Source organism: Pinus tabuliformis, chromosome 1_2 (genome assembly GCF_031772625.1).
Source record: "Pinus tabuliformis cultivar Carrire ecotype Pingquan chromosome 1_2, CPIR1, whole genome shotgun sequence".
NCBI lineage: Eukaryota > Viridiplantae > Streptophyta > Pinopsida > Pinales > Pinaceae > Pinus > Pinus tabuliformis.
In genome coordinates, this window is record NC_142298.1 from 432,439,060 (window position 1) to 432,583,238 (window position 144,179).

Sequence of the window (144,179 nt, forward strand, 5' to 3'; positions counted from 1 at the left end):
CTTCACTTACCCTTTGGAATGGATGAGTTGTATGTGTAGTGGCTGAAAATTTCTGATCATATTCTTCTTCAAGTGGCTGAACAAGAGGAGTCATGGATAGAGAGATAAGATGACTTTTTATTGCTTCTACTAAAACTTGTTAAATCTGCTCCAAAATACTGAAAATAATAGTCTTCATGTCTTCAAAACTCATTGGCACAATTCCTACTATGTGAAAAGATGTTCTGATGTCGAACATAGTAGGAAATTGTTGGCTTAGTGGCCATTAATGGATGCCACTAGTCAACACGAGAACTCTCACCATTGATGACAATGAGAGTCAAGATGCCCAAACACATCTTGCTAGGTACGAATGAATTTGCTGAAGTCGAGTCACCTAGAAGATCTGACGAACAAGGGACATTAATGTATTCCCATTGTTTGTCAGCATGAGGACTTGCGATTAAGGCATGCAAGCCTCAAGGTGTTTTTACAAAGAACTTAGACTCAAAGGACTATGGACTCAATAATTTGCATTGAAGCAGGGCTTATTTGCGGAATGAAAATGACAGGAAATGGAAGATGAAAATGGAAGATGGCAATGGAGAACGGAAATAGCAATGGGCAATAAGCATGTGAATGAGCCTCTTGCTTTTATTTGTGGGTTATGAATGGACAAAAAGAGATGGAAAGTTTATGTGAATGTAAATGGAAAATATTTAGTGAAATGAGGTGAATGATTTATTATGAAGTATGGATGTGATGGATGAATGTGATGGAGACAATAGTATCTGAAAGTCTTTCGAGTGTTTGGATCTGATTTTGCATCAACATATTTCCTCTTTGTCGCTGGTTATCCTTTTATGAAACAAATTGGTCTCTTAGAGAGACACCATTCACTTGTAGTCATTTGTCCTTCCTCCTGGAACCTGCAAAAAAACTAATACTTCTTCTGCAATGGAATGTAATATTATCAAAGGAGAGAGGTGATCAATCTCTCTAGTTATGATATTTACACACAAAACTAAGAATTTGTATTAATGAAACAAGTTCTCAAAGGAAAAATCAAAAGAATTTATACCTGCTTTGGAATTGGTGCCCAAGTTGAATGTTGTTTCTTTTCACCAATTTATTTCATTATTTGTCATTTCAAACTCTAATGATAGATTTCTCATTATGTATATCTTGTTGAGATCTTTCCAACGATACTTAAATCATCAAAATCTGATTTTGTATGAGAAAAATAGGCTGATTTGAACAATGAGGTTTTTCTAGCTACGGAATTAGAAAACAACTGCAGAATTGGACTTTAGCTGCGGAATGTGCACAGTTCTGTAGCTAAAAATCTTGGATACAAAGTTAGCTATTCATTTTTCATCATCAATCCAAAATTAATCAATACCTTCATAAAAGTGAGCAAATAACTTATTCATTTCATTGATTCAAAATTATTATTTTTTCTTGACATGCAGCGACTCAGTGTGGCGACTTAGTGAAAACACTCAACTTGACTTCCCTTTGACCAGGGTCTTTTTTATCAAATTTGACCGAATGAGTAGGACACCATCCATGTACTGACATTCCCCCAACTACCCATGTGGCTTGTTTTGCTTGATGACACCTGCAACCTAGAGTTTAACAAAACAGCTGCGGAAAGTTAAGCCAGCTGCGGAAAGTTGAGCCAGCTGCGGAAAATGGCTGCAACAGTCAACCATCAGTTTTAAGTTATTTTCTTCATTGTCTGCATGTAGGAACTCTGTGAATTGTAGTGGCATATAGAGCAAACCAAGGTACTTACTCTTTTGCTGCATTTTTTTTTTCGTGTGCTGACGGATTTTATATCATCGCATGCCTTTTGATATTCATATAATACAAATCAATTGAACACAGATTCAGATTGTTTGTGTGTGACATTTATAGTTTATACCATCAGCCAAAAGAAAGTTAAGGTGTTGACGAATTGACTTTTTCAGCAAAAGCACGTGAAGTGATAACAGTTGTGTTAGCGGGGAATGGAGAAGGTTTGACACAGCGTCCACATATGTAACATGAAACTGTCTGAAGAAACCATTCACGGATTCAACCAAACAAACAACGGCATCAGCTTTGGCATAATGAAGTATGAGTAAAAGACGGAAGTTGTGAGGCATGGTGGGAGACGTGGGCGAGTCTGAGTTAAAAATGGAATAGGATTAGACGGGTGGCGGAAGACGTGTTACCTCAAACAACCAAAGCGTGCCGTGTTTGAATTGTTCTCTGTTCATTTAATAAAAATCTTTTTTTCCTCATATTCAGTGACACCGTGGATGACCTGGCTGCCAAGGAAATCGGATCTGAGCAGATTTCTCAAGGAAATCGAAATATGGTCGCAACTGTTAAAAAAAACATTGTTTTTTCACACGCGGCAAGCAAAAAGAGGCTCCAAAGAACCGAGGATTTCTCCCAGACCGCCACAAATCTCCTAAAATGGTTTCTGGGTTATCTAACTGACCCAGCTGGAAAAAAAACCCATGTTTTCTTTTCTTCAAATTCACCTCCGTTTGGGAAAATCGAGCGTTTGAAATTTAGACGTTTTTCTGTGTTTTACGTTTTTCTGAGTTGCTACATTCGGCTGTGAAATTGATTTTGAAATTTTTTTTATATGCGATCACAGCACAAACAGATTTAACCATTATTTAGTATCTTCTTTGATTTCTTCAGCAAAAATACGCCTTCTTGCTCTTCCTTCAGTGCAACCTGAAGACCTGCCATCAGCGTGCAGTTCCCTGCGACCTTTAGAGCTTAACGACAAACTGCAAAGACATCTCACAAATTCTATCATCTTCGCATCTTCATTATTCTTGCCTAAAACAACTTTGTTTGCCCTTATTTAAATAGCCCATGTTCTCTAGAATTTAAACTTCGCCATTTGCAATTTGGGATTTGGTTGTTGGCAAGATCTCTTCAACATATGAAGATTGTGGCTGCTAGCACTTTGTCTCGACTTCAAAGTCATGGATTTTGTTTGGAATCAGATTTTTCGATTAGACTATGTAAGCTTCCAATGCATATTCCACCATCGTTATGATATAAACTCACTTCTAAATGCATTTTTTTAATGATTGTGCAGGTTTGTTTCAGGCCAAAGCTTAAACAGGGAGGCAGATTTTCTTGTTGAAGCCACAGTGAAAGCTAGGATTCAAGATAGCCATAGATTGTTTTTCTCTCTTTTTTTCTCTGAAATTGTAAAATTTTATAAAAAGGATTAATGATTTTCAATTTCAGGCAGCAAATACTTCAAGAAAAACATGCTAAAAATAGGACTTTGACTGAGGTCTTATGCTGGTTTTTCATCGATCTGAGCTGGGTGACTAGGATAGGATCCATGTCGGGACAATTCTGAAGATGCCCATGTGGTCGGTTTTTTCATTGGATGCTTGTAACCTGCTAAACCTTGAAACAGCTACAGAATTCTCAACTAGCTGCGGAATCAGGGCACTTTCCACAGCTAAGTTGCAAAACCTTATTAGAACAGGATACAGTGTTTTGAAGACCACTACAAACCATAACCAGACAATTTTGGACAATTTGAACCTATCAAAGCAGTTGAGTTTCATTTTTTCATTTTTTTCATTTTTTCCTTTTTATTAAATCAATTGAAATGATGAAATTTATTTTCTCTCCTATTTTTTTTTTTTTAGGCATAACAATCCTTTTTCTGATCCTCCAGATCACACAAAGTGCAAGAGGAAAGCATACTCAAGAATTATTAATTTTTTTTTACTTAACAATCCTTTTTCTGATCCTCTAGATCACACGAAGTGCAGGAGGAGAGCATACTCAAGAATTATTAATTTTTTTTCAGATGTAAGAAATAAGGTCTCCTAATTACACTTCCCTGGCAACGGCGCCAAAATGTCTAGTCAATTTAACATCTTAAATTGCTCTACATAAATTATCAATCCGGGTATCGTAAACTGATGAAGTGTGGTGCACCATATGTGCTTAGTTAACCTTTTTCTTACTTCATTGTTTTATAGTATATGTTGTTTTGGGGGTTTTGTTCTTGTTGGTTTCCTAAATTGTCTAATGCAAATGAAAATCCTATTCTAAGGTCTTAAGAATACTTTTAAAGGACAAGTATGGATAGAGATTTCAAGACAAGGCCTATGTCCCTAATGGTAACTTCCAAAACTTAGCGCTTCAAAAGATCTTAAAACATGTTATTGATGGAATTAGTACTTAAACAAAAGTGTAAATATGCAGCTACTTCAATCAAAATAGAATGCAATAACTAATCAATGAGCTAGTGACTATGAAACCCAGTATCCTTGCTACTGTATGAAAAAGAAAGTAAAAATTGAACTTAAAGCAACTCAAAGACTGAAAGCAAAGCAACTAATTCATCATACTGCTTCAACTCTTCTGATCCTTTACCCTTCAGCTCAATCTACCTTATGGGAAGCAATCATGAACAAGTTAAGCAATATGATATCTAAATTGCAAGAAATTAAATTGCATAAAGGAAACTAATCACACTACTTCAACTCTTCTGATCCTTTACCCTTTGGCTCAATCTACCTTATGGGAAGCAATCATGAACAAGTTAAGCAATATGATATCTAAATTGCAAGAAATTAAATTGCATAAAGGAAAGTAATCACACTACTTCAACTCTTATGATCCTTTACCCTTCAGCTCAATCTACCTTATGGGAAGCAATCATGAACAAGTTAAGCAATATGATATCTAAATTGCAGGAAAGTAAATGAGCAAAACAAAACTGATTGAAATAACAATGCTGGAATTAGAACTCAAGAAAAAAAAATCAGCAGAAGCACAAGATGATTCCATCATGTCATTAGTCATTAAAAAGCTATGTGCATTACTAACCTACAATCAACTGGTTGAACACACTTGCATGAATTAAAATTGCATGAATGAAAAATCTAATCTACCAAACTTGAAAGCAATCAAATGACATAATGAAATCAAAGAAAAATTTACAAAATGAAATCTACTCTACCTTACATTCTAATGTGCTCCATGACATCTACTTCACATCTCCTTCCATGTTGAGAACATCAAAGCTTTATTCAAATTCTTCAAAATTACAAAGTACAACAAAGTTCTCCAAAGCTTTCAAAAGCCATCAAGGAAGAACTACAAACTCCAAGCTAAAGAACTCACAAGCTAAAAGACTAATAAAATAAGCTCCCAAATGAAGGAGAGAGATCTCCTATCTATACAAAAAAATGAGAAGCCATCTCATTAATGAGAATCCATGAATCTCTCCCTCTACCTCTAGAGTCCTAATCAAAATAGGAACTGATAAGACACATGTCTTCTTAGAGTTACAATACAATTAGGAGATGTGACACATATCCTCATGATCCCATGATTCTTTCCCCTCAAATTCGAATTTGAACTTAGAGTGCCAAATAAGAGTCTTCTAGAAGCCTCCTTTCAACCTACACATGTCAACAATATCAACCCATTTGTTAGGTATAAGCATATGCACATTATTTTCTAATGTTTAACCACAAATTCACTTAAAAGGCTTCGAAATAATAAAGATTGGAAAAACATAAAGGTGCCCCAATGATAATGAAAGTGGGATGAATGTGGTGACATAGTAGTGAAATGGAGGTGAAATGAAGGTGATATAATGGACATAATCGTGAAAGTGTAATGCAAATGAATGACATTTTCAAGACTCAACAGGAGGCAGCTGAGCAAGTGGAGGATAACTAATGATTATCTTGGGTTTTGGGAGCCAAGCCTCCCTGATTTTAAGAAAGCTATTTGTAGCTTCAGTTATATAAGTAGAGAGGATTAGGGCCTCATTTGGGTTGGATTTTTGTTGGGTTTTTGCTGCAGTTTGGCTTATGTAAACTCTGCTTAACTTCGAGCTTATTATCTTGACAATTCATGTAATCTTGTTATTGTTTTGAGAATAAAGATGGAATACTTTTTGAGCTAGCACTAAGTTACCTCATAGGGCTGAAGCTCTTGGGTTAGGGCCCAATCCAAGCATCCAAGCTCCTCTTTATTTGTATTTATATGCTTTGTTTCAGTTTGTAGATTAGTTGTTGTTTGATGTATCTCTTTCATGGTTAAGAATAGGTTGCTTTTGATGGTTCAGGAGTTTGCTTCCATTTGTGATTTATATAGCAGGTTAAGCAATGATAAAAAGAAGATTCAAAAGGCTAGCAACAGTGCCTTGGCCTCTCTTCCTCCCTTTGGGACCATGAATTGAGGCAAAGACCCTCTTGCTACCCCAAAAACACAGATTTTCCTCATTCATAGGACTTCTAGTGTTTGCAGTTTGTTAGAAGGTTAATGCTTTGCTTTAGATCTTTTCCACCAGGCTCACTTCTTTATTTTCAATAAGTCTTCTTCCATGCTTTCTTTCTTGTAGCATTTCTCATCATTTTCTTTCATAGATCATAGTTTAGACTAGCTTGATGCAAAATTCTATTTTCTAGATGCATTGGTTTCATTGCTTGTTTGATGTTATTGGTTGACTGTCAGTTCTTTTGCAGTATATCTCTTATAAAAATAGGATAGCCTATCAGCCATCACATACTCTCTCTAATCCATGACCTACAGGTCGCCCAAAGCTCACCTCAAATCTGTCTTAGTTTTCTGCATTTTTCCATAAAACTTCTTCCTCTCTCCTTGAGCAAACTCGATACTCCTGGTGATTCTTGATAGACCCTAGGCACCTTAACACCTCATTCCAACCTTCATCCACCTTTTCCACCCACTCTCATACCCTCAAAACCATGAAAACTACTCTCGGCCTCCTCCTGTAGACCTCCTGTAGATCCCCTGTGTCCTCCTGTAGATTTTCCTGTAGGCTTTCTTTTGAAGGCCAAGTGTGGAAAAGCCTCCAGAAGGCCACCTGAGACCTCCTAGGACCCATCCACACCATCCTACATCCTCTCATGACCCAAAGTCACCCTTCAACCCCACTTATTCACTTCCACCTTCACACACAATAAAATACATGCATGTAAAATTCACATAAAAATACATAGAAATCCAAAAAGACATTTTTTACTTCTTTGAGTAGGTAATGGCATTCATTTCATCATTTTCATAGTGCTTTCTGCAAAAGTAGGATTCGTTGGTTAATTAGGGTTTACTAGGTTTGCTTTGCATTTCAGTCTTTCTCCTTTCTGCAATTAGAGTAGCCTCTGTAGAGTAATCTCTTCTTTCATCACATATAGAGCTTCTTCTAGAATCCATAGAAGTTGTCTTGAGCTCCTAGTGATCTTTCGTCGGCTGAACAAGTGAGAACCTACAGTAAGAACTAGTACTTGTGCATACAGCACCGTCGCTTCCAAGTTTGTTACGAACTACCAGGTTGATAAGAGTAAAGTAGGCAGTGCAAGAGTTGTAGCATTATTGCTGCAATACTGGTGCTCACCACTTTTTGGCACCGTTGCTAGGGAAGCATCAAAGTATTTTGTAATTACTGCTTTCTTCTATTTTCTATCGCAATATTCTACTAATAGTTTATTTCAACAAAAGTAGACTAGTCATTTCTTTCAGTTCTGCATTTCCTTGCTTTCCTTTTCAATTCTGCAAATTTCATTTCAGCAAGAGTAGACTAGTCATTTCTTTTCCTTCAAATTCTGCATTTCCTTGCTTTCCTTTTCAATTCTGTAAATTTCATTTCAGTTAGTTGCAATTTGTTTTGTTCAATCAATTTCAGTTTTGCAAGTACAATCAGTGTGGGGAAAAAGAAACAAAAACCAACCAAAAATATTTCCTTTCATGCCTCATAGGAATAAAGATAATTCAGGGAAATTTTTGCCTAACACCCCCACTACCTCACACAACCAAACTTCTCTCTTTTTCGGTGGCAGTGATCAAGAAGAAACTTTAGGTGAGCAACCTGAGATATTTGAAGAACTTATAGGGGAAGAAGAAGAAGAAAACATCCCTCCTGAGCTAATGGCTGAAAACAAAAATTCTAGGGGAAATGGAGAGAGAATAGAGGGTACCTTTCCCATTCGGGAGACCAATGGGGACACAAAAATGAATCATATAAGTCCTTCAACCCTACCTCACTTCCATGGTTTGACTACAGAAGATCCTAACACCTTCTTGTTTGAGTTCGATGTCATCTGTCGAACCTATGACTATGCAGAAGACGAGCAAAAGTTGAAACTATTCCCTTCTACTCTCAAGGATGCAGCACTACGTTGGTTCATGGGGTTACCTAGAAATAGCATCACAACTTGCGCTCAGATGCAATGGGCCTTTAATGACAAGTATCGAGACTATTGTAGGTCAAAAGATACCAAAGAAGAAATCTTCTGCATGACCATGGGAAATGATGAATCCTTGGAAGATTATGAAGAGAGTGTCCAGGTCAGTTACAAAAAGGCTAGGTGTACACTTGACCTTGAATCTCTGAAGTTGGTCCTGCTCAGGGGAATTCCGGAAGACCTTCTAGATACCCTCAATTTGTTGGCCGGGGGAGACATCTACCAACTATCTTATGAGGACATAAACACTGTTTTTAGAAACCATTCTAGAGCAGCAAGAAAGAAAGGTAGGGGGAGTCAACCCATAGCCAATACCTCTTCTTCCAATTCATCCATTAAATGATAAATTGGAAACATGCTGGAAGACTTCAAGAGTGATATGTTGCAGACTCTTGCAATGCAAATGGACACCTTAAATATCAAAAGAAAACAAGAGGAAGAAGAGAGGGCTTTGGCCATTTTTTGTCCTAGATGCACCAGGAGGCATCCTAGAAACGAATGTCCATTGAACTCTATAGAGGTTTGTTCAGTTTGTGAAGAAGATCATTGTAAAGATAACTGCCCTTCCTTGCCCGGACTTAAAGTTGTATACCAAGGGGCTGAAGGAGCCACTAAACCACTCTATTTCATGAACCAAAGGAGACCGCATGGACCTAGACCATACTAGCAGGGGATGCAAGGGACATCTCAAGCATACTACCACCCCAACCAAGTCACTTCCATACCTTCTTGGGGCCCTCCTACTCATTCTTCCTGGTCCACACCTCCTCCTTGGTCCTTCACATCTCAATATCATGCCCAACCATCCAACCATTCATTTCAATCCTATGCTCAGCCATCACCTCAATGGAATGTACCTCATCAGGGGTGGAGGCCCCAGTACAACTCTCTCCCCGCTCTTTTGCCTCCACCACCTGCCCAACCACAACCGTTACCTTATACTCCACCAAGGCAACCCCAAATGCCTGCCCAGCCGAACCCAAACCCGAACAACAAACAAGCTCAGCAAGTGTATAGTGGGGAACCATCATGCCCAACTTATGTTGTGGAGATTCAGGAGATTAACTTGCGATCTGGGAAAGTTCTCCCAGATAGTCAGCCTCCACCTAGGGAGGTTGAGGAAGATAAAGAGGAAAGTGAACTGAAAGCAATTCCACCCTTTCCTGAGAGACTATCTGTGATAGTTCAGCCTACCCCAGAAGAAACTGAACTCCTGGGGGAATTGAAACATCTATGTGTAAAGATACCACTTCTCCAAGCCATAAAAGATGTGCCTATCTACAATAGGTTGATCAAAGATAAGTGCTTTAGGCATCCAGGAAGGCACAAGAGAGATGCCCCAACCATTAATGTCATAGGACAATTGTCAGACCTGATGTTGGGGCAGGTAATCTGTCCAAAATATCTAGACCATGGAAGCCCAGTAGTGGATCTCCACATCAATGGCACCATGATCCCACACACTTTGATTGATCTAGGAGTTGCCATTAATGTGATGACAAAGGACACAATGCTCAAACTCAACCTTCAGGGTTCCTTAAGGAAGACCACAACCGTGCTACAGCTAGCAGACCGCTCCACCGTGGCCCCTGAGGGGATTATAGAAGATGTGATGGTCTCCAATGATTCTTGGGAGTACCCTGTTGGTTTCTTAGTTCTCCAGCCCAAGGCAAAGCTCACTGGGTATCCTCTCATTTTGGGAAGACCCTCATTGGCTACCGTCAATGCCTACATCAGCTGTCGAGTTGGGAACATGACCATAAAGAACAGGCATATGTTCAAGTAGTTAATCCTATATCCTCCTGCCCAACCCTTGTTAGAACATGATTTACCCCTCTGGTTGGAGGAGGAAGATGAGGATGAAGTTTATTCTGCACCTCTTTGTACATTAGGAATCGCCATGGGGGCGGGGGGGGAATAGCAATATGAGGATGATATGATTGAAACTTTGATTTAGAATCCACCTCCCAGTGTATTACCCTTAGAGGACATAGTGAGAGAAACCCAAAACAACCCCTCAATTGATCTCTGTGTGGTCAACCCAACCTCTTTTCTTGTTAAGAATATAGAGTTTGGCCTAGAAAGAACCTTGAAAATCAATCCATCCCTATCCACTTCCCAGGATAAGAAGTTTCACAGCTTACTGAGAAAACATTTAGATGCCTTCTCCTAGAGTTATAAGGAGATTAAGGGAGTGCACCCTTCAGTATGTACTCATCCTATATACATTAAGGAAGATTGCAAACCAGTCAGCCAACCTCAAAGGAGGATGAATCCAGCACTTAAAGATATTGTTAAGGAAGAACTGCAGAAATTGCTTGATGCAGGATTCATCTATCCCATCTCTGACAGTGAATGGGTCTCTCCTTTGGTGCTAGTGCCAAAGAAAAATGGCAAGTGGAGAATCTGTGTCAACTATCAGGAATTGAACAAAGCCACTAAAAAGGACCATTTTCCTTTACCTTTCATAGATCAAGTGTTAGATGGTCTAGCAGGGAAAAAGTTTTTCTCTTTCCTAGATGGCTTCAGCGGATACAATCAAATTCAGATCAGCCCAGAAGACCAAGATAAGACCACTTTCACTTGTCCTTGGGGTACCTTTGCATACCGGGTCCTTCCTTTTGGTTTGTGTAATGCTCCAGCCACTTTCCAAAGAGCGGTACTGAGTATATTCTTCGAATTAGTTCATGATGCAGTAGAGATATACATGGATGACTTTACTCCTTATGGCTCTAACTTTCAGGAAGCTTTATCTAACCTAGGAAAAGTTCTAGACAAGTGTATTGATATGAACCTGTCCCTCAGTCTAGAAAAATGTGAATTTTTTATGACTAAAGGGAATGTGCTAGGTCATGTAATATCTCAACAAGGACTGCAGGTGGACCCCAACAAAATTTCCATCATCCAAAGGGTCCCACCTCCTCGAAAGGTGAGAGATGTTAGAAGTTTCCTAGGCTTAGCTGGGTATTACCGGAGATTCATTAAATATTTCAGCAAGCTAGCCTCTCCATTTTTTGGTCTTTTAGGTAAAGATGTTGAATTTATATGGTCCGAAAACTATAAAGAAGCCCTATATACCTTAAAGAGAAAGTTAGTAACTGCCCCAATTCTCAGAGGCCCAAACTGGGCCCTACCCTTTCACATTCACACAGATGCCTCGAACAAAGCAATAGGAGTAGCCTTAAGACAAATTGATGAAAAGTTGCCTTATGCCATATGTTTTATAAGAAAATATTTGTCAAAGGCAGAGTTAAACTACACAGTGACCGAGAAGGAACTCCTAGTTGTTGTGCATTCCTTAGACAAATTCAAACATTATATCACAGGCTATCAAACCTTTGTGCACACTGATCATGCTGCAATTAGATATTTGATGAACAAACCAAATGTAAATGCTCGCATTATTAGATGGTTTCTTTTACTGCAGCAGTTTGATATGACCATTATGGATAAGCCTGGTAAAGGAAATGTGGTTGCGACATTTTGTCTAGAGTAAATTTGCCTGTAGGTGAGGAAGGAATGGTGGATGACCAAATGCCAGATGAACATCTGTTTGTTATTTCAGTACTCTCTCCATGGTTTTTTGATATAGCAAACTAATTGGTTTCAGCACAATTTCCGCCACACCTATCCTCAAAAGAGAAGAGCAAGATAGTAAGGAAAAGTGCCCCTTTCACCTGGATTGGGGGTAATCTCTTCAAACTTGGCCCAGATCATATCTTGAGAAGATGTGTCAGGGAGCAGGAAGTCTTTGACATTCTCCTGACCTATCATGACGGGCATTGTGGAGGTCATTTTGCAGCAAAGAGAACCGCCTTCAAGATACTGCAAGCAGGCTACTATTGGCCCACTCTTCATCAGGAAGTGAGGAGATATGTCAGCCAGTGCGATCGGTGTCAAAGGATGGGGAAACCCACTCCAAAGGATGAAATGACCATGTAGCCTCAAGTGAACTTTGAGCCATTTGAGAATTGGGGCATGGACTTTGTGGGGCCTATTAGCGCTCCTTCAAAACAGAAGCAATACATTATTGTGTGCACTGACTACCTAACAAAGTGGGCAGAGACAAAAGAAATCAAAGCAGCGACAGAGGAAAAAGTAGCTAAAGTTTTTAGAGAGAACATATTCTACAAGTTCGGGTATCCAAGAGAGTTGGTCACAGATCAAGGTAGTCACTTCACTTCCAATTTTATTGAAGACCTGCTCACACATCATAAAATCAAGCACAGGACTTCCACCCCTTACCATCCACAAGCCAATGGGTAGGTGGAAGTCACTAACAGAGCTTTGGAAGGGATCCTGACCAAGGTAGTGAGCAACAGCAGAAAAGACTGGGCGGACAGATTAGTTGAGGCCACCTGGGCCTACAACACAACATGGAAGACCACTACAGGGTTCACACCCTATGAACTGGTCTATGGGAAGAAGGCTTTGCTGTCAATAGAATTTGAATTCAATACACTAAGGATGGCATCTCAGCTGGACCTAGACCTCAGCCATGCACAGAAGGAAAGATTACTCCAGCTCAATGGATTGGATGAACAAAGATTGCAGGCCCTTCTCCACACAGAGGTAGTTCAGCTTCAAAGGAAGATATGGCATGACAAAAATATCAAGGAGAAGCAATTTCAAGAGGGATATTGGGCACTACTCTATGATTCAAGATATAAAGACTTCAAAGGCAAGCTGAGGACAAGATGGTTGGGACCCTACACTGTGGAAAAATGCAATGACAATGGTTCAGTTCTGATCAAAACCATTGATGATGAAGCCATCCCCATGCTTGTCAATGGACATCGATTGAAAATTTACAAGAAGCCCCTCTCCAAGCGAGAGTTCATTGAAGATTTGAATAAGACAGTGATGGTAGTGGAGCATGTCTTAGCCTCCACTTCACCCACTCACTGAAGGAAAAGAAAAAAGAAAAATAAGGACTCAAGTGAAAACCTCCATGAGGCGCTTGAGTCCCATCATTGGGTTGAAAACCTCTCTTGAAGCGGCCCAGTGATGTCAAAAGAAAAAGAGAATAAGATCCCTGGGTGAAAACCTCCCTTGGAGGCACCTAGGGCAGGCAATTAGGGTGAAAACCTCCTTGAGGTGCCCTAGTTGTTTTTCAAAAAAAAAAAAATTGAATTTTAATGTGCATTGTAGGTTTGCAGGAGGACTACAGAGAGCAAGAGAAGATGCCACAGAGCCCTGACATTAACACCAGCACCTATCTTATCTCCTCCACACTCTTCTCCATCATTTTTGACATTTCTTTCACCCCACTGTGCTTCTTTTTCAGAAACTGTGTGTTCTACAGGAGGCTCTATGTTTTCTACAGGAGGCTCTTGTAGGAATTACAGAGAGCCAGAAATGAATATAAGAAGAATTTTGAGGGAAGGGGAAGCTTTAGGAAGAACATATAAACCCTCCTACAGTCTTAAATCCTCCTTGCCATCCATTCCACACCTGCATCACACCCCAATCATCATTTTTTCTTCCTGTCCCAGAAAAACACAGAAAAAAAAACAGTTTTTAGTAAAGAGAAAAAAAACAAAAATAAGAGAGGAAGCAGCGCCTTAAATCTCACCTGCAGCTTACCTATTACCTCTCCATCTCCATCTGCATCTCTGGCATCATCCTCACAACTCCCAGCACAGAAAGAAGCTGAAGATTCAAGGGGAGAAGTAGCTACAGGAGCTCCTATAGGAATTCTTGTAGCAGCTGATCCCATTAAAATCCAGCCACAGCAGCAAAAGAAGTGCAACCATGAGGATTGAAGGAGACATCTGAAGCTCAGATCCAGCCAGAGGATACCTACACAAGACAAACAGCCACACATTAGCAAGCAGACAGCATGCATCAAAGGAAATACAGGCATGCAGTAGTAGAAAGAGCCAAAATACCTCACAGCACATGCATTCGAATCACAGGTAAGTGACTAACCCACTCCTCTGTTTGCATTTGTGTAATTGAAAGATATGCATGAGCAACGAGATGGTTGAGGTTGAACGAGGAAAAGGTGGCCAGTTAACTTGGCCACCTTCATCTAGTTGACTGCACTCATCCAAAGATGTCACCCACACGTGCGCACAGTCAACTCAAGAGAGATGTCAAGGACAGGTAGTGGAGGGTGTGTAAACTCCAATGCAATGATGAGAGGTGATTGCAGGGAGAAACCATGATGACAAGGCAGGTGGGGACCAACAGTCCAAATATGGCCAATGTACACTTTTGCCAGCTCACCCCCATCACCAGAAATATCCAAAAAGAGTAATAAGTACTCCTCCTCGAGCACTCTCACCACCTTTTCCTTCATTCTCTCCTCGTAAACTAAGCTGCAGCAGACTCCTTGTGCCCCCACAGCCTCGAAACCATCATTCTCCATCAATCTCTCCCATCCTCCTGCTCTCGACATTCTCTACAAGAGCACTTACAGGAGCAGCTACAAGCAGTTCTACAAGAGGGGTAGTGAGCTGTTTTGAAGAAAAACACGGGTTTTTAGCACGATTTTTGCCCTAAGGAGGTAGCTTCCATGCATACCCACCTTGATCATCAATATATGCAAGAAATTATATCAATTTAAGGAGGAATTCAGTCCATAGAAGAAGGAGAAATACATAAAAATTTCTGCCTGTTTGAAAAAAAAAAAAAAAAACACAGTTTTCCTCTGTTTTCCTGTTTTCTTCAAAAATATTGTCTCCATCTCCACATTTGGTGTTCTAAAGGGGTATAAACACAATGACAGGAGGGTTCATGAGGAAGGAGCCCACTAATTTCACCAGGCTCCATGAACATCCCCAAGCAGTGGCCATATTCACAAGGGCAAATTGGATGAACTTTTTTGAGAAATTCTGAGGGTTTGATGAGGAAATTTCCCAAGAATTTTCCCTCTATTTAGTCCCTCACTCAACAACACATGCCACTGTCACTTTTATAGGTCTTTCCATGGAGATAACCCCTAAATTTATCAGTAGGGTTACTACCCTTCCTCTTGGATTGCCAGGCTACCAAGAAAAACTTCTTCCAAAACAATGAAACCCCTGCAGAAGATAATAATGGCATAAGAAGGGCTAGCATACCATACCCTTGGGATAAGGTTAGATATCATATAATCAAGTATATTTCCTATGAGGGGAGGTACAGCATTGTCTATGGTTACCACTTTAGAATCATGCATGAATTAAGGTATGGCATGGACACTCCAGCCCCTCAAAAGCTTAGCATCCCCTACTTCTTCCTGTAGTCCCTCATTGACTCTAGTGCTAAAGTAAAAGCAGGAAATCGAGACCAGCTAACTCACCATGGGTTAATCAAAGTTTTAATGGAAGAAGCCCGCCATACATTTACAATCCCCATAGCATGGGAAATTTTCCAAAACATGACTGCTGAAGATGACATAAAGGCCTTGACCTATGATATTAGCCCTACTAGTAGTGAGGAGAAAGAGCAGCAAGGGGGAGAAGGTGAAGAAACTAGTGATTTAGATGGACAAAAAGGGAAGAAGGAAGAAACCAAAAGAGACGAGGAGAAAATTGAAGGAACAGAGCAAAGAGAAACAGAGAGAGACAGAAGGAGGAGAAAAATGGGCAAAAAAGACAGAAGTGTCTCTTGAGGCCCTAGAAAGAGAGGCAGCTGCTGCTTTCACTACCCTCAACACACCAATTAAACCAAAACAAAAGAGGAAGAGGCAGACCTCAATGTATTTCAGGGCTAGGAAGAGCACAAGGATCAAAATAGGGAAACCCCAGCCTTCTTCTAAAGTGCCAATTATTATTGAAGATTCACCCTCTGCCCAAGGAAAAGAATCCCCTTCCAAGGCACCTATCACTTATGAAAGGGGGACTCCTAGATCTCCCACATGGAAAGAAAAAATAGAACTACAGGACTCAAAAACAGTCCTACAGGAGGCACAGACTGTTCTATAGGAGACCCTGTCAAAACTACAGGAGACCGAAAAACTTGAAAAAAGGATAGAAGGATAGCCACAGGGAAAGGAGGAAGCAACAAAGGCACAAGAACCTGATCCCCAGCCTAGTCTTGGCTCTTACTACAATCTTCTTGAGGGGGGAAGAATCATTCCACAAAAATTTGCAATTCCACTATTCTTTGAATTAGAGAAAGAAAGAATAAGGACCCATAGGTGGATGCAAATAGCCAAATCCAAAGGAGTTGAGGATATTGGCCATATGGAGAATAAACTCAGAGAAATGGGCAGAGAGCTAAGTGCTGTCAGACATAGAGAAGCAATCAAAAGAAATCACCTTGAAACTGAAAATGAATTGCTAAGAAGACAACTACAAGAGATAGAGACCCAACTGGCATGCATGGCCAGCTTATCCATGGAGGAATTGTAGTGTAGAACTCCAGCAAAATCCTATGGCTTATATCTCAAGGACCAATGGCTACAATTTCAAATCAAGACTTTGGCACAAAGAGGCACAATGCCTTTTCAAGATTACAGGCAGTTTATGGACCTATGTGACCAAAGCACAGTAGAAGATAAGGCAAAGATGGTAGAATTTTACCTGCATAATATGGCCCTCATAGACATGAATGTGTGGGATCCCAATGCTAGGCTAGGGGACCTACAACTAATGGCCATGGCCTCATGGATGAACCATGAAGAGTTGAGGGCAACAGAAGTAAAAAGGTTGATGATAAGAGAACAAAATGAGCCATTAATGATCAGAGCTGAGCCATCAGATCCTATGGCACTCATTAGCACACACTAGCTACTTGCCAATAATCCTCAGATTTCCCCTAGATATATAAGTGATCAAGCACAAGCCATTGCACATTTTGAGGACATGGGATGACTGTGTGCATGCATGTATGAGGAAATGGAACACCTTACCACATAGTCTCAATATCAAGGAATATCATTCCCCCATGAGGATGAAGGAGGAACTAAGGAGAGTGCCAATGTACAAGCACTCCATGCAGAGGCTACAGGTCAACTGGATTGGCCTCAAACTGAGTCCCCCACTGCTGCTAGGCATGCTAGAAGGAAGAACAGAAGAAGAAGAGTAGAAGTAGTGGGAAGAGATAGACAGAAAGGCGGGCTTTTATGACAAGGAAGAGGAAACAACATTAGAAGCTTGGGATGCTAGAGAGGCCACCAGGGCCATAAAAGATGAGGAGATGGACTAAGTTGCTCAGAGGATGAGCAACACCTTCAGTAGGGGGGTGATGATGAGCCCCTGTTATAGACATTTTTGTGCCTTACAGCATTGAGCATGAAATGTCCATAATCTAAGGGATCCAAAGTCCCTAAACATGTTGTTCCTACCCCTAGAGGAACAAGGCTAACAAACCACAGCAATTCACAGAAGTTCTCCACCTGAAACTGCTCAAAAACAAGTCAATTCAGGATCATTTCAGTGGCTACACTAGCTGTTTGACCTGAATGTCAAAGCCAACACTGGCTACCTGCGTTGAATGTCAACTGGAACACTAGCTACCTGCACTGAACGAGAATGGACAAGTGGCAGGCTCATTTCTCAAGGTGTCAAAACCCAGGAAGCTTCCAAAATGACACTTGCCTCAGGGAATTCGACTGGTGATGAGTAAGAGGTTCCAAATCTCCAAGTGGAAGCAAGAACCTCCAAGTGGACTCAAGAACTGACAGAGGGAGAGGACACTAGTAAGATCTCAAGCTGACTCATCCTCTCTCCAAACATCTATATATGGATCTCTCCTCCATGAGATCTAGAGGCTGGAATTTTGTTATTGCAAAGAATTGCTGTTGGTTTGAGACTAGAATCATTGGGTGCTTAATGCTTTGAAGGGGCTGAAGATAGGAATTCCATTTGCTGGGAAGGAGATGCTGGATTGGAGCCCTCTGGGTTGTATCTCTTCCTGAACCTTGTTATTCATCAATAAAACTATCTTGGTTTCTCCTATATGCTGATGTATTTTGATGTATGAATGTATTAGTGTATTTGGTTTATTTCTAATCCTAAACTAGTTATGAATGTGAATATCTGTCTTTGTGTAGTGTTCTTCTCTTGTCGCAGGTGGCTGTTCTCTTGTCGCAAGTAGCTGTTCTCTTGTGATCTTGCAGGTTGAAGCTGGATAAGCAAGAAGGCAAGTAGCTGTGAACACCCAAAGAGAAGAGAGACCGGATCGAGGGACAAACGGAAGACACCGGTAAGTCTATTGATCTCTCTTCTTTCACATTTCATAAAGGAAGAAACTAGAGTAGTTGTACTCGTTTGTTGCTAAGGCACTGTCACACCTTAGGTGGATAGGATCGTCCTGCATAGGCATTTTTCCCCACAACAAATTGGCGACTCCGCTGGGGACATCTGTTTAGTCATTTTATTTGTGTTTCTATCATTGTTTGTTTCATAGACTTGACAGCAACAATCGAACTGCATCTTTCCCGGATGCAAAGTAGACAGTTGCTGCTTTGATCCAATTGCTGGACTTGTCTATGATTTGATCAATGGATTCACAAGTGATTTTATGATCCTTGTGATAGATCTTAGTAGCCATTCAAAGCATCCCTTTGATTACACCTTGCTTGTTGCTTGTATTTGGCTTAAAACAGTGAATTAAATAGCAATCTGTGACCCAGAACCTGAGGGAAACAAGAGTTTCTCCTTCAGCGCAGACCCAGTGAAGGGATTCTGCATTTCAATGCAGGTCCCGTGAAGGCTACCTGCGCTGAATGTCAAAACCCCTGTGTTGAGGTTGCGCTGAACCAGTTTGCTCTTATGCAGTTGGGGTTCTCTGCTCTGTTTTGCCTTGTTTTGATCTCTGATTTTTGCAGCCTGTAACCAGCATAGGTACCAGTCTGAAAACCCCTTTTCTCTGCTTAGATTCCGCCTCCTTTTGTACAAAAATACTGTGAGTGTTTTTATGTGTTTGTGGCGTCATTTACAGTTTTCCTTTGCATGAGTGAAATAGTCATCCTGTAGCCCTTGATTCAGATCTGTTGATTGTGATCTTAGAAGAGAGTTCATTGGCTGTTTGCAGATTGATTATACATTTACTTTTGCTTATTGGTTTGAATTTGTCTCTTTTAAGTGTCGAAACAAGTCTTTATTTCGAAAATCGTTAAGTGTTGTAATCTCTTCTACCCTCTCTGATTTCAAAAAAGTAAACTTGTTTGTATTGATCATTTAAAAGCAAATTCAAAGTTGTACAAAAAGCTTTCTTTGTAGGCATCAATACTAAGAAAGCGGAAAACAAACACCTGCATTGTGCATTTGCATTTGATAGTTTGCATGTTGGATTTAGGAAAAGTGCATTAGAGTGTGTTGATTGCTCTTTGAGAAAAGATGGTGTCTTTCTTTTCCCTTAGTAGCTAGGATTTTCAAAGTTGAAAAGATATAAAGCTTGCTTATCATCTTTAGACTGCATTTAGGAAGTTGTATCATACATCTCGTGGTGAACCTTGAAAGGCAAACTTTAAAAAGATCAACCTAAAATAAATTGAATGAACTTAACAACGCTTTGTAACATAACGCACAACATAGAGGTCTAGGCTAGAGACGTGTTCCGGCGTCGTTAAGCCTGGTGACTGTCGATCTCGTGGAAGGTGGGTGATTCCCCCTGAGGGACGATAGCGCCAGTACAGATTGTGCTCCCACGTACCGTCGCGTATATATTGGGAGACCCCTATAGGCATTAAACCTTTATCCTTAGCAAGCCGTGTCGGCCGCCCTACTGATCGCAATGCACTGAACACAGCATTCAGGAAGATCGACCGCCCGTACCCTAAAAAGTATTTTGCGGTTTTGCGAAAATTTTGGCACACCCTCTGCCTAGAACTCCAGAGCAGTTCCTTTTGGCCTTTTTCAGACTCTATAACAGAAAAAGTCCATCCGAGCATTTGTCACTTCGGGCTCGTCAAAACATCGAAGGAGACTAGAGTCATATTTAGCTTTTTCTCGACTCTTTAAAACTGAAAAAGCAAGTTGTGTCTAAAAGCGTCTAAAAAATTCATTTAATTCGGAAACACACTTTCCCCTTTTGTATTTTGGTTGATCGAGTAATCCGCAATCATGGAAGAAATTCAATTGAAACCCCGTCGTTCGCGGAGGCTTACGAGTCAACCGTCTTTGTCTCCGGAATCGAAAACAGTACGGACAAAGCGAACTCGTCTAACCGGTTCGAAATCTCCTATCAAAGTTAGAACAAGTGTTCCAACGACATCTGAGATTCCGGTTACTCCAAACATTTCTGGAAACCCTGCCTCTATAGAAGAAGTTCAACAGCCACAGAGGGACAGTAACACTGATCCCAGTCTGGGAGAAAATACTTGCGTTACTGAACCAGTTCCATCTATAACCGGTTTAGAGAGTCTTGCTCCTCAAACAACTTTCGCTGTCGATTCAACCCCTTCTTCGGCACCAGAAATATTTTACGGACCTGACGGTCTTCCTCTTCCACCGGGTTTGATTGTGATAGAGGAAATTGTAGAGGATCCGCAAGCAAGTACTCCAACCCATTTTGGAGTCGGGGTCACTCTATTTCCTTCATCAGAAGTTAATCCACCACAAGTGGAAGTTCCTGTAGAATCGCTAGGCAATCTATTGGATAGACTCAAAATGTCTGAACAACCGTCAACATCTAGGACTATGTCGAATGACACAGCGACAGCAGAAGCTCCTGCCGTCACTCCGACAATGTTTGCCGGCATACCATCTGTCCCGACTAGCTCACAACCGCTAGAAGGAGTCCACCAAGGGACTATTTCGACAGTGTGGTCCGTTCCAGTTTGTTCATCCGGAATAATATCCGGCAACTCTTATGTTGAGACTCGCCAGATTGATCCATTTGGAGCTCAATTTGGGCAATCCAGTCCCCAAGGACAAACAATCCCCTTGAGTTCCGGATTGCTACCGTATGGAGGGCAGTATGCCCTTTCATTACCCCCTTCGGGAGGGTATCCATATGAGATTTCACAACAGTATTCAGGTTATACTGGAGTTACATCAAGTGGTTGGGTACCTATGCTACCTCAACAACCAAGGGTTGTATATTCTATTCAACAGTGTGTACCTATGTCGAACATCCCGACCACACCGGCTATTGTGACAGTGTCGCAAGTTCAAACGTTGCCTGTTGTATGTCAACCTCAGATTTCTCAGGTTGTAATGCAACCGCCCCTTGACCCTGGATCACAACCACAATCGCCAACTGGTGGGGCGACACAGGTCCAAACGGGTACAATTACCCCACACCTTGGTCCAACGGTTAGTATAGCACAACAGAACATGGCTTCACAACCATGGCTGGTGCAATACCAACAACCACAATTCCAGCAAGTGTACCAAGGTTCTAAGTAGCAGATCTTTGCGAACAGTGGTCAAGTCCACCAACCGTATCAGTCATACCAACATCAATTACATTATGCTGGTATGCAAAGGCCCACTGCTCAAGCGATTCCATCGTACCCTGGTTATGCTTCACCTAACCTGAATCAACAGTTACCATTCGTAGCAACTTTAGAGTTACCCGATTTACACCGGTTAACCAACGATCCGATTGCTTACGCCCCTTGGTGGCCAGCGATTCCCCACAAACTTCCATCTGACATTCCTAAATTCAATGGAAATCCAGGTGAAGACCCATCGAATCACGTGATGACTTTTCATCTGTGGTGTTCATCAAACACCCTGAATGATGATTCGATAAGGCTTAGCCTTTTCCAGAGGACATTAACGGGTCCAGCGGCTAAATGGTATATTGAATTACCTAGAGCCTCGTTCGACAATTTTAGCTCCCTAGCCACGACTTTCTTAACCCATTTTCAATTACCGATAAGGTATGAAACGGGGACAGAAATATTAACCAACTTCAAGCAGACAACTGCCACTCATATATCCGATCATATACATGAGTGGCGTCGTCGTCGTAGGATGGTGAAAACATACATTCTCGATCAGCTGTTAGCTGAATGGTTTATAAAGTCGTTACTTCCTGCTGTAACAGAAGATGTGGCAAAGGGGGGAGTCGTAACAGAGGAGCAAGTTATTGCTCGTGCACAATATCTAGACTTAGTTTATACTTAGTCTGGCACGCTCTACGACAAAATACCTGATGCCCCTAGACCGGAATTTTCGATTCCTCCTCCTCCTAAACCAAATAGTGACTCTCATGCCGGCGATGGCGTGATTGGCACGGCAAACGCGAAATCGACAAAGGCTTCGTCTAAAAAAGCCCGTAAGAATTCGGATCAAAATGCAAAAGATGAAATTCTTGCTTCGGAAGTAAATGCCGTATCAGCAGATAAAGGCAAAGAAACCAATCAACCAGGAAGCAAGAAGAAGCAAAACAAAGGGAAGAAGAAGAAACAGGGTGAGTCATCTCTCGGAAAAACTTCTTCAAATCCTCCTAGGAAAGGGAAACCAAAAAGTCCATGCATGATATGTGACGAGGATCATTGGACAGCCGATTGTCCATACAAAGCTGAGCTTAGAAGGTTCTTCAAAAGTTCGCAAACCTCAGCTGTGTTAACTGATCCGTTCCCAAACCCAGGTCAAAATCTGGTTGATAGTGGAAATGCTTCCCCGTCACAAGTGCTTATGTTGTCGGTTTCAAAACAGCAGAATGATGCTTTGGTTTCGACAAGGAACAAATATTACGGGAATCCGCAGCTGTCGAACGACAAAGGTAAAGATCAACCAAGTAGCTCGACAACAACTTCAACAGAAGTTGTACCGCCCATCATTCCTGAATTAACAATAAAACCACCAAAGGGAGTAGTACACAAGTTGACATTTAATCCTCTCGCCAGAGCGGCGCAGCATTATAACATAGTGGAAGATTTGGCTCAATCGCCATCCACTATGTCGACTCTTGAAGTACTACAAAATTGCCCATCCCAAAGGCAGGCTTTGTTATCGGCTATTGGTGGGGTTGATCCTAAGGATTCCAATCTTGTATCCTTTGATCACAAAGGATACAATCCTCAGTTACCAGCTCAACTAGCTTTCCTTATTCAAGTGAAAGCCCTCAACAAAACTGTTCACCAAACAATTATTGATGAGGGGGCATCTACATGTATTATGTCGATGAGTTGCTGGAAAACTTTAGGATCTCCAACCTTGTCGCAGTCTTCGACGACATTAAAAGCATTCAACGGAAGGACATATACCCCGTTGGGTATCCTTAATAACTTGAAGGTTGAACTAGGAGGAAAAATAGTAGAAATAGATGTTGAAGTCATCGATGGGAATCTGGACTACAACATCCTACTGGGAAGACCGTGGATATATGCCATGGCAGCTGTTGTGTCGACTTATTTTAGGAAGATCACATTCCCTTTTCAAGGAGGGATTACGATCGTCGACCAGCAAGATTTCCTCCCTAATGGTTCACAAGTTACAGGAAGCATTCCCATGATCCATGGGAGCAACCACTCGCTTCAAGACATCGGAGTAGGCCTACTGAAAGACCCCACATTAATGGGAACTTTCGCACTTCCACCTCCATTCTATATAGGAGAAGTAGCATTCGTAAGAGCCTGCAACATGATATCTTCCACGAAGATCTCAGAAGACGATTTCGAAATGGATCATGCAATGGTTTTTCCCCCAAGCCCCATTGAAATATTGTAGCAATCAATGTTTCGAGCATGGGAGGCGAACCCAAATCAACGCTCATCAAGCGTTTGGGTAGATAGGTCTAGAGAATATGGTACCCCATTAGATCCTTGGTCAAAAGTACATGGGACTGACGAAGGAATCCTACAATCAATGTTGATTGACGGGGCACCATGGAATGATTGCCACCATCGTTCCCTTCTTCCGGAATATGAAGAAGATACTCAGCATGACCTTTACCACCCTTCAGTTTTTGAATTCCTATCAAATACTGTAAATACGGTGGATTCCGAGCGAAACTTATCCAATATTGAAGAGACTATAGCCATAAATATCTCGACTAAAACAAATGTTGTAGAGAATATTTATGTCGGCAAAGGATGTTCTCCTTCAGAACTGGAAATATATAACGCTCTTTTTCGCGAATTCAGAGATGTCTTTGCTTGGTCATATGATGAAATGCCAGGCATTGACTCGAGTATCGTTGAACATGAAATTAAAATGTATCCTGATGTCAAACCAGTAAGACAACGGCTTCGGCAGGTGCACCCCAAGAAAGCCGCTGCCATCAAGGCAGAAGTTGAAAAGCTCCTCCATGCTGGTTTCATCTACCCGGTTCCTCTAACCGATTGGGTATCGAATATTGTCCCTGTTATGAAGAAACAAGGGACAATTAGAGTGTGCGTCGATTATAGGGATGTAAACCAAGCTTGTCCGAAAGACAACTACCCTACACCCTTCATCGACCAGATAATTGATGAATACGCCGGATGTGAAATCTTTTCATTTATGGATGGATTTTCCGGGTATAATCAAATAAATATCCGCCCACAGGACCAGTCAAAGACTGCATTCATCTGTCCGTGGGGCACATTCGCTTATCGAGTCCCTACACTAGTCATAGGACCAATCCAAAAATGACGTAAACCGTTAACAAGCGCGAGAGGAATCACCGATAATGATAATGACCCTCAAGGTACTGCAGTACAATTCACGTGGTGTGAATAAAGGACTTGGCGTCGAACACCACGTAAAATCTTTCGGTCGAAGGTCATTGATGTATACCTATCGCCGGAAGTGAGAAACTTGCCATTGTGGCATGCAAGCTTCAAAGTACTGAAGGGGTTGTTCCTAGATCAACTTCTTGGATAATGATCTGATGTCGACAAGAAGCGATCCGTCAAAGGAGGGCCTTGATGGATCCCACATCAGTGACACGGAACGGAGCTAATGATTTTAATGGAGGTGAAAACGATCTGTGACATATGATTCAGGGTGGCGGTCATGAAAGGATGAAGGATAATGTATGGCAATGGGCAATGAATTATGCCTTCCATGACATCAAGAACATCGTTCAACCTTATCTCGACGACCTTCCGGCTCATTCACGAAAGCGGACTGATCATCCGCAGCATTTAAGAGCGATATTTCTACGTTGCCGACACTACAAGATAAGACTCAATCCGCACAAATGTGTGTTTTGCGTCGGTTCTGGTCGTTTACTTGGCTTTGTAGTCTCTAAGGATGGGATTCGTCTCGACCCTTGTAAGGTTCAGGCAATCATTAATTTGCCTCCACCTTCAAATTTGCTTCAGATTCAGAAACTCCAAGGGAAAGCAAACTTTCTGAGGAGGTTCATTCCAAATTACGCAGAACTTGCTAAAGGTTATACTCGTCTTTTGAAAAAGGATGTACCTTTTGTCTGGGATCAGGTAGCGCAAGCTTCCTTTGATGCTCTGAAATATTCTCTAGTAAAAGCATCATTAATGTATGCCCCGGACTATCAAAGAGATTTTAACCTGTATCTGGCTGCAGCAGATACGACCATTGCGATGGTTTTAGTTCAAGAAGTCGATGGAATTGAACATCCTATATATTATTTAAGTAAAAACTTGAATGATACAGAAAGCAAATATTCTTATGTTGAAAAGCTAGCACTCGCTGTTGTTCAAGCGATACAAAGATTTCGACATTATGTCCTCTTTCGGAAAACTACCATTCTATCAGATTGCAACCCCATGACTTATATATTGTCACAACAGTTGCTGGGGGGGAAATATTCAAAATGGATAGCGATCCTTCAAGAGTTTGACCTGGAATTTGTAAAATCCAAATCAAAGAAAGCTTTAGTTTTCGCAGAATTATTGTGCGATCTCCCATCGTCGTCCAACGATGAAACATCGGAAGAGTCAATCGTGGACGAAAGTTTGTTTCTAATATCTGCAAGCGATGAGTGGTATGGAGATATAATAATTTATCTCCAAACCCAAAAATTCAGGCCTGACACCTCTCACTCAGAATAAAAACGTATACGATACCAAGCGAAAGACTGCATGATCGTCGGTGATACGCTTTACCGTCGTGGTATCGATACAGTTCTGAGGAGGTGTCTCACCCATGAAGAGGCCGAAAAAGCCCTGAATGAATGTCATTCAGGTGCGTGTGGGGGGCATCAATCTGGATATGCTACAGCACAGAAAATCTTACGAGTAGGATACTTCTGGCCAACCATATTCAAAGATTGCATAACCGCGGTCAAAAGTTTCCATGCTTGTCCAATTTTCGATAGCAAAACCAGAAGACCACCCGCACCTTTACAGCCAATAGTAGTTGTTGGGCCTTTCGCCAAATGGGGCATCGCTTTCATGCAATGTAACCCCACCTCGACCGGGGGGCATGGGTATATTATAGTCGCTGTTGACTATTTTACCAAATGGGCCGAGGCGATGCCTACATTAGATAACACTGGTGAAACAACTGCCCTTTTCTTTTTCAATCATGTAGTCGCCAGGTTCGGCGTACCACAGGCCATAGTTACAGATCATGGGTCGCATTTTCGCAATCACATGATGGTCGAATTAGCTGCCAAGCTAGGGCTATCTCACGACAGCTCTACCCCGTATTATCTGCAAGCCAACGGACAAGTTGAAGCAATCAACAAGGTCCTGAAGCGTATGTTGCAAAGGATGATCGGGGTTCACAAAAGAAGGTGGCACCTAATCCTGTACTCAGCCTTGTGGGCTTACCGAACATCGGTAAAGAACGCAACCGGGTTCACACCGTTCCAACTGGTGTATGGCCTGGAAGCAGTCTTGCCAATCCAATGTGAAATTTCATCGCTTAAACTCGCAATTGATCTCCTCCGCGAAACTTCGGAAGAGGAGACCCGTTTCTTGGAATTAATCCAATTGGATGAAACCCGTCGTGACGTCACTTTGGCTAACGAAGCCCATAAGAAACGAGTCAAGGCGCAGTTCGACAAAAATGTCAAACCCCGTGTCTTCTCAGAAGGTGACTTGGTCTTGCTTTATGACCAAGAATCCGATAAATTGGGAGCAGGTAAATTTAATTCTTTATGGATGGGCCCCTATATTGTTAAACGAGTGTTAGCAAAAGGAGCCTACGAGTTAATGGATTATGACGGAATTCCACTGGCGCAACCCCGTAATGGGTTGTACCTCAAGCGTTACTATGCTTAAATAGTAACCTGTATGCTTTTGTTGTATTTTGTTTTCGCTAAAGTATTTGTTTTGGTCGAGTGATCCACCTTTTTACATTTATTGCAGATGTCAAACCTTCTGGAGACATGTGTTGGATATGCCGACGGAGCGAGTCGTAGTTCGCGGAACCTGTCCTCCGCAGCCTGGGCCATTTTTTATCCAAGCGGCGAGTTAGTAAGTTTCAGAGGTGTGTGTATTGGGCAATAAACGAATAACATCGCTGAGTATAGCGCGTTGATAGAACTACTCTCTGATGCCATCACCCATGGTATACGCCGACTAATTGTCAGGCTAAACTCACAACTCGTAATACTACAACTCAATGGTATATATTTCGTTCGCAATCCAGCTATTTATCGCATGTTCCTAAGGGTTAAGATTTTGGAAAGACAATTTGATTCAATTCAATACCAGCATATTTCCAGAAACTTAAACACATTAACCGACTCATTAGAAAACTATGTGTTAGATAGACATTTGCGACATTTATAAAAAGAGACACATCATCAATGTGGTACATATGGATCATGTAACTCAACCAGAATAAAACTCGAAAATCAAAATATATATATAAGTTGTTTATCGTTCATACATAATGTTCTGTAACCAAGACAAAAATCGGTCATATGACCCAAAAACTCAAAAATGCTAGGGGGCACCCTAGCCTAGTGATGCTCATGATAGCACGTCACGGCCTGTGCAATCATGCGCAAGAGACGAGTCCATCATCTAGGCACACCAATAGTATGCCACTGCAACTGTAAAGGTAACTCATCAATCCTCACATCGGGAATGACGAGAGTAAGGCTCTCAACCTGCTCCTGCACAGCTGTAAGGGTCTCGGCTACGTCAAGGTCACGGAGAATAACTCTCCCAGCAGTCTCCCCTGCTGGGGCAACGACTGGCGCTCTCGGGCGAACTTCTGGACGAACAGGACCAACATCTGCATGCACACATGAGTTTGATTAAAGTCTTGATAGAATAAAGCACAAGGACATTATAAATAAGAACAGTAAACAGTAATATGGTCGAAGATTTTACCAATAGCACCCCACTGTTCGCCATCTGGCAATACCAAATCCGGATCACCTCGGAAATCCATACCAACATATGGATACTCGGAATAGACCATCTCCTGACGCTAGAACCACCTGAAGAAGGTATCAGTGAAAGAAATCTGAGATTGACCAGCATGCCTAGACATGTGATCAACCCATCTCTGCATGCGTGGCTCGGTAGGAGAAGGTAAGTCGAGTGTGATATACTAAGGCTGCATCAGTGGTATTTTCTCCAAGGCAAAGGCAGTTAGAATAGAACCAAATCCAAAGTTCTTCAACTTCCCGTCCTTTACCTTGTTTAACTGACTTTTCATCTGAAGAAGTACTGCATCACACCAGTTGAATACTTTCGGTTGGAGACACTCCAAGGCGTGCTGCACATAAGATCTGTTGGCAACATGAAGAGATGCGCTACCGGCCATCCTACCGATGGTATACAGAATGGACCTGAGAGACCTGTCAGTAATCTCACGGATAACAACCTTGCCATCTCTACTCGGCTGGGATCCCTCCCTGCAGTACTGGCGGACATAATCTCTCACGGAGTCATTCCCTCAGGCCGAACCTGACAAAGAAATGGGGGCACCCCGCCTCGACAAACTAGTCAAGAAGTAAATGTCTACCACGGTCAAAGGGATGGATTTGCTCCTGATCTGAAATACTTGTTTAATAGGATCCCAAGCATCAAGCATATACTACAGTAAAGAGATCTGTGCTCTCATACTAGAGATGCGGAAGAACTTCAGCAGGCCACAGTTCCGCAGCGCGTTCACCGTGACAGGGTCATGGAGGGAAATCATGTCCTCTTCTTCATGTTCTCGTTCTCGCCATGTGAGGGTCATTTTGCTCAAAAGTCCCTGCAAAACAAACAAGAGAAAGAGTAAGATCCTGGATTTGATGAAAAACTGGCAAAATTTCATCAAAAACTGTGCAATAGAACTGTTTTTCTATGATCAACGCAACTGGCTAGTGTCCTACCTGCGTTGAAGGTCAAACTGCCTTCATGCAGCTTGACATTCAACGCAGGTTTCGAATGGACTGCCTGCGCTGATGGCAGAGCGCCCTAACAAAACCCCAGGGGCTCAGGAGAACAGGAAAACAGGCACAGAATGGAAAAAGGAAACCATGAAAAGAAAGAGCTAGGGTTTAGCTCCTACCTGGTCCAGACGGCGCCGAAAATCGTCCGCAGAATCTCCCGAAATCAGCTGATGAAAATCAAGGGGGAAGAGGCACCTCCAAATCTCCAACAAACCAAGTTCAAATGAAATGGTAAAATGAGAGGTAAAAACACATTTTAATTGCTTTTTACGTAGTTCAAAGCGAAATATTAGGATTCTAATCTCATTTTCATCCAAATATTATTCATTTCTAGCTAGTTTGATGCAGCGATTGAGGATACAGTACTATCTTTGAAAAGGGCAAAGCTAGTCATGGTAAAAATCAAAGATTTGACCATATAATATCGAGCAGTTTTAGCACAAAGTTCATGCTCGTTAAAAAATAAACACAAGATCCGAGCAGTTTTAACGCGGACTTCATGCTCGTTAAAAAATAAACATAAGCAATGAGCAAGTGTTTCCACCAGCGTTTAAGCTCATTTAAAATAAAAATGAACCTACCCGGTAAATAACCACAATGAATGTAATATCATCAACCATTAAAGCCTTGGTCGTGTTTGCACCATCACCTCCACTTTTCATTTGGCCGATCGTTCACCTCCATATGATTGTTTACCCTTTTTGAGGAACAGCTGCGAAGAGTGATTTCACCTAGCCATCCTTGTGACACTGCCGTGATTGGAAAATTCCAGCCTGTACCTGGAATCTGCTGCTAACCCTATTTATCACTCGTTCCTCAAAAGACGAGTCTTCTTTAAGCTCTTTTCAACTGACTCGTAAAATATGAAAAGATTGCCGAGTTTTGGCCCTCCAGCTCGTTAAAGCGACCGGAAGAGCTATCCCTCCTCTAGATTTTAATCTTTTTGGACCTGAGGGATTATTGCACAAAAAGATTGAGCGCTTGTTTTGTTCGGCTCGTTAAAACTATCGAAAACTCATCCCTTCTGTATTGTTTTATACTTTTTTGGACCTAAGGGATTAGATGACGAAAAAGGACTTTTGGAGTTAACTTTATGTACCTTTTCAGACTCTCTAAAAATGAAAAGGACCGAGTTATCCTTGTCGTTAGACTCGTTAAAATCATTAAATAGCGACAAACTTGTCTTTAGACGAGAACGAGTTTCACTATCGCTAGGCTCGTTAAAACATAGCGATGGGCTTGCCCGAAGGGCAGGTTATAGAACAAGCATATGTTATCCTCCTCAAGCTTGACAAAAATAAAGAGGTACTAGTCAGCAATGACTGGGGAAAAATTGGGAGAAACTAAGGAAAACTTTGATGGTAGCAAGTCGCTCTTGAACATGACACTTTTCCTCCATACCACAATCGGGTTGGGTTGTTTCATTCACCGGTCACATCCATGGTCTCGCCATACCATCCATATTTGGGGTAATGCTACCAATCCATCGCATCAGTGTCGCCATATGTTCAAGAGAATTCGTTCAGAAAAGTCAACCGTGTCCCATCCACTGCCATACATTATCCTTCATCCTTTCTTGACCGCCACCATGAATCATATGTCACAGATCGTTTTCACCTCCATTAAAATCATTAGCTCCGTTCCGTGTCACTGATGTGGGATTCATTAAGGCCCTCCTGTGACGGATCGCTTCTTGTCGACATCAGCTCATTATCCAAGAAGTTGATCTAGGAACAACCCCTTCAGTACTTTGAAGCTTGCATGCCACAATGGCAAGTTTCTCACTTCCGGCGACAAGTATACATCAATGACCTTCGACCGAAAGATTTTGCGTGGTGTTCGACACCAAGTCCTTTATTCACACCACGTAAATTGTACTGCAGTACCTTGAGGGTCATTATCATTATCGGTGATTCCTCTCGCGCTTGTTAACGGTTTACATCATTGACCGGTAATCAAGCGATGTCTTTCCATGTTCGACTTCAGAACATTTCTCACATGGATCGACTTGTACTTAGAGTGAAGATCGAACGAGTTTGAAGACCCCAGATCTAGTTTCATCCATCCGGGCTGCGATATATATTCAGGAAAAATAAAGACATTGACATGTACATCATTGCAGCAGATAATCATCCTACTCAAAGGATGATAATTTCATCAAAATTATCAGTCTACCACCAGACGATTGTCTGTTCTATGTACAAAAATATGAATTTATAAAGCTGAGCATGGGAATGCCCGCCTCAGCTAGATCATGAAAGCAGTATGAAAAATAATGTATTGTATTGTATCTTATTACAGGTCTCCTCCCAGCATTGGATGAACTTCGGATCCCCCTGATAAAGCATTTCGCCTGATAAACAGCCTCATACTTTAGGGGGCAACTGTTATAGACATTTTTGTGCCTTACAGCATTGAGCATGAAATGTCCATAATTTAAGGGATCCAAAGTCCCTAAACATGTTGTTCCTACCCCTAGAGGAACAAGGCTAACAAACCACAACAATTCACAGAAGTTCTCCACCTGAAACTGCTCAAAAACAAGTCAATTCAGGATCATTTCAGTGGCTATACTAGCTGTTTGCGCTGAATGTCAAAGCCAACACTGGCTACCTGCGTTGAATGTCAACTGGAACACTAGCTACCTGTGCTGAACGAGAATGGACAAGTGGCAGGCTCATTTCTCAAGGTGTCAAAACCCAAGAAGCTTCCAAAATGACACTTGCCTCAGGGAATTTGACTGGTGATGAGTAAGAGGTTCCAAATCTCCAAGTGGAAGCAAGAACCTCCAAGTGGACTCAAGAACTAACAAAGGGAGAGGACACTAGTCAGATCTCAAGATGACTCATCCTCTCTCCAAACATCTATATATGGATCTCTCCTCCATGAGATCTAGAGGCTGGAATTTTGTTATTGCAAAGAATTGCTGTTGGTTTGAGACTAGAATCATTGGGTGCTTAATTCTTTGAAGGGGCTGAAGATAGGAATTCCATTTGCTGGGAAGGAGATGCTAGATTGGAGCCCTCTGGGTTGTATCTCTTCCTGAACCTTGTTATTCATCAATAAAGCTATCTTGGTTTCTCCTATATGCTGATGTATTTTGATGTATGAATGTATTAGTGTATTTGGTTTATTTCTAATCCTAAACTAGTTATGAATGTGAATATCTGTCTTTGTGTAGTGTTCTTCTCTTGTCGCAAGTAGCTGTTCTCTTGTCGCAAGTAGCTGTTCTCTTGTGATCTTGCAGGTTGAAGCTGGATAAGCAAGAAGGCAAGTAGCTGTGAACACCCAAAGAGAAGAGAGACCGGATCGAGGGACAAATGGAAGACACCGGTAAGTCTATTGATCTCTCTTCTTTCACATTTCATAAAGGAAGAAACTAGAGTAGCTGTACTCGTTTGTTGCTAAGGCATTGTCACACCTTAGGTGGATAGGATCGTCCTGCATAGGCATTTTTCCCCACAACAGCCCCATAAATGGGTAATTATATGGGCTCATTTTACCTCCTAACATAGTCAAATCAACCATTCTCTTAACTTTTTGTATGTTTTTTTGATTTTATTTATGCTTATGGAGTGAGTTGAGTTAGTTATGATGCCATCTAGTCTAATATGTGTTTAATGCAGCTTATTGTTGAATTTTGAAGACAAAGTCAAAGATTCAGTGGACAAATGGCAACAATAACTCGAAGTGGACAAAGGAGAGGACTTGTAGGAGGGAATCCCCCTCATTTATTACTCCCCACTTCGAATTCCCCTTCATTCAGCTCAGAGTACAAACAGCCAAATCAATGCACTAGGAGGTAGCCAAGCAAGTGGAGGATAACTGATGATTATCTTGAGTTTTGGGAGCCAAGCCTCCCTGATTTTAAGGAAGTTGTTGGTAGCTTTAGTTGTATAAGTAGAGAGGCTTAGGGCCTCACTAGGGTCAGATTTTTGTTGGATTTTTGCTATAGCTTGGCTTATGTAAACTCTACTCAACTTCGAGCTTATTATCTTGAAAGTTCATGTAATCTTGTTATTGTTTTGAGAATAAAGATGGAATACTTTTTGAGCTAGCACTGAGTTACCTCAGAGCGTTGAAGCTCTTGGGTTAGGACCAAATCCAAGCAGCCAAGCTCCTCTTTATTTGTATTTATATGCTTTGTTTCAGTTTGTAGATTAGTTGTTGTTTGATGTATCTCTTTCATGGTTAAGAATAGGTTGCTTTTGATGATTTAGGAGTTTGCTTCCATTTGTGCTTTCTATAGTAGGTTAAGCAGTGATAAAAAGAAGATTCAAAAGGCTAGAAACAGTGCCTTGGCCTCTCTTCCTCCCTTTGGGACCATGAATTGAGGCAAAGACCCTCTTGTTGCCCCAAAAACACAGATTTTCCTCATTCATAGGACTTCTAGTGTTTGTAGTTTGTTAGAAGGTTAATGCTTTGCTTTAGATCTTTTCCACCAGGCTCACTTCTTTATTTGCAATAAGTCTTCTTCCATGCTTTCTTTCTTGTAGCATTTCTCAGCATTTGCTTTCATAGATCATAGTTTAGACTAGCTTGATGCAAAATTCTATTTTTCTAGATGCACTTGTTTCATTGCTTGTTTGATCTTATTGGTTGATTGTCAGTTCTTTTGCAGCAGATCTCTTCTAACAACAGGACAGCCTATCAGCCATCACATCCTCTCTCTGATCCATGCCCTACAGGTCGCCCAAAGCTCACCTCAAATCTACCTTAGTTTTCTGCATTTTTCCATAGAACTTCTTCCTCTCTCCTTGAGCAAACCTAATCATCTTTCTCTCTCCTGGTGATTCTTGATAGACCCTAGGCACCTTAACACCTCATTCCAACCTTCATCCACATTTTCCACCCACTCTCATACCCTCAAAACCATGAAAACTGCTCTCAGCCTCCTCTTGTAGACCTCCTGTAGATCCCCTGTGTCCTCCTGTAGATTTTCCTGTAGGCTTTCTTTTGAAGGCCGAGTGTGGGAAAAGCCTCCAGAAGGCCACCTAAGACCTCCTAGGACCTATCCACACCATCCTACATCCTCTCATGACCCAAATTTGCCCTTCAACCCCACTTATTCGCTTCCACCTTCACACACAATAAAAACATGCATGTAAAATTCACATAAAAATACATAGAAATCCAAAAAGATGTTTTTTTTCTCATTTACTTCTAGAAATAGCTTGAGTAGATGTTGTTTACTTCCTTGAGTAGGTAATGGCATTCATTTCATGGTTTTCATAGTGCTTTCTACAAAAGTAGGATTAGTTGGTTAATTAGGGTTTACTAGGTTTGCTTTGCATTTCAATGTTTCTCCTTTCTGCAATTAGAGTAGCCTCTGTAGAGTAATCTCTTCTTTCATCACATATAGAGCTTCTTCTGGAATCCATAGAAGTTGGCTTGAGCTCCTAATGATCTTGCGCCGGCTGACCAAGTGACAACCTGTAATAAGAACTAGTACTTGTGCATACAACACCATCGCTTCCAAGTTTGTTATGAACTATCGGGTTGATAAGAGTAAAGTAGGCAGCCCAGGAGTTGAAACATTATTGTTGCAATACTGGTGCTCACCAGAAGGTTCTAAGCACTAGGTCGAAAGGCGCTCCGCTGAGGCCCCAGCCAAAGCCATATGCGACTCGATGTAACCATGGTGAGTTTGAGTGGGGGCTAGCCCCTAGGGGGCCAACCTGGGTCACATAGACCCTTCATATAACCTTGGTGAAAGAGCGGGAGGGTCCAGCCTATAAGTGCTTGCAGTGGGGTCCAACCCTAGGGCCCATGGCTTGTAACATGACCTCAACCTCTATAGTTTGGGCATGTGAGAATATAGCACCAAACCCCGGGTTCTATCTGCACTAATAAGACCATGCGCCAAGTTTTGGGGACTCGGTCGGCGAGGGTGGGTGGTTAGCCCTAGCCCCTGTGCACGTGGCCCCCATACGACCGTAAATTTCAGAATTTTGGGGTTAGTGGAGGTTTTCACTGTCCGAAAATTTCACCCGTTGGGTAGGATTGCAGGCCAGGTTTGCGCACTAGTTCTAGGTTTGGGGTGCTCAAGCCAGGTTTGGGCCGAATTGTAGGATGGTTAGCTATGAAATGGAGAAAAATTTGTAACAGCCATAACTTTCTCAGTTTTTGGCCAAATGAGGTGCAGAAAGAACCCAAATGGGGGTTTTTGACAGTTCTGGACCCATTAGGGACATCATTTTTGAATTTTGAACATTGTAAAGCCATGTAAACACAAACTTGAGCACTTAACAAGAGAGGCTCTACATTGGAAGTTAGACCAGGAGGTGTAGCCGAGGAGAGGGGTGAACTCCTTTATCATGTTTTTCTATTATGTGTTTCTGATATGGTATTTCTTCTTTGTTTTTGTTTTTAACTAAGTTTAAAAATAATTACTTTATGTGTTTTGTAACTTGTTCCATTACCAAAAATACATAAAAATTCCCCTTTCAATTTGTTCATCACGTTCAAGTTTCAATTATAGATCAAAGATGCATGGTGTTCAACAACTTGATCTGGAATCAAGGACTGACTTTTGTTAGTGGAGAGTGGTAAGGTCTTGTGATTCACTCTTGATCATTTCTTCTTCATTATTACTTCATGGCTCAGTAGAGCATATTAGTCATGACAGAGATGGGACATGATGACAAGATGGTATGATGATGATAGATGGATTGGCAGGTGGAATTCTCCCTAGTTGAGAGGGAGTGTTAAAATTGGAAACTAGGGAAACATTCCAGCTTGGGACAACTCATATGATGGGTATGATTATTGCATTGGATTCCTCTAACAATGTAAACTCTGAAACGGGAACTGATACGATTACCCATTTTGTTGAGGTAGCAAAAAAGTGACTCGATTTTGAAAAGTGGTGATGCACAATACACATATTTTTTTTAGCATAGTTTTTGACACTTTAAATTTTTTTATGTACATTATTTTTTAGAATGTTAGTGATTTGCATGTTGATTTTAAAAAGTGTTTATTCTACATCGGGCCCTTTTTTTAAAAGACCTATTTTTTTACTTTAAATTTTCTAATGTATTAAATGTGAATAATTGTTTTCTAAATTTAACAATTTTTGAAGTGGTCTTTTTCTTCATATTTTCTTGTTTTTATTTTAATTTTTTTTGTAGTGAGGTTTTTATTGTTTTACATAGCTAAAGAAGAAGGTCGATATTTTAAAATTTCGATATTCTACATATTTATATATCGTTAATTAATTTTTTAATTCACATCAAATAATTGTCTCTTAAATATGCACTTGGGGGCTAGATTGGAGGAGCGCTAAATAAGGTTACAGAGGAGCGCAAAACAGGGTTACAGAGGAACGCGAAAGTCGCTCCAGATGGAGCGCAGCAGAGGAGGGAGATCCACTCCCTCCTATAAGGAAGCAACTGCCAGTAGAGGAAAGGCATCAATGGGTAAAGTCAGAGGCTCTGAAAAAGAAGGGGAAAAAAATAATGAGTCAGATGGGGCCAGGTCTAAGGAAAATAGTAACACAAAGGACAAAGAGGAAGGAGATAAAAGCCAGGGAACAAGGGACAAAAACCAAAAGGGACAGTGCAGACCTAAAACAGAGACTATTCCAAGAGTTGTGTTGAATGATCCTGCTCTGCAGGAGCACAGGGACCACATGGGGACGTACGCCATAATCTGCAAGTTCATGGGAATTTGGCCCTCTGAAAAGGCATTACAGACATGGATCAAATACCACTGGAAACCCAAAGGCAGTATTGAACTCCATCTGGGGTCGAAGGGGTTTTTTACTGTGGTATTTACTAACATTGAAGATAAGGATAGAATATTCGAAGGAGGACCCTACTTCTTTGCAGCAGCAGGCCTCTATATGAGGCCATGGAAAATGAACTTCGTTCCAGAAAGGGAGACATTCACCTCGGTTCCTGTATGGGTAAGGCTCTATTCCCTACCTCTCGATTATTGGCAACATGGGTCATTGGCTGCCATTGGCAATAAGCTAGGGCGCTTTGTGAAAGCTTCGGAAGCCACTAGAAGGGGAAAATATACTTCCTATGCTAGGATTTGTGTAGAAATGGATCTATCAGGCACTCTCCCAGATGAATTAATCCTGGAAGTTTATGATGAGGAATGGGTCCAAATGGTGGATTATGAGCACATCCCATTCAGATGTCATAGATTCCATGAACATGGGCACCTGATTAGAGATTGTGCTCTCAGTAAAGAAGACAATAAAGGAGAACCTAGAACTGTGAAGGACACTGAAACCTTTCAAAAAGTGGTTAACAAAGGAAAAGGGGGCAAAAAAGGATCAAGGCTATAGCACAACGATGGGCAGAAGAACAGCACGAACAGGTTTCAAATACTAGAATAAAAGGAAGAAACAACAAGTGAAGACCAAGCAATGGAGAACGTACCTAAGGAAAAAGAGATGGAGGAAAACTACAATATAACACAAGAGACAAGTAACAGGAAAGAAACCATGAATAATGAGGCTGAAGCAGAAATGGACATGGAAATGACCCAAAGTGAAACAGATCTGGAAGAGCATGAATTACAAGAAATTCTAGAAAAGGAACATCTAGATCTGGAAGGGTTCTTGATGCAGGGAACCACGGGAGGGTTGGATTCACTACCCCAAGAGGACTACAACAGAATACAACAGTTGTTTTTATGGAAGACTCAAGAAGGAGAGTTAGAAACAGGAACAATCACTGACAAACTAGAAAACAAAGGAGTGAAAACAATGAAACCATCCCTGGGAATACCTCCAAGAAACATGGGTAAGAAGAGAGGCCAGAAAAAGCAGAAGGAACTGTTGATGGAGTGCGGAAAGCTAATGATAGATTCGGGTAAGATGAAAGACCTAACCAGTTACTCCTTTACAAGTCTTTAATAATGAAATTTACATCTTGGAATATCAGAGGTCTAGGTAGTAGAAGAAAACAAAGATTGCTTAGTCATAGAATGAAACAAGATATGCCAGACATGATTTTCATACAGGAAACGAAATGTTCCATTCAGAAAATACGACTCATCCACAATAAATGGCTCATTAAATACGAGTTTCTAGAGGTGAAAGCGGAAAACACAGCGGGGGGTATTCTTACTCTTTGGAATCCCCAAAGGATTAGCATCATGGATGCAGAGGCATCAAGAAATTATCTATCAGTGGTCATTCAACCTGTCGAGGTTTCGGAAACCTTTCTGGCTACAAATGTTTATGGTCCTCAAAAACTAGAGGATAAACTCAAATTATTGGAAGCCCTTAGTGATCTTAGAAGCAGACAGAATGGAATGCCTTGGATCTTGGGTGGAGATTTTAACATGATCAAATCTCTCTCAGAAAAAAAAGGAGGTACCAGAGTGCTTAATAAAGACTCCTTAGCGTTTCAATCATTTTCAGACAATATGAATTTGGTAGAGTCAGATTCAAGCAAAGGCCTTTTTACATGGAACAATAAAAGAGGGGGAGAGGCGCTGGTAGCGTCTAAGTTAGACAGGTTCATGATATCGGAGGATTTAATGGTTCTAAATAATGAACTCACAGCCAGAGTGCTTCCTTTTGGAGGTTCAGACCATTGGCCAGTTCAGCTAGAAATCAAGGGTATTGATGCTCCTAGGAACAGACCCTTCAGATTTGAAAACATCTGGCTCTCCCACCCGGATTTCATCAGTAACATTGAAAAATGGTGGGCAGAAGACTTGCAAACACAAGGATCTAGGATGTACATTCTCCATAAAAGATTAAGACACATTAAGTTTAGACTAAAGGAATGGAACCGGAAGGATTTTGGTAACATTTTTGAGGAAAAGCAATTAGTGGAAATTAAAATCCAAGAACTCAACAAGGCTCTGATTAATGATGGTTTTGACAAAGCCAAAAGTGAGCAGGCTGATAAATACCATCTAGTTTGGGAAAATTTATGCAAACAAGAGGAAGTATTTTGGAGACAGAAATCCAGAATTCAATGGCTCAAGGAAGGAGAACGGAACACCAGATTTTTTCATAGATCCACCATGGCCAACAGAGCTCACAACAGAATCTCCATGATTAAAAATGAGAGAGGGGAAATTCAAACCACTCACAAAGATATTGAAGCTGTGTTGGTCCAACATTTCAGGAACATCACTAGGGAAAACACTCCAGATAGGGATCAGCCCATAAGGGGAATCACAAGGAATATCCCCAAATTGGTGTCCAGAGAGGACAATTTTAACCTCAATAAACTAGTTGAGGTGGAGGAGGTTAGCAAGGTTCTCAAAGAAATGCATAATGGAAAAGCACCAGGTCCCGATGGTTTCAATGTTGATTTTTTTAAATCATGTTGGCACATTGTTAAAGAGGACATTGTGAATGTTGCCGAGGACTCTAGGAGAAGTAAGACTATCTTGAAAGCTCTCAACACCTCCTTTCTTTCCCTCATTCCCAAACAGGACAATGCTCAAACCGCAAACAAGTACAGACCTATCGCCTTATGTAATGTGGTCTACAAGATAATATCCAAAGTAGTGGCTAATAGACTCAAACCTCTCCTACCCTCGCTAGTGTCTGAGGAACAGTCAAGTTATGTGGAGGGAAGACAGATTCTAGATAACATTATTCAAGCACATGAGGTGGTGCACACGCTTACCAGCAAAAAACAGGCAGGGATGTTAATGCAACTGGACATTGCTAAAGCATATGACAAAGTGAATTGGAATTATATCAAGAGAGTTCTCCACGCCTTTGGGTTCGACCATAACTGGGTCAAATGGGTTATGGCACTGGTGTCCTCCTCTAGCTTCTCCATTCTGGTCAATGGATCCCCCTCAGAAATCTTCAGTCCCTCTAGAGGCCTCAGGCAAGGAGACCCTCTTTCTCCCTTCCTCTTTATTCTTATGATGGAAGGGCTCGGGCGATCCATTAAGCAAGCCAAAGATATGGGTAAGATTAGGGGTCTTCAAATTTCCGAGAACGGTTCTGTGCTGACTCATCAACAATTTGTGGATGACACCTTACTGCAAGGTGTTCCTACTGTCAAAGAAGCTTTGGCCTACAAACAAATTCTGAAAGATTTTGCCCTAGTGTCAGGTATGGAAGTCAACCTCTCTAAATCAAAAATCTTCTTCTTTAGCACTAACATTGCCATTCAAAGAAATATCTCAAGAATTCTTGGATTCCAATGTGACTCCCTCCCCTCTAAATATTTAGGAATTCCTCTTACTGCCAGACCCATGCATAAGAGTATTTGGGAACCGGTCCTTAATAAGATGCGGGATAAAGTAAAAAATTGGACCTTCCGGGCCTTGAACCTAGCCGGAAGGTTAGTTCTGACTAAGGTTGTTCTCCAATCCATCCCTATTTATATGTTATCAGCTCTCCCAGCCCCAAAAGGTGTCTTAGAGCAAATCAGAGACATTCAGAGAGACTTCCTGTGGGGAAAGGAGGAAACTAGAAAGAAATGGGCCCTGGTTTCTTGGGATAAGGTTTGCAAGCCCAAAAGTTAGGGGGGCCTTGGCCTGGATGATCAAGAGACTCTTTGTAAAGCTCTAGGAGCCAAAATCTGGTGGAGATGGGTGGAGGAGCCAAAAGCACAGTGGGCCAGGATATGGAAAGAGAAATATGCCAGCTTGTGGCACAACAATGACCTCATAAGGATATCTGGAATTATAAAAGGTTCCTACATATGGAATAGAGCCTGGGAAAATAGAAGTCTCGTTCAAAATAATAGTTTCTGGGAAATTAGAGCAGGAGATCTTGCTCTTTTTGGAAGGACAAATGGCAACAAGAACCAGCATTGCTAACTGAGAATTTTGTTTGCCTCAAGCAGGAAACAGATGCCCAAGGATTAATAAGAGTTCAAAACTTTTGGGATCTCATGCATACCTCTGAAAAATGGAGAAACATTGATTGTGGAGAGGATAATCCCCTAAAGACAAAAGCAACGACTCTTGGGGATTTGCTCAAGCAAAGGATGATCTTAAAAACAGAAGGGCAGGATCAATTAAGATGGGGTAACAACAAGCGAGGAACCTTTAATCTCAAGGAAGCTAAGGGTTTTCTTCTTGGGCTAAATCACAGTGTTCCAGACAAGGCCTGGAAGCATCTTTGGAAGCAGCAAGGATGGATGAAGATCAAGGTTTTCATGTGGTTGGTTCATCACAAGAAAATATTGACTTGGGAAAATATTAGAAAAATTGGAATATCGGGACCCTCCAGATGCCAGCTCTGTGAGGAACAGGAGGAGACAATGGAACATATTCTCAACAATTTCTCTTATTCTTCTTGGTTGTGGGAGTCGTTCTCTTCAATTTTCCAACAGTCTGATAGAGATAGAGGAAGTATCACAAATACCCTAAATCACTAGAGAAAAAATTTCAAGGAAAACGAAGCCCTCAATTTGGCCTGGGCCTTCACACCCGGATTTATCATCTGGAACGTTTGGAAAGAAAGAAATAAGAGAATTTTAAAGAATGGTAAGTCCCCAACACAACTCCTTCTTGACCTTATCTTGAAACAAATCAAAGAAACAATCAGATTTACAGTAAGAAATATCCACTCGAACCCCCCACAGTAGAAGAGAAAAAAATTCTCAAGCAACTAGGAATGCTAGAGGTAACTCCTCAAGATAGAAACAAAAAGGATAAAACCAGGGTTATGGAGAAGGACTACTGGCAACCCCCTCCGAAAGGCTTTCTGAAATTCAACATTGATGGTGCCTCTAAAGGCAATCCGGGAAATGCGGGATATGGAGGAGTTTTAAGGAATGACGAGGGCAATATTATATTTATCTTCCACTACCATTTAGGTAGAGCTACCAATAACATGGCGGAAGTGATGGCACTGGAACAGAGTCTAGAGTCTCTTTCTCAGAAACATCTCTCGAATGTAATTGTGGAAGCAGACTCTGAGATTACCATCAATGCAGCAAAAAGAATCAGCAGTGGTTCCAAGCCGGAGAGAGTCTCGAAACATTGGAAACTTATCCAGGTTTATCAAAGAATACAGATGCATCTAAGGGGCCTTCGAACCATCAGTTTCAACCACGTTCGACGTGAGGCCAACAAACTGGCTGATTTACTGGCCAATCAAGGTGTGAACAGTGCTGAAGGGGGAATGGCCAAGAAGTGGCAAGAAATTCCTCCAAGCCGTGCAAAGGCTATATGGGAAGAACAAGCTAAGGAGGACAAGGAGGTCGCCCGATATCGTGCTGGGTGGAATCCTACGATTGGATGACAATGGGGTATCCCTTCTCAATCTAGCAGGTAGAACCTGAGAAGCAGATAGTCATGTTTGATCTCATCTCCTCTTGGAGCTTCTCGACCAGATCTCCTTGGTTTTTGGTGGCCCCCTGGCAGAGTTATTTCCTTTTTAATTTCGGGATCAGTCTCAGGTTCGAGGGAACGCCTCTAAACTTTCCGAGGTTCCAGGAGAGGGAGAGGGAGATTATCCAAAGCAAGAAGAACCCTGGTTTATTGGCCAGCTGGTTTGTTATAAACTTGAGGGCCAGTACAGGAAACCACCTCATAGGCGGTTTTATGTTGATCGCACCGCTTTTCTGTGGAGAGCGGTTTCAAAGAGTTCGCTGCGATTCCAGTCAAGCATCAACACGTGGCAGGGGGAGTGTACCAAATACCTCCTCTTATCACACATTAACGCCTGTTCAAGTTGGCCAGTGCGATATCACTCTCACCCGTAGATTTTGGCCGACAGCGATCAACGGTCGGATCTGTTCGTGCATCTTGGTGGGGTAGGGTCGCTTATCTCCGGGGTTCTTTGAGTTATGCGATCTCCCCTCAGCCGTAGATCTTCCTTCTTCTTTTGGATGGTCCAGATTGCCCGAACCTTTCCGAGTATGGGGCAGCGGGTTGTTCGCGGGTTTTTACTTGCGTTTGAGTTTTTTGTTGTAAGGTTGAAGGTTTTGCCCTTGAGGTCTGGGGCTTTCTTTCTTCTCTCCGTCCATGGCGTCGAGTAGAAGGTTGTAAAAAGTGTACTCTATTTTTTTCTCATTGAAATAGAAGGATTCACACTTGCTTTAGCAAAAAAAATAAAAAAATTGTCTCTTAAAAACGATAATTTTTAACAATTGATATAAAAATAACCATTTTGAACATAAATTTAACTAAAAAATTACACATTTTGATAATTTTTTGCTAGAAATGACATGTCAAAGTCACAATTTTTATAGGAAAATTTTAACAAAAAATGGTTAAATAATAAAAAAATTTATGAATTTCATGTCAAAAAATAATAATAATCACTGGTTTTTTTAAATAATGATTCACATAAAAATTAAAGCAAAAATCACATAATACAAATATTGAACACATAATAACATTAATTGAATGCTTATTCTTCTCATAAAATTTCAAAGTCAAAACGTTACAAGTATAACTAATTAATAGTTACAAAAAATGAGTTTGATTTCCAAGCATAACTTAAATTTAATCAACAATATCACATAATCCAAACTCTTCATCCTCTAGAGTTTCATCATTGTCTTCTTCCACAATATTTTCTGCTTCATTTTGCTCATTTTCCTCTTCTAATGAATCTTTGATGTCTGCGAATCTTCCAATGTATGCATTTCCGATCATTCCATGTAATGATGGTTGAGATTCCTTTGCCTTTTTTGCCACACGTGATTCACTAAAATCCCCTTTCTTCAACCCAATTTCTTGCATTGCATCTCGAAGAAATTAAAGAGCATTAATTCTTTGCTGAATAAATTTGCACTGTACTGGATCTTTTTCAATGGCAATGCAATTTCTTCCTTTTTGTAGGAAACATGCTAGTGTTGTACCTAATTATCAAGCACAAAAGAAATAATGGATTAAATTAGTATAATGACATATAAATTAACAAAGAAGATATCGAAATTCAATTCTATATAATAAAACTTACCTAAGCCAGAAAATAAATCCAGAACCCAGTCTCCTTCATTTGAATTATGTCTATAAGATAGTTAATCAATGACTGTGGTTTTCGATAAATGTTAACTATCTCTCATTTTGCTTCTTTGTCTTCATATGTTAGTTTTTTCACAACAACGTCATAAACCAGTACTTGGCTATGACTCTTTCCATCTACCCGATTTAAAAGCATAGACATATAGCGATCATCTTTTTCCCAACTATCAATATGGATGAACTCACGATCATTTATAAATGGTTGATCTTCACGGTTAAGAAGATTTGACTTTTTCTTGTAACATGAAATAGTAAAATTTCAATTAACTTGTACATAAATGAATTTTTTAACATTAATCAAACATACATTTTCAACGTCTTACCATGTAAGTTGCATCCTTGAGTTTGTTTTCCCCTTGAAGCTTGACAATAACATTTCCAATTGTGTGTCTAAATGAAATGTCACAAATATCCATAATGGTGATGATGTGACTTCTACAAATCTCACAACCACTTTGCTAAGAGCTTGATAAGTATAGGGTCACTATCATAGTCAATGTTTGGGATATTGAAACCATGGGGAATATCTGTAATAACTAGGGAATAATCCCTTTTAGATATGAGTTTAGCAATGTATTCATAGTCGCCTTGTATTAATTGATATTGAATAGTTTCAAGCCCATTCCAAATGAAATGAGTAAGAGTTGGATCAAGTTCAACATTCCTAAGACGTTGCTTCTTCAGTCTTTCGATCTTAATTTTTTCAATAAAGGTTAAGAAACTATTTGGTGCTCCATTTGCATCTTTCCTCATCTTTAATAAAATAAACAAATATATGTATAAGTTATAAAATAAAAATAGTATACAGATGAATAAAAATGAATGTATAAATCAACATACCTTTTTAAATGCAAGATAAAAATCTTTTAGTGTTGATGTAGAACTTGAATCTCGATAGTTGCGTACAACATCATCCCAATTATCTTCATTCAACAATTTAACCATTTGTTCTTGTATTTTCATGTAAACTTTGTGACTGAATAGATAAAGTAAAAAAAATTAATATAATGATATGTATAACAAATACTACCAAGAACAATATGTTATATTTAAAATAAAATTATAATCTAGAAATAAATAAAAATAATTCAACAAACTTACTTTTGAAATTTCTCAGAGATTTCCTCCAATGATAATTCCCCTGACCTCACACGAGATAATATTGCTTTGACCAGTTCTTCATCATTCACTCCTTGCAAATGCTCTCCAAGGTGTGATAAGTCATATCTTCTGGAAGTTGCTTCATTTCAGGACCTGATTTATTGTTGCTACATATCAATGGTTTAGACCTTTTCACCTTCTGGTTTTTAATGTCAGTGTTCTCCCACATGCTAAAAATATCATTAATCAATTCCCATATCTCTCGAGTTCTAAATGCCAACTGGAAAATATTATCAATACTTCTGAATATATGAGTGTTTACTCTGCCGCCTTTTGCATTGATTTTCTCCTCAATTTGATAGCCTATTTCCATACAACATTCCTTTCAGAATTCTATAGTAACATTTATCTTATCCCCACCACATTTTTCTTCAAATTCGTTATGAATAAATCTAACTCTTTGGATGAAATTCATAAACATCCTATATTCATTATCTAAATTATGATCTCATGCCAATAACTTTGCTTTTGTATCTGATAAACTAGCATAAATGTTACATTTCGTTGTTTCAAAACATGGGTTATTGGGATATTCCTCCATCAATTTCCTTTGATCTTCTACAGAATGGTTCCCCCAAAGCACATAATAATTGTATTCAAAACATTTTGACTTATGAAATGCTTCTTTGTTGGGAAGTTGAAATGGATCAACAAGAAGCACATAATTAACCACATGAGCATATGGATTGTACCTCATGAATGTCTTCAAGTTGTGAACATGCAGGTGGTGTGGCTTTCTGATTGCATATTTACATTGTCCTTCACTTAGCTTATAGATGTGTCTCACATTAAGCTGAAATGTACGACCACCCTCAATTAAGTTTCTCTTTGTCAAGTTCTGTCGAATGGCATTTTGTTTTGTTTTAATAATGTCATCCTCTAAATCATCTCCTGGTGTAATGATTTCCCTGCTTTATTTTGAATTTTCATTAGGATATTCAATGTTGGCAATGAATATTTGAGAATGTTCAACTTTAATTTTCTTCTTCCTAACATTCTCATCATTAACTAGAACAGAGACATTCCTGGGCATTGTTACTTTTGGTCTTTTATGGCTCTTCTCCTTTCTAACATCAGTTCTAATGTCATCCTCAGTAATGGCAACATATTCTTCAGCGTCAATTTCAACTTCCTCATCTTCAAAAGTAACATGTCTACCTTTGCTAGATTTATCCACTAGAGGCATTTTTTTCTGATCCCTTGGATGTAGTTTTGTAGCATCATGAATTACTATTTTTTGCTTGTTTTCCATATCTTCTTCTGACCCTGAGTAGAAACTGCTGACAACATTCATAATATCTTGCTCTATGAAATGAATGCCTCCCAACATAATTGAAAGATTTTCAATAAAATTTTGTCAAACAAAATATCATATGTCAATAAAAACTAAGTTATAAAAATATAATGAGACAGTTACAATAATGCAAAACACAAATATAAATAACAATACTTACCATTTCTTTTGCAATGTCATTTATAATTTGTTTACACAACTTTGTAGATTCCTCTATCGTGTCATACAATGACAATGATAACTAATATTTAATCTTGTCATGTGACTTGGGTGGTTTTGTAAGTACATAAACAACTTCAGTGTCCGGTATCAAACACATGTCTATGACCTTTCCTAGCACCTCATAAATTCCACTATCATTAGGGATATCAACATATAGATATATTTTCACATCTTTACCTTCTCTATCTTTCACATACCATACATTTTATGTAAGCTTCACTTCTTTTGATTTCTTCTAGTATGAAATCGTATTCTTATCGTTTGAGGCACTTGACAAATTTGTAGTTATTAGCTCAGGTTTGGTTCGTTCAACAGTTATTTTTGAGGATCCACCTTTAATTTTAGCAGTTTTTGGTCCATAAAGATTCACATAAACCTTCTCTGATGCCATTTTATTGCAAAAATACACACACACACACACACACACATATATATATATATCAGTGAATTACAAAAAAACAATAGCTTAAATTAACAAACAAAACGATAAATGATAAATAATTTTGTAAAACATAACCTTTAAAAAAAAAAATTAAATAAATGCAGCCCCCTCCCGCCCCACCCCCGCGGCCCGATGGACCACCAGCGGTGGAGGCTCGATTCTGAGTAGTCCCTCGGAGGGGGCTTCACGCAGCCCCTTCAACACACCTCGGCGACCCCACGTAGCCCTTCCTACCCCACCCCCGCGACCCAATGGGCCCGTTGGGCTGCAGAGTTGGGTTCCGCTGGCGAGCACAATCGGGCCCACCACACTCACTGCGGACCTAGTGGCCTTCTGCCTGCCATGAGCTTGTCAGGTAAATTTGGCTCATCTAAATTTTTAATTTCTAAAAAAAAAAATCATTAAACCTATTGAATTTTAAAACTTGCACACAACAAAAGGGAAACTAACCTTTCAAATGCGATAATTTTCTGTCGAATGTGTTGTTGATAGCAATGAAGCTACTCTACAAATTCGCTCCAACTATTTTAATGAATCTTGAAAAGCCTTGATGTGATGTGAGGAATAGTGATAATGAAATTTATGATATAACAAAAATTACGGAATTGTTTTACTGCACGGTTAATGTGGGATTAATTTGCTTTTATAAAAACTTTAACATGTAAATTTTGTTATAGTGATATAAGAAACTATGATAAAACGAACATTACGGAATTGTTTTACCACACGATGAATGTGGGATTAATTTGTTTTTATGAAGACTTTAATATATAAATCCTTTTATGGCGATATAGTAAATTATGATAAAGCGAACATTACATAATTGTTTTACTGCATGGTGAATGTGGTATTAATTTTTTTTTTAATAAAAACTTAACATATAAATTGTGTTATGACGATATGGTAATTTATTTTAAATGTGTGATAGAAGATATAAAAAATTTAAAAAAAATAAAAAAAAAAACATTCAATTGTCTAGTAACTGTTATATAGTTTAAGTAAAAAATTAATTTAGGTAAAATATTTAGTTTACAATTTTAATTTAAAGATTTAGTTTAAAAGATTAATTTCATAAGAAAAATTTAGTTAAAATTTTTCAATAAATTGTAGAAGAAAATTATGGAGGAAAATACATGAAATGAAACTTTTGGAGGGAAAGGGAAAATTTTCGGCGAAAATTTTTGGAAGGGAAATTTTCATTTTTTAAGCTATATATTATCATTAGGAGAGAGTGCATTTGTATCATTGAACCTCTTCTATTGAAAGGCATGGATTCTTCTTATAGTGAAGTTTCTCTTTGTAAAGCATCAACATCTTCGTCACATAACAACTCTATTCATATTGATGAATATAACAGAAATTATTCCACTATGAATAGAGAGTCAAATCTTCCACTTAGTCCTAATCCTAAGGACTATGAGAGCAACACTGATGAAAGACAGGATGAAGAATTTCAAATAAATAAAGAGTCATGGTTTCCACTTAGTCCTAATCCTATGGACTATGAGAGCAGCAGTGATGAAGAGCATGATGAAGATTTTCAAATAAATAAAGAGTCGTGGTTTCCACTTAGTCCTAATCCTATGGACTATGAGAGCAGCAGTGATGAAGAGCATGATGAAGAATTTCAAATGAATAGTGTCACGGTGTCCACTTAGTCCTAATCCTATGGACTATGAGAGCAGCAATGATGAAGAACATGACGAAAAATTTCAAATGAAGAGAGTGTCACAGTGTCCACTTAGTCCTAATCCTATGTACTATGAGAGCGACAGTGATGAAAATTTTCAAATAAATAGAGTGTCACGGTGTCCACTTAGTCATAATCCTATGGACTATGAGAGCAGCAGTGATGAAGAACATGATGAATCATTTCAAATGAATAGAGTGTCACAGTTTCCACTTAGTCCTAATCCTATGGACTATGAGAGCAATAGTGATGAAGAGCATGATGAATATTTTCAAATAAATAAAGAGTCGCGGTTTCCACTTGGTCCTAATCCCATGGACTATGAGAGAAGTAGTGATGAAGGTTGGGATGAAGAATTTCCAATAAATCGAGAGTCACATTTTCCACCTAGTCCTAATCCTAAGGACTATGAGAGAAGTAGTGACGAAGGACAGGATGAAGCACTTAGTCCTAATCCTAAGGACTATGAGAGTAGCAGTGACGAAGGGCAAGATGAAGAATTTTCAGTAAGTAAAGAGTCACATTTTCGACGTAGTCCTAATCCTATGGACTATGAGAGCAGCACTGACAATGCACATGATGAAGAATATCAAATAAACATCGAGTCAAATTTTCCATTTAGTCCTAATTCTAAGGACTATGAGGGTAGCACTAAAGAAGGGCAAGATGAAGAATATCCTCCAAGTCAGTATTTCAAAATCACAAATGATCATAGTGAGGATAACATTCCTCATAATGATGATGAAAATTCTTATACAAATGATGATCCAATGATGGAGATGTTTCCAGGAAATATTGTATCGAGGAGTAGGAGAAGACATTTTCGTATCAATCTAAGATGTTCTAGTTATACAAGGGTAGAGCAGAATATCTTATGAGAAGAAGTTTTATCAGTGCTCTTATTTCAAGTGAATGCTGTAAAAAATATTGCTTGAAACATATGGATTTCAAGTTTGCATTAGAGAAAAGGAAGAGATATTTGTCAATGAATAAAAGCATGCAAAATTCATATTTAGTGGTGTGCATGCAGTCTACATTGTCAGGTTATGATTATCATATTAAGTCTTTATTTATCTGTAGAAAGGCTTTCAAAATGTTTCATTCAATGGGTAATTTTTGTATGTCAAGAATCCAAGAAAAATTGGAAAAAGATCCCACATTTTATTCAGAAGTATGTCATAAACGACAGTTTGGGCCATTATCAAATACTACAATGTCATGGATGAAAGATTTATTTTCAAAGCATGGAGAGTGTATGCCAAATAGAGAGACAATACATATTCCAGATAATTTCTAAAGATGAGAAATTTAAAACTTATACAAAGAATATGAAGAAGGTGTTGAGGGACATGTTCGATTTATTACATATCAATATTTTGTGAAGGTATGGAAGAAAGAATTCAACAATGTTCGTATTCCTAAGAAGACAAGGATGGGGATTTGCAGTATGTGTGCTTCTCTTAAATCAAAAAGGGATAAATGTGAAGGGTCAGAAAGAGGTAAGCATTCATAACTTTAACTTTTAAAATTGTATAGTCATCAACTATGAAAACATATTTCTTAATGACTTTCTTTTATGTTGTGTAGATTCCATTGTCAAAGCACTTCAAGGGCATCGCGAACAACAAAAAAGTGAAAGTAAAAATTTGTAAAAGCATCGAAATAAGTGTTATGATAATACAAATAAATATTTGGGTTTGATAATTGATGGTATGGACCAAAAGAAAACACTTCTACCACATTTTGTTCACATACCCAAAAATTTACAAGAGGAAAATTTTATTCAGTATCACTTGGTCGGTTGTATGGTCTTTAATGGGAAGGGTATACTTCACAGCTCCAAATATTCATAATGATGCAAATATGACAATAACCATAATTCATGATGTACTTTCTCATTGATCTGGTAATCTTCCTAAAGTTTTGTATCTACAATTGGACAACACTTGTCGTGAAAACAAAAATCAAATTGTTTTTGGATATCTAAAGGTTGGTAAAGGTTGATTTCCTTCTTGTTGAGCACACTCATGACCATATTGATCAAATGTTCAGTCGTTTTTCAGTGACATTAAGGAGGAAATAAGTTGAAAGCTTTCCATATTGAATGTATTAAGAAATCATACGTGCTAGAGCCTACTTTTGATGTGTTGGAAGAAACTGTTGGCATGCGAAGGTTTATTCTGGGATCGCATGGTGAGGAGAAATGCATTGAACAACTTAATGACATTAGCTTCCAATATCAATTTCATATCAAAAAAATTGATGGAAAAACACTAATATGGGGCAAGAAGTATTCAACTACTGCAAAATGGGCACCGTCATCAGGTTTGGCATTTTTGAATTTCATTCAAAATCATCCAATATTTGCATCAAATATATTGTTATTACAATTAGTTGTTGAAATTCATAGTGCACGCAGGCAAAATAGAGATATAAATTATTCTGATTGCCTAGAAGAAATTAAAAATGTATTAGATATACATATGAGTACTTTGATATTATTGATTCAGTTTGGTGGGAGTTTTTTTCAATAATCAAAGTGATATCATTTCAAGAACAACAAATGAATATATACCTTTGAAAAATCCATTTATTTGGCTACAAAATGTGTCAAATGAACATGAGGAAAGAAACATTGTTGAACGGCAACAATCTCAAGGTATTATTGATTCTTCACAAGAAGAGGAAAGAGAAATGTATATTGGTTCCAGAAGATCTCGTGCACAACGTGAAGTCATGGAAGACCTTTACAGGGGTTCAGTACAGGATATTAAGAAGGGTTGCATGATCGCAATGCTAGGAGATGGAGATCTCAATGGCTATCCATTATGGGTTGCTAAGGTTATAAAGGTCATTATAGAAAATGAAAATGGTGCAGGTGTTGAAGTACATCGGTATGCCACAAATACACACCCATTCAATGATGTGTATAACTCAGAGATGGTAGTTGATAAAAAAATTGGCAGAAAGAGAAAAAGAAATGGTACAAATATAAATCGTTGCTACACAGACCTCTTAAAATTGGAGGATGTTGACATACTTGTTTATGACTTCAATTTAACAAAGAGAGGAACTCTTCGCTTCAAGACGGTATAGATTCTGAAGAGGTTGTTACCAGAAAGAACAATGTTGAGATGGGAGTCTGTTGAAACCAGTCGTAGATCCAGAAGAATTTTGAAACCTAAAATGGTGGGCATGCATGTGGCTCGGATGGGACACTAGTTGATGAAAGAGAAGAATATGTAACATCTTCATCTGCATCCAGTCATTCATCTGAAGATGTGAATTATGATGGTGTGCAAGAAAATATGAGTGATTTTGAATAATTATCTAAGATAGCTTATATAACTAATGTTTGCATCGTATCTTGAACTAAATATTTTGATTTCCATATGGTGTTAAATGAAGTTATGAGTCATTTTTATGTTTATTGGATTATATGTTTTAATTATGATGATTTTTATTGTTTAGAATATCTACAAGGCAACAATAACTTGATTAATGGCATTTTGATTAATTTAGAATATCTACAATGCATCAAGTGATGACATTTTGATTAATTTAGTCATGTAATTTGTTCATAATGTCATGGTTTTTTAATTTTATGGTTGAAAAATTTCCAAAGTTGTTTTCTATCTCTAATGTTTTGGTTGAAAACACTCAGAATTTTAGCGATCTTTAGTGTCATGTTATTATATGTTTAACAACATGGATGAAAATTGATAGAATTTTAATGTGTTTCAGATCCCATTATTTTATCTTTATCTCATTACTAAAAAATGTTGAAATTATACCTAGGAAAGAAAAATGTTATTCTACCAAAAACATTAGTGTGTTTTTTTCTTCAAAAACAGTTTTTTTTTTCACACAAAAAAATCGGTCTTACTGCTATTTTTTTAAAATGTTGAAAATTGACCCTAAAAAAAAACCATCATTCCAGTATACACACTTTTCATTTTTAGCATTGGTTTTCATGCTTTTTTGGGGGTTTTTTGCTAGAGTTCTCGTTTTGAGTTTATAGTTCTCGTTTCAAAGTTTACATTGTTTTCTTTTCGAGAGGTCCAATTTCGATATAAAGATCATCTCATTCGAACAAGCAGAAGTGGAATTCTGAATTTATTCTCTCTCATGCACAAATTGTCAAGGTTGGCCTCAGTCAAATGTAGGCTCAAGAAGCCCAATGGATGTGTCTCCTCACCCGCGACGAATTGTATAAATAGGAGTGACCTCTCTCCTCTTTGGACACCACTCACACACATCATTCTTCTCTCTCACTTCTCTTGATTGGTTCGTACAGCTTGGGCAACCTCTCTCTCTCTCCCACGTGTGGGATAAAAGAACAAAATTTCAGAAGTGAAATTGCAGGCTGAAATTTCAAAGTGCAGACCAACATTGACCAGTGTTTACCAAGGGTTGTTTCACTGTCTTTGACTGTGTGTTTTTGGCAAAATTTCAATCTCTTGAGGGAAAATTCTCTGGCACAAAAACCGAGGCAATTAAGGTTGTTTGACCTACATTGACTGCATGGTTTTTTGATCGCAGGGCTGACTGAAGTTTGACGAGGGTTGACTGATTTTTGTGCACTATTTTGGGTTGGCTTTGACCCTTCTTGAAGACCGAATTGGACTATTGTTGACCAAGTTGCTTGGAGGAATTTTTGTCGTTGAGTTCACCACCATTGACTTTATAGTTAGGGTTGAAGTTGACTACCATTGACTGTTGATTCTGACAGGGATGTTTTGACTGTGTATTGGGCAAGTGAATTTGATCTATGTATTCTCTCTCTCTTCTAAACTATTGAGTAATAAGAAGAAGATTTGATCAAAGTTTTTCCCCACATTGGGGTTTTTCCTTAGCGTCTGCCAAATCTTGTGTCCTCTTGTCTTGGCTTCTCTTCTGCATATGTTTTTATGTTCTATCTGCATTTATTGTCAATGTGACTAAGTTAATGTGATTTCTACTAGAAATAATTGGAAATTGGCATTGGGATGATAAGGAACATTGAAGTAAATTATGTTAAGCATAGAACATACCATTGTTATCTAAAATTAACAAGACTTCATCAAATTGGGTTAGCAATGTTGTTGAAGAGTAGAGATACTACTGACGGTTAGGATCTAGTGTGTTTTCTTCGAAGAGCATGTAACAAGATTATGTTGCACTGTGGAGGTAGAAGATATGGCAGTTTGTATAATTAGTTGTGAAGCAGTTTGGTGATGTAAAATGTTTGATGGACTATTTGACAATGTGTTGGATTTGATCGTGATACTCTATATGAAAATAACTAGGAAGGTCAAAGCACATTAGGATTCATGACATGATGGAGCCATGAAGCTATAATATATCTCCATCGATGAATAGGTAGCCAATGTATTGATGAAGTCCCTTCCTAAGGGAAAGGATGACTATTTTTAAGACAAGCTTGGGCTTGTGGATATCTCCTCCCTGGTTGAGAGGGAGTGATGATGGACACCTTTGTTCTCCATGTGTCATGTACTATGATATAACTAACAATCATAAGTCTAGTACATGAACACGGGTAGGGAGAATGGTGGATTGGATAATCATCAAAGCCTGACATTATTGAGATCTATACTGTGACTAGGACTAAACCCCATAAGTAAAGTACAATGATCTAATATAAGAATGGTCTGGAGGACAGATATTTCCTTGTGTCAAATATTGTGACAATGGATTAGGAAATAGTTTTGTGAGGACATAATTTGGTCAACCTAGGTGGCATATGTGCCTCGAGGAGGCGATGGCGTCCTTATTGAATGCCTCCTAACAATGATTCTATGTTTTGATTTGGTTTAACTTAGCAACTATGGAATATATTCCCATGGTAATGGCATAACTAGATATCGCCCATGGTATCTTGCTTTATATAATCATGTATAAATCGATAGAAGCCGAAGGGATTAAGATTGTCTCATTGTTGGTTCTTTGTTGGTTGGTTTAGTTGATTCCTCTTTTGTTGTATCTTTGTAATGTTGAATTTAGGCTAGTGAGTTGAGGGGAAACACTGCGATAAGGTTGTGTGTTGTAATTGGCTTTGTGTTGGGTTATAATAAAAGATGGTTGGTGTTCTATTTATTTTCACTTTCCCATGTGTTTTAACTTTATTGCATAATGGTTAATTATACTCCTTCTGAAGGCTATAATGAGTGTATGGAAATGATTACATTGATCTATGTAAATGGGATACCCCCTTCTTTTTTTAATCCCTTTTTAGAAATGTCATTGTCAATATTATGGATACATGATATCAAGGTTAGTGTCTAAATTAGAGGTTGAGTAGTATAAGATTATTGTTTGTTATGGATTCCCTTTCCCCTCACTATTGCAAAACCCTGGTTCTCGTAAATCCCATATGTGCCTCCGCTGAAACTTCCCCTGCTTTCGCGGGTGATGCCAAAAGGGCCAAACCCAGTTGGGATTTTATTGGTCACACATTGTGTTTTTACTTGGTTCGTATCGAAAATAGCCCCAACAAAGTGCAAGGTGAGAATTTAATTGAAAGAATCCAAGCTAGAGCTTTGGACTAATCTACTTTTCAATAATTCATTTCAGAAAGGAGTTCTTTAATGATTCATTTTTTAAAAGATACAATACTAGAGCTTTGGATTCTTTATATAGTAGTTTTATTGGTTGGCCAATATCCATGTTCTGTTGATTTAGTTGTTTTCTTAGTTTACCACTAACCATCTTCACTTCACTTAGTGGTTTTTGGTTGACCACTAACCATCTTTCATTGATATTGGTGGTTTATAGTTTACCACTTACCAATTTTACTTCATCAATTTACTCGCTACCTTAAAGGTGTAAAACAATTTATTTTTATCATTCCTCCCAACCCTCCCCTCCCCCCAACCCTCCCAAGACACAGATAGTACCATGTTTGCCTTCAAGGAACAAATCAAATTAGATTTGGATCATGCCCAAAATAATTGGGAATAATTTCTTAATAGCTTTTTACTTTACCATTTCTTTTTTTTTCTCTTTACCTTTGTTTTGACTAGGCAGTAAGACATGTGTAGCTTCTTTACTTATTGATTCCATCTCCATGAATTCATCCATTCATTATGAATTGTCTTCTTAACATGTTTCTTTCAAAAAAAATCAGATAGGTGGTTTGTCTTCCCACAACAAAGACAGGGATGGAGATCAAAACACTGACTCTCCATATAACCAACTCTTTGACAATGTTCACACTTATTACCAAGATTCTAAACATCTTCAAAAAATCTTAAACATGCAAATTGAATTGGTTTGCAATAATCTTAAATATGAAAATTGTTTCCTTTGTCATATCTCAATCCATGCCGATTTTTGTTAAATGATAGCTCTTCCCAAGGTCTAACAAACACCCTAAAAAAAACCATTTGGTCTTTCTTTTTCTTCTTCACACATGTTTTTGTTACTATTATTGTTGTCATTTTATGCTTGTGACTCATCTTCAATCATTGCTTTCTTCGCTAATTGACTACATGATTCATTAGGCCTATTTGTATCAAATGAGCATTGACTTTTTGCACGATATCATCTATGTTACATCTTGCATCACTCTTCTATATTAGCTACTATGTGTCACAACATACATCAACCTACTTGATAAGCTAAGTTGATTTGTTTTTGTGAGGATGAGGTCTTTGGTGACTAGAAAAGCATGTCCTTAGAGACGATCCAAAGTTCGCTAAGTAAATTAGCAAGCTGCCTAACTAAATGCAAGAGTTCACAACATAATTTATTTGGTTGATAACTAATAAAAATCAGTTAGTTGTGTTTCCAACATGGGTATAATTAAGTCTAATTACGCATGTACAGGCAAAAGAGGGCAGGTAGAGGGTGAATCATACCGTGAATTGAAAAAAATAAAGAAGCCCTCGTCAAATCTTCTTCTCAAAAATGTTAGACGGCAGCTTTATGACATTGACATCTCAAGCAACAATTTTGGATGGAGTTGTCTATATGTGAGACTTTTTGGGTTTTCTAGCGGATTTCTGGCTAGAATCGGCAAAAAACATTGTGGTGAAATTTCGATTTTTGTTGTTTATACTAGTTTTTTGACTGCATATATAGATTCAGCACCCTCAAAAACCCTGGAGCACTTCGATTGTGAAAAGTTCACTCGTCAAACTTGTGATTTCAATAAATTCCTACTAGATTTCAGACAAATTAGATATTTTTCAAAAAGTTTCACATATAGACAAAAAGAGAAATTTCCATCTGCCCTTCATTTCTCTGGGGAATTTCACATGGCAGTACTCTACTCATGTATATTTTTTTTCTATTACTCTACTCTAAAAAAAAATTCAAATAGAAAAAGAAAAAAAAAAAAAAAAAAAAAGAAAAAGAAGAAAGAAGAAAGAGAAAGAAATCAAAGGGTACATACAAAAACACCCTTCTCAAAGCTTCACACCTATTTGAAAAAAAAAAGAGAAAGAAAAAAGAAAGAGAAAGAAATCAAAGGGTATATACAAAAACACCCTTCTCAAAGCTTCACACCTGTATATGTAAAGTACATAGGAAAGCTTCCCCCAAGACCATGTGGATCCACAGTCAGTACTCTGCCTAGATATTTGTACTATCACTTACTGTCCATTCTTGGGGAAACACCATCCATAAAAGAAACAATATTCCATTAAAACTAACAATAGATTTCATACTGAAACAACCAGACAGATTACAAAATTTCCAATTGCTAAATCCATGTTTTGAGTTACCACGAGAACTTGGTCCATCATGGAACACTATCCTCGCAATCACAAGCGACTTTCTCCACAGCCTCTAGCCTTAGCCCTACATCTGATCACTGCATGTTCCCTTGTCATAGCTCAACTTTCCATTTTTCACGTAGTCGTTTGACCTTTAGCCTTGGCCCTAACGTCTGATCCAGTTCATTTCTTCTTTTCAATGTCCATCTTTCAATCTTTCATGGAGTGGTATATATCCCGCAGAACCAAGGATTCAACATTGTTATTAACATATCTCTCCAAGAAATCTTGTTCTGTGATCTGAAAATTTTTAGGACAGATCACCTCTGTTTTCGATACTTGCATGGACTTCAATGCCTCCTTTACTCCATACCGAGGAATTATTCTCTTCTCCAACATGTATCCAAACAGAGCTGGATACCTAAAAACATCTGCCAAAGTAAACCCAACATATCTGACGAGAAAATCGACATGACTTTTCAAATTTTCCTTTGAATACGCCAGAACCGTAGGAGATCGCCTCGTTATTTCTGAAACTTGTTTTTTCTGAGAAACCTAAACTTCATAGACAATGTTGCCTTTTATCTATGTTTTCTTTACCTACCCACAAAATCGCACGAATAGAAGTTGCAAAGTCACTGATCGCTTCGTAACGCCAAAATTCTCAACCTGTTTAAATGACTCCAAAACCTTTTCCTCTGAAGTCTGAGCAAATGAGGTTCCCGCACCAGTAGCCTGGATAATTCTTGTCCCTCAACACCCAAACTTTGCAAAAGTGAAATTGTAGATTTAAGTCTATCCTTCCTGAGATTTAACGGTCGCGCATTAGTGATAAGTAATTTGCGAATATCCTCTTCCTTCATGAAAGTACCAAGGAGGGTTAGCTTAGACTGTATGTTTCCTTTGCTTAGAACAAAGAACTTAGGGCAAAAAATGACGACCCTTCGAATCTCGGCAGGGGTGGTCAAACCGCAGCCATTTAGCAATTCCAAAACTTCTTCTATATTCTAACTCGATTTTGCACGCAGCAATCACTGCAATTTTTAAATGTTTTTGCAATTTCTTCAGGTGTTAAATAGCATTTGTTGATAAGGAAATTTGTGACAACACCCCTATGCAGTGGACTTGTAGATGGGGTTACTATTTGAGTGCATAAATCGGCAAATGTGATGTAGGTATTGAAAGTAAATGAAAATTCAAGAGATGCAATTGACATTGATTGGAATCCGCTAGCTATCATTCGTTTCCCTATCATCATATTCATCATCATCACTACTTCAAGAAGGAGGCGCTAAGACAATTACCTGCCCTGCGCGGAGAACACAACGAGGCGATATCTACTCGGAAAATGTTGGAAGGCGAAGCTAAAATTTCTGTGGGAGGGGTAGAAGCATTTCAGCACTGCTCCAACGGTGTTGACTAAGAAGGGTTTTATTAGGGTTTAGGGTTAGCAATGGGACTTTTTTTAGGTTCCATGTCAAATCTGCCTAAAATCTGAAAATGTGGGTGAAGCTAAAACTTTCCAGGCATGGACATGAACAAATACATGCATTATAATAATAGGGAATATGAAAGGTTCCCTAGTGATGTGAAAGGTTTACTATTTCTTGGAGGTAAGCATGGGAAATAAGAGTTTAGTGATAATATTTAGTGATAATATTTAGTATATTTAGTTAGGTAAAAAAAATGGTGGAGTAAATATAATTTTAAAATTGTTATGGAAGAATATTTTAATATGTAGTTAAATATAGGAGATGTTTTTCTAATTTATTGATATATTTATTTATTTTTTAAATATCATGGTGGATGAGTAATTTATTGGAGTCAGTAGGGTGAGATCCAATATCAAATCTAGTGATTGATTTTATAACACCTAGTATATCTAATAGCCCATAAGTTAGATATACCAAAAAATTATGACTTAGTGAGAGTCGAGACTCTATGAGAGTGAGGGAACCTAGTCCTTGAGTTTTTTTCTTCTAAAAAATGAAATGCATATATATCAAAAGGTGAGCTCACTATGGAGTTTCCATTAACATGGGGGCATGTAACGCTACTATAGGGTCTTATAGTTTCAATCTCCTACTCTAGTATCTAACTCCCTTGTTCTTCTCAACTACGGAATATTAATGAATACAACAGGAATGAAACCCCTTCATTTCCTAGTGACCTAGTGTTTAACATGCTTAATAGCCATCTAGAGTTAGGATTATGGGTTTGCATGCCTCAAATCCTAATTATGATGAGAGTTTTGGAATTGTTGAGGCCTTGAAAATCGTTGCAACAACATTGGGGATAACCACCCAGTTCGGACCTTAAAACACCTCCTTTTATGTTTGGGATAGTGGCTCCAACTAGTTCAATTAGGTCCAGTTACCTTCTCCCAACCATTATTATCTTTAAATATGTCTTTAATTGCTAATAGCTAGAGTCATCAGATCAATTCTTCGAGCTGATCAAGCAAGAAGAATGATTCTTAAGTTGTTTTTGTAGAACAACCAAACCAATCTAAAGTTTTGCCTCAAAAGAGGACTTCTAGGAATGTAGAATTAATCTAAATGCAAACTAATTCTAAAATGTAAGAAAAAGGAACTAAATCCTAGTCCTATCTCAATTAGGCAGATAAATATCTAACCCAACTGAGAGAAATATATTTAAATGATTGGGATTTAAATATGTTTGGCTTATAATGAATATCAAGCTAACAAAGTAGTTCAATTAACTGACATTATGAATACCAAAACACATTCTATTCAGAGGCCTCTTAACTGAAATAATCAACCAATAACATTTAGGAAGTAGTTCACAAAATGATATTGATTGTTAAATCAATAATTCAAATAATTAAACAAGAATATGAGGAAATAGTTCACAACATATCATTATTTGTTAAATCGGTATTAAAAGACAGATTTCTGAGTAAATAGTTACTCAGAAATCAAAATTCAACACATAAGAGCAGAGATAAATAATAACATATGATTGAGACAAATTACTCATACCGACAATAGTGCACAAATATGAATAAAATGACACATTCATGCCATTATAAAATGAAACTAGTATTTAAAACAATAGTATTAAAAATACCAATTTATTGAATGCATTTCTCTAGCTCTGGTCTCCAACAGTCTTTTACAATGCTTGAACTTCTGCTTTTAAAACTAGAGTTGTAATAGTACAAACTCTGCCCATCAAAACATAATTCAGAGTGCAAAAGAAAAATCCTCAATAATCCCTCAGATCTGAGTTTTCTCCTCTAACTGACAACTCTAAATCCTCTATACAATAGTGCCTTCAAGAATTCGTGAATTATAGAGAAGAGGAGCCTACCCAGTCTTTCTATTAAGTTAGACCTTGAGAGTACAATAGAGCGAGCTCCCTTGGATTTCTCTCTAATATGCTGGGTCCATTGGTTAATGCCAACAACTTATTTAAATAGCCTCTACTGAAAACAACTTCTTTTGCTTCAAGTGTTAAGGGAGTTGAATAATTCCTTTCAATCACATATTTCAAAAACAGAATTTTCATCATAATTTCTCAATCTTGTTGTTATGTCAAATTTGCCTTATTGCTTGATCGAATTCTATGTGTGTTTTTCGGTTTATCTAAACTGGACTGCCACTTACCATCATAGTTGTCCTCCTCTATCATGAATCTAAACACGAAAAATAGGAATTGATAAGCTAAAAATAAATGAGATTGATAAGCGAGTTTCATTTGAAACAAATGACATTTGAATAAAATCAGGCTTAAAACTTGGAGCATAACAATCACAATTGTAAACGCCGTGGAGGATAAACAGGAGTAAACCTTTAATTTTATTTGAAATATCACAATTGCGGCAGAGAAGATGGAAGAGGGATATGGTGGAGTTATATCACAGGCGCCAATCGGAGCAGAGACAAAGGAACGAGTGTGAAGTGGAAAGTGGCATAAGGCTTGTGGTTGTTCAATTAAATTGCAATCGCAGCAACATATAGAAGCGCAATAATCGTAATCGCAATTCGCAATTTTCTATGTAGCACTATGAAACGGGCCTTCTGATTTTTTGCGATTGTGATATGCGGGGTGACATCATGATGATGTCATGAGGGTAATCACAATTCGCAAATCGGTTGGGGTGAAGGATTTGTTATAAGTCGTGTTCCTTTGAAACTTGTGATTGCGAAGTCTCGACGTAACGTGGCAATGACATGGTAGATGAAGTGGCGATTATGCAGCAGATGACATGGAGACTGATGTCAAGGATGATGTGGCAAAGGTGGCACTTATCACAAATCGCAAATCTCTTTTAGCAAAGGGTTATGGTATGGCGGATGTTATGGAACTTGCGATGTGATGGACGTGGGACAGATTATGTAATGGAGTTAATAATTCCATTGGGTCCGAGCTTCATCGTTAATCACAATTCAGTAGTTCGAAGCGGGTCAGATTTATCGCAATCATGGTTGAAGGATCATGGAAGCGATATCGCAATATCACAATCAGTGTTTCGGCAGAGAGATGATGGAGTTGAAAAATTTTGCAATTTGATAGGGGCGATGAGTGATATGTGATATATCGCAATCACATAGTGAAGCAGGGCAGTAAAAGGGGGCGATTATGTGATATGTGTGATTGCGAAAATTGCAATCGCAAAGGAGCTGTGCAGCGGGGTAGGAGCTGGTCTTTTTTGCAGTTTGTGATGCGATATAGTGACGTAGCCTTGTGGGTCCCGACAGCCTTGGATTCATGTGTTTTACACATCATTCCTTTGATAAACATATTTAGGACTGCGGCCCATTTCCTTTGTATTTCTGCACTTTGACCTTAAACTTTAACTTCCAATTGCGGAGGTTGGGTTTTGGCTTCGAGGGTGATTCCTTTTCATGAATTTTGCGATTTTGGCCTAAAAAGGGGTGATTCTTGGTATGAAAGGGGGCTTGTTGACGATGTTGGAGCCACCAAAATTCAGGGGATCACCTTGGTATGAAGTCCCAATTAGACCTCACAACGTTTGGTGTGGGAGTCCCATCTGGTATGATGGCCTGGTTGCCATTGTCTTAAGGATTTGCCTCACCTCTTGCTTGTCAGCACAAGAGAGTGGTTTTCTTTGCCTTCGAGAAGTGAGGTTCGTGTGCCTGGTGATTGCAAGTGTTACTTGTGTCAATGGTTCTTTCACTGTAGAGGGAGAGGGTGAGAGTGAGTCCCAAGTCCTTTGGGAGAAAGCTCCAACACTGCTATGAACACACAACACAACAGGACGTGCACAGCTTCCGGAGGAGCAGTCCACACGGATGTGGCAGTCACAACACACAAGGGAAGATAACACGTAAAACACTCAGTGGATGAGTCTGCACGAGTGCAACGATTGTTATAGCAAGTTTTATGTGAAAGTTCTGTCTGATGTCTAGGGAGGTAGCCACCACGGGCGAGATAGCGTTAACAGCACATACAACACATTTTCATTAACAGATTATGCATTACAAAAAGTGAAATAAGTTCAAGTGTTCAACACAGGTTAAAGCAACATGCATTACAAGTGTTCAAGATTAGTCTTACAACAGTTACAATACATGTGTGAAAACGTGATGGCCTGTTAGTAGGCTTCTAAATTAAGCAAAATTTCCAAGACACATCGTTACACTATACATCATTGACCCCATGGGCGGGGTGTTGGAGCCACTACTTACTCCTCAAAGAAAAAATTACAAACTCTCTTGTCTATGTGGGAGAAGCTGAGGTGAAAAGTCCTTTGATGTACAAATGAGGGGGTATTTATAGCCAAGGGTGAAACTGACCCTTGTGGTTGTTCGACTACCCTCATGATTGTTTGACTTCCATGAATTTTTGACTTTACATGACTCTTTGTACAACAAGTGGGTCTCTTGGACTTCCACTTTACATTACATTGTTTTGACAACATGGCCCATAGTAGAGATGTGGACGACATGACTCGACATGACAGTGTTGGTACATTCATATTGTTGTTGGAGTGCATGTCGAGCTACAGTCTTGCTGGGTGATGGATGTCTTCATGGTGTGTCATAGCTTCACCTCTACATGGCAAAGTGCATGGAGTCTTCGATGGTCTTTGGTTCGCTTGATGTTGCTTTGTCATGTTGCTCCTTGCTTGTATGTTGGAAGGCTTGATAGGCTCATATGTTTGCAAAAGGTGCATGTTCATCCGTTCGTCCGTCCTTGAGCACATCTTGCATGTTTTCTCACCCGTCCGTCCATCAACACATCTTTGCATGATCATCCATTCGTGAGCACATCTCTTCGCATGCATCGTCCATTCATCTGTTGGTGAACCTGTCGTTCTACATGTGCTCCCTTCACTCATCCCATTCATCGTCGTGCCATGTTTGTTGGTCTACCTGTATCTGTAGTCACTCATGACGAGATGACATAAAATCCAAAAACCTCCTAGTCTACCATGACACATGATCATTTTGGATGCAAGTGACTAGGAGGGGCAACAAGGTTAAGAGGCGGGATGATGCCTCCGGGCACTGCTAATGAAAACTATGCAAGAGTCACAGGGTGATGAAGATAGGCAATCTGAGATGACAGTGACTGTCTGCGAGGTCTGACTCGGTTGGAAGGAAAAACTACGCAATTATTGGGAGGAATAGTCCGAGTTGCAAGAAGGCAAGGTAAACAAAAACTACACATTTTTCGGAACGAGCGAGCATCAAGGCTTGACATCAAAATTTGCGCAATTTCTTGGAGGAACCAGCCAAGCTACAGGGAGGATTGTCAAACACGATTTGCGCAAAGTTTTGGAGGAACAGGCCGAGAGCTTGGTAGCCCAAACAGCACAATTCCTGGAGGGAACTGGCAGCTAGCTGCTACGTCACTAGCAGTAGTGTTACCGGGAAAAGTGTCTATTTAGAACTGCTCTATCCCACTAAGGTGTGACAGCTGCCTTAGAAACAAACAGAGAAAAACTACTTTTGTATTTCCTTTACGAACTATAGACAGAGAGGAATAGAAAGAACCAACCTATGTCTTGCGCTAATCCTTTGATCCAATCCCTCTCTTCTTTGATAGCTTCCAGCTACTTGCTCCCTTACATGCCCAGCTTCACCAAGTACCTGTAAGATCACAGAAGAAGAAAACTATACAAAGACATGGATCTATATTCATAAACAACTTAGGATCAGATTTAAGTTAACCATACAAATGTAACAAGCATCAATGATACAAAAGCATGGAGGAAAAACTCAAATAGTTTTTTTTGATAAACAAGAAGATCCAGGAGGAGTTACAACTGATGGTTCCTGACCCAGCATCAACCTCCGAGCAAAGAAGCCCCTCTTCACCTCCAACAAAGCATAAATCACCCAATACTCTGATATTTGTCTCAAAACCAACAGCAATTCCTTACAATGTGCAAAATTCCAGCCTCTGGATCTCTGGGATGAGGGATCCATATATAGATGTATGTAAGGAGGATGAGTCAGCTTGTGATTTGATTAGTGTCTTCTCTCTGTCAGTTCTTGCTTCCACTTGGAGACTGAAGGCCTCTTACTCATCCTTGGTCGAATTCAGTGAGGCAAGTGTCATAGGAGAAGATTCTGGAAGCTTCCATTGTCTCTCCACCTCGCGGAATGACACTGCCATTTGTCATTTCTCGCCCAACGCACCCTCATAGTGCATTTAGGTGCATTGCAACGCACCTAGCTAGTGTGTTTAGGTGCTATGCAACGCACTTAGCCAGTGGAGCAGCTGAAATGATCCTGTTTTGACTTATTCTGAGCAGTTTCTGGTGGAGAACTTCTAGGAGAAGCTGTAATTTGTTGACCTTGTTCCTTTAGGGGTTAGAACAACACTTTTAGGGACTTAGGATCCCTTGGTTTATGGACATTTCATGCTTGGAGCTGTAAGGCACAAAAATGTCTATAACAGTTGCCCCCTAAAGTATGAGGCCGTTAATCTGGTGAAATGCTTTATTATGACGATCTGAAGTTCTTTCAATGCTGGGAGGAGACCTGTAATAAGATACAATACAATACATTATCTTCATACTGTTTTTCATGATCTAGCTGAGGCGGGCATTCCCATGCTCAACTTTATAAATTCATTTTCATGTACATAGGACAGACAATCGTCTGATTGTAGACTGATGATTCTTATAGAGCCATCATCCTTTTGGTAGGATGATTATCTGTGCTGTAATGTTGTACATTTAATGTATTTATTTCCCTGAATATATATCGCAGCCCGGATGGATGAAACTAGATCCGGGGTCTTCAATCTCGTCCGATCTTCACTCGAAGTACAAGTCGATCCATGTGAGAAATGTTTTGAAGTCGAACATGGAAAGACATCGCTTGATTACCAGTCAATGATGTAAACTGTTAACAAGCGCGAGAGGAATCACCGATAACGATAATGACCCTCAAGGTACTACAGTACAATTCACGTGGTGTGAATAAAGGACTTGGCGTCAAACACCACGCAAAATCTTTCGGTCGAAGGCCATTGATGTAAACCTGTCGCCGGAAGTGAGAAACTTGCCATTAAGGCATGCAAGCTTCAAAGTACTGAATGGGGTGTTCCTAGACCAACTTCTTGGATAATGAGCTGATGTCGACAAGAAGTGATCCGTCAAAGGAGGGCCTTAATGAATCCCACATCAATGACATGGAACGGAGCAAATGATTTTGATGGAGGTGAAAATGATTTGATGATATATGGTTCAGGGTGGCGGTCATGAAAGTATTGAGTATAATGTATGGTAGTGGGTGGGACACAGGTGACTTCTCTGGATGACTTCTCTTGAACATGTCGGCGACACTGATGTGATGGATTGGTAGCATTAACCCCAAATATGGATGGTATGGTGTGACCATGGCGATGTGACCGGTTAATGAGACAACCCAACCCGACTCGGACACGGAGTGGAAGTGTCATGTTCAAGAGCGACTTGCTACCAATAAAGATTCTTTGAGTTTTCTTCCCAATTTTTCCCCAATCATTGCTGACCAGTACCTCTTTAGTTTTGTCAAGCTTGAGGAGGATAATATATGCTTGTTCTATAATTTTCCCTTCGGGCAAACCCATCGCTATGTTTTAACGAGTCTAGCGATAGTGAAACTCGTTCTCGTCTAAAGACAAGTTTGTCGCTATTAATCTTTTTAACGAGTTTAACAACAAAGATAACTCGGTCCTTTTCATTTTTAGAGAGTCTGAAAAGGTACGTAAAGGTAACTCCAAAATTCCTTTTTCGTCATCTAATCCCTTAAGTCCGAAAAAGTATAAAACAATACAGAAGGGATGAATTTTCGATAGTTTTAACGAGCCGAACAAAACAAGCGCTCGATCTTTTTGTGTAATAATCCCTCAGGTCCAAAAAGATTAAAATCTAGATGAGGGATAGCACTTCCTGTCCCTTTAACGAGCTGGAGAGGCCAATGGCTCGGCAATCTTTTCATATTTTACGAGTCAGTTGAAAAGAGCTTAAAGAAGACTCGTCTTTTGAGGAACGAGTGATAAAATGGGTAGCAGCTGATTCCAGGTACGGTTTGGAATTTTCCAATCACGGCAGTGTCACAAGGATGGCTAGTGAAATCACTCTTCGCAGCTGTTCCTCAAAATGGGTAAACAATCAAATGGAAGTGAATGATCGGCCAATGAAAAGGTGGAGGTGACGGTGCAAACACGACCAAGGCTTTAATGGCTGAAGTGCTACATTCACGGTGGTTATTTACTGGGGAATAGTTCATTTTTTAACGAGCTTAAACGCCGATGGAAACATTTGCTCGGTGCGGTTTTATTTTTTAACGAGCTTGAACCTTGCGGTAACACTGCTCGATTAATCCAGTCGTATGATAAGAATGTCTCATATAAAAATGGCAACTTTTAGAGTTTTGCCCCACATCCTTTCTTTATGCAAGTTAGGAAACGACCAATCCTACGGGTTTAAAGGGTTAGAGGTCCTAAAAATTTAAAAAAATAAATAGTCGCTCTTTGCTTGCACTCCAAAAGGTTTGCATGCCCCCAGGTATAAAACAGAGTTTCAAGGTTACCTCTACTTCTATCCGCCAAAACATTTGTTTTACCTAGAGAGGCCTACCTCTTACAGGTTACCCAAAGATTGTTCTGTTCACGGTGCAAACAAAACACTTCTTCGGCAATGTCTACTGAAATAAACAAAGGTGAACGGATGATATAGTGAGACCATCCCTGACATAAATTTGACAAGAGGATCTTGTTCCAGAATAACCCCCTCTTCCAAGCACAGACGGGGGTACAGACTAGTCATATCCTCTCGCGGAAACCTACCCTATACCCGAAGTTTTCCTGCCGAAGCAGACCAGGATGCATGCCCCCTGGGTTTCAGTCATATCCCTCCGAATTACTCGCGCTCATCGGGAGGACGGACTGGAGATTGAGACATTTCTTGCGTGAAAAGACCATTTAGGGATGGTATATGACTATTTGCTATGCATGATCCGGGAAATGAAAGTTGGTCCACGAGCTTGACCACTCTTCCTTCGTGCGGAAAACACATCACTCTAAAGAGTGATGAGACAATGGCTCTCATGCAATAAATATAGTCTCGTCTAAGGAGTAGATTGTAATCTAGGGGTCCTTGAACTACCATTACGTTTATGTGAACGGTTTTCCCTCTCAATGTTATGGGCACATCGGGAAGGATCCCTAAAGGTCGACTGGTTCCTTTATCAAAGCCTGTCATATTTCTCATCTCAGGCAAAAGCAATGGTGAACCAAGCGCTTTCCAAGCAGTTGAGGAAAGGATACTCACAGAATCCCCCTCATCTATGATGGTACCAGCCATAACCATTCTATATATTTGAACGATAATTCGGAATGGTATGCTTGCTGGTAAACGAGGTCTGCCTAGTTGATTCCAGTCAAAGGAGACAACTAGGTTGCTTGGAGGTGGGACCGAATAGACGGCCAGGTACGACTCTGACGAACTTCCTTCCTGCGGTAAAGGAACGGGTAAATTTCCCCCATGTTCGTTGGAGTCTGTGCTTATGAAAAGAATTTGGACGGTGTCATCCTTGTTCTCCTCAGTGATTGTATCATCTGAAGATGAAACCTCTGAAGGCAAGACCGGGTCAACTGCTGCCTCGACCTTTTGACTTTTGTCTGGTATGGATCCAGATGGTTTATCTTCAATGATAGGTGCTTCAGCCGACCACCTGAGCGGGCTAGCCGGATTTTCAACTAGTGACGGACTCGGCAAGAGTTTTTAATATCCAGGAGGAAGTCGTAACGGTGAAACCGGACGATCATCCAAAACTCTTTTAGCTTCGTCTAAGAAGGGACAACGGTGGACGGCATGATCACCTTCACACATTTTACAAGGAAATCTATATTTTCCTTTTTGTCCTGGGGCTTCACTTTCACTAGTCGACGGTGTGCTTCCAACATGATCATCAGAGGTTGACGACACCGGGTTGTGCAAATGAGGAGACCAGTCCCTTAATATCCGAGGGATGCAAGGACAATATCTGTGAAAGTCGTCTCCTTTGCAAATGACACATGGCGATTTAGGCCTGGTCGGTGCAGTGTGTGGATTTTCGTTAGACGACACTCATTTTTCCCCATTTGCCTTTGGCTCCTTCTTCTTCTTCTCTTTCTTCTTCTTTTCCTTCTTCTCCTTTGGAACTTGACTTTTGGCTTTACCAGCCCCATCAAGCGAAGAGGAAGGAGGAGAGGAAGAATTAGAGGAAGTAGAAGGTTGGTGGGAAACTCTGGACTCGTCTAATTGCTGATTCGATTGTTCAGGAATAGTGGTGTTCTGAACGACAGAGGTTGAGAAGAGCCATACAGGCAAACCAATTGTCAGTCCTGGAAGCGACAATGTGGCCATATGGGGCGCACCAACATCTCCCCAAGAGGAGAAGGGACTAGGATTTCCTCCAAGGGGAATTCCTTGGTTGGTAGACTCCATTTTCTCAACCCAAGATCAACGTAGGAAAGGGTAATGAATATTCCGTTTAAAATAAATTTTAATACGCTTTGACACAACTTGTTTTTTCAGTTTTTAAGAGTCGAGAAAAAACAAAAGATGACTCTAGTCTCCTTCGATTTTTAATGAGCCTGAAGTGACAAGTGCTCAGATGGACCTTTTCCGTTAAGGAGTCTGAAAAGGAACGAAAGGGACTGCTCTGGAGATCTAGGTAGAGGGAGTACCAAACCAATCGCAAAACTACAGAATACTTTTTACGGTACGGCAGTCAATCTTCCTGAATGTTGTGTTCAGTGCATTGTGATCGATAGGGTGGCAGACACGGCTTCCTATGGATAAAGGATTTGAGCCTATAGGGGTCTCCCAAAATATACTCGACGGTACGTGGGAGCACAAGTCCGTACTGGCACTTATCATCTCAAAGTGGAGGAATCACCCAACCATCAATGAGGACAACAGTTACCAGGCTTTACGACGCCGGAATACGTCTCTAGCCTAGACCTCTAAATATTGTGCGTTAAGTTCCAAAGCGTTGTTAGATTCATTGAATTTATTTTAAGTTGATCTTGCTTATGAAGTTTGTCTTTTGGGTTCACCACGAGATGTAGATGTAATTCCTAAAATGCAATCTAAAGATGATAAAAAAACTTTTATCTCTTTTGTGCAATGAAAATCCTAGCTACTAGAGGAAAAGAAAGACACAATCTTTTCACAAAGAGCAAAGAGCACACTGTAAATGCAGTTTCCTAAATCAAGCCAAACAGACTGTCAATATGCAAATGCACATGCATGTATTTGTTTTCGACTTTCTTAGTATTGATGCTAAAAAGAAAGTTGATGTACAAATCTGAATTTGCTTTCAAGTGACAAACATAAACAAGCTTCTTTTCGAAATCAAAAGATAGAGACGATTACGACACCTTGCGATTTTGAAATGAACACTCGTTTTTGACACTAGAAAATCACAAATTCAGACCAAAGGCAATAGTAAAAGTATAATCGACCATCAACAGCAATCAAACTTTCTCCTATGATCAAAATCGACACTTGCGACATATCTAAATCAAAGGACGACAGTACGACTATTCTACTTTTGCAATGGAAAACTGTAAACGACGCAACAAACACACAAAAACATCTACAGTTCTTTCGTACAAAGGAGGCGGAATAACAGCAAGGAAAAGGGGTTTTAAACAGACATATACTGATCACAGGCTGCAAAATTCAGAGACAAAACTGGAAAGAATGAAGCACAAGAACCTCAGCTGCACAGGGCTAGTCTGATCAGCGCACCTGTAACACAGAGAAACTGGATTGCAGCGCAGGTTGCCCTTTCGGGAAGTGCGCTGAAATGCAGTAACTCTTAACAGTACCTGCGCTGGGCCAGAAACGAGAATCTGTCCGAGTTCTGGGTCACGGTTTTCAGTTTAGTCTTTGGTTTTTGGCCGAGTAAAAGCAATCAGTAATGCACAATCAGGGGTAGATCTAAGGAGGGTCTAAGAGCTATCACAAGGGCAATCAGATAGTCCGTGAACCAGTTGTTCAAATCATAAACAAATCCAGTGAATGGATTGAAGCAGCAGATATCTACTTTGCATTTGTTATGACAAATGCAGTTTGAATGCTACTTATAAGTTTATGAAACAAACAACAAAGAGATACACAAACAAACTAATTAGACAATCTCCCCAGCGGAGTCGCCATTTTGTTACCGGGAAAAGTGTCTATTTAGAACTGCTCTATCCCCCTAAGGTGTGACAGCTACCTTAGAAACAAACAGAGAAAAACTACTTTTGTATTTCCATTACGAACTATAGACAGAGAGGAATAGAAAGAACCAACCTGTGTCTTGCGCTAATCCTTTGATCCAATCCCTCTCTTCTTTAACAGCTTCCAGCTACTTGCTCCCTTACTTGCCCAGCTTCACCAAGTACCTGTAAGATCACAGAAGAAGAAAACTATACAAAGACATGGATCTATATTCATAAACAACTTAGGATCAGATTTAAGTTAACCATACAAATGTAACAAGCATCAATGATACAAAAGCATGGAGGAAAAACTCAAATAGTTTTTATTGATAAACAAGAAGATCCAGGAGGAGTTACAACTGATGGTTCCTGACCCAACATCAACCTCCCAGCAAAGAAGCCCCTCTTCACCTCCAACAAAGCATAAATCACCCAATACTCTGATATTTGTCTCAAGCAATTCATGGTGAAATTCTAAGCGCGCGGCGCACACACAAGGAGGCGTGGCACACTCATTGTGCACGGCACACTAGGGGCCGGTTCACAGTGTAAAAATTCCATTGGCGCAGCACACATAGATATAAGCCCTGAAAACCACCAATTTGCCTAAAAATTTTGTGAATGCCTATCAAACTTGAGAGGTAGACCAACTATCTTCACTCCTGGCATTAAACTTGAGAAGAATACCATGATTTTGATGAGCATAAATCTAATGCCAAAAATTTTTTAGTAAACAAAAGAAGACTCAAAGAAATCAAGCTCCTAGGGTTTTTGCTACAGTAACAGTGTTGTCAAAGTGTTCTCCTACCCTGCCCTTATCACCATTTTCCCTGCATCATTTTCCCCTTATCATCACCCTAACACCACTGTAATCATATTCCTTTTCCCCCTCCTCCTATGACTCAAAAAACCCAAACCCTACCAAAATAAATTGAAACCCTACCCCATCAATACTATACCCAAAACACTCCCAAATCCCTGATAAATCTCTCCCTTTAGCCCCTATTCCCATTTCATCATTCCTATCCTAATACTCCATGTTTTATTGTCCCCTTGGTGACAGATTTTCAGAGCATCTACCAGTTCCATTGGATTTAGAGGGCAGCATAAAACTCAAGGTACAAATAGCAGTAATGGCATCAGAAGTTTCATCAGAGTATGAGGAGGGGACCCACAGTGACACATCTTCAGGAGAGAGGGCCCATAGGAGACATCACCGGAGTGGCAGACATCTTAGAGATGAGCCAAACACCCTCACTGAGCTGCAGGCATGCCCTCTTGCCATGTCTTGTTTCCAGCACTTGGCATGTTATGAATTTTGTCAAAGGGTGGCAAATGTCAGAGTCCATCATGAGTTGGCCCGTCTTTTTGCACTTCATCTACAGGGAGGTCAATCTGTCCTGGCTGGGGTCACTTTCACATTGACACCGGAAACCATATCAGTGGCAACAGGAATACCGAACATTGGGGAACAGTGGCATAAGAAAAAGAAGGTGGAGAGGCATCATTATGAGCCTTACATCAAGGACAGTTGTTTGAGCCAGCTCACCAGAGTTTTTCCATTTAGATTTTTGAGGGATGAGTATGCCCCACTCATGAGATTGATCATGAAGTATTTCAGTTGCGAGGGGAGGTTTTCTCGCCTTTATGCCTATCACATCAGGTTGCTCATGCACTTCACCAGGGTGCGGATGATGAACCTCCCATTTTTCGTTTGCAACAACATAGAGAAGATGAAAAACTTCATGCAGCACAAGACCCCTCGATAGTAGCTAAACAGTGTTTATAATTTTTCTCTCATCCGAATTTTGGTGGACCATCAGTTGGGATTGCAGGGTATTGCCTGGGAGGACTTCATCTCCCGTGATTTCTTCAGCACTCCACCGATGGTATTAGAGACATAGCATGACGTAGGGGATCCTTCACATCAGTATGAGTGCCAAGAGACTGCTACCATGCCAGTGTACATCACATACCAGAAGGGCAGTAGACCTTTATTTGCAGCAGCAAAGCGAGTGTTATCTCCTCCCAGGGTGGAAGGGGCCTCGCTTCTGACATCAGCATCACAGGAGCAAAGCAGAGGTAAGGAGCCAGTGCATGATGAGGGGCCTTCAGGAGAGCCATCAGGTGAAAAAGAAACCAAATTCATTCTCCTTCATGATGATGAGATAGATGCAGAACTAACAAATGAGGAGCTTACAGAGATCATCCAGGAGCAGCAGTCAGTGATTGAGTCCTTATCCTTTAACTTGGACAGGGCCAAGTGGAACATGAACTACCTGGAGCGGAGGAACAAATAGCTTGAGGACCAACAGATGATCATGGAGCTGCAGAACATCCGTGAGCATCGCCAAGCTGCTCAAAGGAGAAGAGTTCAGCCCACATCACTGGAGCAGGCGATCAATGAAGACCGGGAGGCCTATCTCGAGATCAGGAACATGCAATTGGAGAGGCTGCTGGACAAAGCCGACCAGGACCTTGCTCTATTGAGACATATGGCTTTCTGTTACAGGGTGCGAAACATGAGTGCACAGGCCCGGATAAGGAGTTTAAAAGCAAAACTGAGGAAAGCCACAAGAAGGGCAAAACGGGCAAAAGAGCAAGATAGGCTTAGAATCTTGGCTGAGGCTTCCTTGGCTCAACATGGCACCCCATAGAGAAATTCCAGCCCAAATTTCAAAAAAATTGGGCAAATTTTGGTCACATGGTGATTTTTTGGACAAAAAATAGGAAATTCCTCCCTGTGCGCTGCGCCACTGGCGCGACGCTAAAATTATAGGGCTCCAATCGAGGAATGGTTTGCATTTTTGGATTCAACATGGAAAATCATGACTACTGGTGTCCGGGCAAGAAATTTTGACAAGATCTGGGTCTCCTAAAGGTCAAAAAACACCCAAAAATGGCCTCTCTGCCACTTTTTTGACACACAGAAAGCAGTCTTGGGAGAATGAAGATTTGGAGGGGCAAATGAGCACCAAATTTGGAAATTCCAGTGGGGTTAGAAAGTAGATAGGACAGGATTTCTAACAAGCCCACTTGGGCACATTTTGGACACCTGAAAGTGCCCCAAAATAGGCCCCAAAGTAGTGCGATGCACAAAGAAAATGGCGCGGCGCACAGAGGAAAAATTGCCAATTTTCTTCCGTTTCGCGAAATTTCGGTTCGCGACTTCTCCAAGTGGGCCCGGTCATCTACACTTCGGTTTTTTGGCACCAAAGGAGGAATTTAAAGAGTTTTTTCTCCAGATTGGCTTCTATCCAAGTGGCGAAGGAAGGCAAACGATCACCCAATGCCAAATGTCATGTGTGCAGCGCTGCACCTGTAGCTGATGGTTGGCTCTCCATCTCCATTTTGTAATGACTCGAGTAACTTCCCAACCCCTGGGCGTTCTATCTCTTCCTCACACATTCTATATATTGTATGCAAGTTATTTGCAAAGGGTTGATTGGCTTGTAACTTCTGGGAGACTGTGGGGAAAGAAACTTTGTTTCTTCACTGTGTATTTTTGACAGAGAATTAATGAAAGGCAGTGGCTCTGTTTCATGAGATTCTTGTGGTTGTGAGTGTAGCAAATGTGTCTCTTATGTTTTCATATGTATTTCATTATGTTTCATTATTCATTTCATGTTCATTTCCAGTGAAATTTTCCGAGTGAGATTAGGTAGAATTCTATTTTATTGCTCTGCCTGTGGGAAAATTTCATGTTCAATGTTATTCTTCTGTTGAAAAGGATTCATGTCACTATGCCCTTTTCACTTTCTTCAGCAATCTATTCATGCCGCGGTACCTCAAACTAGCTTTGTTACATTTCCCGCCTACCTTGCCTCACGGAATAATCTGTGCCTTTGTATTAAATTCTCTGTTCTTTGTTGAGCGCTAGTCCCATAAACATCCTAGAAGCTCGGTCATTCATAAAATTGTTTCCAGAATCCCTATTCACTTACTAGCCTAAGGTAAATAGTTCGTTGTAAGTCATCTCAAACCATTTTCGATTATCTATTCACTGAGCGTGACTCGGAGAGAGCCCTCTCTTGCTCTGGTAGGGCTAGCTACCAGACTGAGCGTGGTTTGTGGTTACCCTAATTTTTGCCTTCCTTCAGCCTAAGGCAGATTTAGGTGCTAACATAGTGGCGACTCTGCTGGGGACTAAGTTGAAATCAAATCCCCTTGTTTCATAATAATTCTGAGCTTCCGGATGATGAGCTTAGGATTGGAAAGGCTGAGTAAGTTGGTCGTGTCCTGTGATTTTTCTCAATAGCACGCTGGCTTTGAGGAGATATACTAGAGCCAATCCAGACCCGGATCCTCCTCATATTTACGAAAACCCCAATTTGATCCCAAGACTCCTTTGTCAAGAAAGCACCATAACTCCCGTGTTCAAATCCCATTCATGTCCCGACATTTTCGAGTATCTTGAAGAGCTTGAGTTTGACGAACGATTTGAGATATCACTGTTTGAGTCTAAATCCGAAAGGGCTGTTGATTATACTGTCCCCAATCCGCAATTTCTTGTAGACCTCGAAACCGAAAGAGCTAATAGATTAATTGATAACTACATTGCAACACAGCCCCAAACTCCAATTGCAAGCCCCTTGCAAACTGTGCACACTCCTCCAACACCTCCAAGGCCAAATCCACCGAGAATGATGGCTGCCCGTTTTGCAGCCCTTGTTCTGCCCCAAGTCCTAGATGACATGCCAAATGATTATCAAAGTAAAATCTCGTTTTTTGATGCCTCTCCTAACAGCATTACTACTCAGCAACATGTAGACAAAATGGCAGACTTTTATGAACTTCATGAGATTGATGCAGAGAACGTGGCAATGAGGCTCTTTGTACAGACATTTGCAGGTGATGTGAGGAAATGGTTCAGAGGTTTGATGTCTGCAAGTATCACTACCTTGGCTGAACTACAAAGAAAATTTTTGAACCGGTGACAAGTGAAAAAGAATCCCCTTCAAATTCTGGCCGAGTATGAACAAATCAAATGGAATGCCGGTGAGTCGGTCCAAGATTATTGTGTTAGATTTAATGCAGTCTACAACGAAATTCCAGACCATCTAAAGCCACCTGTGGGACTAGCGATGATGAAGTTTCCAGATGGTTTTGATGCTGACATGGCATACCAATTAAGAGAAAGAGAACCGGCCACAATGGAAGACATGCAGAAAATTGCGGTCAGCGTTGAGGCAAATCTACTGTCCAAAAGAGCTAGAGCGAAAGCAGAGAAGAAAACCACAGTGAAAGAAGAATCTTCTTCAATGGATCAGCTTCTCAAAAAGGTAGAGCAGATGCTTGAAAGGGTAAAACTTGACAAGCCAGAGCCACAAGTTAGGAATCCTAACTTTCGTGGTCAGCAGTAGCCACAATATAGAATAAGACAAAGAGATCAGCGAACTCAAGAGCAGACAGCACAACAGCCGGTACAAACACCCTTGCAGCAGAATTTTGTGCATGGACCGGAGTCAGATGAGGATGGGAATGTAATAGGCGAGGAAAACCACCTCTTTACTCCAGATGAGCTGCCTACTTACATTACCGAAGAGGAAGAATGTGCAGTGAATTCAGCTACACACCAAGACACTGATTTTATTCTAGCTAGCGACACCATGTTGGAAGAAGAATCAGAAGAATATCAAAGGGGGTATATGAATGCTCTGTCTGCACAACAACAACGATATTCACTTAGAAACAGAGATGTGTCGGCCAAACTAATTCAGAAAAAGAAGGAAGGTGAAACAACAAAAAATGATTCATCAGCTACACAAAGAAAAAGAAAGGAGGTGGTTGGTCCGGAGAGCAGCAAATCAAAATCAGCAGAAGAATCACAGCAACTAGCCACATCAAAAGAAAAGGAAATTTCGGTTCGCGACTTCTCCAAGTGGGCCCGGTCATCTACACTTCGGTTTTTTGGCACCAAAGGTGGCATTTAAAGAGTTTTTTCTCCAGATTGGTTTCTATCCAAGTGGCGAAGGAAGGCAAACGATCACCCAATGCCAAATGTCATGTGTGCAGCGCTGCACCTGTAGCTGATGGTTGGCTCTCCATCTCCATTTTGTAATGATTCGAGTAACTTCCCAACCCCTGGGCATTCTATCTCTTCCTCACATATTCTATATATTGTATGCAAGTTATTTGCAAAGGGTTGATTGGCTTGTAACTTCTGGGAGACTGTGGGGAAAGAAACTTTGTTTCTTCACTGTGTATTTTTGACAGAGAATTAATGAAAGGCAGCGGCTCTGTTTCATGAGATTCTTGTGGTTGTGAGTGTAGCAAATGTGTCTCTTATGTTTTCATATGTATTTCGTTATGTTTCATTATTCATTTCATGTTCATTTCCAGTGAAATTTTCCGAGTGAGATTAGGTAGAATTCAATTTTATTGCTCTGCCTGTGGGAAAATTTCATGTTCAGTGTTATTCTTCTGTTGAAAAGGATTCATGTCACTATGCCCTTTTCACTTTCTTCAACAATCTATTCATGTCGCGGTACCTCAAACTAGCTTTGTTACATTTCCCGCCTACCTTGCCTCACGGAATAATCTGTGCCTTTGTATTAAATCCTCTGTTCTTTGTTGAGCGCTAGTCCCATAAACATCCCAGAAGCTCGGTCATTCATAAAATTGTTTCCAGAATCCCTATTCACTTACTAGCCTAAGGTAAATAGTTCGTTGTAAGTCATCTCAGACCATTTTCGATTATCTATTCACTGAGCGTGACTCGGAGAGAGCCCTCTCCTGCTCTGGTAGGGCTAGCTACCAGACTGAGCGTGGTTTGTGGTTACCCTAATTTTTTCCTTCCTTCAGCCTAAGGCAGATTTAGGTGCTAACACTGCTGGTGAGAGGAATTACACTAAGGCTTTGAGGCCGACCTTCTGATCACTTCTGCACAATTTCTGAGTTGAGTGGACTGCTGGGCAGTAGAGGGATTTCTCATGAAAAATGCACAATTTTCTGTGTGAGCAGTCAGTCATCTGTCGGGAGTACTGGCTGGAAAAATTACGCAATTTTTTAAGGGAGAGAGGGACGGGCACTGGATGTCTGTCCGACCTGTCTGCACAATTTTTAATGGGAATGAATCCCGGGGTGGCTGTCAGGTCAAATCCTTCAGTTGACAAAATTGAAGGCTGATTGATTTTATTGCGGGAAGTGTAGCTTGAAATCACTTTCTTGGTGCTTCTGCATTGTTCTAGGTGGTAGTCGATCGAGTCGATGGTGGGGTGATGGTTCGGCTGTCAGAGGGGAGTCCAGTCATCATAATGTGAGCAGAATGACTAAGTGTGCGAATGAGTGAAAGATTCATATGTGATCCTTCAAACACACACTTACATGACTCGAGGACGAGATGACTCAAACCATCCAGACACACATGTTTAACATGACTGACCAGTAATGCAAGCGACAAGCGCGACACTTGTGTTTGATCACTGATCGACCATGAGGACGCTTGCGTGACAGTGAATGTGACTCTGTGTGTGAATGAGACAAATGTTTTCATAGCGAACATAACATGTACACACAAAGCAAAGACCTTGAGCATGACTAGAACATGGTCGCAAGCATGACACTGACATCAACATGCAAAAGCTTTGGTAGGATGAACAAGCAAGGTGGGTGTAAAGACTCACATGGGCTCATGGAGTGAACTCGAGTGTATGCAACCATCAAGTGAAACTCTCAAGGGAGGCTTTGAAATTGGGTGCAGGCCAAAATTTTGGAGGGTGGTTGTAGCTGCTACAACACTTGGTGACACACTGGTTGAAATACAGCTTCTCTGTTTTAGTTCATTGATAGCACTGGGCCTTGGTCTTTTGGGGAGTATTGAATCATTGTGTGGGTTACTTCAAAAGTTTAGCTTGATCACTATGTTTCGAATCCAAAAAGGGTAGTTTATCTCGCGAGTTGAAGATTTTCATAGTATAAGTTTTCATCTCTGGTTTTTCTCCACTGCCAGCAGGCCTGGATATACCCCAGCGGAGTCACGTAGGAACACACACATTGCTCCACTGCCAGCAAGCCTGGTTAGTACCCTGGTGGAGTTTCATGCTTCACCTCTCTGCAGAGGAAGCCTTTCTCTTCTTTCGCCTTTGTATTTTTCTAGAGGACTTTTCATAGGCACTTATTTATTTTTGGGGCAAAAGAGGGATCCTGACTTATTGAGAGAAGAAGAGGTTGTTCCTTCAGAGAAGCATGTAAGACCTCTAACATAGGTTTTCTCGTTTAGATTTTCCCCTTCTCCATTTATACTAGTTGGATGAGCTTGAACACACAAAGCATAAGGTTGAGTACAGGCACGGGGCTTCCCAGTGTGGACGCAGGTTCATGGTTGGACCAAAACTTACCTTGCAGACGGCTCATATTTTTCGTCAAGAATTCATCAACAAAAGGTTGTAACCAAGCATAGAGAAGACGGACACAAGATTGGCCAAGTGCTGTAGTGTCACAAGTCTCTTCACATTTCAGCCACAACTCTATTCAAAATCCAGAACGTAGTAGTTTGGCACCACTTATTTCCAGAAACAAAAATAGTAATATATCAAGCAAATAAAATGAACATAAACAAAAATAACAAGCAGAACAAAAAAAATGAAAAGAAAGATAGTAAGCAAAGCAAACAAGATGAAAACAATAAGCACCAAGCATATTATGTACATAGCACGAGGCATGGTCTGGCCTACTGGAATCAGTGCTTGAGATCTTGGTCGTTGGTAGGAAGGTTGTCAACCCTCCTGCCAACTGATTGCAGATGGTGTGTGTGTGTGCCAAGCCTCTCATGGACTAGTATAAGTCCACCGGGTTCCGCTACCAGAACCTAGTGGTATTCCAAAAGACCTTTAAGTGAAGACAACACCACTGCTTCAGATACTATGTGCAACATAGGCTCATATGATGGCACGAGGTAGTTGTTTTTATTTCGGGAACAGTTCATGTTCCTGACATCAATACATAAGCATATTTACCGAGATTTATTACGTGTATAACTTAAATTAGAAACCCAAGTATGATGACGAACTTTGTAAGTAATCCAATCATCCAAAATCTTAGTCAATTTTTTCTGTATAAGGAGTTCAAATGACATATGTGTTTTACCTAGCCTTTGTTGCAATGGCTTGGCTCCTCCTTTACCTGGAATCCCATGTTGGATTACTCGCGTGTAGTGTGTACTCAAGTCATCATCTACCCATGCGAACACATCCTAGTACTGTTTGATCAAGTGGTCAAATACTTGTTGATGTTGTGGTAAGTAGTTTGTACCGATACTAACTATCTTCGAATCGTGATTGGTTTCTCGGCCCCTGATAGAAGATCTACAAATCATAGTGTTGGTATAGAGAAACCACACCCTCAGGGATGAGGTTGCCTTTCCTACCATCATTTGTAGTTTTCAGGGGTTGCTCCTGCTCACCTTCATCGGTCTTGAAAGCATCAACACTATTTGTGGGGCTCAGTATCACTTTGAGTGCGACCACGTTGAGGCTAATGGTCCTTTGTGAGCCCAACATGAGTGCTTCATACTTAGCAAGGTTGTTTGTGCACTCAAACTTCAAGCAGCTTGAAATCATGTGTTTTTTGTTGCTTTGGGCGATTGAGATATACCCGGTCCTTGAGCCGTTATGTGTCTTTGATACATCAAAATCCATGGCCCACAGCTCATCTGTACATGAACCGTTTGACAGGCTAGTATTGTTGTTAAAGTTGTTGCTACTGCTATTGCTACTATTGGTACAATGCACTGTACATGTTTCATTACCATGAGCTAGGCAAGGAAGGAATCACAATTGCATGTCTGGTGGGGTTAGAGTTGGCGTGAAGGATAACACCCCAATGTTGTTTCAAGGAGGCAGTTTCCAAACATGAGTTTTGTGAAGGCCAACGGTTCATTCTCTCCATTAAGGGGAGTGACATTGTGCTTCATATAGCTCTCAGATAACACCCAGATTTGGTTGCATTTTCCCTTGTACAGAAGTCACATGTGAGACCAGTCTGTGCCAAAATATCCATCTAGCTTGCTGGACCTAAGTAGTAGACTATATGCTTCTGATATGTCCACAACAACTATGTTGATGCATTGGTGGAGTCTACTGTCATGCAATAGTCGGATTATCACATCTCTCAGTACACCAATGGTTGGTACTAATGTTTAATCAAGTTGGATGATTCGTGCGGATGTCTCACTCCATTGTGCATTGATCTTTTTAGCAATGGAGAGCGGCATGACGTTGGTTTTCACACCAGAATCAACCAAGTAGTTGTGAACATTGTAGTTAAAAATTTCAAATGATAGCAGGAATGGAGGGCAACCTGAGTTTTCTTCTTCCATCTGAAGTGCGTTGAGCACAGTAGAAAGTGATCTGGGAGGTGTGCTTGCTCCCTTGCTAGTAGAGGTTGCATTTTCCGGTGTTGTATGTCCCAATGCATGCAGCAGGATGTCTCACTAACTCTGGATCTTAGCTAAATCAAATAAACTGATGTTCGTCCGAGTTTTCTTCATGTCATCCACAATGTTTTAGTCCAGAGGTGGTAGAATCACTGATTTTCTGGGGTAGAACGAATGTTCATGTCATCCGACGGAGTGTTCTACAGTTTGCTGCTCATGGAGGTACTCTTGTCCGCTGCTATCTTCCCGGGCTTGTTTTGTGTTTTTGCTTTGGGGCAGCTGGTGGATCAACCTTCCTCAACAACAATCTCATATTTTCTTGTGCTTCCCCAAGTGTAAGGGGGGGGCCTTTACTCCTAAGATTGTAACAATCATTTTTCTTTTGGGGCTGCTTTTCGATGTTCGTCTTTGACATCGTTTACAAGCACTGATACGCGTTCACCACATACCAGAGATTAACCTTTCATCAAGTGAAACCTCTTTGTCATCATCAGTGTCTTCTGGTTGCTCTTGCATATTGCTTTTCGCCTCTAGTGTATGACTGCAGAAAGAGATTGCGACTCGTTTCCAGTCTGAACAAGAGTTCTCGGGGTGATGTTCTTCTTGGAAAGAACAAAAATTAGGATATGTGCACTGTTTGACCTGGAACACTGGTTTCTACACAGTTTTTGGAGTGAACCGATTGCTGCTTGATGAGTTGCTTACCTGTCTCTGTTTGGGAGGATGGCTGCTTTCAAATGTGTCCATTTTCCATTGTTTGAGCTCGGACACTTATGTAGTCAAGTTCTTGACAAGGTGAGTGAGGGTCTCAATATTGGTTCCTTCCTTGTCTCTACCCCTCCTCGCCATTGCCTTGGACTTCCTTCTCGCATCCTTGGAGTCCTTTGTTGATGCTTCATCCTTGATTGCTCCAATTGCGCACAGGTATTTCTCAACAGCAATAGCCTCTTCACAGTTTTCTAAGAGTCTTGGTTTCACAGCTCGCTTGACGAACTGCACAATGTTGGTCAGCAGTGCGGACGTGTAGTAATCAACAGTGATGGAGTCATGAGGTTTAGTGTCTGCTTCAAACTTGTTCAATATGTGTGTAAACGTCTGATTGAAGTCTTTTACCTTTTCTTTTCCCTCCATCTTGAGGCTTCACAATTATTTGAGTAGAATGGTTGGGGTCTTGTCATTAGCAAACTTTTCAAGGAACATGCATTTGAATGCACCCCAGTTCTATATAGAGTTTGGTGGAAGGTTTTGATACCATGCAGTTGCATAATTGTCCAAGGTACATCGGAACAATCTACATGCTATGTCGTCATACCGTACCTCAAGGGTCTGTAATTGTAGGTAGAAGTTTTCCAAGTGGTCTTCTGCCTTCACTGTGTTGTCAATGTTGAACTTGATGTTAATTCTTTCTGCTCACTTCGGAATCTTGTGTAGAACAGTCGAGAGAGATAATGGTCCCTGAGTCATCCATTCCAAATTTGGGTCAGCCATCTCTTCTTCTTCCTCACCCTCTCTCTTAGAATCTGATGGTTCTGGCTCTGAGTCTATTGGCTCGTCTCCGCCTCCACCTCCTCTGTTGCCTTCCCCTCTGCCTCTTATACCAAAATTCGATCCCAAGATCACAAGAGTGTCGTGTTCACCTTGTCAGAAGACCAGAGGTTCCTCTTTGTCTTCAATAGCTTCTGCCAAACCTTCAAGTGTGGCAAGGACTAGTTATTCCACCAATGATACAACAACTCATGTGGGAGTGGCTTTTGGCTTCCTTAATGCGTATGGAAGATATTGTATGTCTGGGATCAATCCAACTGCTTTCGCGAACTGGCGAGTGATGGGACGAACGGAGCGAAGGTGTTGATACAGAATCTCATGTTCAATCCTAGAAGGTGAGGAGTAACCAACTGCAGATTCAGATGTAGGTGTGAGGGAGTGCGAGTTATTACCCTAACTAGATGGTTGATGAATGAGTGTGAGGGTATGATGAGCCATATACAACTAACTACCCTCCTTCTACCGCCATAAATGTTGACGGTGCTAGACCCGCCAACATTCAGGGGATCACCACCATATGAAATCCCAATTAGACGTCACATCGTTTGGTGTGGGAGTCCCATCCAGTATGATGGCCCAGTTGCCATTGTCTTAAGGATTTTCCTCAACTCCTGCTTTTCAGCACAGGAGAGTGGTCTGCTTTGCCTTAGAGAAGTGAGTTTCATGTGCCTGGTGATTGCAAGTGTTACTTGTGTCAATGGTTCTTTCACTGTAGAGGGAGAGGGTGAGAGTGAGTCCCAAGTCAATTGGGAGGAAGCTCTAACTCTACTAGGAATACACAACATAATAGGACAGGCACAGATTCCAGAGTAGCAGTCCACACGGATGCAGCAGTCACAACACATAAGGGAAGATAACACGTACAACACTGAGCAGATGAGTCCACACGAGTGCAACGGTTGTTACAGCAAGTTTTATGTGAAATGTCTGTCTAATGTCCGGGGAGGTAGCCACCACGGGCGAGACAACATTAACAACACATACAACATATTTTCATTAACATATTATGTATTACAAAAAGTGAAATAAGTTCAAGTGTTAAACACAGGTTAAAGAAACATGCATTACAAGTGTTCAAGATTAGTATTACAACAGTTACAATACATGTGTGATAATGTGTTGGCCTATTAGCAAGCTTCTGAATTAAGCGAAAGTTCCAAGACACATCGTTACACCATACATCACTAACCATGTGGGCGGGGCGTTGGAGCCACTACTTACTCCTCAAAGAAAAGATTACAGACTCTCTTGTTTATGTAGGAGGAGCTAAGGTGAAAAGTCATTTCATGTACAAATGAGGGGCTATTTATAGCCAAGGGTGAAACTGACCCTTGTGGATATTCAACTACCCTCATGAGTATTCAACTTCCATGAATTTTCGACTTTACATGATTCTTTGTACAACAATTCGGTCTCTTGGACTTCCACGTTACATTACATTGTTTGACAACATGGCCCATAGTAGAGATGTGGACGACATGACTCATGACTCGACATGACACTGTTGGTGCATTCGTGTTGTTGTTGGAGTGCATGTCGAGCTACGAGGTTGTTGGGTGATGGATGTCTTCATGGAGTGTCACATCTTCACCTCTGCATGGCAAAGTGCACGGAGTCTTCGATGGTCTTTGGTTCGCTTAATGTTGCTTTGGCACGTTGCTCCTTGCTTATATGTTGGAAGGCTTGATAGGCTCATCTATTCACGAAACGTGCATGTTCGTCCGTTCATCCATCCTTGAGCACATCTTGCATGTTCGCTCGCCCATCCATCCACAAACACATATTTGCATGATCATCCATTTGCAAGCACATCTATTCGCATGCATCGTTCGTTCGTTCGTTTGTGAAACTGTCCTTCTGCATTTGCTCCCTTCGCTCATCCCATTCATCGTCGCACCATGTTTGTTGGTATACCTGTATCGGCAGCTACTCATGACAAAATGACATCAAATCCAAAAACCTCCTAGTCTACCATGACACATGATCATTTCAGATGTAGGTGACTGGGAGGGACAACAAGGTTGCGAGGCGAGATGATGGCTCCGAGCACTACTGATGAAAACTACGCAAGAGTCACTGGGTGATGAAGATAGGAAATCTGAGATGAAGTGACTGTCCACAAGGTTGGCTCAGCTAGAAGGAAAAACTACCCAATTTTTGGGAGGAACAGTCCGGGCTACGGGTAGGCAAGGTAGACAAAAACTGCGCATTTTTCGGAATGAGTGAGCAGCGAGGCTTGACAGCAAAATTTGCGCAATTTCTTAGAGGAACCGGAAGGGCTGTAGGGAGGATTGGCAGACAGGATTTGCACAATTTTTTGGAGGAACAGGTTGGGAGATTGGTAGATAAAACTACGCAATTCCTGGAGGAAACCGGTAGCTAGCTGGTGGGTCACTAGCAAAAAAAACTGCGTAATTTCTAGAGGGAACTGGAAGTCAGCTGTCCGGAGCTTTGCAGCATAAACTACGCAATTCTCGGAGGGAACTTGTTGTCTACTTTTGGGAGCTGCTAGTGAGAGAAACTGCACTGAGGCTTGGAGGTCGGCATGTTGATCACTTCTGCGAAATTTTTTGAGTTGAGCGGACCACTGGGTAGCAGAGGGCTTTCTCATGAAAACTGAGTGATTTTCTGGGTGAGCAGTTGGTTGTCTGTCGGGAGGACTGGCTAGAAAAATTGTGCAATTTTCCCAGCCAGCGGAGCGGGTAAGGTCTGCAGCCTCTGCACAATTTTTAGGGGAATGAGTCCCGAGGTGGATGTTGGGTCAAATCCTCCAGTTGACCAGCTTAAAGGCTGATTGATTTGCTTGCGAGCAGTGTAGCTTGAAATGACTTGCTTGGTGCTTCTGTGTTGTTCTGGGTGACAATCGATCAAGTCGATGGTAGGGTGATGGTCCGGCTGTCAGAGGGGAGTTCAGTCATCATAACTTTAGCAAAATGACTAAGTGTGTGAACAAGCGAAAGATGCATATGTGATCCTTCAAACACACACTTACATGACTCGACGACGAGATGACTCAAACCATCTAGACACACATGTTTAACATGACTGACCGACGGTGCAAGCGACAAGCGCGACACTTGTGATTGATCATTGTTCGGTGATGAAGACTCTTGCGCGACAGTGAATTTGACTCTGTGTGTGAGTGCGACAGATGTTTTCATGCGAACATAACATGTACACACAAAGCGAAGACCTTGAGCATGACCAAAACATGGTTGCAAGCATGACATTGATATCAACATGCAAAAGCTTTGGTGGGATGAACAGGCAAGGTGGGTGCAAAGACTCACATGGGTTCACGAAGTGAACCTGAGTGTATGCAACCGTCAAGTGAAACTCTCAAGGGAGGCTCTAAAATTAGGTGCAGGCCAAAATTTTGGAGGGCGGTTGTAGCCGTTACAACAGGGCTATATAAAATAAATAAATATATATTCAAGACAAAGAAAATATTTTTAATTTTTGAGATTTAAAATTTAGTAAGGGTCCCCATTTAAATAAAATAAATTTCATAATAAATTTATAAAATATAAAAATGGGGGGGGGTTGTTGAATAGCACAAAAATTGCACTAGAAGGAAGACCTTGAATTAGTTATTTGTTTAGATTTTATTATATCATTTTTTAACTAATCATGGCTCCCATATGCATTCCTACAATTGGTCATGCATTCAGTTCACCTAAGCCTTCACGAGGCATGCCCAAAAAGAAAATCGAGTCATTGTCACAGTTAAAGTTTGATGGTGAGAGTAATATTTATGCATTTAAGTCATATTGCTGGTTTTGTTAATAGATGTAAATCTTTTAATATTATCATTGATAATGAGATCTGCAGGCTTTTCACTCTCGCATTTAGAGGATGGATCCGCAAATGGTTCTTGGTGCTTCCTGAGAATTTGATTCATTCATGGAAACATTTTTGCCTGGTATTTCTCAAAACACATCAAAATTACAGTTACAGTAGTTTGTGTTTAGAATTAGATAATCTTTACATATATGAGAATGAATCTTTAGATGATTTTTATAATCGATTTTGGTCGTTTTGTTATAGATTACATTTAGATGATTTTCCTTCAACTGAAGATTTAATTGAACGTTTCACTTCTCTTGTTTCTTCCCATACTGAAAATAATGAATCAATTAATGAAGAACAAGACACATCTAATTCATTAACTAGTCTTGAATCACTAAACGGTTTTATGGAACCCAAATGTGAAACTGTAATTGAATCACAACGTTCTTCTTTAGAAAATTTAAATTCTCATTTTCTCTTTGAAGATGCAATTGAAAAAAAAATTAATAACTCATGTGATCAATCAGTAGGTCCACTAAAATCCAATCTACAACAAGACTTGAATAATGAACACATCAGTTTATCTTCTTTGAAGACAACTTCAAAAAACTTAGAAGATGTAACTACAATCGAAAGAATGTCCTTAAACCAGGATTATAATACGGCAAGTTGTATGGATGAATCATTTCAACTGCCATTATATTCTGGCATACATTATTTTCTTTATCTTGATGTATTTTAAAATGCGAGTATAGTTAATGATTGTTGACACCTAATCATAGGAATTGGGTGAACAACTGTAATTAATGTAAATAAATAATAGAAAAGATGAAGAGTCACCGGGAGATGAAATGAACAGTCTCTCCCTCATGTATATAAAAAATGAACAACCTGAATGAATATCATGATTTGTTTTGAGGAGTTACCTCCTAACCTGACATGGTATCAGAGCCAACCCTATTTTTAGTTTTCTTCTGTCATGTAACTCCTTCCTGCCTCTGTTCTGCATTTTTGTAGATTGTCATCTCTGTCAAATCTCTGTAAAATATCTGTAATATTGTCCCAAATTTTTGCACTACATCCTCTGTCTACCCTCAGTGCGTTACAATTTTTTTGAACTATCCCTTTGTGTGTTCGGATAGAGTGTTGAATTATCTATGTGTTCTATGTTCTCTGTGTCCAACACTAAGTGGTGGGTTGAACAAATTGGTGAATGTTGAATTCTATCAATGCAAATAGAAGCTATAAAAAAAGAGGGGTCGTGACCATTTGTGTTTAAATTGATCAATGGATTTGAATATATTTATGTCGGTTGAATAAATTTTGAGGCCGTGGTGAACCTGATATATGGAAGATCGTACGGCATCTCTGTAACTCGTATCCTTGTGACTAGAGAATAGGCATATAACTGAGTGACAAGTATAACCCGCACTCTGCTATGGTATGGTCTGCGTTTCTCCAAGTAAGGGATTGCATTTCTTTATGATAAGATCCGTAGTTTTCCAAGGCTCGCAGGCCCTCAATTCTTTGAGCTTGCATACCGTGAGGCTCACACCATTGGCTGACATACTTTGTGCCCTGACGTGAAGCAGCGAAAGCGTGGTGAGCGTGGACTGTGTGTTGGCTTCCTGTGTATGCCGACTGACAACTTTTGGTACTGTGAACATGGATTTGAAGACTACAAATTCTGTTTTTCTCTACTCTCAGCGTTGATTGTTGCCTAAAACTCCTACTTTGTTACATTGGAATTTTTTAAGGGATTCATTTGGTAAATTGAATGTTGTGTCTATATTGTGTCAAATAATTCTAGAAGATTGTATATGGTGAATGGTGAATGCTATTATGCTGAATGATATTGCAGTGTATGGTATTACATTTTGTACAGTGATACCTCTGTCTCCATATATCAGAATCAATTTTTTTTAGGAGTAAAATTTTGCAGCAAAAGTATTTTTTTTCCACAGTTCACAGATTTTACAATGCATTCAATTATATCTATTATGGGAGTAGTTCTCACTAGCAAGGAGAACTATCCTGAGTGGTCCCTGAAAATAAAACACACCCTCATTTTCAATGAGTTGTGGAAAGGAGTTTGTGTTGGAGATGGAGACAAAGAACCAGAATAGCCTACCTCAGACAAGGAGTTCGCCATTTGGGAAAATAAGAACAACAAGACCTATACATTGATTGCAGCATTAGTAAGTGAAGAGGTCAGTCACCATATTTCACCATTTTCAAATGCTTTCGAAGCCTTACAAAAACTGAAGGAACTCTATGACTCACACTCTACACTTGAAGTTGTTCAACTCATGATTAAACTCTTCACTCTTGAATTACAAAATAATGATCCTCTTGCTCTTACATCCGAAGTAAAATCTATAATGCATGATATCAAAGCCACAAAGGTTGAATTCGATATTCCTCTGATCGCTTTTCTCAAGGCACTTTATCCTACTTACTCCAATTATCTTGAGTCATTGCAAGCAAATGGAAATCTCAAAGATATTACCTTTGACTCTCTTGTGAAAAAATTTGCTAAAAGAGAGAAAGCTTTTGGGAAGAAGACAGCTCTTGAATCTTCTGAAGAGGTTGTGTGTCTTGCTCAAATAGAAAATAATCTTGCTCAATATTCTTCTAGAGGAAGAGGTGGTTGAAGAGGAAGAGGAAGAAATTTCAGAGGCAGGGGGGGTAGACACTCTCAAGGAGAAAAGTCAAATTTGCACTACATACGCTGCAAAAGAAATGGATCACATGATGCCTCCACATGCAAGTCACCTTGGGACAAAATTGAGCAGCAAAGAAACCAACTCAAAGGTAAAACTAATGACACAGACAAAGGTAAAGCACCTATATCTACTCATTATGTTGTGGCACAATGTAATATTGGAGTAAATGAAGACTTATTTAATGCTTCACTTGCTTCTTGGAAAAATGATTGGTTGCTTGATTCGGGAGCAACTTGCCACATGACTCATAGAAAATATTTTTTTGAAGAATTTACTAACAATGTTGATGAAGCAGTATACTTTGCAGACAAATCAAAATTCATGCCATCAGGGCTTGGCACAATCAGGCTTAAATTGCCTGGTCTTCCATACTTTCTTCTGCATCATGTTCTATATCTTCCACAGCTGAAGAGAAACTTGTTGTCCTTGGTCCACATCTACCAGCAAGGCCACTCCATTCATATGTTTGATGGAAAGCTTGAGGTGAGAAAAGCATCTGACCACTCACTTGTCATGAGGGGGATGGAAGAAGAAAGGCTTCTCAAGCTACATGGTACCTCTGCTCGTGCACAAAATTTCTCATACAATTATCATTATGAAGAAGGTACACTTCCATCAAGTTTATTATGGCATGCTAGATTTGGACATTTGAACTATGACAGTCTCCACTTGTTGAAGAAAAACGGTGTTTCTGGTTTGCCTACAATTCCTAGGAAACTTAAGCAATGTGATGCTTGCATTCTAGGAAAGCATAGCAAACAGTCCTTTCATGATTCACACTCCAGAGCACATAGAAAACTTGAACTCATTCATTCAAATTTATGTGTTCCAATGCCTATTCCTTCTGCAAATGAAAATAAATATATGATGACATTTATTGATGACTACACCAAAATGTGTTGGGTTTATTTATTGAAGAACAAATCTGATGCTTTTCAAACATTCAAGAACTTTCATACATGGATTGAAAATGATGCACAATCTCATATTGGCTCTATTCGCACTGATAACGGAAAATAATACACTTCAAGTGAATTTGAAAACTATCTTTGCCAACATGGGATCAAACATCAAACAACTATGCCTTACAATCCCCAACAGAACGGAGTAGCTGAAAGAATGAATAGGACAATCTTAAATATGGTACGCTCCATGATGTTTTTCAAAAATGTAAAATTGATGTTTTGGACTGATGCAGTTCTATGTGTTGTATATGTAAAGAATATATGTCCATCTAATGCTATTAGAAACAAGACTTCTTATGAAATGTGGTATGGGCACATTCCTTCAGTAAAGCATCTCAGGGTCTTTGGTTCCACCTATTATGCCTTGATACCAAAGGTACATAGAAACAAAATTGGTGCAAGAAGTCATAAGTGTATCTTCCTAGGGTATTCAAACACCTCCAAAGCATACCGTCTCTATGATGAAGTCAATAAAAAGTTTGTTGTATCTAGAGATGTAATCTTTCTTGAATCATCTAAAACTAACAATGTTGTTGAGCAGCAACTTGATTGCTTGGATAGATTCGCAAATGCAAAATCATTTCAAGAGTTTGATAATCATATTCCACATCTTGAAGGGGGGATTCCTATACTAGATCAACCTGTGGAATCTTATTCTAAAGCACTCTCCCCCCCGCATGAAACTCCAACAACGAATGATACTTTGAGTGATGTGATTGACATAATTGGGAGACTCAATCTTGATTCAAACCCAACTCAATCAACGGAGCAGCCCCGACCATCTAAGAAAGGTCTCCCAAAGTGGTTGACAAAGACACTTGAAAGTGTTCATCCTGATGAGGTTGGAAAGACAGGAACTAGAAATTCAAACCAGCAAAATGGAGGTGATGTAGATGACTCTGATTCACCTGTTGATATGGATATTTCTTGTGATTGTGAATTGAATTTGTCTACAGATTTTGAACCAAATTCCTTCAAAGAAGTTTTTTCTCGTGATGAATGGAAAGAAGCGATGCAAAAGGAGTATGATGCCCTGATAAAGAATGGCACTTGGAAGCTGGTTGATCCTCCATTAGGAACCAAACCAATTGGCTGCACATGGGTCTACAAGAATAAGTATAAAGCTGATGGCTCACTTGACAAGCACAAAGCCAGGCTTGTGGCAAAAGGTTTTGCACAAAAGGAAGGGGTCGACTATGAGGATACCTTTTCCCCCATAGCAAAATGGGCTACCATCCGAACACTCTTTGCCCTAGCAGCTCAAAACGGTTGGAAAGTCCATCAAATGGATGTAAAAACTGCTTTCTTGAATGGAGATCTAAAAGAGAATGTTTTTATGTCACAGCCTGAAGGATTTTCTGTGAAAGGACATGAACATAAAGTATGAAAACTTGTGAAATCCTTGTATGGCCTCATACAAGCACCGCGAGCCTGGTATGAAAAACTAACTAAGCACCTTCTGAAACTCAATTTCAAACATTATGATCTTGATGATGCAACTTTGTTTGTCAAGAAGCTTGGAAAAATGGTTGTATATCTTGTGGTATATGTAGATGATCTTTTGATTACAGGGAACAATGAAAGCTACATTACATCCATAAAGAAGGAATTGAGGAAAGGTTTTGAAATGACTAATTTGGGCTATGTTCATTACTATCTTGGTATTGAAGTAACTCAACATCCAAAGTCCATATTCCTTTCTCAAAAGAAGTACATTGGAGATCTATTGAACAGGTTTAGCATGACAGAATGCAATCCTCTTACTGCTCCAATGGAAAAAAACTTAAAGCTCACATCCATTGAAGGAAAATAATTTGAGGATGCAACAAAGTATAGACAGCTTGTAGGAAGTCTCAACTACCTAACTACTACCAGACCAAACATTTCTTTTGTTGTTGGAATCCTCTCCAAGTTTATGCAAAATCCTTGTGAGGGACATTGGTATTTTGCAAAAAGGGTTCTAAGGTACTTGAATGGAACTCAAGACTTTGGAATCAAGTATACACAGGTCGGCGACTTCAGCTTGATTAGATACTCTGATTCAAACTTCGATGGAGACAAAGAAACTGGGGTATCTACTTCAGGTTATGCTATGAATCTTGGATCAGGAGCTGTCTCCTGGAGACCACGCAAACAATCAGTTCCAACAGATTCCACAATAGAGGCAGAATATGTGGTAGCAGCTGAGGCAACAAAATAAATTGTGTGGCTCAGGAAAATTCTTGAAGATTTGCAGGTAAAACAAGTACAATCGACTCCACTCATGATTGACAATACCTCGGCAATAAAGTTGGCCTAAATGAATATCATGATTTGTTTTGAGGAGTTACCTCCTAGCCTGACAATGATGATCACGCTAATCTTTCAGTTGATAATTTTCCTAGTTCTTGTTCTGAAAATTCTACATCTAGCAATCATTTGAATGATAATCCATTAATTGCATTTTTTTTTTTTTTTTATTTTTTTTTTCTAGATTAGTCATTTGATTTTCATAAGAAGAATGTAATTTATGATGATTATCGTGACGATGATGAATAAGAATCACATCTTGTACAAACTGCACCAATTTTGAAAACTTTTTTATTTCATGAAGCTTCACATGCTTTAATTTTGTCTCCTGAACACAAACTTAGTTTTGAGAATTTTGATGAGTTAAAATTGCGAGTTTCTAATGTATTTCATTTTGATTCTCTTTTAGAAATTCACAATTTTAAATTTTTCAGGGAATGTCCTTTTAGTGGAAATTCATTGACTGAAATCCATGATAGGTTCCAAAATTGCCTTGTAAAATTATTTTGTAATTTTAGCTTTAATAACAATTTAATTGTTTCTCCATCATTTTCTTTTCTTTTCTTTTCTTTTTGAAAGTGTTGTCGCTCCCAGAGACAACCTTGGATTGCTTACAAGACCAGTGCCTGGGTACATCTAGATCGATGTGTCTCAAATGATTCTCAAACAGGAGGAGACGTCACCCATGTTCTATACACATATATAAGATACATGAGTTGGTTCTTTCATCCAAAGATACAGGTCAGGTATTTCAGTATTTCTACACATACACAGTTCCCAGGAATATAACAGAAAATAGTGGAAGCCGAGCACTTCAATTTAATCAGCTTTGCGAAATAAATGAGAGAAGACAAAGAGAAGGGATAACTCAAAATGTAGAGCTCAAAGAACCAATCATTCTATATTAAAAACATAGAGCCTGAAACCATGAGATTTTCTACAATTATCTGAGTTACAGGTATATATAATGGACAAAAAAGAAATTGAATGTTATGATTCATGTAGTGCAGTTTAAAGATATAATTTCAACCCATCAAACAGGCATGTGCATTAACATCTCAATGCAAATGAATTTGTAGGCAAGTATGAAATATTTTGGCATCTATTGTTACATGAATTTAGAGAAGAAAATAGAAAAAATGGATGAAAACAGGAAATAACACACTGTAATACTTAAAAGGGGGAATCACCACTACTCCTGTGATATTTTGCAAGATCTATGTAACTAAGTGATACAATCTCACAAAAATATCATCCTTTCTTTGCAAATTTCAGAAACTTTATTCAGTGTTGCTACCCCCTATTTATAAGAAGAGGGGGTGCATTATCAATCATGATACAGTAAAAAATATCCCTGGGCCGAGTCTCAGCTATCAGATCAACTTGCTATCTCAGCCAGGGAAGGCTCTGTGTCCAAAAAACATCACAAAAAATAGTAATTGCCTCATAAAGGAAAGCACATCACAAGATCACAAAACAAATGAAACATTAATGCAATATCTTCGCACCCATCTCTGTAATTACTTCAGATTTAGGCTGCATCTAGTTCACGGTATGGTCTCCTGTGTTGCTCAGCTAACTCTTGTCATTTCTGCCATTAGTGCTTTCAATGCCGATCTTGGAAGCGGGTCACAAAGAGCCATTTCTAAGTCCGCCCATTCTTGGTTTTCAATGCTCCCTCTTCTTGATTTACTGCTACAACTTCTTTCGGAGCTGACCCTGTCATTTCTACCATTAAAGTCCGACGGAACACAATCGGTGCCCTGATCTAGCTTGGTGTTGCGTATTACATTGTAACAAAGAAGACTCTTGGGTGCGGGATTCTTACCTCTAAAATAGATGAAATGGGCACTTTTTTTATTTTCCCCTTAGCCCCCTTTTGTTATTATCCCTTGTGTGACTTTCCTCATATGACTGGGGGCTGAAACCAAGGGTTTAGCCCTTTGGGCGCTAAGGCTTTCAACTGTTTCTTGAGGGTCTTTTCCTTTGTAACTTAAAACGTGTTTGATAACCCCTTACACCACATTGGTCGATATCCTGGATGCGAAGACCTTTATGAAATATGAAATATGAACTATGAAACATCGCATCCTGGGTCCTTTTCTTTGTTACTCGGAATCCTGCATCTTGGTGCTAAATGCACTTTTCCTTAATCTTTTCCCTAAGACACCTGTGGTCGTTGATTTGTGGGGTGACATCATCACCGCCACGTGTCACCCTATGAGTGGTGGCACGTCTCACCTAGAAATCATCCTTGGCACCCTTGAAAATGCCAATTCGAGGAACACGTGTCATTGGAAACATCAGCATCTATACTGCCATGTCAGCAATGACGTCAGTTTCCATGTCAGCTCTAAGGACCAATCATATGTTGCCACATGGCCCCCTGGAGGAGAGAGAGAAAAAGGCCTTTCCAACCCTGTTTTCGCAAACATTTCCTTTGTTATGAATTCCAGCCCTCACCGACGATTTTGCACTAAATCGCAATATCAGGGTTTTACAATGATTTGGGGTAGCGACTATTATAGACATTTTTGTGCCTTACAGCATGGAGCATGAAATGTTCATAATCTAAGGGATCCAAAGTCCCTAAACATGTTGTTCCTACCCCTAGAGGAACAAGGCTAACAAACCACAGCAATTCACAGAAGTTCTCCACCAGAAACTGCTCAAAAACAAGTCAATTCAGGATCATTTCAGTGGCTACACTAGCTGTTTGCGCTGAATGTCAAAGCCAACACTGGCTACCTGCGTTTAATGTCAACTGGAACACTGGCTACCTGCGCTAAACAAGAATGGACAAGTGGCAGGCTCATTTCTCAAGGTGTCAAAACCTAGGAAGCTTCCAAAATGACACTTGCCCCAGGGAATTCGACTGGTGATGAGTAAGAGGTTCCAAATCTCCAAGTGGAAGCAAGAACCTCCAAGTGGACTCAAGAACTAACAGAGGGAGAGGACACTAGTCAGATCTCAAGCTGACTCATCCTCTCTCCAAACATCTATATATGGATCTCTCCTCCATGAGATCTAGAGGCTGGAATTTTGTTATTGCAAAGAATTGCTGTTGGTTTGAGACTGGAATCATTGGGTGCTCAATGCTTTGAAGGGGCTGAAGATAGGAATTCCATTTGCTGGGAAGGAGATGCTGGATTGGAGCCCTCTGGGTTGTATCTCTTCCTGAACTTTGTTATTCATCAATAAAGCTATCTTGGTTTCTCCTATATGCTGATGTATTTTGATGTATGAATGTATTAGTGTATTTGGTTTATTTCTAATCCTAAACTAGTTATGAATGTGAATATCTGTCTTTGTGTAGTGTTTTTCTCTTGTCACAAGTAGCTGTTCTCTTGTGATCTTGCAGGAAGTTGAAGCTGGATAAGCAAGAAGGCAAGTAGTTGTGAACACCCAAAGAGGAGAGAGACCGGATCGAGGGACAAACGGAAGACACCGGTAAGTCTATTGATCTCTCTTCTTTCACATTTCATAAAGGAAGAAACCAGCATAGCTGTACTCATTTGTTGCTAAGGCACTGTCACACCTTAGGTGGATATGATCGTCCTGTATAGGCATTTTTCCCCACAACAAATTGGCGACTCCACTGGGGAGATCTGTTTAGTCATTTTATTTGTGTTTCTATCATTGTTTGTTCCATAGACTTGACGGCAACAATCGAACTGCATCTTTCCCGGATGCAAAGTAGATAGTTGTTGCTTTGATCCAATCACTGGACTTGTCTATGATCTGAACAATGGACTCACAAATGATTTGATGATTCTTGTGATAGATCTTAGTAGCCCTTCAAAGCATCCCTTTGATTACACCTTTCTTGTTGCTTTTATTTGGCCAAAAACAGTGAATTAAAGAGCAATCTGTGACCCAGAACCTGAGGGAAACGAGAGTTTCTCCTTCAGCGCAGACCCAGTGAAGGGATTCTGCATTTCAACGCAGGTCCCGTGAAGGCTACCTGCGCTGAATGTCAAAACCCCTGTGTTGAGGTTGCGCTGAACCAGTTTGTCCTTGTGCAGCTGGGGTTCTCTGCTCTGTTTTGCCTTGTTTTGATCTCTGATTTTTGCAGCCTGTAACCAGCATAGGTACCAGTCTGATAACTCCTTTTCTCTGCTTAGATTCCGCCTCCTTTTGTACAAAAAGACTGTGAGTGTTTTTATGTGTTTGTGGCATCATTTACAGTTTTCCTTTGCATGAGTGAAATAGTCATCCTATAGCCCTTGATTCAGATCTGTTGATTGTGATCTTAGAAGAGAGTTCATTGGTTGTTTGCAGATTGATCATACATTTACTTTTGCTTATTGGTTTGAATTTGTCTCTTTTAAGTGTCGAAACAAGTCTTTATTTCGAAAATCGTTAAGTGTTGTAATCTCTTCTACCCTCTTTGATTTCGAAAAAGTAAACTTGTTTGTATTGATCATTTAAAAGCAAATTCAAAGTTGTACAAAAAGCTTTCTTTGTACGCATCAATACTAAGAAAGCGGAAAACAAACACCTGCATTGTGCATTTGCATTTGATAGTTTGCATGTTGGATTTAGGAAAAGTGCATTAGAGTGTGCTGATTGCTCTTTGAGAAAAGATGGTGTCTTTCTTTTCCCTTAGTAGCTAGGATTTTCAAAGTTGAAAAGATATAAAGCTTGCTTATCATCTTTAGACTGCATTTAGGAATTGTATCATACATCTCGTGGTGAACCTTGAAAGGCAAACTTCTAAAAAGATCAACCTAAAATAAATTGAATGAACTTAACAACGCTTTGCAACATAACACACAACATAGAGGTCTAGGCTAGAGACATGTTCCGGCGTTGTTAAGCCTGGCGACTGTCGATCTCGTGGATGGTGGGTGATTCCTCCTGAGGGACGATAGCAGCCAGTACGGATTGTGCTCCCACGTACCATCGCGTATATATTGGGAGACCCCTATAGGCATAAAACCTTTATCCTTAGGAAGCCGGGTCGGCCGCCCTACTGATCGCAATGCACTAAACACATCATTCAGGAAGATCGACCGCCCGTACCCTAAAAAGTATTTTGCGGTTTTGCGAAAAGTTTGGCACACCCTCTGCCTAGAACTCCAGAGCAGTTCCTTTTGGCCTTTTTCAGACTCTATAACGGAAAAAGTCCATCCGAGCATTTGTCACTTCGGGCTCGTTAAAACATCGAAGGAGACTAGAGTCATCTTTAGCTTTTTCTCGACTCTTTAAAACTAAAAATGCAAGTTGTGTCTAAGCGTCGTTAAAAATTTATTTTAAACGGAACAATCACCCTTTAATTCCTGCGTTGATCTTTAGGTTGAAAAAATGGAGCACACCAACCAAGGAATTCCCCTTGGTGGAAATCCTAGTCCCTTCTCCTCTTGGGGAGATGTTGGTGCGCCCCACATGGCCACATTGTCGCTTCCAGGACTGACAATTGGCCTGCCAGTCTGGCTCTTTTCAACCAATGTCGTTCAGAACACCACCATTCCTGAACAGTCGAGTCAACAGTTAGACCAGACCAGAGTTGCCAACCAGCCTTCTACTTCATCTTCCTCTCCTCCTTCCTCTTCGCTTGACGGAACTGGTAAAACAAAAAACCAAGTTCCTAAGGAGAAGAAGGAAAAGAAGAAGAAAGAGAAGAAGAAGAAGGAGCCAAAGGCGACTGGGGGCAAACAAGTGTCGTCTGACAAAAATCCACACACAGCACTGACCAGGCCTAAATCGCCATGTGTCATATGCAAGGGAGACCATTTCCACAGAGATTGTCCCTGTATCCCTCGAATACTAAGGGACTGGTCTCCCCGTTTGCACAATTCGGTAGCATCAACCTCTGATAGCCATGTTGACTGCTCACCGTCGACTAGTGAAAGTGAAGTCCTAGGACAGAGAGGGAAATCTAGATTTCCCTGCAAACTGTGTGAAGGCGATCACGCCATCCACCGTTGTCCCTTCTTAGACGAGGCTAAAAGAGTTCTGGAAGATCGCCCGATTTTACGAGCGCAACTTCCTCCTGGATATCAAAAACTCCTGCCAAGTCCTTCATTAGTTGAGAACTCGGTTGGCCCGCCCAGGTGGTCAGCCGAAGCACCTATCATTGAAGATGAACCATCTGAATCCATGCCTGACGAAATTCAAAAGGTTGATACGGCAGTTGACCTGGTTTTGCCTTCAGAGGCTCTATCTTCGAATGATACCATCATAGAGGAGAATAAAGACAACACCGTCCAAATTCTCTTCATCAACACTGACTCTGATGAACAAGGGGGCAATGCCCCCATTCCTTTATCGCAGGAAGGAAGTTCGTCAGAGCGATATCCGGCCGTTTATTTGGTCCCACCACCAAGCAACCTGGTTGTGTCCTTTGACTGGAACCAACTAGGCAGACCCCGGTTGCCAGCAAGCATACCATTCAGAATTATCGTTCAAATATACAGAATGGTGATGGCTGGCACTATCATTGACGAGGGGGCATCTGTGAGTATCCTTTCCTCTATTTCTTGGAAAGCGCTTGGTTCGCCAGCGCTTTTACCTGAAATGAGAAATCTATCAGGTTTTGATAAAGGAACCAGTCGACCTTTAGGGATCCTCCCCAATGTTCCCATAACATTGAAAGGGAAGACCGTTCAAATGAACGTGATGGTCGTTCAAGGACCCTTGGATTATAACCTACTCCTTGGACGAGACTATATATATTGCATGGGAGCCATCGTCTCCTCACTCTTTAGAGTAATGTGCTTTCCGCATGAAGGAAGAGTGGTCAAGCTCGTGGACCAACTTTCATTTCCCGGATCACGCATCGCAAATAGTCATGTACCATCCCTAAATGGTCTATTCACGCAAGAAGTGTCTCAACCCATGGTCCGTCCTCCTGATGAGCGCGAGTAATCCGGGAGGATATGACTGGAACCCAGGGGGCATGCGTCCTGGTCTGCTTCGGCAGGGAAACTTTGGGTATAGAGTAGGTTTCCGTGGGAGAATATGACTAGTCTGTACCCCGTCCGTCTAGGAAGAGGGTTATTCTAGAATAGGATTCTTTTGTCAAAGTTATGTGAGTTGGCAGGCTACGTCGCTCACCTTTGTCTATTTCGGTAGACATTGCCGAGGAAGTGTTTTGTTTGAAAGATTAACGAGACAATCTTTGGGTAACCTGAAAGAGGTAAGCCTCTCTCGTTAAAACAAATGTTTTGGCGGAAGTGAAGTAGAGGTAACCTTGAAACTCTGTTTTATACCTGGGGGCATGCAAACCTTTTGGAGTGCAAGCAAGGGGCGGCTATTTATTTTTTAAATTTTTAGGACCTCTAACCCTTTAAACTCATAGGATTAGTCGTTTCCGAACTTGCATAACGAAAGGATCCGGAGCAAAGCTTACGTAAGATCTAAGCTCCCTAAAAAATAGCATCTTCAATGAGACACTCTTATCATATGACTGGGTAATCGAGCAGTTTTAGCGCAAAGTTCATGCTCGTTAAAAAATAAACGCAAGATCCGAGCAGTTTTAACGCGGACTTCATGCTCGTTAAAAAATAAACATAAGCAATGAGCAAGTGTTTCCACCAGCGTTTAAGCTCATTTTAAAATAAAAAATGAACCTACCCGGTAAATAACCACCGTGAATGTAACCTTATCAGCCGTTAAAGCCTTGGTTGTGTTTGCACCGTCACCTCCACTTTTCATTGGCCGATCGTTCACCTCCATATGTTTGTTTACCCATTTTGAGGAACAGCTGCAAAGAGTGATTTCACCTAGCCATCCTTGTGACACTGTCGTGATTGGAAAATTCCAACATGTACCTGGAATCAGCTGCTATCCCTGTTTATCACTCGTTCCTCAAAAGACGAGTCTTCTTTAAGCTCTTTTCAACTGACTCGTAAAATATGAAAAGATTGCCGAGTTTTGGCCTTCCAGCTCGTTAAAGCGACCGGAAAAGCTATGCCTCCTCTAGATTTTAATCTTTTTGGACCTGAGGGATTATTGCACAAAAAGATCGAGCGCTTGTTTTATTCGGCTTGTTAAAACTATCGAAAACTCATCCCTTCTGTATTGTTTTATACTTTTTCGGACTCAAGGGATTAGATGACGAAAAAGGACTTTTGGAGTTAACTTTATGTACCTTTTCAGACTCTCTAAAAATGAAAAGGACCGAGTTATCCTTGTCGTTAGACTCGTTAAAATCATTAAATAGCAACCAACTTTAGACGAGAACGAGTTTCACTATCGCTAGGCTCGTTAAAACATAGCGATGGGCTTGCCCGAAGGGCAGGTTATAGAACAAGAATATGTTATCCTCCTCAAGCTTGACAAAAATAAAGAGGTACTGGTCAGCAATGACTGGGGAAAAATTGGGAGAAACTAAAGAAAACTTTGATGGTAGCAAGTCGCTCTTGAACATGACACTTTTCCTCCGTACCGCAATCGGGTTGGGTTGTTTCATTCACCAGTCACATCCATGGTCTCGCCATACCATCCATATTTGGGGTAATGCTACCAATCCATCGCATCAGTGTCGCCATATGTTCAAGAGAAGTCGTTCAGAAAAAGTCAACTGTGTCCTATCCACTGCCATACATTATCCTTCATCCTTTCATGACCGCCACCCTGAATCATATGTCACAGATCATTTTCACCTCCATTAAAATCATTATCTCCGTTCCGTGTCACTGATGTGGGATTCATCAAGGCCCTCCTTTTACGGATCGCTTCTTGTCGACATCAGCTCGTTATCCAAGAAGTTGATCTAGGAACAACCCCTTCAGTACTTTGAAGCTTGCATGCCACAATGGCAAGTTTCTCACTTCCGGCGACAGGTATACATCAATGACCTTCGACCGAAAGATTTTGCGTGGTGTTCGACGCCAAGTCCTTTATTCACACCACGTGAATTGTACTGCAGTACCTTGAGGGTCATTATCATTATCGGTGATTCCTCTCGCGCTTGTTAACGGTTTACATCATTGACCGGTAATCAAGCGAGGTCTTTCCATGTTCGACTTCAGAACATTTCTCACATGGATCGACTTGTACTTAGAGTGAAGATCGAACGAGTTTGAAGACCCCAGATATAGTTTCATCCATCCGGGATGCGATATATATTCAGGAAAGATAAAGACATTGACATGTACATCATTGCAGCAGATAATCATCCTACTCAAAGGATGATAATTTCATCAAAATTATCAGTCTACCACCAGACGATTGTCTGTTCTTTGTACAGAAAAATGAATTTATAAAGCTGAGCATGGGAATGCCCGCCTCAGCTAGATCATGAAAGCAATATGAAAAATAATGTATTGTATTGTATCTTATTACAGGTCTCCTCTCAGCATTGGATGAACTTCAGATCCCCCTGATAAAGCATTTCGCCCGATAAACAGCCTCATACTTTAGGGGGCAACTGTTATAGACATTTTTGTGCCTTACAGCATGGAGCATGAAATGTCCATAATCTAAGGGATCCAAAGTCCCTAAACATGTTGTTCCTACCCCTAGAGGAACAAGGCTAACAAACCACAGCAATTCACAGAAGTTCTCCACCAGAAACTGCTCAAAAACAAGTCAATTCAGGATCATTTCAGTGGCTACACTAGCTGTTTGCACTGAATGTCAAAGCCAACACTGGCTACCTGCATTGAATGTCAACTGAAACACTGGCTACCTGCGCTGAACAAGAATGGACAAGTGGCAGGCTCATTTCTCAAGGTGTCAAAACCCAGGAAGCTTCCAAAATGACACTTGCCCCAGGGAATTCGGAGTAAGAGGTTCCAAATCTCCAAGTGGAAGCAAGAACCTCCAAGTGGACTCAAGAACTGACAGAGGGAGAGGACACTAGTCAGATCTCAAGCTGACTCATCCTCTCTCCAAACATCTATATATGGATCTCTCCTCCATGAGATCTAGAGGCTGGAATTTTGTTATTGCAAAGAATTGTTGTTGGTTTGAGACTGGAATCATTGGGTGCTCAATGCTTTGAAGGGGCTGAAGATAGGAATTCCATTTGTTGGGAAGGAGATGCTGGATTGGAGCCCTCTGGGTTGTATCTCTTCCTGAACTTTGTTATTCATCAATAAAGCTATCTTGGTTTCTCCTATATGCTGATGTATTTTGATGTATGAATGTATTAGTGTATTTGGTTTATTTCTAATCCTAAACTAGTTATGAATGTGAATATCTGTCTTTGTGTAGTGTTCTTCTCTTGTCGCAAGTAGCTGTTCTCTTGTGATCTTGCAGGAAGTTGAAGCTGGATAAGCAAGAAGGCAAGTAGCTGTGAACACCCAAAGAGGAGAGAGACCGGATCGAGGGACAAACGGAAGACACCGGTAAGTCTATTGATCTCTCTTCTTTCACATTTCATAAAGGAAGAAACCAGCATAGTTGTACTCGTTTGTTGCTAAGGCACTGTCACACCTTAGGTGGATAGGATCGTCCTGTATAGGCATTTTTCCCCACAACAGCGACCCCTGTCGATCATTGATAATGCAGAATGGCGGCATGCAGGATTTTCCATCATCGATATGTCGTATTGTTCTTATGCATCCTGGAAAACTAATCATTTGAAAAGCAGTGAATGACAACATTGGCTCCACCTGGGGACAGTGCCTTGCTAGCAAGGTGCTGAGAACCTACACACTGCAAACTACTCCTTTGGGCATGGAGTAACTTCTGATCAAAGATCACTTTCATGAAAGTAGAAATTTTTACATCAAAAGAAAATTCAAATAACAATTGCAATACACACACTGAATATTTATAATGAGCATAAGACAGGTACTTCTAATTTTGAAAACAAAATTTGAGGAACTGGACATTTACTTGCAGTTCCAACAATTCTCCATCCAAGTTTTTAAGCAGATATGTGTTATTACCTCTTTCATCTACAATGTTGAAGGGGCCAAACCATAGTGGATCGAATTTTCCATGTTTTCCTTTGTCCTCCTGTCGGACATCCCACCTGAAAACTAAATCTTCTGGCTGAAGAGGTATGTCCTTGGCCTTCATGTCAAATAGAGATTGCATCTTTTGTTGGTAATTTGACTATTTGGCCTCCACCTATTCTCTGTTTTCCTGAAGGTCAACTAACTGATTTATCCTCCTTGTCAAGGCTCTTAGCTCTTCCTCGGATTCTTGTAGCAACCTTGCTACTAGCATTGCTAGTTGGATTGGGAAGACAGTAGTGTTGCCATACACTAGCTCAAAAGGTGATTTTCCAGTGGATCATTTAGGCATTACTCGGTTGGTCAATAGACAAAATTTCAGTTGGGAGTCCCAGTTCCTCTTATTTTTAGTGATGCTCTTCTTCAGCACCCTCACCACAGCTTTGTTTGAGGACTCAGCCAAGCCATTGCCTTGAGGGTAGTATGTAGTGGAGTGCCCAATGGTGATATTATATTTATGGTAGAAGCCAGTGAACTTGGCAGATTTGAAGACCTGAGCATTATCAATGATGATTTTAAAAGGACACCAAAGCGAGATAGTATGTTCTCCTCCATGAATTTTATCACCACTGATTCTATAGTATTTCTAGCTGGGATGGCCTCTACCCACTTGGTGAAATAATCAGTGGTTGTTAATATCCATTTGTGTTTGCCATTGGATGGTGGGTTGATATCCCCTATGAAGTCCAATCCCCACTGTCTAAAAGGCTCCTCCACATTCACAGGAATCAAGGAAGATGAGCCAAATTCTGTCTTTCCGCAAACACTTGGCATTTCTAGAACATCCTAACTCTGGAATGAACTTCCCCAAACAATGTAGGCCAGTAGAATCCAACCTTGAGGATTTTTTGTGCCATGGTCTTCTAGCTATAATGCCCTCCACAAACTCCTCCATCAAACTCCCCAATCACTTTATGGGTCTCCCCTCCCACCAAACATAGCAATAATACCCCTAGAGGGTCCTTCCAATAGAGTAGGCCATTGGATATGATATATTTATGCGCTTGCAATCTCAGGCTTTGGTATTTGGATGTATCCAGCCCCAACGGGCACCTTAGGAATAAGAGGTAATGAACGATGTTCTTATACCAAGGTGATCCCTCATATTTGGCATAGATTTTCTACTCAGATGTTTTAATACTGCTCTGGTGATCCTCTGGTCCACCTTCCTCTGTGATCAGGTTTATCCCTAGTGCTTGGCAGTTGGATTGGATAAAACCTTGGCTAGACCCTAGACTTTAATGAGCTTGGTAGGCTTTATTTCTAATGCTTACTCTTGTATTTTCGTTATCCACCTACCCCTCTTTCCTTTGTTGTCTCCCTGCACGAGGATGTCTTTGACTGCTGTCGTTGGGACAAACGTTGTTATTTTCAATTGCAGCACATACGTGTGAAACGAATTTAGATCCTTTACCAATGCATAGGATTGTTTCTCCAATATATTATATTTTAGCTCAACGTCCCTTAGGACTTGGCTGAAGAAGGTGATGGGATACTTATAACCCGATTTATTTTTTTGTAGCAGCACTGCAGTGATGGTATGTGGAGAGGCGAAGGAAAAAATGTAGAAATGCATTTAATAGTTGGGGTTGGCTTGTTGCACAGCATTTTGTCACTGTCCTTGTACTCCATGTTCCTTGATCCTGGAGGACCTCTACAGCGACCCTCATATGTTTCCCTACCATGAAGAACATGTCCCTACACCCCTCTTCATCTGTAGTACATTTCCCTCTTACATCATTTCCCAAGAATAATCTTTCAATCTCAGTTTTCAAGACCAGTGCTAGCACTCAGTTTCTTCCCTGCGTCGATTTGCAGATTCTAACACCAGGCCTAGCGCCGAATGGTGCTGGTCATCCATTCATGAACCGCGTTGACCCTCTTTTGGCAAGCTTTTAAAAATGGATTCGAAGTGTTGGGTTGTGTTATATTCTTTCCATGACTAGCCCACATAGTTAACCAAGGGGTTAGAGGGGGGGCGGAGCCCCCCCTTCGTTGTGCCGATTGCGTAGCGAGGGGGGGTCACATGGGGTTTGAGGGGTGCAGGTAACCCCCTCTATGGGGCCCCAAAAAATTTTGTTTTTTGGACCCTATATTAGGTTGGGCGGACCTACTTATGGTTTTTTGTATGATTTTCGCACATGGTTTTGGATGTGATGGTTTTTGGTCCATAGTTTTGGACGTGATGGTTTTCGGTCCATGGTATTGGATGCTTCAGCATGTATAAATATGTATTGTAACATTGAAAGGAACATAATGAAAAAATCAAGCTAGTAGTCCCGGTTTTGGGATCCAGGGGAAAATCTCTGTGTATATGTGTATATGTGTTTTATGTGTTATACTCTCACATTGTTTATTTTCTGTGTTTTAGAATTCGTATGCAGGTAATTTCTGTACGGGGTTAAAACCTACATTTGGTATCAGAGTTGTTTTGGCTTCAAGGGGATGCCTTTGTGCTTAGGGGTTTCGCTCGGGCCTGTGGTAAACCCTGTTCAATGGGAGATCCGCAGGATCGATTCTTGTGGTGAAAGAAGATGGTGAGTAGTGGAAAGATAGAGATCGAGAAATTTAATGGTCAGAGTTTTGAGTTATGGAAACTCAAGATGGAGGATCTATTGGTGGATAAAGATGAGTGGATCATGGTAGATCCAGGTACTAAACCAACGGGAGTGTCTGATGAAGAATGGAAGAAGTTGGATCGGAAGGCAAAGAGCACAATACGATTGTGTGCCTCAGATTCAATATTGCTGAATGTATCAAGGGAAGCTATAGCGAAGGCTTTGTGGGACAAGTTAGGGACTTTGTACCAATATAAGTCTCTAGTGAATAAACTGTTCCTGTGGAAAAAGTTGTATAACCTGAGGATGAAAGATGGCGACTCAGTGACAGAACATCTGAACGCATTTAATACTGTGGTAAGTCGTTTATTATCTGTTGATATTAAAATTTCAGATGAAGATAAGTGCATTAGTTTGTTGTGTTCTCTACAAGATTCGTGGGATAGTCTGGTTATTGCAATAGATAGCAATACAACTGCCTTGCAGTTTGATGAAATAGTCTCATCCTTGCTGATGGAAGAGATGAGATGGAAAAATATGGAGATCCAGAATGGTGATGCCTTGTCTATACGAGGATGGTCCCAAAATAGAAACAAAAATAAGTCATCGAGTGGGAGGTACAAATCTAGAGGGAGATCTAAATCTCCAGGAAAACCTGTAAAGGTGGTGTGCTGAAAATGCGGAAAGGAAGGGCACTACAAAAGGGAATGTAAATCTAAAGCTCCTAATAAAGGAAAGGGGTCTATGATGCTCCTTCTGCAGAGGTGAAAACCACCTCATATGAAGGTGGGGATGTGTACTTGGCTTCTTCAAGTACAAATGTATATCATGAGGCATGGTTGATTGGCTCAGGTGCATCCTTTCACTTCAGTCCCCATAGAGAGTGGCTCTACGAGTATGAGAAATATGATGGTGGTGGTGTCTTATTGGGGGATGATACGAAGGCTAGAATCATTGGTTGCGGAAAAATAAAGTTGAAGTTGTAAGGTGGAAGAGTTAGAACACTTCTAGGTGTTCTGCATATTCCTGCATTAGCCTAAAATCTGATTTCTGTAAGCAATTTGGATGATGCAGGTGTAAAAATAGTGTTTGAGAAGTATACATGCAATATGGTTCGAGGGGCACCGGTATTGATGCAGGGAGTTTGAATTGGAACTTTGTACAAGCTGCAAGGTAGCACTGTTGTTGATGGGTGCAACAGTTCTGTGGTTCCTGAAAGTGGAGCAGAAAATCTAGTGATCTCTGGAGAGAAGACCATGCTGTGGCATCAAAGGCTTGGACATATTGGAGAGAAGGGCCTTCGAATACTTCATGGTAAAGGTATTATAGAAGGTATGAGTAATAGCTCTCTGGATTTTTATTTCTGTGAAAATTGTTTATATGGGAAGTAGAATCAGGTGAGTTTCCCCTCTTGTGGTAAAAGGGCGAAACATATATTAGAACTTGTGCACAGTGATGTGTTTGGACCTGTGAAGGTTCCATCACTAGGTAAGTCTATGTACTATGTATCATTTATAGATGACTTCTCAAAGAATACATGGATATATTTCCTTAAAGAAGAAATTTGAAGCCTTTGACAGGTTTAAAGAATTTAAGGCTCTGGTGGAAAACCGGACAGAGAGGAAGATAAAGGTTTTGAGGATAAATAACAGTGGAGAGTTTTGCAGCAAGGAATTTGAAGAATTCTGTAAGAAGTGTGGTATAGCACAGCATAAGACTACTCCATACACACTTGAGCAAAATGGAGTTGCAAAAAGAATGAACAAGATGTTGATGGAAAGGGAAAGAAGCATGCTTAGTGGTGCCAGGTTAGGATAGGAATTATGGGCAGAGGCGGTGGAGACAGCATGTTACCTGGTCAACAAATCACCATCATCAGTGTTGGAGGATAAAACTCCACAAGAGGTATGGACTGGTAAGAAACCCTCTCTTTCACATCTGAAGGTATTTGGATGTGATGCATATGTACATGTTCCAAAGGAGAAAAGAACCAAGTTGGATAGTAAATCTGAAAAGTGCATCTTTATTGCGTATAAGGATGGCTTAAAGTGTTATAAGCTTTGGAACCCAGTAACAAGGAAGGTTGTGTACAGTCGAGATGTGGCGTTCAGAGAGGTGAAAGATGTTATTAAACATGAAGTCCAACTAAAGGAACCTATGAAGATAGAGTTTGAACTTAAGGAGGAAGAATCAGACTCTACAACATAGGAGGAATCAGAAGATGAAGAGCCACAAACTCCGAGTGTGAGAAGATCAGTTCGAGAAAGAAGGCAACCAGAAAGGTATATTCCATCTACTTTATGTTCAAACTTTGCTTTATCTGTTACTGATGATGATCCCAGAACTATGAAGGAAGCAGTAGAATCAGAGGATGGAAAACTCTGGAAAGAGGCCATGGTTGATGAAATGGCATCTTTGCACAAAAATGTGGCTTGGGATCTAGTGGAGTTGTCGGCTGGAAGGAAATCCATTGGTAGCAAATGGGTGTTCAAGGAGAAGACAAATGTAGAAGGAAAGGTGGAGAAATACAAAACTCGATTAGTAGCAAAAGGTTATTCCCAGGTGCCAGGAATTGATTTTGGTGATATTTTTTCTCCTATTGCCAAGGTAGCTTCTATTAGATTACTTTTATTTGTTACTGCTGCTTTTGATTTCGAAGTAGAACAGATGGATGTGAAGAAAACATTTCTTCATGAGGATCTGGAAGAGGAGATCTACATAAAATAACCTAAAAGTTTTGCAGTGAAGGGTAAGAAAGAAATGGTATGAAAGTTAAAGAAGTCTTTGTATGGGTTAAAACAGTCACCAAGGATGTGGTATCAAAAATTTGATACATTTATACGGGGACTTGGCTTCACCAAAAGAAAGCAGATCACTGTGTGTATTTTAAATTAATTGGTGACCATGTTATTTATCTGGTCTTGTATGTGGATGATAAGTTGCTAGTTGGAAATGATAAAGAAATTACCCAGGATTTGAAGACCCAATTGTCCTCCAAATTCGACATGAAAGATCTTGGTGCTGCAAACTATATTTTGGGCATGGAAATTAAAAGAGATCGGGAAAAGAGGAAGCTCTGGTTAAACCAGAGGAAGTATGTCGAGACAATACTGTAGAGGTTTAATATGTAGGATAGTAAACCAGTGAAGGTTCCCATTCCTGTAGGTGTGAGGCTATCTGCTGAACAGTGTCCCAAGACACAAGAAGAGGAAGAGGACATGTCCGGTGTTCCATATGGAAGTGCAATCGATAGCCTGTTGTATGCAATGGTCTATACTAGACCAAACATTTCACATGCAGTGGGAGTATTCAGCAGGTTTATGTCAAAACCAAGTGTTGTTGGGAAAAGTATCCAATACGGAATGACCCTATCCCACTCTAAGGGTGATAGTACCTCAGCAACAATCAAAGCAAAGCTATTTGAGATTACTTCTTTATGAGATGTAAAAGAGGGGAGAAAGAGATCCACTAACCGATGTCTTTCGCTAATGATTGATCCAATCTTCTCTCTTTGCTGCTTGCTCCCAGCTCCTTGCTCTTTCACTGGCCCAGCTACACCAAGATCCTGCAAAATGGCAAGAGAGGGAAACTACAAGAAGCATACATTCATAATTGATTCAAGGATTAGAATAAATCAAATACACAAGCATAACAATACACCATTGAGACACATGCATATAGAAGAACCTCAAATGCTTTATTAATAGAAGAAGTAAAGTTCAGGAAGTGATACAACCATAAAAGGCCCAATCCAGCATCACCTCCCAGCAGAAAGAAATCTCCTCTTCACCTCCTTCAAAGCAAATCACCCAATAGTTCTATACTCAAACCAATAGCACTTCCTTACATTCACAAGATTCCAGCCCGCCTAGACCTCATGAGAGAGCTCTATATATAGGAGTTTTGGAGAAAGGGTGAGTCAGCTTGAGGCTGGCATGAAGCTGACTAGTGTCCTCTCCCACTTCAGTTATTCTTCAGTTCTTGAATCCACTTGGAGGTTCTTGCTTCCACTTGGAGATCTAGACCCTCTTACTCATCACCAGTCGAATTCCCTGATCCAAGTGTCATTTTGGAAGCTTCCTGGGCATTGACACCTTGAGGAATGACTGTGCCACTTGGCCAAACTCGCCCAGCGCAGGTAGCCTTCTTTGCAGTTGACATTCAGCGCAGGTACACAGTGGAGCAGTTGACATTCAGCGCAGATGCTCAGTGGAGCAGTTGACATGATCCAGAATTAGCTTGTTTTTTAGTGTTTTCAGGTGGAGAACTGATATTCAGTGCTGTGGTTTGCTGACCTTGTTCCTCTAGGGGTAGGAACAACATGTTTAGGGACTTTGGATCCCTTAGATTATGGACATTTCATGCTTCATGCTGTAAGGCACAAAAATGTCTATAACAATTGCCCCCTAAAGTATGAGGCCGTTTATCGGGTGAAATGCTTTATCAGGAGGATCCGAAGTTCATTCAATCGCTGAGAGGTGACCTGTAATAAAATACAATACAATACATTATTTTTTATTCTGCTTTCATGATCTAGCTGAGGCGGGCATTCCCATGCTCATCTTTATAAGTCCATTTTGGTACATAGAACAGACGATCGTCTGATGATAGACTGATAATTCTCTGCTGAAATTATCATCCTTTGAGTAGGATGATCATCTGCTGCAATGATGTACATGTCAAATGTCTTTATATTTCCTGAATATATATCGCAGCCCGGATGGATGAAACTAGATCTGGGGTCTTCAAACTCGTTCGATCTTCACTCTAAGTACAAGTCGATCCATGTGAGAATTGCGCTAAAGTCGAACATGGAAAGACATCACTTGATTACCGGTCAATGATGTAAACCGTTAACAAGCGCGAGAGGAATCACCGATAATGATAATGACCCTCAAGGTACTGCAGTACAATTCACGTGGTGTGAATAAAGGACTTGGTGTCGAACACCACGCAAAATATTTCGGTCGAAGGTCATTGATGTATACCTGTCGCCAGAAGTGAGAAACTTGCCATTGAGGCATGCAAGCTTCAAATTACTGAGGGGGTTGTTCCTAGATCAACTTCTTGGATAATGAGCTGAAGTCGACAAGAAGCGATCCGTCAAAGGAGGGCCTTAATGAATCCCACATCAGTGACACGGAATGGAGCTAATGATTTTGATGGAGGTAAAAACAATCTGTGACATATGATTCAGGGTGGCGATCATGGATGGATGAAGGATAATGTATGACAGTGGATGGGACACGGTTGACTCTTTCTGAACAACATCTCTTGAACATATAACGACACTGATGCGATGGATCGGTAGCATTACCCCAAATGTGGATGGTTTGGCGAGACCATGGTGATGAGACCGGTGAATGAAACAACCCAACCCGATGTGATACGGAGGAAAAGTGTCATGTTCAAGAGCGACTTGCTAACATTAAAGCTTTGAGGTTCTCCCAATTTTTCCCCAGTCATTTCTGACCAGTACCTCTTCATTTTTGTCAAGCTTGAGGAGGATAACATATGCTTGTTCTATAACCTGCCCTTCGGGCAAGCCCATCGCTATGTTTTAACGAGCCTAGCGATAGGGAAACTCGTTCTCGTCTAAAGACAAGTTTTTCGCTATTTAATCATTTTAACGAGTCTAACGACAAGGAAAACTCAGTCCTTTTCATCTTTAGAGAGTCTGAAAAGGTACAGAAAGTTAACTCCAAAATTCCTTTTTCGTCATCTAATCCCTTAAGTCCGAAAAAGTATAAAACAATACAGAAGGGATGAGTTTTCGATAACTTTAACAAGCCGAATAAAACAAGCGCTCGACCTTTTTGTGCAATAATCCCTCAGGTCCAAAAAGATTAAAATCTAGAGGAGGGATAGCTCTTCCGGTCACTTTAATGAGCTGGAAGGCCAAAACTCGGCAAACTTTTCATATTTTACGAATCAGATGAAAAGAGCTCAAAGAAGACTCATCTTTTGAGGAACGAGTGATAAACAGGGATAGCAGCAGATTCCAGGTACAGGTTGGAATTTTCCAATCACGGCAGTGTCACAAGGATGGCTAGGTGAAATCACTCTTCGAAGCTGTTCCTCAAAATGGGTAAACAATCATATGGAGGTGAACGATCGGCCAAATGACGGTGGAGGTGGCAGGTGCAAACACGACCAAGGCTTTTATGGCTGATAAATTTACGATCACAAAGGTTATTTACCGGGATAGGTTCATTTTTTATTTAAAAATGAGCTTAAACTCTGGGGGAAACATTGCTCACTGCTTATATTTATTTTTTAACGAGCATGAAGACCGCGTTAAAGCTGCTCGGATCTTGCGTTTATTTTTTAACGAGCATGAACTTTATGCTAAAACTGCTCGATGATAAGTTTGCATGCCCCCATCATACTAACACAAATCGAGGTGCATGCCCCCCAAGCTTCATTGCATTCAACTCGGTGGTTGGAATGAAGGTTTACCTTTGAGCTTTGAAAAGGGGATTTGTTTCATTTTTTAATGAGGTTGACATAGTAAAAGAACTATCCTCATGACTCCTTGTTTCATTTTTTTAACGAGGTTGACACGAGATAAGAACCGTCCTCGGTGCCCACTGTATTTACAGTATTTCTATTAGGGCGATGATCCATGCTGACAAAATGTTTAGGAATCTTCTGAATCCATTAGACATAGAAGATTTCATTTTGTAGGTTTCCACTGTGGCCAATTCCGCCAGATTACTTGGAGGCGGTAGGGCGAAAGTACCCATTAAGGCAGGGTCTTTTAGGAGGCCTACCCCAATATTTTGAAGCGAATGATCGCTTCCATGGATCATTGGAATGCTTCCCGTAACCTGTGAACTGTCGGGGAGGAAAGTTTGTTGGTCGACGACTGTAATTCTTATTTGAAAGAGAAATGCAATTTTCCTGAAGTAGGTCGACACAACTGCGGCCATGGCATATATCCAGGGCCTTCCCAGTAGGATGTTGTAATCGAGGTTTCCATCAATTACTTCAACATCAATTCCTATTGTTTTGCCCCCCAGTTCAACTTGCAAGTTACTTAAAATCCCGTATGGAGTGTATGATTGTCCATCAAATGCTTTTAACATAGTTGATGATTTCGACAAGGGTGGTGAGCCTAAATTTTTCCAGCAACTCATCGACATAAGACATGTAGATGCCCCCTCATCAATAATTGTTCGATGAACAGTTTTGTTGAGGGCTTTCACTTGAATAAGGAAAGCTAGTTGAGCTGGTAACTTAGGGTCATATCCTTTATTATCAAAGGCCACAAGATTGGAATCCATTGGGCCAATCCCACCTATTGCTGATAATAAAGCTTGCTCTTGGGAGGGGCAATTTTGCGGTACCTCAAGTGTCGACATAGCGGATGGCGATTGAGCCAGGTCCTCTATTATATTATAATTCTGTGCTATTTTGGCACGAGGATTAAATGTCGATTTGTGTACTACTCCCTTTGGCGACTTTATCATTGGTTCAGGAATGTTGGGTGGCACAACTTTGGTTAAAGTTGTCGTCGAACTACTAGGTTGTTCATTAGCCTTGTTATTCGACAGCCGTGGATTCCCGTAATCTTTATTCCTTGTCAAAGCATCATTTTGCTGCTTCGAGACAGACAACATAAGCACTTGGGATCGGGAAGCATTTTGATTAGCAACCAGATTTTGACCTGGGTTGGGAAATGGATCAGTCAATACTGCTGGGGTTTTTGAACTCTTAAAGAGTTTCTTAACTTCAGCTATATGTGGACAATCTTTCGTCCAATGATCCTCATCGCATATATGACACCCTGTCGGGGGTTTCCTTTTTCTCCCTTTCTTTTTCTTCTTGCCCCCTGGTTGCTTCAGTTGTTTGCCCTTGTCGGTCGACATAGCATTTACTTCTAAGGCAAGAAGTTCTTCATTTGCATTTTGACTAGAAATTTTGTGTTTTCTAATCACGCCATCGCCGGCATGAGAGTCATTGTTTGATTTAGGAGGAGGAGGAATTGAGAATTCCGGTCTAGGGGCGTCAGGTATTTTGTCATAGAGCGTGCCGGACTGAGTATAGACCAAGTCCAGATATTGCGCCCGAGCGATAACCTGCTCTTCCGTTACGACTCCCCCCTTTTCCACATCTTCCGTGATGGCAGGAAGTAATGACTTGATAAACCATTCAGCTAATAGCTGATCGGGAACGTACGTTTTTACCATCCCACGACGACGTCGCCACTCATGTATATGATCAGATATGTGGGTGGCAGTCGTCTGTTTGAAGTTGGTAAGGAGTTCTGTTCCCGTTTCATACCTTATCGGTAATTGAAAATGGGTTAAAAAGGTTGTGGCTAAGGTACTGAAGCTGTCGAACGAAGCTCTAGGCAATTCAATGTACCATTTTTCCGCTGGACCTGTTAACGTCCTCTGAAAGAGGCGAAGTCTTATTGAATCATCATTCAAGGTGTTTGATGAACACCATAGATGGAATGTCATCACATGATTCGACGGATCTTCACCCGGATTTCCATTAAATTTAGGAATGTCTGACGGAAGTTTATGCGGAATCGCTGGCCACCAAGGGGCATAAGCAATTGGATCATTCGTCAGCCGGTTTAGATCTGGTAATTCTAGAGTTGCTACAAAGGGCAACTGTTGATTCAAGTTAGGCGAAGCATACCCAGGATAAGATGGGATCGCCTGAGCAATGGGTCTTTGCAAACTAGCATAATGCTGGCAACTTTGACAAGGTTGATGGGCATAACCATTATAGTATGGTTTCCCATTACTTACAAAGACTTGTTTCTCAGGTCCTTGATATGATTGCTGGAATGGCGGTTGTTGAGATTGAACCAGCTCTGGTTGTTGGACCATTTGCTGCTGACCAATACTGGATGATTGACCAGGATGAGGAGTCACAGTACTTGTTTGAGCCTGAGTCGCTCCAGATAAGGAGGCACTACCCTGAGATTGTGATTGAGTCGTTGAGACAAGAGGTTGTTGTATTGCAACCTGAGAAACTTGGGGTTGACATACAACAGGTGGAGCTTGTACTTGCGACACATTCCCTATAGCAGGTATGGTGGGAATATTCGACACAGGGTGTACTGGTTGCATTGAATATACAACCCCTGGTTGTTGAGGCAGTATTGGTACCCAACCGCTGGATGTAATTCCAGTTTGACCTGAACTTTGTTGTAAACTCCCATATGGTTGTTCTCTGGGAGGGAACAATGAAAGAGCATACTGCCCTCCATATGGTGGAAATCCAGTACTTAAAGGGTAAATTGGCCTTTGAAGACACATTGGATCAATTTGTTGAGTTTCAACATAAGAAATACCAGATGATAATCCGGATGAAGAAATAGGAACTAACCATGTCGTCGTCCCTGATTGGACTCCGGCTTGTTGTTGACAATTTGCCGGGACAGATGGTATACCAGCGAACATCGTTGGAGTAGCAGCAGGAGGCTCTGCTGCCGCTGTGTCGGACGACACAGTCCTAGATGTCGACGGTTGTTCAGACATATCTAGTCTATCCAAAATATTTCTTAGCGATTCTACAAGAACTTACGATGCCAAAAGACTAACTTCGAAGATCAACGAGGGAATGGTGATGATTATCCCGTTTAAAATAAATTTTAACGACGCTTAGACACAACTTGCTTTTTCACTTTTAAAGAGTCGAGAAAAAGCTAAAGATGACTCTAGTCTCCTTCGATGTTTTAACGAGCCCGAAGTGACAAATGCTCGGATGGACTTTTTCAGTTATAGAGTTTGAAAAAGGCCAAAAGAAACTACTCTGGAGTTCTAAGCAGAGGGTGTGCCAAACTTTTCGCAAAACCACAGAATACGTTTTACGGTACGAGTGGTCGATCTTCGTGAATGCTGTGTTCACTACATTGCGATCAGTAGGGCGGCCGACACGGATTCCTATGGATAAAGGCTTTGTTCCTATAGGGGTCTCCCAATATATACTCGACGGTACGTGGGAGCACAAGTCCGTATTGATACTTATCGCTTCACCGTGGAGGAATCACCCAACCACTCAACGCTAAGATATCACGTTTAACGATGCCGGAACACGTCTCTAGCTTAGACCTCTATGTGTTTGCGTTATGTTTCAATGCGTTGTTATGTAAATTCAATTTATTTTAAGGTTGATCTTGTTTAGCAGTTTGCCTTTATGGATCACCACGAGATGTATAGTAATACTCCTAGATGCAGTCTAAGATGATAAGCAAGCTTTTCAATCTTTCAACTTTGAAAATCTTAACTACTGAGGGAAAAGAAAGTAATCATCTTTTCACACAGATCATAGAGCACACACTAATGCACTTTTTCCCTAAATCAACATGCAAGCTGTCAAAATGCACATGCATAATGCAGGTATTTCTTTTCTCTTTCTTAATGTTGATGTAATACAAAAAGAAAGCTGTTGTATAACTTTGAATTCAATTTCAAGTGAAAGAAAACAAGCTTGTCCAAAATCAAAAGACACCTTAATATTTACTTGTTTCGACACTAGAAATATATAAATTCAAACCATATGACGAAATCAAAAGCTCAATCAGCTATGAACAGCAAACAAACTAACTCTTAAGATCAAAACGACACTTAATCACAGGTCTAGATCTAAGAGGCCACAGCAAGACTAGTTCACTTTCGTTATGGGAAACTGCAAATGATGTAAGAAATACACAAAGAACAAATACCGTTTCTTTATACAACCGAGGCGGAATAGTGGCAAAGAAAGGTGGTTTCAGATAGGCACATTGACTGATAACAGGCTGAAAAAAACAAGGATGAAAACAGGGCAATAAACAGCAGGGAACCCCAGTAGCACAAGGCAAAACTGGTTCAGCGCAGGTAGTACACTGTCAGTTTGACATTCAGCGCAGGTAGCCCCTTCAGGATCTGCGCTGAAATGCAGACTGCCTTCACAGTGCCTGCACTGAAGAGATAAACTTTCATTTTTCTCAGTTTCCGGGTCACAGATTGCTCAAAAATTCACAGTTTTTGGCCAAATCAGAAGCTATCAATCAAGTACACACTAAGGGATGAAAAGGAGGATGAAAAGCTATCACTAAGAGCTGTTCAGAGTCCTTGTGGATCAGCTCTTCAAATCATAAACATGCCCAGAAACTGAGCTAGAGTAGCTGCCCTCTACTTTGCATTTGAAAGATCCAAATGCAGTTCGATTCGGTACTCCCTGTGTTTATGAAATGAATAGCAAAAAACACAAACAACCAACAAGATACGATCCCCAGTGGAGTCGCCACTTTGTTGTTGGGAAAAGTATCCAATACGGAATGACCCTATCCCACTCTAAGGGTGATAGTACCTCAGCAACAATCAAAGCAAAGCTATTTGAGATTACTTCTTTATGAGATGTAAAAGAGGGGAGAAAGAGATCCACTAACTGATGTATTTCCCTAATGATTGATCCAATCTTCTCTCTTTGCTGCTTGCTCCCAGCTCCTTGCTCTTTCACTGGCCCAGCTACACCAAGATCCTGCAAAATGGCAAGAGAGGGAAACTACAAGAAGCATACATTCATAATTGATTCAAGGATTAGAATAAATCAAATACACAAGCATAACAATACACCATTGAGACACATGCATATAGAAGAACCTCAAATGCTTTATTAATAGAAGAAGTAAAGTTCAGGAAGTGATACAACCATAAAAGGCCCAATCCAGCATCACCTCCCAGCAGAAAGAAATCTCCTCTTCACCTCCTTCAAAGCAAATCACCCAATAGTTTTATACTCAAACCAACAGCACTTCCTTACATTCACAAGATTCCAGCCCGCCTAGACCTCATGAGAGAGCTCTATATATAGGAGTTTTGGAGAAAGGATGAGTCAGCTTGAGGCTGGCATGAAGCTGACTAGTGTCCTCTCCCACTTCAGTTATTCTGCAGTTCTTGAATCCACTTGGAGGTTCTTGCTTCCACTTGGAGATCTAGACCCTCTTACTCATCACCAGTCGAATTCCCTGATCCAAGTGTCATTTTGGAAGCTTCCTGGGCATTGACACCTTGAGGAATGACTGTGCCACTTGGCCAAACTCGCCCAGCGCAGATAGCCTTCTTTGCAGTTGACATTCAGCGCAGGTACACAGTGGAGCAGTTGACATTCAGCGCAGATGCTCAGTGGAGCAGTTGACATGATTCAGAATTAGCTTGTTTTTTAGTGTTTTCAGGTGGAGAACTGATATTCAGTGCTGTGGTTTGCTGACCTTGTTCCTCTAGGGGTAGGAACAACATGTTTAGGGACTTTGGATCCCTTAGATTATGGACATTTCATGCTTCATGCTGTAAGACACAAAAATGTCTATAACACCAAGGAAGGAGCACTGGACAGCAATGAAGGCGGTTTTCAGGTATTTGAATGGCACTAGTGATTATGGTTTGTGCTACCAAGGAAGGCCAGTATTGGATAGAGTGTTGGATATTCGTGGCTTTATTGATGCAGACTGGGCTGGAGATCTGGATCAGAGAAGATCTACAAGAGGGTATGTGTTTAACCTATTTGGAGGTGCAGTCAGTTGGATGAGTAAGAAACAATCTGTAGTGACGCTATCAACTACAGAGGCAGAATACATGGCAGCCACTCATGCAAGCAAGGAAGTAGTTTAGTTGCAGAGATTGTGTTCAAGTATGGGATTAGTACAGACAGCTATAAGGATAGACTGTGATAGCCAAAGTACAATCTTCTTGGCAATGAACCCTACATATCATTCAAAGACAAAGTACATTGATGTTCAGTATCACTTTATGAGGGATATGATAGAAGACAAAAAGGTGTTGCTAGTAAAGGTGGACATTTTGAAGAATATTGTAGATGCATTGACAAAATCTGTTAGATCTGAGAAGTTCTCTTGGTGTAGAGAAACAATGGGCGTTGCAAGGTTGGATAAATGACTAAGCTCTCTTGTGGCCCCCTGTAGAAAGAAAACAACAAGTGGGAGAATGTTGGGTTGTGTTATATTCTTTCCACGACTAGCCCATGTAGTTAACTGAGGGGTTAGAGGGGGGGGTAGAGCCCCCCCTTCGTTGCGCCGATTGTGTAGTGGGGGGTCACATGGGGTTTGAGGGGTGCAGGTAACCCCCCTCTATGGGGTCCAAGGTAGCGCTGGAAAATTTTGTTTTTTGGACCCTATATTAGGTTGGGCGGACCTACCTATGGTTTTGCACATGATTTTTGCACATGGTTTTGGACACGATGGTTTTTGGTCCATGGTTTTGGACGCAATGGTTTTTGGTCCATGGTATTGAATGCTCCGGCATGTATAAATATGTATTGTAACATTGAAAGGAACATAATGAAAAAATCAAGTTGGTAGTCCCAGTTTTGGGATCCAGGGGATAATCTCTATGTATATGTGTTTTATGTGTTATGCTCTCTTATTGTTTATTTTCTATGTTTTAGAATTTGTATGCAGGTAATTTCTATATGGGGCTAAAACCTACACGCAGCTTCCAGGTCTAGAAGCTTCGTGAACATAAATCTGGCAAATGGTTGGTCAAGGTAGAGCCGAGGGAGACTATTTGGGCTCCTTTCCCCTATTAAAATGGAACAAACCAAAAGGGATAAGGCCTTTCCTACCATAAGAGGATCCATTTCCCCTCTATCAAAGCTATATAAACTCTTCATTTTACAACCTCAGCGAGCTAATGAAAGGGCTGAAATAATCTACAAATCTTGAGAGCCATATTGAGAACCTTAGCCTTCTAGTTTGTGTGTGAAGGGAGAATAAGCCTATAGTGTTTGGTTTGGAGCAAAGGGAAAGAGGCCTTGAACTTTCATTTTTTTGAGGGTGAATCATGAGATGCTTATAGTGGTGCTAGAACCTGGACATGCTAAAGGGAATTGCAACGTCAAGGCTCCAGTTGTATTTCTCTTTGAAGTTTATATTAATACAACTAATGGTTTATTTCCTATGTCATGTGTAATATCACATTTGAAAGCTTGAAACTCCTTGACCTTTTAATTAGGTTGAATTCGATTTTATGCTATCATGTTTGTTATTGTTTCTTGCATGTTTGTTTCGGGTATTTTAACGAAAGGAACGAAAGGAAGCTGGAGCAAGGAAGCGAGATCAACATCAAGTGGATTAGCGATATAAGAGGTAGGTCCTCTTATTCGATTCTAATCTAAGGAAAGTTACATTAGATTGTCTTGTTTGCGGCTAGACCCACTCTCTTGGGCTAGAGGGATCGTCTTTGCCTGTAGAGAGGATACTCCTACTCCACAAATTGGTGACTCTATTGTGGAGCCATCCCTCTCTTTGGATTGTTTTTCATTTCATAATTTGTGACAACTTTTCTTGTTTCTCTCTTTCTTTTTGGTTTTCTGTTCTTTACACTATCTGCTACCTAGATTCTTGAATTTAGAGTGACATGTCTGGTTTTGATTTTTGAAAATTTTTATTTTTTCTTTGAATCCCTCGATCAACATTGTTTATTTCCTGAGACTCGCACCGACCAGCATGATTTACCCTTGAACAGTCGTGTCGTAGCCCCTTGTGGCGCTTGTTGTCAGTTAGACAGTCGCACCTGTTAGTCCTTACAATCTCCTAGGCTGAAAAGGAAATCGATAAGGGTAACCTCAAACCACTTCAGCTCAATAGCTAGCCCTACTGAGCATGAGAGGGATCTCTCTAAGTCTCTTATCAATGATATGACTTTAAAGAAAATGAATCTTAGGCTAGATATGTGTATTTGTTTGTGAAAATTTGGTTTTTTAAGGATTTGCTGAACTTAGGGTTTGGAGCCACAAGTAGGTCTAGGTTGTGGGAATACAGGAGAAAACATAAGAAGGAGCTAGATGTCAAAATCCATGGTGTAATTTGAGTATTTATCAGTGTAGCATAGAGGATATAGAGTGGAAGAAACTAATGATCATAAATAAACATGATTTCATTAGCTTAGGAAGACAAAACACATAACTATGAAAACCAGATAACAGAGCTTGAAAAACAAGAATTCTGAGTATTTTATCACAAGGCATTCATAGAAAGAAGAGATATAATGTAGATAAATATGTTTATACCATGAGAAAACAAAACGAATGAGGCACAAGCACCATGAACTCACTGGGCTAGAGTTCCTTGAAAATAGTTGCAACCTGTATCTGTATTAGCTGAAAGATTATTACAATGCAAGCCTCCTTCACAAAAAGTTCAACCCTCTTCTCCTCAGGAGAAATGATACTTATAGACTCTCCTAGACCACTTTCCCACCATCAGGAGTCAAATTCCTTGGTGAAGGAACTGACTCCAATATTCTCTCAACCAACAAGTGAGAGTGATAAGGTGTAACTCAAACACCTCATGAAGAGTTTGATTAGGAGTTTTCTTCTTTTATGAGGCCTAATGAATATCAAAAACAACGTATGATATGAATTTATTCATTCCTACATCACCTAGCCTCGTAATTTGTGCCATTACAAAGAGAATCTTTACTTTGACCAAGTCTGACTAAAAACTAGAAATTTTACACAGTGAAATTTTACATTTGAAAACACAGAAAATGTAGAAGCGCAGCGCCAAATTTGAGCTGATTTTCAGGTGCCTTCCAGGGGTCAAAATACAAATCTGAGAGAATGGTCAACTATCCCTTCAAGTCTAGTTTCTAGAACAGTTTGAATTTCTGAATTTGGAGCACGGGAAGACCTTCAAAAATCCATTCTCCCAAGGTCACTCCAGAAGCGCAGCGCCTGTCAAAAAATGGTCCAGAATGCTAGTTTTTTGCTACTTTTTTGCATTTTTCTCCAAAACTAAGCCACCTCTGCAAAATCTAGGCAAATGTATTTTTATAGGATACCAAGACCTTTCCAAAAATATAAACTTTTCTTCAAATGGATGTCTGAGCTTGGCGTTACGCTTCTGGAAAGGCCAATTTTCTGAACTTAGACTAAAAATTCTCAAAATGATCAGAATTGGCTCAAAATTGGAGGTAAGGTGTAAAAATGAGCTTCTTAAAGCTTCATGGATTCTTTAGCAAGCATCTCCAAGTTTCCCTCATCCTTTTTCTCTTTTTTGGTCTCCTTGAGCTTGTTTTCGAGTTGTTTCACTTTGACATTGGTGATCATGTTTTGAGCTTGATAATGATGTGCCATGTGTCTGAGAATTTGATTATCTCTATTTGCCTTCTCTAGGAGCTTTTCCAAATGTTCATTCACCCTGTTGAGCCAATATTCTTTATCTTGATGTACCTCAAGGGCAATCCTCTCTTCTAGGTCAAGGTCTTCATTGAGCAATATTTGTTTTTGTTCCTCTTGCAAAGCTTCCTTGAGACCTCTAGTTCTTGGTATTTTCCTCTTTCCTGTACCTTTTGATCCTTCAGGCTCACTTGATTCTATGATCTCCTTGCCTTTTCCAACCTACTGCAATAACTTGGCTTGTTCTTTTTCTAAGATCAACTCTTTTGCCTTGAGTTGACTGTTTTCTTGTTCAAGGAATGATATAATGAACTTGGCTCTTTCCATGTTTATTTCCAGCTCCTTGATTTGGTAGTCCTTGTCCCTAATGGTATGCTTCATGATTGAAATCTCATCTTCCTCTTCTAGATCAATGATCTCTAATTCATGCTCAACTGTCTTCTTACCCTTTGCTATTGATGCCTACTTTGTCGATGAAGAAGGCTTGGCCCCCTTATCTTTGTGAGAAGAAAACACAAGTATATGCCCTTTCTTATACACTTTTGTGACCTCTAGCCTAGGTAGTTGAATCTTCTCTACTGTTTTGCTAGATGACCCCATCTCTATTTGTTGTTTTGGTGCACTTGTGGACTAAGATGTTGCATTTTCCTCATGCCATTTTAGAGTTGTTTCTAAGAAGGCTTCCCAAGCCATACCCCTCTCTGCCAACTGATGAAGGACAATGGTTTTGATGAGATTATGATGGAATAGGCTTGGAGAGTGCTCTTTGTCCTTCAACTATATCTTCTCAAACATTTTTGAAATACCCATGAACAAGTAATTGCACATGTTGAGTGGCTTTTGAGATGTGAAGTGCATCAAGAGGCAAATTTGATATGCATACAACCTTGAGAATCTACCTTCACAGGTAAAGAACCTCATGATGGTCTTCATTAATGGAGCATACTTCTCAAGCAAATATCTTAAAGGCATAAGGTGAGAGTGTGTCTCTATATGGAGTCTTTAAGAAGGGCTTGTAGTTTTCAAGATCTAGATTCATTCCTTTGAACCAGTATTCGCCATTGTCTGGTAAACTAATTTCTAGTGATATGGAGGCCACTGAGAAGCTAAACTCAATACCAGTAATGACAGCAGTCTCTCCTTTCACTTGTGTTGCTACTGTAGAAATTTTGAATAATTTAACACATATTCATAGAGATTATCCTGATCATACAATTATAAGCGGAACATGTATAATACATAATCTCCTCTACGTTGATCATCAATTTACAGAAGCAGAAACATTCACAGGCACACATAGAAGCATCAATCAAACTCATAAACACAGTATGTATCCCGGGGAAAGCATCTCGCTAAAAACCCCACACTATCTGTATATTATATTGATTGAATCATGTAACAATACAAAGCATAATACTTCTCACAAGTATCTCCACCTGTTACACACAATACAGCTCAGATTTGATCTCCAAATCTCCCCCGCTGCTTGCCTGCCTCCACTGCTCAATACCTGCTCAAGAACTGATGAGAATTACTTCCCAAACTCGATTTTACACTGCAAAATAGTCACCCACACTATGTTGGACGTGAGCAACAGCTATAATATCATGAAGATACGTGAGCAAACTCATTGGCATACTCAATCCTTTGATTGTGCAAATCATCATGCACAGCTATAGTCACAACTGATAGCAATCTGATCCTCTAACACCTGTCCCTGCTGAACTGAACATGCACTGACATGCAACTGAGTTAACTGATGTATTCTATAGTTGCATTATGAGTTAATAACTTGTGAATTAATTAATAACTAATTCACCCAACTCATCTTTAGTCTATTGATCAGTTAGACTAAATACAACCAGTTTAACAAAGCTAAACTGAACACAACTCCATCAACTGTACCTCCAGTCCACTAAACTCAACTCACTTGAGTTCTAACTGAAGTCATGCATGCAACAACTCAATTGACTCATAAGAAAAACGAATTTCCTTCTGACAGCTGCATGTGCCACTTCCGTAGCTCAAACTGAAGTGCTCCAAGAGAATAAGATTAAGTTTATAGTCCAAATATTATTGTGAGATAATAATATTTGACTTTTCTATTTTTGACTTTGATCACTCACACTGTGATCACTCACACTGTAATCACTCACACTGTGATCACTCACACTTTCATCAAAAATAGAAGTCCATCTATTTTTCCCAACTTGATCAATCATCCATAGACATGATCCATATGTCTAAAAATAGACATAGTCTAAAAATAGACTTGCGCCAAAAATAGCCTGCGGGCCCACTTAGTGAAGGTGACTCTTTTCACTAAGCTCCATCATCTTGTTGCACTCTCAACAAGCATTTCTTGTTGCACACTTTTCAACACTCCCTCTCAACAAGAAAGGCTTCCTCTCAAACCCGATCCTGTAACTCTGGAATGTTCTCCATGCAACACATTTGGCCGGTCCACTTGCTCTGTCATCAAAGTCTCTGACTGCTATTGTCTCTGTCAACTGAAACTCTGCATCTCTGTGCTCTTCAGTATCTGACTGCTCTAGCCTCTGTCACTTTGATCTCTGACTGCATCCGTGCTGCTGCTGGTTCTATCTCCCAGCATTGCATCCGCACTGCACCTCCCAACTGACCTCCCTGTTGGGATAGAAACATCCTCTGATGCTGAAGCTCTACCTGCTGCTGACAAGTGCTCCCTCTCTGACATCTGCGCTACTGCAACATCTCCATGCATCTCGCACCATTGCACACCTCTCTGTGCCACCTAACACTGTGCAAAACACTTCTGCCTCTCGCATTGCTACAGCCTGCTAGCTATGCGCTGTCCTGGGATTCCCTGCACTGTCGCTCTCTCTGCCGCTCCATCCGCATCTGTCTCTACCCAATCAGTCAGTTCCTGCTACTACGCATCGGGGCTCCCATAGCAAGGTCTCATCCAAGAGGTTGGGTACCTCAAGGATCTTGCCCCTCCTCCTTGGGACAATCAATCCACATCACCCCACCTCCTACCTGGAGGTATGGATGCATGCGATCCCTCAGCCCACCTGGCTTGAAGTTTCCCCCTACTGGAGGTCTCTGGATGAGTAGATGTCTCTACTCGATCTCCTCTCAGCTTCCCTTGTTATGGCTGCTCCACAACCTCCTGAAGCTGCTGCACCAATCGTGGCTCCTCCACAATCGTCTGAGACTTCTTCTGGCTCTACATGTTGAGAGGTAATATACGCTCCCTCTCAACCACCAAGTCTCCATCAGTTGCCTTGCTGCTCAAGGCTTTGCATGCATCTTGAACCTCAAGAGCATACAGGTTCTTGACCCGTGAACCAATCTCATGACAATGAAAGCATCTCACCTTCGATTTGTCAACATTCTTCCCATCACTGGAAGAACAAGATTCGGAAAGAGAAACCTTCTCCTTCCCCTTCTTCACCTTACTCACTAAGGCACAGTTCTCCTCATCCTGCATGGATGAAGAACCGTCTCTGGTGCTCTGTCTAATCTCTTCCTGCATCAAATCCGACCATAGTCGTTCCCAACTTGGCAGTTTCTCCCTTCCATTCACTGAGTCCTGGTAGCTATGCCAACTCTTAGGAAGGTCAAGGAGTGCTAGACGCACCATCCTCATCCTGACAGTCACCCCCACACTTCCCAGCTCATCTCGACACTGAGTGAACCTCGTGAGATACTGGGGCATACTATCTCCATTCTCGAACTGAATGTTTCTGATTTTTATCTCTTGCTTTGGAATTAAATTCGAATTCCACCAGCACAAAACTCAACTGCTTCCGATCTAGAATTCGTGAGAACAAAATATTTCTCGTACAGAGATTGACTGTATGGGCTTTCACCGAATATTTCACCTTCCAAAGGAAGGATGAATCCAGAGGCTACCTAGCCCGATTACAGGCTCTGCCTAGAGAAATAGAATGTAAACACTTCCTGAATTAGTAGATCTGATGATCAATCCTCGCTTGATATCCTGTAAAAATCTCTTCTACAAATCAAGCAGCTCTGATACCATGTAGAAATTTTTCTACAAATCATCTAGCTCTGATACCATGTAGAAATTTTGAATAATTTAACACATATTCATAGAGATTATCCTGATCATACAATTATAAGCGGAACATGTATAATACATAATCTCCTCTACGTTGATCATCAATTTACAGAAGCAGAAACATTCACAGGCACACATAGAAGCATCAATCAAACTCATAAACACAGTATGTATCCCGGGGAAAGCATCTCGCTAAAAACCCCACACTATCTGTATATTATATTGATTGAATCATGTAACAATACAAAGCATAATACTTCTCGCAAGTATCTCCACCTGTTACACACAATACAGCTCAGATTTGATCTCCAAATCTCCCCCGCTGCTTGCCTGCCTCCACTGCTCAATACCTGCTCAAGAACTGATGAGAATTACTTCCCAAACTCGATTTTACACTGCAAAATAGTCACCCACACTATGTTGGACGTGAGCAACAGCTATAATATCATGAAGATACGTGAGCAAACTCATTGGCATACTCAATCCTTTGATTGTGCAAATCATCATGCACAGCTATAGTCACAACTGATAGCAATCTGATCCTCTAACACCTGTCCCTGCTGAACTGAACATGCACTGACATGCAACTGAGTTAACTGATGTATTCTATAGTTGCATTATGAGTTAATAACTTGTGAATTAATTAATAACTAATTCACCCAACTCATCTTTAGTCTATTGATCAGTTAGACTAAATACAACCAGTTTAACAAAGCTAAACTGAACACAACTCCATCAACTGTACCTCCAGTCCACTAAACTCAACTCACTTGAGTTCTAACTGAAGTCATGCATGCAACAACTCAACTGACTCATAAGAAAAACGAATTTCCTTCTGACAGCTGCATGTGCCACTTCCGTAGCTCAAACTGAAGTGCTCCAAAAGAATAAGATTAAGTTTATAGTCCAAATATTATTGTGAGATAATAATATTTGACTTTTCTATTTTTGACTTTGATCACTCACACTGTGATCATTCACACTGTAATCACTCACACTGTGATCACTCACACTTTCATCAAAAATAGAAGTCCATCTATTTTTCCCAACTTGATCAATCATCCATAGACATGATCCATATGTCTAAAAATAGACATAGTCTAAAAATAGACTTGCGCCAAAAATAGCCTGCGGGCCCACTTAGTGAAGGTGACTCTTTTCACTAAGCTCCATCATCTTGTTGCACTCTCAACAAGCATTTCTTGTTGCACACTTTTCAACAGCTACCCAATCTGTCAGTTGCTCATAAAACCCTGCTTCACTTACCCTTTTGCAAAATTCCAAGCAGTGAACATCCTCAAAGCACTGTTTGATGAAAGGATAGGAGTTGATTGTGTTGCAGTCTGATGGTTCATATCTGAGAATCCTCCCTCCTTTGTGTTGTCTCTTTCTTTCTGGCGAAGATTCAGCCTCCATGATGACACAAAGTCCTAGCAGTAGGAAGTGAAAATAGATGTGAGGTGTGAATGGAAATGAAGTGATATGTAGGAGATTTTGACAAAATGATGGGAGGGGTTTTATGAAATATGAGATGACTTTGAAAACTGATGGAAATGAGTGAAGAAAATAGTGAAAAGATGTTGTTGCTTGCAAGTGAGACCAAGAGGGTTTATGATGAAATTTGCCAAAAAGAACTCTAGGAATGAGCTAGGGTTTTGCTTTTTCAGTGTTTAAACTTTGTTTGGAGGTGGATGAACTGGTCAAAATGACTCATCAAACATGTATGTAGGTGTAGGATATCAATTTACATGTTTTGGAGATCAAAAATTATGATGGCCATTTTTACCCTAGCATTTCCCATGCAAATTTTGCTACAAACCCTAACTTGAAGAATCATTGACATGAGATGAAATTGGGAAAGAAAAAGATGGAGGATGATGGTGTACTTGCTTGTTCCTTAGCTTAGAATTCAGTAAAATCAAGCTTGAAAGTGAAAATTTGAAGTTTGGGAGAGTTTTGAAGGATTTATGGGCAATCTGTCCTGCGCACAATGCAGTGTTCGTATGCGCAGCGCAGTTCAAAGAAGTGCAGTGCCATCTTCCAAACCACTTTTGGAGGCCTTAAACTACTCCAAATTGAGATCTTGATAGCTTGTTGGAAATCTCTTGAAGTATGCTATAAGATGGACACTTCAAGCATGTAATTTGGACACTCCATGAGGGAGAAAATGGATTTTCCCAAGGTCACTCCAAAAACTTAGGGTTTCTCTGACAAAAGAGAAGCTCCAACATGCAGAGCACGTTTGGATTCCTTTCACTAATCCAAATCATGATATGAAGGTACCATTGGAAAGCATAGGATGTCTGCTACACAATAGAGTCCTTGAGAACTTCCAACACCTTCTTCAAACCCCTGAAAAACGGTCTTGAATTCAAGTTGTCCAAAAGTGCAGCAACACTCTTGTAGCAAGTGTATTTGGGGCATTTATTTCAAATCATAACACCTGTGCATAAACTAAAGGAGGTTTTTGTTCCTTGGACTATAATGGACAAAAACCTCTTTCACTTTTGTAAAATTATTCTCCATTTTGTCATAAACATATTTTGAATCAAACATGTCCCTATGAGGAATGATGAGGCGAGGTAGTGTACTGCAACATTGTCTTATTTGAAATAAAACATTATCGTTACCTTTATTTTTCTTTCCCTAAGCTGCTAACTCCCTTTACCTACTTAATCACATGATGGACATGCTTTTGGCAACATATGGTATCATGATGACACATGGAGTGAAACCCTAGACCATGACCTAAAATGAGGAATTTAACCATTTCATGACCCAAGACACTTAAATGAAGATATGATACCTCGAAGAAGACAATGACCATGATGAGTGATGAAGACCATGAGTAAGTGAAGGGAGAAATAGTGACCTAGACACAACAACCAATGACCAAATTTTTATTTGAAGATTCACTGAAATGACAAAAATTTGACTTGACACCCTAACAACACCTTGTAAGAGCATATTTGATCACTGGTGACAGGCTGAACTGACTGACACTAACAGTGCCGATTCTAATAGGTTAAAATCTAGGTTTCTCCTGAATCATTGCCACTGTGTCTTGTCCTCATAAGTTCTGTTCCCTGGCTTGTTTGCCTTTATTCTCCCTGGCTAGAAAGCTTCATTAGCTTGATTTGTTTGCTTAATTGGTTTGAGTTTGCCTTACTTGATTTTTTGAGTTTTTGGATGGTTTGTGTCCCTAGGGAATCTAGGTCATTGTCCGTTCAATCGTTTGTCTACTCATCAACTCAAGCTGTTGGTTAGCTGCTCCATGCATTTCATGTTTTAGTCCTTATATTTCTTTCTTTTTCAATTGAACAAGTGAAAAAGTTTCATTTGCTCTTCTCTTGATTGAACGTCTCTTTTCAAGCATCGATTACACAGCTTGTTTTGTTTCGATTGAGTCTTTGCATACTTGGTTTGGAAGGAGTTCTCCTTATCATGCTTGGCATATGATTGATGTTGGTTGTTTGAAAATTTTCATTGAAATGTTTATGTGAAGGATTCATTTTATCATTCCATTGAAAAAATACATCATTCTAGTTTGTTAAATTGATATGTTGCATTAGCTAGCATCATTGAAATCTAGAACTGCATCATCACAAGCATTTGAAATGAAATGAAAAACTTTTACTGTTGAAAGGACTAGTTGAAGTGCATTTGATAGGAAGGCTAGGAAGTGGAAATAATTTTCATTATATTGTTTTGAAAAGCGAAGTAGTGAAGAGTCATCTTGCTTTCAATTGCTTGTTTTTTGCTTTGATTATTTTCTCTACTTTCAATTAGCGTAAACATTCATTGAATTGAAAGGGTTTTGTCTCATCTAGCCGCATATAGGATTTTTTCAAGTGACATCGATAGGGCCTGAAAATTGGGACTTAATTTCAAGATAAACCTTCAAAATGTATTCAATTAGCCTAAGGTGCATTTGAAACTAAACGCTCACATTTAGAGGTCTAGGCTAGAGACGTGTTCCAGCGTATTTAAACCTAGCAGTTGTCGTTCGCTTTGGCACTAGACATCGCCAATACGGACTCGTGCTCCCCGTATCGTCGTGTATATAAAGGGAGACCCCACTAGGTTTGCAATCCTTTATCTGTAGGAAGCCGAGTCTGCCGCCTTGTAAACTTGATACACTGAACGCAGCATTCGAGGATATTTTATGCCCGTACTTCTCAGTTCACTGGGAGGTATTCTATAGTTCATAGTTACTTGGTAATCCTTTTGCTTATATTATCCTGAGCAGTCATTTTTGTCGTTTTGACCCTTTAAATTTAAAATATCATTGAGCATTTTTCCTTTCCAGCTCGTTCAAACCGAAAGAGACTAGATTCATCTTTGCCTTTTTCTCGACTCTTAAAACATGAAAAGGCATCAGTATGTTTCAGTGTCTTAAAAAAAAAATTTGCCCACGATCACATCACATTCATGATAGTCTTTTTCTAGACCATATCGTGAGTATACCTTTAATATATTTTAAAGAAGCCCTTAAATTAATCTCTTTTCTCTTGCTGTTTGAGACAAAGTCATCGTGGCTGAACCATCAGGTTCACCTAGTTCCTCTTCCTCTCCTCCATTTGAAAGATCATCTGAGGAGCCTCTCCCTGAACTCCTGCAGTCACTCGAGGATCAAGGTGTTGAACTTGGAATTTTTTTGAGTATTCAACCTTTGTCATCTCGTCCTCCTCCATCAGATACTGGGTCACCTTACAAATCTGGCCCAAAATCTCTGGATAATCCTATCTAGACTCCCGAGAGTCCATCGACTCCTGAAGGTCAACAAGGACTACCTATTTACCCTCTGAATCCTTTGTTTGATCTTGTTGTGATATCACCACAGCATATGTACAGTCTATACGATCAACCTGGTACTCCTTTGTAATTATCTCCTCGAACATCTTTGGTTGTCTATCGTCATTTGTTTCCACCCATGGAATCAGAAGGCGAGATCCCAGTCTCCTCTCCGAGTCACTCAGAGGTTTTTGCTACACACACTCCTCATGTAGTTGATGAGAAGTGATATTCATTCCTTCCATAAGGTTTCCCTTATACGGGAAGCATTCTGACTAGTGTCTACCCTGAGTATAGCGAGCCTTTATTTCCGCACGGTTATACCTCTCTAGCTCAGTTGGTTTCAAGCACTCCCAATGCCTCGTCATTATATCAGAACCCCGTCTGGTCTTCAGGCGCCATGTCTACCTCAGGTTCGTTCGTTCAGAACCAAACCTCTCGATCGATTGTGCAAACTACAGTCACTTGAGTTCTGGTGCAACCCACCATTCTGACTACGCTTGTTTCATCGTTTCAACCGACAGTCTCAAGTCAAGTCTCGATAAGTACTTCTACCCCTCCGGTGAGTGGACAGACTATGCCACTACCTGGGGGAATACCCAAATATCTCCATGATGTATGGCGCAACCAGTGTGATTGGATCACAAACTTACATGGTTAGAATGAATCAGCCCTCTTACGGTGCTTTTCTGAACCCTTCTGGTCCATCTAGGTCAAGTAACGTCCAATACCAGCAGCCATATGTGGCTCAAGTTCCATTCCAACATCATTATGTTCCGTATGATTCACAAGTGATGGTAAATCCGCATTACGTTCCTCAAGTTGGACCCTATGTTTAGCCTGGTCCATCCGCTATGCCTGATGGATATGGCCAGATCCAATTTGAGAACTTTCAATACCCTCAAGGTGTCACTCTGGGAACTATCCAAATACCCTTGCAGCCACAAGGACAACTTTTGTAGCAGCAAGGGCAACCCTTGCAGCAGCAGGGGAAACCTTCGCAGTAACAGGGGCAACCCTTGCAACAGTCGCAGCAAACATTGCAGTTGTACACACAGTTTTTCACCAGTCCTCCCAACCTATGTCCTCGCAAGGTCAACCTCTGTAGCCGCAGGGGCAACCTTTACAGCAGCAAAACCAGCCTTTACAGCAACAAGGTCAACCCAGGCAGCAGCAACCCTTGTATTCATATCAGAAAGGTCAGTCTTTGCAAGGTCAAGGTCAAGTCCTACAGCAGCAGGCTCAAAATCCTTATGTCCAATGACAACAGGTTCAAAATCCTCATGTCCAGGGGAAGAAGGTTCAAAATCCTTATGTCCAGGGGCAGCAGGTGCAAAATCCATAACTCCAAGGTCAAAAGTTTCAAAATCTTTATGTCCAAGGTCAACAGGCTCAACAACCTTTTAACCCATATGCATATCAACAGCCTATGGCAAGACAATATCAAGGCTACCCAAGACAGAATCCTCCCTACGGGCAAGGTAACCTACAATGGGGGCAAAATCAGATGCCATATGGACAAAATCCTTCACTGTGGGGGAAAAATCCTTACCAACAAGGATGGGTTCTGCAGTCCAGGCCTACTCAGAGGCCCCAAATGCCTTTTAATACGCAATTGTCATTCTTGGCCATGTTGGAACTCCCGGATGTGTCAAGGCTTACTAATGATCCTATCCTTCATTCACCTTATTGGCCTCTAGTTCCAACAAAACTTCCGAGTGATTTCCCAAATTTTTGAGGGAAAAGTGAAGGAGGATACACAAGCCCATGTGATGACATATCACCTCCGATGCTCCTCAAATTCGTACATTGATGATTCTATCTGTTTATGGCTTTTTCAAAGAAATCTCACAGGGGCTGCCACGAAATGGTACATCGAATTTCCTCGAGGTACCTATAGTGACTTCAACACTCTCATTGTGGCTTACAACAAATAGCTACCCTAAACCCTAAACCCTAAACTAGCACCTATTTTCTTATGTCACTTACGTAAGACACTGCGACCCATATTTCTAATCACATCCACGAATGGAGACGTTGGTGTCACCTGATCAAGTTTGAAATTGTTGATCAGCTGTTGATAGAATGGTTCACCAAATCATTCGTCAGTAAAATTTCTAAGGTCATAGCCATGGGTGGATGTGTTACTAAGGAGCAAGCCACTTCTCATGCCCAGTATTTAGACCTCGTCTACTCGCAATTTGGAACATTGTCTGAGATGTTACCTGATGCTCCAAGACCATCATCCGATCTGACAGCATCGAAGTCTCCAGATACGCCACCTATTGATGGGGTGATTGGTTTCGTGTCTTAGACCCCCACGAAATCTTCTTCCAAGAAGAAAGCGGTCTCAAACACTGGTTCCAATGATCCCTCTCGAAATTCACCTGGTCTTGGTAAAACCTCTGAGGTTCACATTGTTCAGTCTACCACATCGGACAAATCCTCTAAGGTTTAAAAGAAGGGCAAAGGAAAGGCCAAATCTGATGCCCCAAAACAGTGCCCTCCTAAGTCGTCTACTAGCGATACTTCTCAAAGAAATCCCAAGTATCCATGCCTCATCTGTGAGGAGGATCACTACACTAAAGATTGTCCCGACGATTTGAATTTAATCGCTTGATCAAAGGGACCCTGGATGTCTTAAAAGAGCCCTTTCCGTCCCAGCAAACCCAAATGGTAGACCAACCTTAGTCTTCCACTTCCACAGGTTCCCAAGTGTTCATGATGAATACGCCTATAAATATGGGTACCAGATCAAAAGATTATCATACACCTAATCTAATGGTAGGGAAAGAGAAATAAGGTACCCCTTCCTCCTCTATCTTGTCTACCTCCGATCCTCTCCATATCAAGTGACCTAATCCTGATTCCGTTATTCGACCACCCTCTCGAGGTGTGCTGCGAAAGTCCTTGTATAATCCAAATGCTTGAGCCACTCAGAATTATAACATTGTTGAGGATTTGGCTCAAGCGCCATTAGCTATGTCTGCTCTCGAGGTCCTTCAAAGTTGTCCTTCTCAGTGGAAAGTGTTGTTGTCAGCTATTGGAGGTATTGATCCATCTGATTCCAATCTCATTTGTTTTGATCTAGAAAACCATGTTTCGCACTTACCTCATCAGGTTGCCTTTCTCATTCAGGTGATCATTAATTAGAAGACAATTCACAGGACCGTCATTGATGAAGGTGCTTCCACCTGCATCATGTTTGTGTCTTTTTGGAAGGCGATTGGTTCTCCTACCTTGAACCAATCACCTAACATGTTGGAAGCCTTTAATGGACGTGATTCTCAACCATTCAGTGTCCTTCCTAATCTTGCCATTACTTAGGAGGGCAACACAATCAATGTTGAAGTAGAAATTGTTGATGCAAATCTTAACTATAATCTTCTACTCGGATGGAGTTGGACCCATGCCATGCATGCTATAGCCTCTTCTCTTTTCTGTGTGCTCTGTTTCCTCATCAAGGGAAAATTGTCACGGTCAACCAATTGTCCTTCTTTGCCTCTTCCTCCTCGAATGGCAATGTTCCTTAGGTGAAGCATACTGATGCTCCATATGAGAGTGTGAGGGCTGGAATTTTCAAAGATCTCGCCTTGATGGGTATTTTTCCTCTCCCACCTCCGCATTTTTCCCCAGTCAAGATGATCTCGGTTAAGTCTAATCCTTCGGTCATTCCCTCTCCTGATCTTGTTCATACATGGGGTGATGTCATTCCGTTAAGCCCAGCCGAGATCAATTATGTGGAGATTTTTTCGGCTTCAACTTCGGTACCTACTGATCACACTGCTTCGAGTACGTCTCTTGATGCGTATTCTCAATCCTTGTGGCTTGGTTATTCAGATTCTCCCGATCCCTTAACCGAGACGTTTCCTTCTGATGAAAGTATCATGGAAATTATGTCTCTTGAGGAAGCACCATGGAATGATACTCATCATCGTTCCTCATTCTTGCCTGGCCCAGCGGTCATGTCTACTTGTCTTGAGAAGTTCTCTTCTCGTTTCCCAACCAAACCACTTCAGAAACCTATCATGACCCATGAAGTTTGGTCGAAAGGGAACATGGCTAATATTACCCAAACAATTCCTATTGTCATTTCTGTTAAACCTGGTATCATTGAAAACGTTCATATGGGGGTGACTTGTTCTCCTAATTAGATCAAGCTCTATACTCATATTTTTCAAGAGTTTCGAGATGTTTTTTCATGGTCATGTGAATAAATTCCCAGCATTGACCCAAGTATAGTCGTGCACAAAATTTCGACTTATCCTAACGCGAAGCCCGTTCGTCAACAACTTCGTCCAGTGCACCCTAGAAAAGCAGCCACCATTAAAGGGGAAGTTGAAAAACTTCTTAAAGCTGGATTTATTTATCCTATCCCTCTAACAGATTGGGTGTCCAATATCATACCAGTGACTAAGAAACAAGGCACCATTCGAGTCTGTGTTGATTACCGTGACCTTAATTGTGCATGTCCAAAGGATAATTATCCCACTCCTTTTATAGACCAGATCATCGATGAATGTGTTGGGAGTGAGATCTTTTCCTTTATGGATGGTTTTTCTGGTTATAACCAGATAAACATTGCACCGGTTGATCAAGATAAGACCGCCTTTATCTGTCCATGGGGGACTTTTGCATATAAAAAGCTCCCTTTTGGCCTTAAGAATGTTGGGGCTACTTTTCAAAGAGCGATGTCCTATGCTTTCCATGACATTAAAAACATCGTTCAGCCTTATCTGGATGATCTTCCTGCTCATTCACGTAAGCACCATGACCATCCCGATCATCTTCGACAAATATTTCTTCATTGCAGACACTATAACATTCAACTGAATCCGCATAAGTGTGTCTTCTGTGTCGAATCTGGACGACTCCTCGGTTTTATTGTTTCAAAAGATGGAATTCATCTTGATCCTCTCAAAGTCGAGGCTATTGTTAATCTACCCCCTCCCTCTTCGTTGCATCAATTATAGAGTCTGCAAGGGAAAGAGAATTTCCTTCATCGCTTTGTGCCTAACTATGTTGAGCTAGCTTCAGGGTTCACCCGATTTCTTAAGCAAGGAACTCCATTCATTTGGGATGAGGCTACCCAAAAGTATTTTGATGACTTGAAAGTTGTCCTCATTAATGCTCCTTTGTTGCACCCTCTGAACTATCATCGTGATTATTTCCTCTATCTAGTTGCAACTTCTAGAACTATTGCCATGGTACTGGTGCAAGACGACGACAAAGGTTATGAACATGTCATTTATTATCTTATCTGCAACCTCCTCGATACTGAGACCCGTTATGCTCATGTCGAGAAATTGGCTTTGGATGTTGTTCAAGTTGTTCAGTGCTTTCGGCATTGTATTCTCCTTCGCACTACAACCGTGATTTCTGATTATAACCCCATGAATTACATTTTGACTCGTTAGTTACTTGGGGGCAAGTATTCTAAGTGGATTTTTATCCTCTAGGAATTTGATTTGGTGTTCACTACTACCAAATCCAAGAAATCACTTCTATTTGCTGAGTTGATTTACTCTCTGCCTTCTACTTCTCTTCCTATTGGTGCTGATGAGAAGCTCCCCGATGAGACTCTCTTTCTAATTAGCACTATCAATCCTTGGTACAGTGATATCATCGTGTATCTCCAAACTTCTACCTTCCATTCTGTGTTGTCCAAGGATGATCATCGATGCATTCGGCATCAATACCAGCCTTACCGCATCATTGGGGATACTTTATACCGCGTTGGTGTTGATTCAATTCTTCACCAATGTTTAACTCTCAATGAGGCTAAAAGAGTCTTAAATGGCTGCCATTTTGGCACATGTGGTGGTTATCTGTCTGGCTATGCCACTGCTCAAAAGATACTCCACTCTAGCTATTTCTGGCCCTCTATCTTTAAGGACTGCATTCTTGTTGTTCGCAAATGCCACAAGTGCCATATTTATTAGCGAAAAATGTGTGCCCCACCCGCTCACCTTCACCCCATTATTACCGTTGGTCCCTTTGCCAAATGAGGCATTGATTTTATGACATGTAACCCTCGTTCGGCTAGGGGGCATGGTTATATTATCGTTGCCATGGATTACTTCACAAAATGGGTCTAAGCGATGCCTACATATTCAGCTGACTTAAAAATATGGCGCAATTTCTATTCAATCATGTGATTTCCAGGTTTGGAGTGCCTCAAGCCATTGTCATTAACCATGGCTCCCATTTTCGTCATTACATGATGGTTGAGCTGACTTCTACATTGGGCTTGAATCACGATGGCTCAACCCCTTACTACCCTCAGGCCAATGGCCAAGTTGAAGCTGTGAACAAAGTGTTAGTTACTATGCTTCAGCGCACTATTGGGATGCACAAATCCAATTGGCATCTCATGCTTTTTTCAGCTATGTGGGCCTACCGAACCTCGATTGAGACGCAACTAGATTCACCCCTTTCCATCTAGTCTACAGTCTGGAATCTACCTTACCGATTGAATGTGAAATTCCCTCACTCTGTAAGTTTTAACCCCGTATAGAAATTACCTGCATACAAATTCTAAGAACATAAAATAAATAATGCGAGAGCATAACACATAAAACACATATACACAGAGATTTTCCCTTGGATCTCAAAACCAGGACTACCAGCTTGATTTTTTCATTATGTTCCTTTAAATGTTACAATACATATTTATACATGTCAAAGCATCCAATACCATGGACCGAAAACCATCGCAGCCAAAACCATATGTGAAAACCATGCACAAAACCATAGGTAGGTTCGCCCACCTAATATAGGGTCCAAAAAAAATTTCCCTAGGACGCTACCCCGGACCCCTTATAGGGGGGCTACTAGCCCCCTCGAACCCCCTATGACCCCCCCCTGCTACGCAATCGACACAACGAAGGGGGGGCTCCACCCCCCCTCTAACCCCCCGGTTAACTAGCGTTGCTAGTCGTGGAAAGAATATAACACAACCCAACACACTCAAACTGGTTGTTGAATTACTCCCTGAAACATAACCTCAAGAAGAGTGTCTCTTATATTTGGAATGACTCGATGAAACCAGTCGTCTCGCTACTTTAGTCATTAAAGCACAGAAAAAACGAGTTAAGTCCCATTTTGATCAGTCAATCTCTCTTCCTGCTTTTTATGAGGGTGATTTGGTCTTGCTATATGAAAAAGCTAATGATAAGCTGGGGGCAGGAAAATTCGAACCCGTGTGGCATGGGCCCTATATTGTCAAGCGTGTGTTACAAAAAGGGGCCTATGAGCTGATTGATTATGAGGGCAACCCCTTGGACAAGCCCCGCAATGGGTTGTACCTCAAAAATTACTATGCCTGAGTCATCCTGCATGGTTACTTTTGTACATAAGTGTGTTATTCATTTTTGTGCAGTTTGGTTTGGTGTGTTTTTCAAGCAGTTTTCCTGCTTATTATGTCTTCACCTACTTTGCAAATGTTTGCGACTCCTTATGTCAGTTTTTTTCATGGTGCTTGCCGTAGTACTAGGAATCTATCATCCGCGGCATGGGCTATTTATGACCCTCATGGTGAGTTGATTGATCTTCAAGGTATTTGTTTAGGTCAAACAACTATTAACATTGTTGAATATAGTGCAGTTATCGAACTCTTGTCAGAAGCCATTGCTCTTGACATTCGAGAAATGGTTGTTAAACTTGATTCGCAACTTGTTGTTCTTCAACTCAATGGGAAATATTCTGTCAGAAACCCTCAGATATTGATAATGTATTTGCGTATTCATCTATTGGAATGAAAAAAACAAAACATTGTATCATAGTAAACAGGAATTGTAGCATATATATATATATATATATATATATATATATATATATATATATATATATATATATATATATATATATATATATATATATATGTCAATAATGTTTGAGTGTCATAAATCAAAACCCAAAAAATAATATATGTGTTCCAAGTACATCCGTGGCTCGCAGGCCTCAAAACTGTAAATGCTAAACCTATGGACTACTCGACATTGTGCTCATGATAGGAAGTTACTGCTCACACTACACGAGTCAGTAATCGACGGGTCCGACCTGACACTCCCACCATGTGCTGTTGATAACAGCGGGGAATGTCCTCCATCCGGGCATAATCTGGGATTCCTCTGGTCAATTTATCGAGATTCCGCACAATCTCATCATCATTGTCGACTCCTTCCAGATAACAAGCGATCTCAAATTGTCGAGCAACGCGTCTAGTGATCGGGGACATCCCGGTTGGTCACTCTGGTCCCACATCTGTAATTACAAAATCAAAATGTCACGAATACATATATTCAAAAAACAATAAAAAATCAAAAACAAAAACTATTTTGCTCACCTCCATCATCAAAATCCTCCCCCTTTAGGAGAGACATGTCAAGATCGCCATGGAATTCAGTCCTGCTATATGGCCAATCTTCCACAACCATCAGCTGACACCTCAACCACACAAAGAAAGCAGGCTTGTATGACATGCGTTGGCCCCCTGCAGTCCTAGGCATCAGCTCGCCCCAACGGACCATCCATGGATCTCATGGAATTGGGGGATTTAACTTTGCCAGCTGATAGTGGAATAGTGGGATTCGTTCCAAGAAGAAAGTCACTAGAATGGAGCCATATCTGAATTGCCTCAAGTTCCCTGCCTTGCATTTGGATAATTGGCATTTCATGTTCACTTTCATGGCTTCCGCCCAATTGAAGACAGTGGACGCCGTGTAGCCTATGGCATATTGGAACTTAGATTTGTTGGACTCGTGTAATGCTTGAGCCCCATAAACTCTGTTAATGGTCAAGAGAAGCACCTTTAGTACAAGGTCGTGTATGGTCATGATGTCAACCTTGCCACTTTTAGATTTCAGACCTTCTGGACAATGTTCTGTGAGGAGCATGTTCACACTCACCCCAGTGGGCATGCCTCCATGCAATTAGACTGGTTCCCCTCTGCGAGATAGTCCGGTAATGAAGTAGATGTCTGAAGTCTCTAGCTCCAACTCTTGGTCATGGATCACAAACACCTCCCATCCAACGTCCCACAAATTGATCAAGTATTGTAGTAGCTCAAGTTGAGCCCAAAGGCCCAGTGTAAGAAAGAACTTGAGGAGCCCGCAGTTCCTCAATGCATCCAGACAGTTTGGATCTTCTAAGGCTAATGAATCAATTCCTTCATGCTCGCGTTCTTTCCACTCAATCACCATCTTTCGTGCTGTAATTTACCTGCAAACACCATGCATTCAGTTTAACATCAGTTTTTGCAAGAGAAATTTTGGATTCAAAGCAAAGAAAATTGGGCAGAAATTGAAAATTCTTCACTCTACATCAGCACGACTGTTTTAAAAATAGTTGCGCCGACGGCGCAAGTGCCCAAGTTATAAACCCTCAATTGACACAATCCCATGCCTGGATCCTACACCGACTGAGGGTGAAATTTTTTTGCAAAAAATCCCTCAAAAATTTGAAAAACGGTTAAATGCATAAAAAAAATAGGTATGAATTTAAATATTAGGGCCTTAGATCTTACCCGCAACAGACGGTTCGTCGATTAGCCTCCTAGATCTGTTGCAATCCGCTCCTAAATATTCAAGGCACAAGTGAGTAAAAATTGCTCCAAATGAGGTAAAAGAGGTAAATGGTAAAAAAATGTTTTACTTTTTCCCTTTTTATAAACTTTTCATCATGTTTTAGGGTTTTAAAAGCATTTTTTCACTATTTTACCTTAGAAACGGATAATACGTTTCATTCTTGTACAGCGACAGGTGATGGTTTTTTGTTGTTGCTGTGAAACTAGAGTCGTGTTAAAGCTCTTTTCCCAACTCATGAAAAGCTGAAATGAAAAGATCGCTGAGTATTTTTCCCTTTTTGGCTTGTTAAAGAAAATAAAAATGGGGAGTCTCCTTTAATCTCTTTAATAAACTCTCAAAACATGAAAATGTTTCCGAGCTCTTGCCATTTTGACCTCGTAAAATGGTTCCAAAACGTCATTCACATAGTATACATTTACCCCTTTTTTGGGCTGGGATAAACTATTTACGAAAAAGGTACTCCTTATCCGACATGGTTAAGAGGTTCTCTTGAGTATTGTTTTCTACCTTTTCGAGCTCGAGAGACAACTTTACGAAAAGGGACCTTTTGGATTTTTCTTTTCCATGTCTTTTTCAAACTCTCTAAACATGAAAAATATACCGAGTTTTCCCTTTGTCGAACTCATTAAACTTTAAATGACATTGGATTCATCACCATGACGAACCTGAGCTTCTCCTTCCTAGGGCTCATTAATCTTACTAGGTTGGATTCATCCGAAGGATGGACTTACATTACAAGCATATGCTATCCCCTTCAAGCTTTTGATCAAAAATAATTGGGGTACCTGCCAGAAATGGTGGGGGAAAATGGGAAATTTTTACCAGTTGTGTCAGCAGCTTGTCACTCTTGAACATGACACTCTTCTGCTTCGTGTCGGGTTGGGATATCCCCGCTTCATCATTGACCTTCTTGGGTTTGGGCCGCCATTTTTTGCCGTCCCATCTGATCTCTACCACGTCATCATGACCTCTGATCCTATGGATGCAAAAGCTACCAAACTCGGAGTCATATCGTCAATATGTTCAAGAGTTAATCCTTCTGCAGTTTACACTCATTCATGATTCTCTGTATCATCCATAACCATTGCATCCCTTGTCTCGTGTCGATGATGTCGGATACATCATGGCCCTCCTTCGACAAGGTCACTTCCTGTTGACTTTAGCTCATTATCTAGGAAGTTGACAAAGAGACTCCCTTCTAGTACCTTAGAGCTTGCATGCCCTAATGGAAAGTTCCTCGCACTCAATGACAAGTTCTAATCATTGGCTTTCGACTGAGTGATTTCATAGGTGTTCGACTTCAATTCCTTATTCACACTCCATGGATTATGCTTCTAGTACCTTGAGAGCCATTGCCATTATTGGTGGTTTCTCTCACGCTTATTAACAGTTCACATCATTGATTGGTAATCAAGCGATTTTCTAGCATGTTCGACGTCAACACATCTATTCACATGCTACAATTTTTACTTTGATCAGGTCGTGTTGGAGCGCAAGACCCTGGGCTCAGATTACACAAGTCCAGGTTGCAGAGCAATGTGACATGATCATGCTTGCATACATGTCTCTTTCATATGGATGGTTGCATTCATACCATGAGTTTGTTATATGTGATCCTCGTCATTATTGGATGGTTGTGACCATACCTTGGGTTTCATGTGATCCTTCTTACTGGATGGTTGTGCCCATACCTCGAATCCATTTACATGGTCTTCTTTTGGATGGCTGCATCCATACCACGATTCATGTATCAGAAATTTCAGTGAAGTATATGTATCTATGTTTGCTTGCATGTTTTCCGACGATGGTCTTCGATTCCATGCATCTACTCGTAAAGCATTTCACCCCACTCTTGTTTGTCCTTCATGCTTTAGGGGGCATCTGTTACATAGAATTTTTTCATTGTCCCTGTACTCCCGTTCCTCGATCCTGGAGGACCTCTACAGTGACCCTCATATGTTTCTCTGCCATGAAGAACATGTCCCTACATCCCTCTTCATCTGTAGGACATTTCCCTCTTACATCATTTCCCAAGAATATTCCTTCAAGCTCAGTTTTCAAGACTGGCGCTAGCACTCGATTTCTTCCCTACGCCGATTTGCAAAGTCTAACACTGGGCCTAGCGTCGAATGATGCTTGTGAGCCATTCATGACCCATGTCGACCCTCTTTTGGCAATATTTTAAAAATGGAGTCGAAACTTCCAGTCTAGAAGCTTCGTGAATGGAAGTTTGGTAAATGGTTGGGAAATATAGAGTCGAGGGAGACTATTTGGGCTCCTTTCCCTTATTAAAATGGAAAAAAAAAACAAAAGGGATAAGGCCTCTCCCACCATAAGAATATCCATTTCCCCTCTATCAAATCTATATAAACTCCTCATTTTACAACCTCAGCAGGCTAATGAAAGGGTTGAAATAATCTGCAAATCTTGAGAGCCATATTGAGAACCTTAGCCTTCTAGTTTGTGTGATAAGGGAGAATAAGCATATAGTGTTTGGTTTGGAGAAAATGGAAAGAGGCCTTGAACTTTCATTGTTTTGAGGGTGAATCGTGAGATGCTTATAGTTGGTGTTGGAACCCGGACATGCCAAAGGGAACCTGCAATGTCAAGGCTCCAATTGTATTTCTCTTTGAAGTTTATATTAATACAACTAATGGTTTATTTCCTATGTTGTGTGTAATATTACATTTGATAACTTAAAAATCCTTGACCTTTTAAGTAGATTGAATTCAATTTTATGCTATCACGTTTGACGTTGTTTCTTGCATGTGTGTTTCAGGTATTTTAACGAAAAGGAATGAAAGGAAGATGGAGCAAATAAGAAAGATCAACATCAAGTGGATTAGTGCTATAAGAGGTAGCCCCTCTTATTCGATTCTAATCTAAGTAAATTTAAATTAGATTGTCT